The sequence below is a fragment of the Dermochelys coriacea genome, chromosome 1, assembly GCF_009764565.3.
Source record: "Dermochelys coriacea isolate rDerCor1 chromosome 1, rDerCor1.pri.v4, whole genome shotgun sequence".
Classification (NCBI taxonomy): domain Eukaryota; kingdom Metazoa; phylum Chordata; order Testudines; family Dermochelyidae; genus Dermochelys; species Dermochelys coriacea.
In genome coordinates, this window is record NC_050068.2 from 326,956,844 (window position 1) to 327,087,609 (window position 130,766).

Below are 130,766 nucleotides of genomic sequence, written 5' to 3' on the forward strand. Positions count from 1 at the left end.
CAGTCCCTCTGTCTCTTTGTCCCTATCCTCTCCTGACAGCTATCTATTTCCCACCTCCTTCCTCACAATCTCCTCTGGATCCTTTTCCTGTGTACAAACCACCCCTGAGCCTTTTGTCTCTGCAGAGCAGCACTCCCTCTTCCCCTGAAGGGACATCTAGAATCAGGGAGCAGGCTTTTTACACCAACTGTATTGACTTCTTTCCATCACACTAAGAACTTGTAACTATACTGAGTCAGACCAATGGTCCATCTAGCCCAATATCTTGTCTTCTGCCACCAGCCCGTGGTAGATGCTTCAGAGGGAGCAAACAGAAGAGGGCAGTTTATCAAATGATCCATCCAGTCCAGCTTCTAAAAGAGGTTTAGGGTCAACCAGAGCATGGGGTTGCATCTCTGACAAACAGCCACTGACAGACCTATCCTGCATGAACTTATCTAATTATTTTTTTTAATCCAATTATACTTTTGGCCTTCACAGCTTCCCTTGGCACCAAACTCCACATGGACTGTGTATTGCATGAAGAATTACTTCCTTGTGTTTGTTTTATACCTGTTGCATATTAATTTCATTACGTGATCCCTGGTTCTTGTGCTACGCAACAGGGGTAAATAACACTTCCTTATTCACTTTCTCCACACCACTCATGATTTTATAGTCTTCTGTCATATCACCGCTCAGTCAGTGCTTTTCCAAGCTGAACAGTCTCACTCTTTTTAATCTCTCCTATGAAAGCTGTTCCATAACCCTAATGATTTTTGTTGCCCTTCTCTGTACTTTCCTCTTATAACTTTTTTGATATGGGGGTGACGAGAACTGCATGTAGTATTCAAGGTGTGCGAATTCCATGGATTCACAGAGTGGCTCTATATAAACTAAGCACTAGATCCACTCAGTCTGGCTTCCATCCTTTCCATTCCTCAGAAATAGTGCTCTCCAAGATCTGAGATGATCTTTTACTGGTTCAATCTTAAACCCTACATGCCAGCCTTGGCCAACTTGACCATTCTGTTGCCAAACCCTATACTCCCTGCCCCATGATGGCCTATCTTTTCTTGGGTTCTGAGACACTGTCCCCTTTGGGTTCTCCTTACTTCTCCAGCCACTCTGACATCTCTTCCACCCAACTCCGCTAGAGCCCTTCAGGCTCAAGTTCTTGTTCCCGTTTCCTTATTCCTTGCTACTCCTTTTTGAATGGCCTCATCTACTCAAATAGGGTTTAATCACCCTCTTTGCCAGAGAGGTGGTAGTACTGTGGGAAAGGATCTGGGCATTACCATGAATCACAAATTGAATCCAAGACAACAAATGAATGCATTCCTGAAAAAGACCAGTAGCACTTGGGGCGTTAGTAACAGGAGTGTTGGGGGTAAGAGAGGGGAAGTAACTGTCTTCCTCTACTCAGTACGGGGCAGGCCTGAGCTGAAGTAATGCATCCAGTTCTGGACATGGCACTTTAGGAAATATGTGGCTAAACAAGAGTCCAGCAAAAAGCAACACGACAGCAGAGGTTTAGAAAACCTGATACAAAAACGGGGTGGGAGAAGTCTTTACTCCTGGAAGAAGAAAAGGAGGCCTTGTGGCACCTTAGAGACTAACACATTTATTTGAGCACAAGCTTTCGTGAGCTACAGCTCGCTTCATCGGATGCCTTTTACTCCTGCAGGAATTCGGCATCACTGCGAAGAATTCATTCCCCCCGCCCCCCGATTTCTTTGCTTCTCCACAGAAAATGACTTCTGATGGGGACGCAAAGGGCAGCCGCAGGAGCCGTCACGCGCCCCTCCTGGGCAGTGCAGACAGGTCAGTTTGGGCACCGGAGCAGCCGGCAGAGCCGTAAATCGCGGCCGGGCCAGGAGGGCCGGGCAGTCGGAGAGCGAGAGCCACTCCGTCCCTCTTGCAGCACGCTGGGCGTGGAGGGGCAGGCTCTGTCCCCTGGGCGGAGCAGACTGTAGCAGCCTGCCTGCTTAGTGAAGCGTTACCCAGGTCACGGCATCCCCCCAGGAGTAGCAACCAGTTGTAAAACCACTGCCCCCCCCCCCACGCGGTCCGAGGCCCCCCCAGGACGGGCCACCCATCCGGACTGCACCGTGTGCCACCCTCAGTGGCTCGGCCCAGCCTCTGTCCTCCACCACAGAGCTGGGTCCCCGCCGAGCGCGCCCACCGCCCCAGGGCCCTCGCTCGCTCCCCTCGGCACCTGTGCGCGGCCCCGGGTCTGACGGGATGGCGCCGCTGGAACCGCCCCCCGGCGCGGGCCGTGCCGCGGCGGTAGCTGGGTGGGTGGGCTTGGTTGCGGTGTTCCCCGCTGACACCGGCGGCGGGGAGAGGGGGGGGGGGCGCCTGTCCGGGGTAGTGTGAGAAACTGCTCTCAGTCCACGTCCGCCCCCCCCCCCCCGCGCTCCGATTCGCCCCCTGTAAAGCACAGTGCGCAGAATCGGGTGCCAGGTAAGGGCGGGGTGAAGGGCAGCGGCTTCAGCAGCTGTTACTGAGCATGCTCAGTGCACCCTCAGCCGCAAAGCCCCCCAGCCAACAGCCTCTCGCACCGCAGGGCCCTGTCCCCGACCGCGCGGCAGCGGCAGCGGCAGCGGCAGGCAGGGCCGGGGGGGCAGCGGCGCCGGGCTGCGTTTGGTTCCGGCTTAGGGCCCCCGCCCCGTCCCGTCCCGTCCCCGCATCGCGGGGGGCGGGGCCTGCACTCGCTAGCGAGCCGCGGCCCAGGCCCGGGCGGGTCACGCGGTGGAGGTGCGGCCGCGTGGTCGGTCTCCTAGCAACGCGGGATGGCGGCGGGCGAGCAGCGAGGCCGCGAGTACCTGGAGCGCTACAAGATCCCGGAGCTGCTGCACAACCTGAGCGCGCTGCTGCTCTACCACCGGCCCGGTACCAGCCCGGCCGGGCTTCGGCCCAAGGCCCCCCGGGGGGGGGGGGCTGGCGGAGCGCCGAGCCGCTGGCAGGAGACCGGCCGCTGCTCCCGGTGCAGGGCTGCCGGCAGGGAGCCGGGTCGGTCGGGAATGCGTGAGGGTGCTCAGACCCGGGCCGGCTATAACCATTCCCAGCCGGCTGCAGCGCGGCGAAAACGCTCCCTCCCCAAGCGCAGGCTGTGGGGCGCGGGACTGGCTGGAGGGAAACAAAAACCTGTGGTGTGTCCCCCTCCCTCAGCGCGCTGGGTCACGCCAAACCCTGACTTATGGGCCGTCAGGGCAGCCGAGGCGTGAGTCGGGAGAACGTGCCTCTCCGGCTCGTCCCGCGCCGCTGGGAAAGGCCCCCGTGGAGGCGCGCGCGCTCCCCTCGCCTGCGGTGCCTGCAGGACGCAGCTCTGCTCGAGCTGCTGAGCCTGCTGCGGCTGTGAAGATGTGCTCTAATATTACCAGGTTTCAGAGTAGCAGCCGTGTTAGGCTGTATTCACAAAAAGAAAAGGAGGACTGGTGGCACCTTAGAGACTAACAAATTTATTAGAGCATAAGCTTTCGTGAGCTACAGCTCACTCCATCGTGATGCAGCCGATGAAGTGAGCTGTAGCTCACGAAAGCTTATGCTCTAATAAATTTGTTAGTCTCTAAGGTGCCACAAGTACTCCTTTTCTTTTTTTCTAATATTACCGCATCACTTCTTTCCCCGCCCTTTTTAATGCACCTATGCAGCTTGTCGTAAACATAGATTGTAAGCTCGCTCAGCACAATGGCTTTGTATTATTCATTTGTACAGCACCTAGCACTATTGGGCCCTTGGGTAGGGCCCCGAGGCAGTATTATAATGAAAATAATGTCAAAATGACTAGCCCAGGCTAGGACAGCTATTTGCATGTGGGCAGCGAGGTGTTGTACATTATTTGACTGCATTACTGTATGCAGAGTATTGGATGTTTATCAATTGTTGATGCAGGATATCACCAGACATTAATTAACCATAGATTCCCTTCTTCAACCTAAAGGCTGATTATTATTTATACAATTGCTCTCAACGAGTCTAAAAGCCCAAGTACCATTGTCTTCCCTCTGCACGAACCTTTCACTGCTGCATGCAGCTACACGCTGCAGTATGGATGCAGCTCGCTTTTTCTTGTGGCATTTAGCTCCATATGGTCTACATGCTGCCACAGGTGGTGTGAAGTATAGCCATACCCTTAGCAGATTTACGGTTCCACACAACTTCTATTAAAATATTGCAAATGATTTTTTTAATTGCCTTACTTCCTATGACTGTAAAATACCAGTTTAATAATTAGTAAAATACAATTTAGCTATAAATTTAACAACACTCATTAATGGGCAATTAAAAAATCACTTCATTAATATAAGAGCTTTTTATACGTATGTTGTAATTTTTCAAGAGACCGTCATGCCTCTGGAGTGCTTAAATTCTGCAGGAATCTGCTATGCTTCAAATTTTATTATAGACAGTAGTGATATTTTCACATTTCAGTTCTTTTTTAGAATTACTTCATTAAAACTGAAGGTTAAGTGCTTATAAAATCATTCACTTTGCTGTAGAATTCAGTGCAGGGCTGCTAAATAATTCTGAGGGTTTTGTCATAACTTAGATTTAATGTGTCATAAATTGTACATAAGGCCTTGGTTATAAGCTAGCAGTTTGCCACACTGCCCCTTTGCAAGGCTCTAGGAGACAGTCAGCATATTTTTATAAAGTAACCGAAAGCAAGCTTCAGGGTGAAGTGACTGATATTTCAAAATTTCATTTTTTTTCTATTTAAGTTAGTTGCTATTGTGTATACAAAATACAAATAGCTCTAACACTAAAAAGATATGGTTAATATAGCCTATAGCCACTGTTACATTACTTTACATACTAAATAGAATTTGATTTAACACCTTTTTATACTCAAATAGTGACATTTCAGCCCCACTGAAATCAATGGGAGTTTTTTGCCATGGACTTCATTGGTGTCGAAGTACTTTACAATGTAATGAATTAAATTCAGGGCCTTTAATCAAATGTGGCTGCTAACGTACACACAACAGTTGCTCACATGAGCCTTGGATATTAGAATCTGAGAGGTAGAACATTGGTTGACAACCAGCAGTTGGTTTATTTATAGGTAATTAATCTAGAGCATTCAGCAGTATAGTATATGAACACCTATTTGTTCCTCACCCATTTCATTAACTGCTACGGCATCTTAAATTATAACCTGGAGAGAGAGCACTTTTTAACACAGCATCCAATGGAAGATAACCTTTAATTGTACAGCAGCCCCTTCCTATTCTGTTGTTAGCATTCAATCTGATATGAGATTTTCATTTGTATGATGGTGCACACAGAATAATAGTTTTGCTCTAACTTGTATATCCTTGAGAGTGTCAGAAATGTAATATTTATGGAATATTTTACATTAATTATAGGATTGAAGAATTAACTGGTAACTAGATTACATTTATTTTTAAACTAGTGTATATTCAGTGAAGTTACACTGCTAGTGCAATATAGGTAAACAATAAATCCTACTGTACTGTAGTGCATTTTTTTGCATTTGCAAGTGTTTTTGCATTTAATGGTAAGAATTTATAAACCTAGTTTAAAAAATTTATAGTATCAACAAGATTTGTTAACTTTATTCTTTTACAGAAAGACCAAGGGAGTTTTTGATACATGCACTGGAAAGAGTGAAGCTTGCAAAATTAACTGATGTGGAATATCCTTATCTTGTGGATGAATCAAATTTGGATGCCATGTTTGAAATGCTGGACACTGCAAGTCAAGGCTATATAACTTTAGTGCAGTACAAAGGAGGTTTGTCTTCCTTGCTTAGCATTTTTAATTAAGATGATTTTTTATTTATTTACAGATGAGAACTTTAATACAGCGCAGAATATTTAAGCTAGAAAATTCAAGGTTGTTGCTCAAAAGAATGTGATAGTTTCATTAAAGAAATTTCTCAACCTGTCAGAATTTAGCATTGATAGAAAAACAATTTACTTATTGCAAAACAAGGGAGACACTTCCCACCACCCCCTTCCCCGCTCTTGTACAGAATATTTGACCAATAAGGTCTAAAAATAATCTACACTAGAGCTAGCAATGTTAAAAAGTTATATTTTGTTTACCAGCTAGATCTTTGTGACTCAGAAAAAAGTAGTAAGTCCATTTTGGATGTAAAATTAGACTTCTGTGGGTTTGCATTGCAAGGTTTAAAAGGATTCTCTCTTTTAAAAACCTTTATAGTTCTTAAAACCTTGGGGCTAAGTACTCAAGATTTGCCTTATGAAGAAGATGCAACTTTCACATTGGAAATATTCAAGAAAGAAGTGTAAGTAAAGTGACTTTTTTACCCTTTGGCTTTATGTGGGGGAGATAAAGATTTGTAGCTAAGTGTAATTGCACGAATTCTTGTATTAAGCTGTTTAAAAAAGTAGTATTAAAAAGCATAATGATATTTTTAGAATCAGGTCTTAAATCTACAAAGTACTCAATAGTCACAGCTGCTCGACTTCAGTTTGAATATCAGGCACTTGTCACCTTATGTTCATACCCTTTAATTATCTTAAAAAATAAAAATGTCACTATAAAGTCAAATTTAAACTAGAAGCGATTGGATTACGTTTAGTTTTCCTTGTGAGGTGAATCATAATAATCGAGTAGTGATAGACTGAGGAAAAGTTTAAAAATATGTTCTAATTTATGGAGTACCATGGGGAGCACTAGCAAAAAAGCTCACAGTTCTGAAAGTGATCATATTTCTGCAAGTAAGTCAGATATTTTGCTATTGATGCCACTGATGCCCAAGCAGGGGTGGGCAAACTATGGCCCGGGGGCTGCATCCATCCCTCCTGACATTTTAATTGGTCTCTGGAGCTCCTGCCAGGAAGCAGGGTCGGGGGCTTGCCCCACTCCATGCAGCTCCCAGAAGCAGTGGCATGTCCCCCCTCTGGCTCCTATGCATAGGGACAGCGAAGGGGTGCTGCATGCTGCCCTTGCAGCTCCCATTGGCTGGGAACCGTGGCCAGTGGGAGCTGCAGGTGCAGCACCTGCAGACAGGGCAGCGTGCACAGGCACCTGGCCACGCCTCCTCATAGTGAGGACATGCCACTGCTTCTGGGAGCTGCTGAGGTAAGTGTCACTCGGAGCCTGCACCCCAACCCCTTGCCCCAGCCCTGATCCCCTCTCACCCTCCAAACCCTTGGTCCCAGCATGGAGCACCTTGCTGCACCCCCAACCCCTCATCCCCAGCCTCCTGTCCCAGACCGAAGCACCCTCCTGCACCCTGAACTCATTTCTGGCCCCAACCCAGAGACCACACCCCCGTCAGAGCCCTCACCCCCTCTTGCACCCGAACCGCCAATTTCATGAGAATTTATGGCTGCCATACAATTTCCATAACCAGCTGTGGCCCTTTGGCCAAAAAGTTTTTAGAGCAGGAGTGGGCAGAGTATTTGCACCAACTGCACAGCAGGGATTTTCTTGTCATCTTGAAAGCAGTCTCCTTGAAAGCCATCTGTGGACATGACACTTGCATTAAAATTTTTTACCAGTTGACATTGCTACTTGGGAAAATATCCCAAATATCAGAAATCAATACTGCAGGGAATTGATCAGAATAAATATCTGCAGCTTGGATGAATATTCTGGGGATTCAGAGTAGTGCTGGTAATCTCCTCCTATACACAGGAGCATCTGTGTTTGCAGTGATAAACCTTTCAGTTATAATTAACTGTAGGGGGTGGTATACTCAGTCAATACATGTACATAAAGCCTCAGTATTATAGAGTTAAAATTACTACTGTATTTTCTAGACAGCCCAGTCATTTTATTTTTTTTTTATTAAGATTAGAACAACCACTACACCAGCAACTGAACCAATAAAATTTGTGTGGTTTGGACCAACATTTTAATCAGGGCTCTGTGTATTCGATGCAGCAAATTCACTGGCTGTGGAGTTGGATGCCGAGATTCTGGAGTTGTGCTCCAGAATCTCAGCATTTAAATTACAAGCACAGAGAGAACCTTGAAAACATGAACTAAGCATAACCAATGTAGTGCCACGTGCCTGCTTATCACCTGATACAATTAGAGGAATTCATTTCCCCTATTCATCTCAAAACCCTATGGAGTCTTGTTATCAAGGCTATGCAAACTGGCATTTTTCCAAAGAGACCAAAGAATTGAGCAGTTCTGCATAGAATTTGACATTTTGCTGCATGCAGATGACTAGCATTTTGTTTCCCCATCTCTGTCCTATAGAACCTGCCTGTAGTGCCCTCTTGCTCTCTCTTACTCAAATAACTTGCCTTTGTCGAGATACAGTGCAGTCTCCCTGCACTGTTCCATAGATGTAGGCAGCAGGAAATTAGGATGCCAGAGCTGGAGTCCAGTTTACAGCCAGGATCAGGAGAAGCCATAGGGGTGGATTGGCAAGCAAGGCAGCCTGTACAATTGTGTAGGAGTCTCATGCCTGTTTTGAGCCTGTACAAGTTCCCTATATCCCAGGCCCACATTTGGGAAGGGGAGAGCATACCAAAAAACTCCTCAAATGTAATAATTTTACATGAGTATTTTCAACTTCAGTTTGGCATGTTTTTGTTTATTTGGGAGGAGGAGTACAGAATTGGAAAAGTAGGTTGTTATTTTTAAATGAGAACTGGGTAACTAAGTGTAGCACACAAGTCCATCTTTACTTCCCACATATGATGGAAAATAACTATGGTGGTTCGGGAGGGGATAAGAACACTATGTACTGAAGAAAATTCTATACTGAAAACACATGTGTAATGAACAAATTGTTTACAGACCATCTAACTAGATTTCTTTTCGTCTATAGGAAGAAGTTGTTGCAGGAGAGCTGGGCAATATATCAATCTTAAGCAGCTGTCTGTTAAAAATAATTTTTTTTTAAAGTCTTATCTTTGAGTTTGTTTTTATTTTGCCTTTTGGCAACTGATAGTTTCACTTATTCAAATATAAACTGAGTAGTATGAGCATAGCATGTAAAAAGATTAATTATATGGTGCTAGTTTAAATAATCAGAAACTACTCATTACACCTGAGGAACATCTTTTGAGGACTTCCTTTACAAAAAAAACATTCAAAACAGTGTAACATTAAAAAGATGCTGTGTATCAACATCTTCCCTAGCAAGAATGTTTTGGGGCTATACAGTGATAAAAATGACTTATTCAGAGTAGCTCAAGGCAATGCTTTGATAAGTGTTGGTTCAAATATAAAACTATTTCTGTACAAAATGTTGTTCTAGTATGCAATAAACAGCAGCCATTATAGCACTGAAAGTTTATTTTAAAGCCAGATATTTCTTTAAGACTCTTGGGGAAAAAATAGTTTTAAAACAACCTGGAGAAGATACCCAAATTCCAACAAAACCATTATTTCCAAACATAAGCAATTTTGAAATAAATAATATTTCAATAACTGAACAAGTTGTGATGGCATTTTAAACAAGTTTACTAGTCACAATGTATGTAAGGCCTGTTCAGAACATTTTAAAGAGGACAAAGGATTTGGACATTCAAGGAGGAGACAATTCTGAAGTTTCCATAACAGAACTTAGTTTTAAAAGTTAGCATGATCATAGAAAATAGAACATGGACACATGCCTTCACCTTATTCCACACCCCTGCACACAAATTTAAGTATGTGATGCCCATGTGTAAGAATTTATGTACATAATTGTCCATATACCAAAATGAGACTGCACCAATTTGAATGAATGTTTACCACTGAATGCAGTAGCATATATACCCAGAGTTTACTCCATATTACTCTAAACAATAAAAGTTTCCTCAGCATAACCATTATCGCCTTACAGCCATCATCAACTAAACAGATCACTCACTCTTCAACAAGGAACACATTCTCCACTCTAAGTCTGAGCCTGCTGTGCCTCTAGGTTGGGGGTAGTTACAGAACAAGTAAAGTTAGATTAGTTTAGTCAAATCTGTTTTAATCACTTTACTGTTAGAAACCAGTTCAGTATTGCAACTGTTTTAAAATGGCTATGTACAACATATAATCAGAGTTATAAAAAGATTAAGGCATAAGGCTAGATCAAGTCAGCATTTTACAAAGATGTACGAGGTCTGTTTGTGGGGTTGTTGTTTTGTTTTTTTTTTTTAAAGAACCAATATACAATAAAAGTATACTAATGTAATAGCTTGACTTCACTTTTATTCAGATAAATAATTTAGAACAGATATTTTACTTCTGACCATTTTCCTCGAAGATCTTTACTTATTTTCCTATATTAGGCCAGTTTGTTCTCAAATTAAGTAGAATCTCAACATCCTGTTGAGCTAATTTGTAAACTCCAAGTTCATTTAACACTGCTGTGGCAGAGGGCTGGTTTGGATCCAAGATGGTTCCATTTTCCGAGGCTGAATGTAGTGCATCTTTCAAAAGGAGGGCAGAGCCAACATTTAGATTCAAGATAATGCAGGCTTCTTTTATGCTATAAGAGGAAAAAATACACATACTTTACTGCCTGAAATGAAGAGGAGTGTCCATTTCAACTTCATGTCAGGACACACTATATTCAGTCTGCGGTTTTTTTGATCATCCCATTAATAAAATATTAAGAATAACCTCCCCTTTCTGGATAGCTGAAAAGACACAACCTAAACTGAGAAGATAATGCAGCCACAGCTTTCAAGATATATAGTGGACATCCACCTTAATGTCTTTCTTGTTTTCAGTGAGACAAATGTGAGTATAACAACCATTTCTGACATATACTGCTTCCAGTTACCCAGGTCCCTGCATTTGTTTTTTAACTTTAGTTTCCCCATGGAGTAAAGTAATAAAAGCCAATACTTTTTTACATTTTAATATTGGTAAAAAGTTAAGTAATATGAACTACTTTCTTATTCAGTATACTTAAATAAGAACACAGTATGATATATAGGTAGCAACTGCTTAAATCTGAACACATTCCCTGTCAAAAGTCATCAAAAAGCAAGAAGATGCCCTGTAACTGTACATTTCTGTGCCTACACTTTCCCATTATAAATGGGGATAATACACATGAAGGGAGGGTGAAGCTTAATGTTTGAGAAGTATTTCAAAAGCCTCAACAAATATAGCATCTTCCATTTAAGTATTATTGTAGTACCAATGTATCACCTTAATCCTTAAACATTTCTGGACCCACTCCTACACTCTTTATTCAGGCTGAAATCCTATTTGACTTTGTAGAGCAATTAGCCTGAGTAAGAATCACAGTACTGCACCCCAAGTCCTTGTTTCTTGGTGGTTTGTCCTGCTATGGCTTTTTGTGCCGTTTACATGCTTTACCATCCAATTTTTCCTAAATGTGCAAGTGCCAGACTGTGTGTAACAAACAATCCACTGCTAACCTAAAAGAACAAACCATAGACTGAATGGGGGCTTTCCTTAAGTATGAACTGCAGGATCATACCTGATATAGTGGTACAGATTCTCTCCATTTCCAACACTATAATTTTAACAGATTTTTCACCCAATTAATCCAAGCTGCAACTATGAAAGATGCTGATTTATACACAATGTAAGAACTTGGTATGATTAGTTGGATACTCGGTTCTGAAATACTAATACTTTAGAAATTGGCTTACTTACTGTTTGAAATAATTTTCTGGTCTTTTGCAATAGTGGGAAAATAAAGGGAAAAGATTCCTCGTCATATCAAACTGAAGTTGTACTGCTCCTCCTTCATTGAAGTGATTAGCCAGAATTACCTACATATGTATGCAAACAGATGCACTAAGTTAATTTAGGTAAGTCAATTGCACTTTCATTGTCACAGCACATATCACAACTGCAGATGCTTACTTCTTGATAGATGAACATATCCACTTTCTCTGCAAGCATTTGCCAGAAGATTTTAAACAGCGAATAACAAAGCTGCTGTTCCAACTGCAGCAAACGATCTCTTAATGTCAACAACAATGGGCAAGCTGTACTGGATAAGGACATCGCTGCCTGCTCTGCCTGGGATGGCAAAGATAACCACCTGAAGAAACAGATGTACACACCATGTTACGCTAAAGTTATTCCCAGGAAGGCAGTAGCAATGAAGCTCATCTTTTTCAAAAGGCCACAATCTCATCCATTTTTAATTTTCTTAGGTTTCGGCTACCCCTCCCCTTTCTCAAATATCCAAAAAAGATCAGTCTGCATTATGGATTAATACTCTACACCAAGTATCATTCTAATAATATCAAGCCTATATTTTAGTAACTGGAATGTAAATGTAAGATGGGACACCTGAAATCTGGAGGGGGAGGGAAGACTCCAAATGTGTAGAAACAAATCAGAAAAGCGCTTTTATTTTAGAAAGCGGCCTAACAATTTTACTCAGAAGCAAGTATTCATAGTTATATCAGGACTTCTTGAAAATGGAGGTAGCCCTTAAAGCCCTATCATACTTGCTCCTTAATATTCCCAAAGAAACAATTATTGTCAGATAACAAGAGTCGGCAAGAATTTCTTCTGGGAGTCGTGCTGCAGCATGCCTCCGCTATTTGCAAGACTGTGCTTTAGAAAAGTACAATCTAGTTAAAAAAACATTTTTTTAAGGAATTGTGAAGAAATGCCACAGATAACACTATCCAAACAATTTACTACATCTATCTCATTTCATTCATAGAACTAGATTTTTACATTAGATAGTTTTTTGCCAAAAGTCTTAAAATTGTATAACAAATTATTAGACGACATTAACACAAAGACTCACCTCTCTTTTTTATACAGCTTTGTGGCATCTTTGACCTCCCTGAAGACATGGTCTACTTGGCGGGTCAACATATCATGTTTTAGGCGTTCTAGGAGGTTAATCATGTCATCAAAGACAGAGCTTTCCATACAAGCTAGCTGTCCTAGCTGTAGCTTACTGAGAGCATTACTGTCTGCACAAACCTCCAGTGCAGCCTGCTGAAGCTCCAAGAAGAACTATAAAAACAAACAGATTTAGATATAAATACTAGAGCAAAATCATTTCTACCATGGTAACTTTTTATTTGTACTTTAATATGCAGAGCTTCAGCTGATAATATGTTTCCCTAAGGCTTTTATAAACTAGCAATTTGTTTTCAAAAAGAAGAGATTATAAAAAAAAAATCTGGTAACTCTATTGTCCCCAAATGAGTATAGAAGTACGGTGTTTTAACCCCAGTGATGGAAACAGAAAGCTGTTGTATCCCATCTGACTTCACAATAGTACTAAAAAATAATTTAAAAAACAAGCTGAAGGGTCAAATTTTCTTCTGGCCTAAGTGATATAGGGTCCTAAATTCCATTTTCAGAAGTTCAATGGAATTTTGGGCTTCTAACTACCTGAGTCACTTTTGAAAATGAGACTTAGGTGCTTTGAAAATTTTACCCAAAAATCTCAATTTTCTGATTTCTGCAAAGTTTGACAGACATACTATTTTTAACCTACTAAGAAAAACTACAAGTTAAGATCTGGATAGCATTTAAATTTTAATAATGTTTCCTTAACTTAAAAAAAAATAATCTGATTTCAATTTTATAAAGAAAGAAAATTAAATGGAAGTGTTCGTATTATGGTGATAGCAGACAGATATGTTACAGCTAACATATTAAGCACTGAATTTCACATTTCCAGTTTCTTAGTTAATTTATTTTAACAGGTATTCATTAATGAAGTTGCATACTTAAATATACAGAAACAGGCATGGATTCTGAATTAGGACACACTACCACAAACCTCTGAGGCCATGGAGAGCCCCACTGAGGTTAATAGGGCTCCACACAGGTCTCCACTAGCAGACCCCAATACAGAATCAGGGTTTGTAGGTAGGTAAAACAAAGTGTACTCTCATGGCTGCTCCAAATCCACACAGACCTGGCTGTCAGATGTGTCTGGCTTCTCAATTTTACATGAAGGATCAGCAACTCACTATCAACTATAGGTGCATAGATGTGTGCTGAAAAGTAATACCTTATAGCATTAAGTAAAGATGCAGTACTTAAGAGCAAGAAAAAAAAAGATCAAGCAAACATGCTTCAGCAGAAATAAACCCTGAAAATTAGAATCCTCATATATTTAGAAGCAATGGGTTATTAACCAGAGAGATAGGCTGACCTGGAAATTTAGCATCTTAACTATAGGTTTTGGGTACATTTTAGTTTGCCGAGTATAGAATAGTCTGGGAGTCTTGCTTCCTGGGCTGACTGAGGCAAGAAAATTAGCTAAGGTTAGTGTGACACAATGGTGCTTTCTTTTTACAGATAATGGAGCATTCTGGAGGTGGTAGGTTATAAGTAGTAGTAGGAGGAGGAGGACTGTTGGCTGTATAGAGCTATATTTCACTCTAACATAATAGGTGAAATAATCCTTCCCCTACTAGATTCACCCTGCTTCCTGAGAAAGTGCCCATTCCTACAGATTTTACAAATGAGCAGTCTCATTGACTTCTACCAGACTACTCATGTAAGGGTTAAGAAGAATAGGATCCATAGGTGGTCTCCCATGTAACAAGATGTTGCAGAATAGTCAAGGTGCAGTGCTAGTTTACAGGAAACTAATCTGCTTTAGATGTTTTGATACAGTGCACAAAAACGGCAGTATTTAAGCACTGTTTAAATTATAAGAAGTAATTTATCCTTAAATTAAACATCTTTCACTGAATTAGAATTTACATCTGGTTCTGTTTTTCAGCGCTCATGATTAATTCTGCATCTTAAGATATTGAAATCAATGAAATGGTTTTAGTTGAGCACCACATAACAGAGTTAGTTTATTTATTTATGTAAAACAGTAATTACTCACAACATTGTCAGCCCAGTCTGCTAATACTGTTCCTATATAGTTAACAGCATTAAGAATGGCACAATAACGGAAGGCTAAAGAAGCTCTAGTCTCTTCCTTCATAACTTGAGTTAACCGTATTCTGAAGTCATCAACTAAGTCTTTTTGTAACTCCAAGAACTGTAGTTTTCTAGATGCTGTAGGAAGATTCTTATACCTGTCTGGAGAGACAATTGTAAAAATTTTAATTTTCCAGAGTAAATAAAAACAGGAGCTTTTTAAAAAGGTAAGTATTGTGGTTGCCTCACTCCTGCAAAGACTTACATGCATGCTTAATTTTACACCCTCAAAGTCATCCCATTGACTACTTAAAGTTAAGCACATATGTAAATCTCTGCAGGACTGGGGCCTAAATAAATGGTTGCTTTACTAATTTCACTATAGCATTTAATTTTAAATTTTTTTCCTGGAAGTAAACTTGAAAAACAGCCTGGTAACACTAGGTGGACCTCAGAAATCTTCCCACAAGATGTGACAGAATACACATTTAGTACTCAAATAAAAATCACCTTGATGTTCATCTGCTCTTACTCACTGTGTAGAAAAGCTAAAGTTAGTTAGTATCTACATTTTCAGGAATTCATTTTTGGTCACTCATCCATTCCCTGGGCTGAATTCCTCAAAATTGATAACAGGACTTGTTTTATTTCATTTTCACACATAAACAAAAAAATATGAATTCAATTTATCTTCTTTCAAATTTAAACAAATTTCTAACGGTAATCATCAGGTGCATCACTATAGAAATTAGTACAAATATAAAAGTTTGATCATAATCACTAGAATTATTCATTAAAGTTCAAAGGAAAAAGGAACAAGAATTCCATTTATTTGTTAAAATACAAACCAAACAACATTTCTACTTCTTACTCCTTTGATGACTCCACAACCACTGACATTTAATGTAGATTATAGTTCTTGAATTATTTAGGAGAATTCATCTTAAGAAATGTCTCAAATTTTATAATAATTACCTGTGATAACCTGTAACAGAGTCGTAAAAGTTTCAGCACAGTCTGGGACCTTCATTTCATCTACATCAGTGATATCTTTATATTGCGATACCCAGGCAGCTTCAGATGAAAGTATAGAGTCCATCTTTTGAAGAGCAACTGACAGACACACAAAAATGTTTAATAATTTAATATTTATATATTTCTTACTTAAACTTGCTTTGGAGTTTACATATTTAAGATTTCTTCTAATAATTCATTTTTAAATAAACCTTAAGAATCCTAAAATATAAGATTTAATAAAAAAAGTTACACTGACTAAAAATACAGTTTTTAAATTTGCAAATTAAAACATCAATTGCTTCAGTTAAGATGAAGTATTTTAGAGTAATATAAAATTAGCTTATTGTCATCACTAATCATAATTTTTAAAGTGCTTATCAACCCTGTACAGCTGCATTTTCCTTTACCCAAAAAAAGAGTCAGAAAATTCATGGCCTATTTCAGCTGTTCTTATTCTTTACAATACAACACTTAGACACTTATCACCATCACATTTTGCTGTCATGTACTCCAAAGGCAAACCTCTGCAATTTAATGGAAAAAACCTTTAGGTATTGCATTTAACATTTTCACTCAACTATCTTTTTAAATGTAGCCTACTACACAAATATATCTGCCAATGAATTTCACCTGTTTGTCAAATAATATAATAGCCCTTTATACAGCTAAAGTTGTACAAATACTCTTTTTGCAACAACAGATATTTGATTAATACTCTTGAAGTCAAATAATATATTCACTGAACACTATTCAATCAGCCTTATTTCCTATGGCCTGAACGCACAAAAGGAGTTAGGTGCCTAAGTCCCAGTTTTGGGACTAATGGGATCCACAAAACTCCCACTGAAACTCTGTACACACCTAAACTTGCTGGGTGCCTATGTTTTTTCAGTAAAAGTTCTGCTTCTGAGCATGTATGCTGCTGCTAATCTCCCACATTAGCCTTAGAGCAATTCATAAACCAGAGGAAAAGAGGTGTTTACCTGTCTAATTTGCCTGAGGGGCCCAATCTGGTAGGCAATTTCTGATCATTCTTATTGGATTGGGACCTCAGAAGTTTAAAACAAGAGAATGGGGGGCAGGGGAGGCGAGACAGACCTCCAAAATAACTTTTAGCCCACTGGTTAGGATACTCATCTGGGAGACCCCCAGTTCAAGTCCCCCCTCCACCTGCAGGGAAGAACAGATCTGAACTGGGATCTGCCAATTCTCAGGTGAGGGCTCTAACCACTTGGTTATAGGATATTCTGATGTGGGGAATGCTTCAGTCTCTCCTATTGAAGATGTTGCACTGTGGAATATTTAAAGAGTCATTGGAGTAGGGGGAGAGGGTGCATGTGTCCACATCTGTGAGAGCATGACTGACGCTATAGCCTCATGGTTAGCACATCCACTCAGGATGTGGGGGAATCCAGGATCTACTCCCCCTTGCCATGACTCTTTAAATATTTAGTCACAGTGTAACAGCTTTAACAGGAAACTGAGAGATTCCCCACATTAGAATATCCCATAGCTCATAAGGAGGACTTGAACCAGGAGTCCTGGGTGAGTACCCTTATCACTGGGCTAACAGTTATAAGGGAGGTGGTCCTCCCCTTCCAGTTTCTTGATAAAACACCCCAAGATACCAAACTCCAACGAGTTTTCCAGGCTATGAATCGCAAGCAGAAACAGAAGACTCCCTACAGCCCAGACTTAGGCTCCTATCTCTGCAAAAGGCGCAGGGCTGAGCACAAACCACCTCTGGTCATTATCTCCTTTTCCAGTTTAGGCAATCCCTGCCTACCATACAGGCTACAGCATCTCTCTCTCCCTATTCACTATATATGCGCCAACTCAGGCTTTGTGTATTGCAGTGATTTTCCCAGAGACCCAACTCCTTTTCTGCAGTCAAGCCTGCATCTCTCTTGCTTTTCTTATAGCTTCTTTCACTCACTCCACTTTCTCTTCCCTTATAATAGATCTTGGCGTGTCTCTTTCTCCCTACAGTGTCCTTTACTTGCTCCCCTGAACTTCTGTCTCTATTTTCCCTGTTACTCTTCTCCGTAAAAATCAGTAACCTCTTTTTCTTTCTACTGTATTTTTCTTTCCTAACTTATCCCATCAATTTAAAAGCCCACCTTCACCCAGGTACATACACAGAGAATATGGAAATTTTATCTGAGGAGTAAATCCCCACAGTCCAGGGGCAATGAGCATACCAATTATGGTAGCATTAGCAAGTATTGTTTTAAAACTAAACAGGACAGTCTTGTATAAAAATTAGGGGGCTGATCTAATATCCCTTATTCATGTGACTTATCCTAACTTAATAGAACTATGTGTAGATAAGTATTACATGGATAGGCCTTCATATATTTTTCTTTAAACAAAACCAATCATATTAAAACTTACATTTTCTTTCCACAGTTAGCCACCTTTGAAAACTGGTTTCTTCTGACAGAATATGCATGCAACTGGGAACGCTGCTGAGATATCCATGAGTAGCATATAGCTCTCTTTCAAATAGAAGCACCTCATCCACAAGATGACAAAAGAGATTATCGTCATACAATAGGCAAACGATATCAGCAGCCAATTTCTCCAAAATCAGCATTACCAGAGCACGGGAAAATTCAAGCTTTAAGAAAAAAACAAAAGTCACCGAAGTAGATAGAAACTGCAAGTTAGAATTGTTAATATTAATGCAGTTTTAAAACTCTTTCTGAACTACCTTCAGCTATATCACAAATTCAATAAGGTTAATGAAGTTGTGCCTTCTTACACCACAGCTAGAATTTGGCTGTATGTAATTGCACATACAGTAACTCCTCACTTAACATTGTAGTTATGTTCCTGAAAAATGCTACTTTAAGCGAAATTATGTTAAACTAATCCAATTTCCCCATAAAAATTAATATAAATGGGGGGGGGGCAGGTTAGGTTCCAGGGAAATGTTTTTCGCCAGACAAAAAAAGACATATATATCACACACGCATACACATACACTATAAGTTTTAAACAAACAATTTAAATACTGTACACAGCAATGATGATTGTGAAGCTTGGTTGAGGTGGTGGAGTCAGAGAATGGAAGAGGGTAGGATATTTCCCAGGGAAAGCCTTGCTGCTAAAGGATGAACTAGCACTCGGCTGAGCCCTCAAGGGTTAACACGTTGTTAATGTAGCCTCACACTCTACAAGTCAGCATAAATGGAGGAAGGAGACACAATAGACACATGGCAGTGGCTGCAAACATTCTCTGCGGAAACTGAATATGATGATGAATCCACGCTATCCCACTGGAGCACACCACTCCCTCCACTTTCCAAAGTGCCGGGGGCAGTGCGTGCAAGAGAGAGGGTATGTGAGTGAGTGAGAGAGACAGACAAGCGCATTGCCCTTTAAAGTACACTGACCCTACTCTAAGTACACTGCCTTTTTAAGTAGATCAGCAAGTTGAGAGAGCAGCTGCTGCCTGCAAGCTCTCTCATCCTGAGTCCTGTCATATTGTGTCCCCCCCCTGCTCTGTGGAGATGGGGTACAGGAGCAGGGTGCAAGAGTGGAGGGTGCGGGACACCCTGACATCAGCACCCCTCTTTCCCCCTACCCCTGCACAGCAAGCAGAAGACTCCGGGAGCAACTCCAAGGCAGAGGGCAGGAGCAGCATATGGCAGTGGGGAGAGGGACACCTGAACTGCCTGGCAATTGCTGCACAGGGAACTGATGGGGGGCTGCTGGCCCCCCCCGGTTCCAAGCCCCCACAGCTGCTCTTCCTGCAAGCAATAGACAAAGCAGGTGGCTGCCAAACAACGTTATAAGGGAGCATTGCACTACTTTAAACGAGCACGTTCTCGAAAAGATCAGCAACGAAACAACGTTAAAAACGGGATGACGTTAAGTGAAGAATAACTGTAACATATTTGCTTACCCTTGCATTGACTGAGGAGCCTGCCTTGTCCAATATTGGCTGGATTTTATCATCGAGGAATTTTGCGTGATTTCCAATCCACATGAGTACCTGAGTTAGGTACCACTCAGGCTTGTGCAAAAAAGCAAAACACCCAGAACATTAAAGTTAACTCCACCCAAAAAACAACTGATATATGAACAGGAGTATAGATTTCACCTACAGTATCCACTGCAAACAAATATGTAACATAAAAGGACATAACTCCTGACAAGTCAGAAAGATTATCAAACTATTTTTAATATGTACCCTTAATATAATGTATAAAGAGTTAAGTTACTAGATGTTTCAATAAATGGTTAATCAACTGTTATAACCATCCATAACACATTCTACTCATGTCTGTAACATGCTTCTAACATCTATTCAACAGTTAACTCTTTATAAACTATTTATAAGTGTAGCAAGACTACAAAGCATGACCAGAAAAAGTATTTGGAGGGGAAAAAAGAGTTAACGAATGCTAACTTTAAATTGGATTTTGCAATTTAGAGTAGTTTATTTTACAACAGCAGCAACATTTAAAACCAGGGTAGGGGTTTTGGCTTTGGGTGGGAAGGGAGGAAAAATGGAGGACATATATGTGCTTTAAATTGAAAGCATTGTTTTTTCTGTCCCAGTAGGTCAAAAGCCCTCAAAGAAAAAAATTTTTTATTGTGGACCTTCTCTGTATTTGTGATCAGGTAACATCCTTATGGCAACTAAGCAATTTACATGGCAAATTAACATCAGAGAACCATTTATGTACTTGTACTATCTCTAATGCAATAAGTATTCTGTCTTTTATGAAAAAAGGAAACAAGCTGCCTACTTTTGCTCTTCATTTATCTCCCCTTCCATTTGCTCTATTACTCTCTTCCCTACACATATTGCTCTGACACCATACCCACTTACTCCTCTCCCTCTCCACTACATATGCCTCTTGAGGCTGATAGGGAAAGGACACTCCACTGACAATGGAGTTGACTGAGAGGCTAGTTGCCCTCATCATCCTTTTATGTAGTATCCTCCCCTACTGGAAACAGCTAAGCCGGTGGCTCCTCCTAGTTTCCAGTTACTGGAAAAAAAATTATTTTTTTTTTTTTAAAAAAGCACTTCCAATGAAAACCCTTTAGAAGTAATAAAAAATGCAACTAACCCATCACAGACCACCAGTGAAACAATCTGGGAACTACTGCCAAGGTGAAATGTATTTACAGTTTACCCAAAAATGTTACATGCGACCACACAGATTAACTTTAAAACATTGTTACTATACATATACTATATACATGCTAAATATCAACTTTTCAGACCCTAGTGCAGTTGTATTGGAACAAAAAGAAAAAGGAAACATTCATATAAAAATGCACCTGTATTTTAACCCTAGATGAAAGCCACCAAACTTTGAGGGCATTTAATGTGCACGCACACACACGTTTCCAAATTTGGGGGGTGGGGAGGATTAGTCATGTACAATTTAATGTAAGGTTTTTTGGGTTTTTTAATTTAAATTAATTAATTGAAACAGAAAACTAATTATAGTCCCAAGTCATTGTCAGTTATATTTTAAACCAAGAACGTATTTTAATGCAGAGTCTAACACCTGTAAATATAGGAATAATAAAAATGCTATGACATGACCAAATTCACTCCCTTTTACACCCAAACTTAAGTAGCCAGGACTGGTAAAAGGAGGTTTTTCCATGGGGACGAAGAGAAATGAATCCATACTTCTCAGGCTGAGGAGTCTACTCAAGGCTGCAACAGGACCTGTTTCAGTGCTCCCGGGTAACAAAAGGGATTTGGCAAGTGCAACAGAGGAATATCCATTGCCAGGGAATCTCTGCAGTGCAGCACTTTATCAAGCAGGGGGTAGGACTTGTGGAGGGTCTTCAAGTGCTTTTTCACCTCCACACACATACAATGAGCCCAAGGTCCTCCATGCAGAGAGCAATATTTGGGTCACAACTTTACTAAGCAATGTATGTTTTATATAAAACGGGTTAGTTTTTTTGTTAAGTACTACAATTAAAAGTAAATCAAGAAATGCTTTCCCCATACCTTGCTTAAAACATTAGTTTGTCTATTCCCAGTAAAATGATACTTGAATCTTTTCTGAAGAGGATTCAGCATGATTTGCATTGGAAGGATAATAGGTGGTGATGGAGGTAGAGAATACTTCTCTGGCAGTTGTTTTGGTTTAGTTAGTAATTCATCTCTAAGGTTTAAGAGTCAAAGGTAAAATATTTTATTGGCAGATCATTGTTATAGAAGTACTGAATTCTCGCATCATAACTTGAGACATCTAAGAAATGTTACATTCCATTTCTATAGTCCCCTTTTTTTTATTGAAGTCACTACACATACTACAAAATTATCAAAATCCTGCAATGAAAACTATTTCTATATTTAGAATACTCCAACATTAAACCTGTGTTTAATTAACAGGCGGATTATGACTAATTTGTGATAGCAGCAGTTAGTCAATTTGGTTTACAAAAAAATCATCTTTATTCAGGATTGCCAAGACAGATGTGGGTTGTCCTATCCTCCCATAGACACACACAGACTTGTCATTACTATACTGAAACAGAGAAGCAGAAACTCAGAGCATTAGTAATGTAAAACAAGAGCTTCTCTGATTTGTATGTGACCCAAACTGGCAAAGATCAAAAGCTGTTTTTACCATCTAAGCGCTGCTCAGTGGCTTATGTGAAAAATATTAGTGATCTCAGTCCAGTTCCAGAGAACAGGCAAATGTTCCAGCACAATTTTCACCCCTGTGGGTAATCTTGCCAGAGGGCCCAAGGACTGAATAGCATGAAGGTTAAATTATCTTCCTCATTTCCCCAGGTGTGAGTGCACTAGAATCATGGTTGGTACAGCACTGCTGCTGCCAAAGCTACACTTTTTCTATTTTCAGAGTAGCAGCTGTGTTAGTCTGTATTCGCAAAAAGAAAAGGAGTACTTGTGGCACCTTAGAGACTAACAAATTTATTAGAGCATAAGCTTTCGTGAGGCAAAGAACTTCAATTTCTAGTATTGTTAATTAGGCACTTTCTATGTTAATTTTTTTCTTTTAATAAAACAAGAAATACTAAACCCACAAACCTACTTCAGCCTTAGTGAGAAATGTCCAGCAAGTTTTTTCATTATTCTTACTGAAATTCCCTGTGAATATAAAACATTAATTCAAAAAGGATACGATGTTTGCAATTTCAGAAGCTGAGAAAACAGAGTCTCCAAATTATTGTATATTTCTGGAACATTAGCCGGTGCAGCAAGACCAAAAACCTGAGACTGTGGTGGCCCAACAAATGGCCAATGAAGGTGAGTTAATATTTCCTCAAAATCACTGTAACAGAAAATATGCAAATCAACATGAATCAACAGTACAATGAAAAGATGAAAGAACTATGGTGCATTTCCTACCTTGACAGTTTGTCCTTAAGAATTTTATGCCAGAATTTAACAGTAGACCTCACAAAAGTAAGAAGATGAGAACAAGACGACTCCTGAAGCTTAATATCCAATTCTGCCATGGATGCCAGAGTAGTAGCTGCCTCTGGGACATTGTTGGTCATGAGATACTGCTGAATATTATCACTATAAAATAAAGCAAAATCATGACTAGAATGCACTGAAGCAATTTTTAGCAACACTGAGGATAAATTCATTGTTGTTTACTTGTCTTACTGTATAATGAAAGTGAATAAAGCAATTATGTTTTTTTGTTTTGTTTTTTTAATATAAAATATTTTCCAGATCAGCAGCTAGGTGACCTTGCAGTTAGTGCTGTGCACTGCTACCTGACAGCCCTAAATTTCTGGTCCATGCCTCTTGCTACCTACGTTGAGGGTGCACCACTGAACAACAAGAGGATAGCTCTTGATGAGAAACTAAGTGTTTTCAAATCTGCAGTGCAACTCATTTAAATAACTTTTTAGATAAATGTTTAATTCTCACCAAAACAATAAAAATAAAGAGATGTCAACCTACATAATGCAAATACATCTTTTTCTGCTCAAACACCTTCTTTCGGTATTATTAGATTCTGTACAGTTATGTGTTAAAAATAGATAGCGAAGGTACAGAATTTATATTCAACACTGACAAATATTCTACTATTAGAGGTGCATCTTTCAGATTAGATGGTAAATTATGATCCCTTTCATCCCCATATCCAAAATACAGTAATCATGAAATTTAGTTGCAAACGAAAGCAATGGCATATCAAAATTAGATTCGAATTTTTAGTCAGTAGGTGAATTAACAAGGATTATAACTTGTTTGCATTTAAAAATATAGATTTACAACTCCAAAAATGTCTCAAATTTATTTATTACCACCTAAGCCCTAAACAAGACTGCAGGAAAAAGATACTTAGAAGTCCAAGTGGGCCTATTTTACCTTAACTCTTCTATTTGTGAAATCCATTTTAGATAAGCAAGGTGTCGTTCAACCTCTTCTATTTGACTAATCAGTACACCAAGATCTTCCATCCATGGCTGGGCAGTCAATAGGTGGCTATTAATTGAATCAAATAAAACAGTTTCTTCCCCCAGGAGCTGACTAAGAGACTTCTTAGAATCCTCTGCATTCTTTAAGGCATTCTGAATTCTTTTGGGGACTTCAGATGAAACTGTTAGTACCTGTATTTAGGGAGGAGTAATACATCTGACATAAAAGTACTAAGACCCCTCTTTCAGTGATTAAACAAATCACTTTTACAGATTTCCGTGCATAGTAAAGCATAAGAGAAAATCAGAAAATAGCTGACAACATTGTGTAGAATGTTACCAAAATGCACTGATGTAATTAGATGCATGCAATTGGTGGTACATTTTTAATATTTCAAGAAGTTGAGAAATAACTAACAGAATGCTTACCTGTTCCTCTAATTGCTTTTTATTTTCTGAAAGCTCCTCTATAAGCTTGCCAAGTTTCTTTAGACAATTAAGGTCAGTTCCAACTTCTCTTTCCACATATTCAGCTACATAGTAAGGGATGTCACAGCGATCTGGGTCTCTAGTTACTTGTTCCCTTCCAACATTAATGGCTGCCATGTTTTTGTCACCTGCAGGACTGAGTTAAAGAATCCGTAGTTAGCCACCACCCACACAGCACTATCAACTACCATGAACCTTCACATGGAATGGGTCAGAAGAAATTTCAGCTTAAGGATTTCAGTTCAATGCAACTGAAAATACTGTCTTCCATTCAACTGCTCACATGCATAAAGATAGCCACATGCATAAGCCTTTGGAGAACCAAGGCCTAAGTATGCAAAGTATGACACTATTATATACTCTGCTGGGGACATTGTGCCCATCACTCAACGGAACTGAAACATGTCCGCTACCCAGAGAAGTCAGTCAGCTTTCATTTCCAATACCATACCTTTTTCTAAAACCTATTCAATGTTTTTATGTCTGTACTAGATGGTATGCATAAAAATACTTGAAAATGTACAGATGACTTGCCTCACCCCTACAGGTAGTAAAAAGGCTCCAGCACTTTTTAATGGCAGGTATGCCATCACTAGCAAAGTATACAGTGGGATGTTGCGCACACAAAGCAGTACATGATCTGCTGACAGACAGCATTTTAGAGACATACAAAAGAAGAAAATTCCCATAAATTATCAAATGAGCTGATCATCTTAAATCTTTGCTTTGGAAGCAGCACCTCCTGGCCTACTGCTTTGTCAGTGGCCAGGGAAATCTGGAACTTGATCAAATTAGTCAAGCGTTTGATCAGATTAAGATCCAACTCCCCGCACCATCTTCAAAAATTATAGTAAGTTTTAAATGCATTAATATGCTTTTAAAACTTTATCTGACCTCTAAAGCAAGTTATCATTCCAACATCAAAAACAGATTTAAAACTATAATATGAACAAGCAGTTAAAGGAACACTATCAATTTAAGAAATTACTTCAGTTTGAAAATTTTTACTCTTTTTATAACAAATAAATTAAAGAGATTAATGAAATATCTCGTTCCAGTTTACCTTGTGTAGTTGACAGTGTTCTGTGTATTCAATGATTTATTGTTTCCTTTTATGTACGCAGCAACAGGCAAAAGAGAAAAACCTTTTAAAAGTAGGAAAATGTACTTGTAACACCATAAAAATTGGCAGGTAAATCAAGGGAAGGTATAGGAACGGACATTCCTTACATTTTTTTTCCAATGAACTACATTTCAAGATAGTATCCCTTTTTATGAATCTATTAGTAATTTATTGAGAGACTCCCACCTTCACTGCTTGTTGCCCACATCGAAAATGAAAGGGGTTCTATGCTACACATAAAGACTCTCCAAGAGACAGGATTTTTTTCTTAGGGAAGGATTATTAATAAAACTACTGGCTTAAGAAACCGAGTTACAGTAAATATATTCTATTCATGCTCTTATATGGCCCTTATCACCAAACTATCTGAACATCTTTCAGAAGTGCACTGAGCAGTGTGACTAACGTCTGTCATGACTAACATCTGTCATATGTGGTGGGCCTTTCTTTTTCCTCCAAGGAGGAATTGTGTTTTTTAAAAATATTTTAATATACATGCACATAAACATCTGCAAAACTAATTATCCTCCTTCAAACTCTCACTTGCTATGAGGACTACAAAAAATTGACCACTGTTAGGCTGATGGTCTGTTAAGACCAGTGCCTATCATACTGACCAATACTGTCTCAATGTTCCCTTGCAGTCCCCTGTCCATCTGCCTCCATCTATTGTTTATCTTGTACTTAAAATCCCTTCTCCCAAAAGCCTGCATTTGTGAAACATCTAGCATTATAGCAGCCAGGACCATGACTGGGATTAGCAGACATTAAATAATACATATAAAACTACAATACCACCACCCTCTGCTGTGGGCATAATAGGAAAAGCAAGGTTGAAGAAGTGCACCTTTCACTCAAAACAAAATGTCACAAGGCTTGTGGTGATTCTTAATTCCTGTAGAAATTCATTCCACCATCTTGGACCAGGCCCAAGAAAGCACTGTCTTCTGGACTCAGGACTATGAGGCCCAGGGTATTTACACCCCCTAGTTGACACAGGGCGTTGTTGACACTGCTTTAAGTCGAGGTAAGTTACGTTGCTCGGGGGGGGGGGGGGAAGGGGACACAGTTTTTTCACACTCTTGAACGACATAACTTAGACAAGCCATCAGCAAGTCATCATAACCTCTTGCTAGCAGAGAAGTTCGAGCACAATTAGGATGTGCCATGCCACCCATAGGGTTGCCAACCCTCCCTGTTTGGCTGGGAGTTTGGCGTTGCAGCAGGGCTAAAGCAGGCTCCCTACCTGCCCTGGCTTCATGCCACTCCCAGAAGTGGCAACATTTCCAGCAGCGGCTCCTAGGAGTAGGCACAGCTGGGGGGGGGGGGGTCCTCTGCGCACTGCCCCTGCCCTTAGTGCTGACTCCACAGCTCCCATTGGCTGGGAATGGGGGACCGCCACCAATAGGCACTGCAGGGGCAGTGCTTGCAGGCAGAGGCAGCCTGCAGAGCCGCCTGGCCACCCGTGAGCCTAGGAGCCACTGCCGGACATGTTGCCACTTCTAGGAGGTAAGCGCCACCCGGCCAGAGCCTGCATCCCCTCCCGCACCCCAAGCTCCTGCACCAGCCCCCTCCTGCACCCAAACTCCCTCCCACAGTCTGCACCCCCCAACCCCATCCCACTCCCCAACCCTCTGCTCAGGGATTTCCCTACACACCTCCTGAATTTCCCCAACCCCAGTTTTGTGAACTAGTTATATGCAGTATTGCCGATTTAGTGATTGTTTGGAAATTTGAATTGAAACTGAAACATTAACACACTCTTACAGTATATACAGTGTATGATAAAATACATCTATCTGAAAAAGTATAACAGATTTGAAAAGTACGAACATAGACTAGCTTCTTATACAACTGTTGTTTTTTATGACAATGTCAGTGCATCCATTTCGGTGTTGTTGGCCAACCTAATAATTTCAAATTATTATTTGTAAGCAAAGTCTAAATGAGCTCTCCCTGACAGCTAGTGATTAGCTGAGGGGAAGGCTTCAGGACCAGATTGTATTTACATTCACACTTAATCTATCTAGATATCCTGCAAACACAGCAAATCCAGCTCTGTTGCCCAAGTGATAGATTTTGGCTGGGGTTGGATTACAAATCACTTGAATGCAGCAGGGGGGTTAAATGTTGTTATTCTTATTGTCTGAGTAAAGGGCAGTAGAACTGCATTTAGCCTGTGCTGATTGAAGGCATCAAGAGAGAGAGTGGAGACAGGTGTTTTGCTTGATGGTCTGCCTGAGTCACAAGTACTATTTGACCTGCCCCTCTCCACAGTTTAAAGACAGAGCTGATTAGTCTCCATAGAGAATCTTTTGTTTTGTTAAGTGACCACTACAGCTGAAATTACTGATAATCAGGTCTAAGTGCTTAGAACTGCTGTGGGACAGTGTTTCTGTGGAAGAGATGGCCCAGTCTGCACTAGCAGTGAGGTTCCCCCACTGAGAGCTCAGTGGAACCTCAAGAGACCAACTTGCAGAGGTCACAGTGGCAGATGGCAGCAGAAGGTGACAACGCAGGGCCACTGGCAACAGAGGGATGGAGTGAACAGTAGCACAACGAACAACAGTGGCCAGAGCAAACAGTGAGCAGCTGGAGGAACGAACAAGGTGCCTTCTTGCTCCCCACTTGGGAGGTGAACTCATGTGAAAGCACCTCTGAACTCTGAGTCTCCACTGACCAAGGACAACACCAGTGAGTGTTAATAAGGCTGTTAAGAATGCTAGAGACACAACACAGTTCATGCAAACAAACATGGCTGTGGCATCATGCTTTCTATTTAGGCAGGAGATACCACACACAACAAACTGGAGGCCAATGTTAAGTGCATTGTCACTTGTTCATCCTGAAGTTGAACACTGGTTCCAAACAAGACCAGCAAATCTCACTACCTTTCTGCAAGAAATTCAACTGACTGACTAGAAGCATGTGGTGCAACAGTGAAAGACTCAACAGTTGAAAAAGTGAAGAACTCTCTCACCACATTCAAAAAATTTGCATACATGGCTGCTGAATGCACCGATGCAAATGGGCATCTAGTATTAAGTCATTATGTATGTTATCTTGATGTCAGTGGTAGGCCAGTAGATACATTTCTAGATGTTCAAGTTATAGAAGACACATTGGCTGCATCTGTGACAACCCACATCTTAGAAGAGTTAAATGCTTGTCAATTGGACCCCAGACCGATGGCTGCTTGTGCTTTTGATGGAGCTGCAAACGTCTCTGGAAGACATGGTGGAGTACAAGCTTTGCTCAGAGAAAAGTGTAACCCTAATTTCTCCTATACACACTGCAGAGGCAATCTACTCAAACTAGCACTAGTACTAGCTGCAGACTCTTCAAAAGACATTTAAAAAGCTATAAATGTAATGTCTTTTTTTTTTTTTCAGCAAGAGTCCAAAAAGATTGAATATCTGGAAAATATAGAAGATGGACTGAAGTTCAAATTAGTCCAACCTGGGAAAACTCTCTGGATTTCTCATAAGCAATCCTTGGCTGTTGTCTTAAAATTACTCCAGCCATTATTACTGGCTTTGTAAAGTATCTACAAAGATGGGATGGATCTAAGTAGTGAGGCTGGTGAATTACTTTTGCTACTACATTCTGAGAAGACTATTACCGATCTCTCTCTTGTAAGTCTATTGTTGAAACCACTTGGGCCATTAAATAATGCCATCCAGGCATCTGTTACAACAGTAGTAGATCTTTGTCAAAAGAAGCTACATTTGGATCAGAGAGCTATCCATTGAAAAAGCAGACTTCAGTCCAGAAGTTGACTAATGAAGGTATTTATATTGAATCCTTAAGTGAAGAGGACAAGTGTTTAAGACAACTGAAAAAGTACACAGACTTGAGTCTTAAAAATCTGCAACAGCGCCTTCTAGATTCTACTCAAACGCTATGTAGCTTTTACAGATCCCTGTCCTATAAAACACTGGACAGTTGAGTGGGTGAGGCACTACCACCAACAGGGCTGCCATGTGCTCAGGACAGAATAGAGAATTTGAACACAGAGTGGAATATCGTATGACGAAGATTTGACTTCAACTTCTTTTTTATCATCACTAGTGGCTCGACCCGATCTTTATGCTATGTTTCCTGGGATGAAAGAAGTAGAAATTCATCTCTTACTACTCCCAGTCACAACAGCTACAGCTGACCATTCTTTTTCATCATTAAATACAATTTTGTGTTCTGAAATAAGTAGTTTTCTTCCTGATCATGTGAATGAACTAATGAGCATATCAACTGAAGGAATGGAAGTACCGGACACAGGAGAAGCCACCAAAGATCAACGCATTGCATTCAAAAAGTTCAATAAAAGAGTTGTGCACAATTCTAACAAGAAACCAAGAAGGCTGTCTATGTAGTGCTTCATCGAAGGCTTGAGTAGCCACCTTTAATTTGTTTGATGATCTTAAAACAGGAGTTAAATCTCATAAAATGGTCATGAATCATTTTTCAGTTTTTTACTATGGTGCCCTACAGCCCACCTTCACCCTCATGGTCTCACCCCTCATTGGCCCTGCCGCCCTGTAAATTCAAACACCCCTCGCCTCATTTCAATTCCTGGGGAAAACACTGCCTCTGCCCCAGCCCCCTCCCGCTCCAGCCTAGTAAAGGTGAGGGAGAGAGCTAGCGAAAGAGGGTGGGGGGCTGGAGTGAGTGGGGGTAGGGCAGGGGTCTGCCCTGGGGGAGGGGAAGGATGTTTGGGGTTGTGCAATTAGACAGCTGGCAACCCTAGCTGCCAATGACAGCCCCCAGCATCCCTGGAGACCCCTATCTCCGCACCTACTGCTCACCGTGGGGCGATGGGACTGCTCCTCCCCCTGCAGCAGGCGAGGGGGTGGCTCGCCCCTCAGCCCCCACCACAGAGCAGGGCGGGTGGGGGAAATGATCTCCTCGGCCAGGGCTCTCCTCAGCCTGCCTGCCGCACTCGCCTAAGCCCCGCACGCCATTAGCGCCGCCACGGCCCCTAGCAGCCCGGCTTGGGCCCCCGAAGGCAGCCCCTCTCCTTGCTAGGCCCCCCGCAGCCCGCCAAGACCCGAGGCCCCTCACAAGCCCGCAGCGCGAGCGGGCAACAGAGGCCGGCCCGCCCAGGCCCGGGCCGAACGAGGCCGCTTACCGCTAGGGCACGGACGGACCCGAGTTATTCACCCACCGCCTAGGGCTCTGCCCCGCCCCCTCAACTCCACCGCTGCCGGGCGCCGGGCGCCGCGGGAAATCCCGAAGTTGCTCCGGGTCCCGCGAGAAGTGGGCGGAAGGAGGCGCGAGGGAGACGGCGGCCGACCCACGGGTCCGTCCCAGCCATCAGGATCACGTGATGTCATCCCGGCCGCGGAAGAAAGCGCAGGCGCGCGGCTCGAGGTCGCCGTTGCGTGCCCTGTGTTGCCGCCAGGGCGGCGCGAGCCTGGGGGGCGGTTGGTGCCTCGCTTCGGGGGTGAGATGCCTCCTGAGAGAACCTGGCGCTGGGTCTCCGAGTCCCGGGCGTGGGGAGGGAGCAGCCCCCGCCTTGCCTCACAGTGCGGCGAACTCACCGTCCCCGGGGGCCTGTCCGCCTCATTGAGCGTTGCGGGTTGGGTGGGCTGCCAGCTGGAGTTGCCAACTTTCTGTTTGCAGCAAATCAAACACCCTTGCCCTGCCCCCCCCCCGCTCACTCCAGCCCCCGCCCTCTGTTGTTCGCTTTCCCCCACACTCGCTCATTTCACCAGGCTGGGGCAGGGGGTGTGGGGTGTGTTTGGGGGGTGACGAGGACTGTGGGTATGGGCGCTGGGGGGCAGAAAGGGGCTCTGGGTTGGGGTGTGAGAGGGGGGTATGGGCCAGGGGGTGAGGCAGAAATGAGGGGTTCAGGGTGTGGGAGGGGGCTCCAGGCTGGGGCAGTAGGTTGGAGTGTGGGGGGGGATGAGGACTCTGGGGGGGGCGGAGGTGAGGTGCTGGAGGGGGCTCAGGGTTGGAACAGAAGGTTGGGGTGTGGGGGGGGTGAGGACTCCAACTGGGGGTGTGGGCTCTGGGATGGGGCCAGGAATGAGGTGCTGGGGGAGGCTCATTGTTGAGGGGCAGCCACTGGTGGGCGCTTACCTCAGGCGGCTCCTGGGCATCTCCCTCCACCTCCTTAGCAGAGGTGTGATCCCATGGCTCTGTGCGCTGCCAGTGCCTGCAGCCACTGCCCCCTCAGCTCCCATTGGCCAATGTTCCTGTTCCTGGCCAATGGGAGCAGCTGAGTTGGGGGCGGGAGCAGCGCACAGACACACACACCCCCCCCCCCCGAGCTATCCTTCTGCCTAGGAGTCAAAGGGAGATGCCAGCAGCTTCCCGGGTGTCGCACGGAGCCAGGTAGGGACTTTTAATGTAGTGCCAACCGGACTTCTAATGGCCCAGAGCTGTGCTGACCGGAGCCATCAGGGTCCCTTTTCGACTGGGTGTTCCGGTCGAAATCCATACACCTGACAATCCTATTGCCGGCCTGCTACCATTGATGTCAATTGGGGGGGGGGGGGCAGGATTGGGGCCCAAAGGGAGCTGTAGGGGAAATCGACTCCTCTTTCCAGTTAGCAGCAGGCTCTGCAAGGGATGGGTGCTGTGTCCTGTCCACTGATGATCAGAGCTCCCTAACCCCAGGCCAAGTGCCAAAGTTAGCAGACAATATGAGTCAAAATCATGGGCATTGCCCCCCCAAACTGTAAGCCTGGGGCAGGGCAGGTACAGAATTTGCCTATCTCACATGCGGCCCCATTGGCCTGACTGGAACTGCCCCCTCAAATATAAAAGTAAACCTATGGCTATGCAGAATAGTTAAGTCCAGACTGACTGCAAATAATTAAAAAGAGAGCTCACTAAACTGGGTGACTGGGCCAACAAAATGGCAGAAGAAATTCAATGTTAACAAATGCAAAGTAATGCGCATTGTAGATTTATCATTATATTCACAATACAAAATGGTGGGATCTGAATTTGCTCTTACCACTCAAGAAAGACCTTGAATCTCTAAAAATATCTGCTCAATGTCCACTGGCAGTCAAAAACAGAAATTAGGAAAGGGATAGATAATGAAACAAAATATTTTAACACGACTATATAAATCCATGGTTCACCCGCAGCTTATGTATTTGATGAAGTTCTAGTCACCCCCATCTCAAAAAAGATACATGAGAATTAGAGTACAGAGAAGAATAGGGGTGTGCACAGGAATAAAAGTTTGGTTGCTTTTGGAAGGGCAATTTCTATGCCTTCCCTCCCCCGCAGCTGGAGGAGCTGGCTCTCCCCCTGGGGCCGGTGGAGCTCTCTCGGCCCCATAAGAGTTTTGTGCCCCTGCTGACTGGGGGGCCCATGCCCCTGCTTCCCCTCCCTTGTGCATGTCACTGGGAAACAAAAATGATTAGGGGTACAGAACAGCTTCTGTATGAGGAGAGACTAAAAAGATTAGGACTGTTCATCTTGGAAAAGAGATTACTGAGGGGGAATATAATAGAGGTCTATAAAATTATGAATGGTGTGCAGGAAGTAAATAGGGAAGTGTTATTTATTCCTTCACATAACATAAGAGCCAGGGGTCACCCAATGAAATTAACAAGCAATCGGTTTAAAACAAACATAAGGAAATATTTCTCCACACAATGAACAGTCAACCTGTGAAACTCGTTGCCAGAGGATGTTTTGAAGGCCAGAAGTATAACTGGATTAAAACAATAGGTAAGTTCATGCCAGATAGGTACATTAATGGCTATTAGGCAAGACTGTCAGGGACACAACAACCCCATGCTCTAAGTGTCTATAAACCTCTGACTGCCAAAAGTTGTGACTAAATGATTGGACGTATCACTCAATAAATTGCCCTGTTCTGTTCATTCCCTTTGAAGCATAAGGCACAGACCTTGTTGGAAGACAGGACACTGAGCTACATGGACCATTGGTCTGACCCAGTATAGCCATTCTTATGTTTTCAGAAAAGGGTGGGTGCAATTCTCCATGCAAGGGCAAAGCACTGTTATTACAGATGCAGGAAACTGAGGCACAGCTGGGTTCTCCTCTATATTTACCGCAAGGTACTTGGCACACAGCGGAGCCAAAAATATTAAAAACAGATTCTTCCAGACCCAAGGAACTCACATGGCATCCAAAAGGATCTGCACCATCTCCAGATCCGGCACATCAAAATGCAACAATGGGTGGGGGAGGAGGGAAAAAACAGGCTCCAGAAAGAGGTAAAACAGCAAGAGACCATGGTATATGGGGCCTTTACAAGCAGAAAATAGCTGAACATTTTAAGACTCAGATTCTCCAGTTCATTACGGCGACTGTGCATAGTGAAAATGGCCTCAGAATGGCTGGAGGGAGTCTATGGAGAATGCCAGCAGATGGTTCTTATGCAAAGAGCACAGTCAGCTTGACCAGTTGCCTGCCACCCCAGGTGTAAGTGAGGAAGGGGACATGTGAAGTGGAGCCTCAATATGCCTGTTTTACCACAGTTGTAAATTAAACTGCTCCACTGCTGATGTTAAGAGAGCTGCAAGAGTATTTTGGAGCCTTTCCACGGCACAATGAGAAAAATGGGCAGAGTAGAGAATCTGCCCTCTAATAATTTAGCCTAGGAGAACAGATTAATGCCCTATAGTCTCTTTTTTAAATACTTATTTAGGGTTTAGACTTGTTTACTATTATTTGTACAGAACTAGCATAATAGACTTCCAATCAAATAAGAAAAGGAGTACTTGTGGCACCTTAGAGACTAACAAATTTATTAGAGCATAAGCTTTCGTGAGCTACAGCTCACTTCATCGGATGCATTTGGTGGAAAAAACAGAGGAGAGATTTATATACACACACACAGAGAACATGAAACAATGGGTTTATCATACACACTGTAAGGAGAGTGATCACTTAAGATAAGCCATCACCAACAGCAGGGGGGGGAAGGAGGAAAACCTTTCATGGTGACAAGCAGGTAGGCTAATTCCAGCAGTTAACAAGAATATCAGAGGAACAGTGGGGGGTGGGGTGGGAGGGAGAAATACCATGGGGAAATAGTTTTACTTTGTGTAATGACTCATCCATTCCCAGTCTCTATTCAAGCCTAAGTTAATTGTATCCAGTTTGCAAATTAATTCCAATTCAGCAGTCTCTCGTTGGAGTCTGTTTTTGAAGCTTTTTTGTTGAAGTATAGCCACTCTTAGGTCTGTGATCGAGTGACCAGAGAGATTGAAGTGTTCTCCAACTGGTTTTTGAATGTTATAATTCTTGACGTCTGATTTGTGTCCATTCATTCTTTTACGTAGAGACTGTCCAGTTTGGCCAATGTACATGGCAGAGGGGCATTGCTGGCACATGATGGCATATATCACATTGGTAGATGCACAGGTGAACGAGCCTCTGCTGGTGTGGCTGATGTGATTAGGCCCTATGATGGTATCCCCTGAATAGATATGTGGACAGAGTTGGCAACGGGCTTTGTTGCAAGGATAGGTTCCTGGGTTAGTGGTTCTGTTGTGTGGTGTGTGGTTGCTGGTGAGTATTTGCTTCAGATTGGGGGGCTGTCTGTAAGCAAGGACTGGTCTGTCTCCCAAGATCTGAGAGAGCGATGGCTCGTCCTTCAGGATAGGTTGTAGATCCTTGATGATGCGTTGGAGGGGTTTTAGTTGGGGGCTGAAGGTGATGGCTAGTGGCGTTCTGTTGTTTTCTTTGTTGGGCCTGTCCTGTAGTAGGTGACTTCTGGGTACTCTTCTGGCTCTGTCAATCTGTTTCTTCACTTCAGCAGGTGGGTACTGTAGTTGTAGGAATGCCTGATAGAGATCTTGTAGAAAGAAAAGGAGTACTTGTGGCACCTTAGAGACTAACAAATTTATTAGAGCATAAGCTTTCGTGAGCTACAGCTCACTTCATCGGATGCATTCGGATTCATCGGATGAAGTGAGCTGTAGCTCACGAAAGCTTATGCTCTAATAAATTTGTTAGTCTCTAAGGTGCCACAAGTACTCCTTTTCTTTTTGCGAATACAGACTAACACGGCTGCTACTCTGAAACCAGAGATCTTGTAGGTGTTTGTCTCTGTCTGAGGGGTTGGAGCAAATGCGGTTATATCGTAGCGCTTGGCTGTAGACAATGGATCGAGTGGTATGATCTGGATGAAAGCTAGAGGCATGTAGGTAGGAATAGCGGTCAGTAGGTTTCCGATATAGGGTGGTGTTTATGTGACCATCGCTTATTAGCACCGTAGTGTCCAGGAAGTGGATCTCTTGTGTGGACTGGTCCAGGCTGAGGTTGATGGTGGGATGGAAATTGTTGAAATCATGGTGGAATTCCTCAAGAGCTTCTTTTCCATGGGTCCAGATGATGAAGATGTCATCAATGTAGCGCAAGTAGAGTAGGGGCATTAGGGAACGAGAGCTGAGGAAGCGTTGTTCTAAGTCAGCCATAAAAATGTTGGCATACTGTGGGGCCATGCGGGTACCCATCGCAGTGCCGCTGATTTGAAGGTATACATTGTCACCAAATGTGAAATAGTTATGGGTCAGGACAAAGTCACAAAGTTCTGCCACCAGGTTAGCCGTGACAGTATCGGGGATACTGTTCCTGACGGCTTGTAGTCCATCTTTGTGTGGAATGTTGGTGTAGAGGGCTTCTACATCCATAGTGGCTAGGATGGTGTTTTTAGGAAGATCACCAATGGACTGTAGTTTCCTCAGGAAATCGGTGGTGTCTCGAAGATAGCTGGGAGTGCTGGTAACGAAGGGCCTGAGGAGGGAGTCTACATAGCCAGACAATCCTGCTGTCAGGGTGCCAATGCCTGAGATGATGGGGCGTCCAGGATTTCCAGGTTTATGGATCTTGGGTAGCAGATAGAATACCCCAGGTCCTGGCTCCAGGGGTGTGTCTGTGCGGATTTGTTCTTGTGCTTTTTCAGGGAGTTTCTTGAGCAAATGCTGTAGTTTCTTTTGGTAACTCTCAGTGGGATCAGAGGGTAATGGCTTGTAGAAAGTGGTGTTGGAGAGCTGCCTAGTAGCCTCTTGTTCATACTCTGACCTATTCATGATGACGACAGCACCTCCTTTGTCAGCCTTTTTGATTATGATGTCAGAGTTGTTTCTGAGGCTGTGGATGGCACTGTGTTCTGCATGGCTGAGGTTATGGGGTAAGCGATGCTGCTTTTCCACAATTTCAGCTCGTGCACGTCGGCGGAAGCAGTCTATGTAGAAATCCAGGCTGCTGTTTCGACCTTCAGGAGGAGTCCACCTAGAATCCTTCTTTTTGTAGTGTTGGCAGGAAGGTCTCTGTGGGTTAATATGTTGGTCAGAGGTGTGTTGGAAATATTCCTTGAGTCTGAGACGTCGAAAATAGGATTCTAGGTCACCACAGAACTGTATCATGTTCGTGGGGGTGGAGGGGCAAAAGGAGAGGCCCCGAGATAGGACAGATTCTTCCGCTGGGCTAAGAGTATAGTTGGATAGATTAACAATATTGCTGGGTGGGTTACGGGAACCATTGTTGTGGCCCCTTGTGGCATATAGTAGTTTAGATAGCTTAGTGTCCTTTTTCTTTTGTAGAGAATCAAAGTGACACAAATCAGACGTCAAGAATTATAACATTCAAAAACCAGTTGGAGAACACTTCAATCTCTCTGGTCACTCGATCACAGACCTAAGAGTGGCTATACTTCAACAAAAAAGCTTCAAAAACAGACTCCAACGAGAGACTGCTGAATTGGAATTAATTTGCAAACTGGATACAATTAACTTAGGCTTGAATAGAGACTGGGAATGGATGAGTCATTACACAAAGTAAAACTATTTCCCCATGGTATTTCTCCCTCCCACCCCACCCCCCACTGTTCCTCTGATATTCTTGTTAACTGCTGGAATTAGCCTACCTGCTTGTCACCATGAAAGGTTTTCCTCCTTCCCGCCCCTGCTGTTGGTGATGGCTTATCTTAATTGATCACTCTCCTTACAGTGTGTATGATAAACCCATTGTTTCATGTTCTCTGTGTGTGTGTATATAAATCTCTCCTCTGTTTTTTCCACCAAATGCATCCGATGAAGTGAGCTGTAGCTCACGAAAGCTTATGCTCTAATAAATTTGTTAGTCTCTAAGGTGCCACAAGTACTCCTTTTCTTTTTGCGAATACAGACTAACACGGCTGCTACTCTGAAACCTGTGATTATGCAAGGCACTGAATTTAGCCGTATAGAGTGGAAATCTGTCAACTTCATGAAAAAACTCGCACAGATACAGACAGACATCATCTTCCTCTCCAAATGCAAACAGATGGACATCATACCAAAAGGACTGAAGGTAAAAAATCCATTACAATCTACATACCACACAGACTATGCTGACAGCTTGTGCCACACACTCTCAAGGAAACTGCGGAACCACCTGATCAACATCCTCTACAGCAAACAGGGAAAGATTAAGAATGAGCTCTCAAAACTGGATACTCTCATAAAGAACCAACCTTCCACACAAACTTCCTCGTGGCTGGACTTTACAAAAACTAGACAAGCCATTTACAAAACACACTTTGATTCTCTACAAAAGAAAAAGGACACTAAGCTATCTAAACTACTATATGCCACAAGGGGCCACAACAATGGTTCCCGTAACCCACCCAGCAATATTGTTAATCTATCCAACTATACTCTTAACCCAGCGGAAGAATCTGTCCTATCTCGGGGCCTCTCCTTTTGCCCCTCCACCCCCACGAACATGATACAGTTCTGTGGTGACCTAGAATCCTATTTTCGACGTCTCAGACTCAAGGAATATTTCCAACACACCTCTGACCAACATATTAACCCACAGAGACCTTCCTGCCAACACTACAAAAAGAAGGATTCTAGGTGGACTCCTCCTGAAGGTCGAAACAGCAGCCTGGATTTCTACATAGACTGCTTCCGCCGACGTGCACGAGCTGAAATTGTGGAAAAGCAGCATCGCTTACCCCATAACCTCAGCCATGCAGAACACAGTGCCATCCACAGCCTCAGAAACAACTCTGACATCATAATCAAAAAGGCTGACAAAGGAGGTGCTGTCGTCATCATGAATAGGTCAGAGTATGAACAAGAGGCTACTAGGCAGCTCTCCAACACCACTTTCTACAAGCCATTACCCTCTGATCCCACTGAGAGTTACCAAAAGAAACTACAGCATTTGCTCAAGAAACTCCCTGAAAAAGCACAAGAACAAATCCGCACAGACACACCCCTGGAGCCAGGACCTGGGGTATTCTATCTGCTACCCAAGATCCATAAACCTGGAAATCCTGGACGCCCCATCATCTCAGGCATTGGCACCCTGACAGCAGGATTGTCTGGCTATGTAGACTCCCTCCTCAGGCCCTTCGTTACCAGCACTCCCAGCTATCTTCGAGACACCACCGATTTCCTGAGGAAACTACAGTCCATTGGTGATCTTCCTAAAAACACCATCCTAGCCACTATGGATGTAGAAGCCCTCTACACCAACATTCCACACAAAGATGGACTACAAGCCGTCAGGAACAGTATCCCCGATACTGTCACGGCTAACCTGGTGGCAGAACTTTGTGACTTTGTCCTGACCCATAACTATTTCACATTTGGTGACAATGTATACCTTCAAATCAGCGGCACTGCGATGGGTACCCGCATGGCCCCACAGTATGCCAACATTTTTATGGCTGACTTAGAACAACGCTTCCTCAGCTCTCGTTCCCTAATGCCCCTACTCTACTTGCGCTACATTGATGACATCTTCATCATCTGGACCCATGGAAAAGAAGCTCTTGAGGAATTCCACCATGATTTCAACAATTTCCATCCCACCATCAACCTCAGCCTGGACCAGTCCACACAAGAGATCCACTTCCTGGACACTACGGTGCTAATAAGCGATGGTCACATAAACACCACCCTATATCGGAAACCTACTGACCGCTATTCCTACCTACATGCCTCTAGCTTTCATCCAGATCATACCACTCGATCCATTGTCTACAGCCAAGCGCTACGATATAACCGCATTTGCTCCAACCCCTCAGACAGAGACAAACACCTACAAGATCTCTATCATGCATTCCTACAACTACAGTACCCACCTGCTGAAGTGAAGAAACAGATTGACAGAGCCAGAAGAGTACCCAGAAGTCACCTACTACAGGACAGGCCCAACAAAGAAAACAACAGAACGCCACTAGCCATCACCTTCAGCCCCCAACTAAAACCCCTCCAACGCATCATCAAGGATCTACAACCTATCCTGAAGGACGAGCCATCGCTCTCTCAGATCTTGGGAGACAGACCAGTCCTTGCTTACAGACAGCCCCCCAATCTGAAGCAAATACTCACCAGCAACCACACACCACACAACAGAACCACTAACCCAGGAACCTATCCTTGCAACAAAGCCCGTTGCCAACTCTGTCCACATATCTATTCAGGGGATACCATCATAGGGCCTAATCACATCAGCCACACCAGCAGAGGCTCGTTCACCTGTGCATCTACCAATGTGATATATGCCATCATGTGCCAGCAATGCCCCTCTGCCATGTACATTGGCCAAACTGGACAGTCTCTACGTAAAAGAATGAATGGACACAAATCAGACGTCAAGAATTATAACATTCAAAAACCAGTTGGAGAACACTTCAATCTCTCTGGTCACTCGATCACAGACCTAAGAGTGGCTATACTTCAACAAAAAAGCTTCAAAAACAGACTCCAACGAGAGACTGCTGAATTGGAATTAATTTGCAAACTGGATACAATTAACTTAGGCTTGAATAGAGACTGGGAATGGATGAGTCATTACACAAAGTAAAACTATTTCCCCATGGTATTTCTCCCTCCCACCCCACCCCCCACTGTTCCTCTGATATTCTTGTTAACTGCTGGAATTAGCCTACCTGCTTGTCACCATGAAAGGTTTTCCTCCTTCCCCCCCCTGCTGTTGGTGATGGCTTATCTTAAGTGATCACTCTCCTTACAGTGTGTATGATAAACCCATTGTTTCATGTTCTCTGTGTGTGTGTATATAAATCTCTCCTCTGTTTTTTCCACCAAATGCATCCGATGAAGTGAGCTGTAGCTCACGAAAGCTTATGCTCTAATAAATTTGTTAGTCTCTAAGGTGCCACAAGTACTCCTTTTCTTTTTGCGAATACAGACTAACACGGCTGCTACTCTGAATCAAATAAGAGTTACTCATTATTTGGATCCATTTTCAGTTTGGCTGGATCAATAATGGCAGAGTTCCCTCATCTCCCATTGTTTACATGGGCAATTCTGGGTGACCAGCAACTGAGAAAATCGGGCTACTTAGGATGCTTAACTTTAGACAACCATGCTTTAAAATGTTGTCACTACTATATGTAAAGTAGCAGAATGGGATAAATATGACTGAAGATAATGAAGTAAACTCATAAGCTACCAAATTTTAAAATGCATTTATTATTTAAATGATCTCCTGATCTTAAAAAATTGTGAACAAACAAAATGGTCTTTACTGAGAGAAAGAAAAGAGGTATCAATATAAAGCTGACAATTAATTTTCCAGTAACCAATTTAGATCAAGAATATTTGTCATAACAGATTTACGCACTGAATGTATAAAGCCTAAACTGGCATATAAATATGAATCAAATGCATCACCTAAATTTCTGCATCAATAAAAAATATATTTTCAAGACAGGCTGAGATATATGAGCAGAGTCAATGCTCCTTACACCCCTGAGAGGAAGAAAAAAATATGTTTATATTAATTTTTACTTGAAATAATCTCTGTTTGATAGGGACTGTGACGCTAACAGACCAGGTACTGGCTCATGCCAAGGCCCCAGGCCTCACTGAACTTACAATTGCATAGCTGGAAACCAGTCTTGTTTACTTATGTTAGCATCCTCGGATGCTGTTTAGACTTTATAAAATGCTTGTGGGATGCTGCATGCATTAATCTAATTTATAATCTCTATAACCCAGGGTATAAATGTATATAGAATATATCAGCACACAGCTGTGGCTCATTGTAAATCTCTAACTGTATAACTCAACAAAACAGGAAAATAGCATTGATTAAAGTAAAGTACTCCTCCTGCATACAAGAATGGCCAACTGAAAGCAATTGAAATATTGCATAGCATCAAAGAACAGAGACTTTGTTGATTCCATTCCTAACTCGTGTCTCTTTTCAGTCCATGATTTTTACTGTCTAGCAAAGTTATAAATTTAAGCTCCCAGGCTCATCTTTTGAGTGTCTTGTGTAGGTTTCCTTTGAGGTGAGGACTGATAGGTGAGATATAGAGTGATCATTTTGTGAAAAGTGTTCACCTACTGGTGATGTGGTGTTTTTGTCTTTTATCATTTTCCTGTTTGACTTAATTCAAGAGTGTAATGATTGTCTCATTTCACACACATCAGTGGTTCTCAACCCAAGGCCCATGGGCCACTTGTGGCTTAATCAGCACACAAGTGCAGCCCATGTGACATCCTCAGGGCCATACAGGTAGCATATATATTGTGCAGATGGGGCCCATATAACACAGAGAGCTGCATATATGGCCCACAATGGTAAATAGGTTGAGACTCACTGACCTACATAGTTCTACTAGGGCATTTAGTGTAATGGATGAGGTACACCCCATGTTGTGATAGGCATATGTAGGACCCATAGATCTTGAAAGGTGTGTTGTGGAGGGTGTTGACCATTGTTGCAGTGGAGATATGTCTGCATGGTTTGAATCTATTACTCTGGTAGGGGCTGGAGCTTTTGAGTTTGTGTATCCTGATTTGTTTGAAGCTTGTTTCTGATGAGCTTGGAGAGATTGTTTGAAGGCCAGAAGAGGGGGTTCAGGAAATATTTTTTTGATGATACCCCAAATGGGTTCCAGTGGGGGCTGGTAGGTGATAACTAGAGGTGTGTGGTCAGAGGGGTTTTTATTTATTGAAGCAGGTTCTCTCGGGATATATGGATGGCAACACCGCATATTTTCTAAAAGTAAAATACTGAAATTTTCATTTTGTTCGTATGCAAAACCCTATTCAATTTTTTATAAAAATAATGACAGTGCAAAGTGTCTCATATTTAACAGTTTATTAACACAAGCAGCACAAACAGGTTTCTTATTTGCTTGGGTTTAGAAATTATAAAGTCAAAATGCAACCTAACTGCTGTCAATTGTTTTAGAATGGCTTTTTAATCCTTTCATGCCATGATACAGATTTGCCTTGCTCATCCATTGCCAGCAATGGACACACTAAATGTGCTGGTGCAAAGGAGTTAGTTGTTGATACAAACTCTCATCTGGGCTTTTTGGTTAACTTGTTTTCATTACCTGTTCTTTGGTACAGGTATTAGTAGAGATAGGTAAAATGCACAAACATTTTCATAATAAAATGTACAGTTCAGCTAATAAAAACACATGTACATGTTTATATCACATAAAAAGCATGAAAAATTCTGCCAATAAAATCCTCTACCACATCAGTGCAAAAGCTATTGGCCTTCTAAGGCGACATAAATGTACTCCTCTAATATAAATATTCATTGCCTGCCTTACTCTAATTAGCATTCCTCATCTGCAACATTAACACACTTGCAAGAAATTTTATTCTGTGCTGCATTCATGAAAGCATGCTGAGTACTCATTGTACTTCTGGAGAGGCAATTACTGAAGATTTGGAATTGCTGTCCTAAGCCCATATCTTAAGATGTGGTTTTGCTACAGCTCAAGCACTTTATTTACTAAGGTCATTTAAAAAAAACCAATCTAATATTATTATTTTACTAACACCATTTTGCATATAATCATTGAAGCTAATAAAAACAACTTAAAAAAATACGAATATTTTGCTACAAATCTTCAAAATCAAAACTAAGGTTTGCACAGAACAAGTAAATATGAAAACACTTTCACATCTTAATCTTTGCATGACTTTAGAGCATTTGTTCAGCGCAGCCATATAGTATTCAGTTGTGTCTGGTTTTTTATGCTTGTGTCCATTTTTAGCACTTCTCTAATTGCCATGGTAGCATAAGTGGATGGAGGAAGAGAGAATTCCATCTTCAAGGCCTTGAATTTACCTTCTATTACATAAGAAAGAAGAGATTAACTGGCACATATAGTATACCTCCTCTGGGCATTATTTAAATTGGGCTGAAGGGCTCACACAATTTAAGAAATCAAAAAATTAATTTATCAACCATGGAAATGTTTTGTGAAATGTCAATTCATGCTACAACCTTCACGTTTGTGACAGATGTGAGACATGGAGTATTCCCACAATGGGAAAAGTAAAGTTTCACTATTTAGGTAGCAAATTTTATTTCAAACAAACAAACAAAAACAAAAAACCCCCACCTTTTAGTCATACAAAAATTCGGTATTTTAAGACTGCCTTCCTCTCCTCCTACAACCCTTGATTGTAAAGTAGTAAAGCCTATATGTTATAACTGGCTGTGTACTTTATTCAACAGTTACATCACACAATCCTGACATGTTAAACTTTTAAACTGTACTAATTCTCCTAGAAACAAATATTACACTTACTAATACCAGTTTTAACAAATAATATTTCTGATGCTGTTCTGCTAGCACGTCATCAATCCTATTTTAAACATTTTTTGATATAATTTAATCCCCAGTTAAGCAAAACACTAAAGCAAGCACACAAGTCTCCCACTGAACTTCAATTAAATATACAAGTCGTCCCAATGAAGTTGAAAGTGAATATTCACATGCTTGAAGTCAAGCACATGGTCAAGTCCTTTGCTGAATTATGGCCTCTGTCTGTCCCTCTTCAGTAAATAAGCATATGTTTAGTGCTAAGCATGTGCTCATTTGATTCTGTAGATAGCCAGAAGCAGAGTATAATGTAGTCAATATGATCTGCTGAGCAAATGCTTGCACTTTTGAAAAATCAGGTCACTTATATAGGAGCCTAATTTTGAGCACATCCTTTAACATTTTAGCTTGATGTTTTGTCAAACGTAGCCTTTTTATTTATGTTTACATTCAATATGCGTGATATGTAGCAGTTACAACTTCAAAACAATAGTTGGGTCAAACTTCATTGTTTACAGTGTATAAACACCTGCAGAAAAGTTGTTACTCTTACCTTTAGCAAGAATAGGTGATGGTTTTCCTTCCAACTTATCCAAATCCGTATTAAATAATGGAATTCTAGGATCATCATATGCAACCACCTCCCTTTATGAAACACAGGACAAAGTTTTTTAAAATTTTGAAATACTCAATGTGACTGAATGCACTCCTGTATTCACACTCTATACACTACTGTAATAATCTTTGTACAAAATATTGTGAGGTATCATTTGAAAACTAATAACTCAATGGTCAATCATATCATGATGAAATTTGCATAGCAACATTATATGTAAAGTTATAAACAAACTAAAATTAGGTCTGGAACATATTTACCAGACAAGTCTGAGTGACCCACTTTCTCAAAGACAAAGGACACGCTGGCACCTCAAGCCAAGTGTCATCAAAGTTGATGGGCAATCACCTGTCAAGTGGCCATACTTTGGAAAGGAAGTGGGAGAGCAACAAACTGATCTGCATTTTAGCAAACAATAGCATGGAACCTCTTTCACCATGAGACTCCTTGTCTTTGTCCTCACAGAAGGAATGAACTTTATCTAGGAGTAACCCTCAAGAAAATAAAAAGGAGGACTTGTGGCACCTTAGAGACTAACAAATTTATTTGAGCATAAGCTTTCTTGAGCTACAGCTCACTTCAACGGATGCATTCAGTGGAAAATCTCCCCACTCTATTTTCCACTGCATGCATCCGATGAAGTGAGCTGTACCTCATGAAAGCTTATACTCAAATAAATTTGTTAATCTCTAAAGGTGCCACAAGTACTCCTTTTCTTTTTGCGGATATAGACTAACATGGCTGCTACTCTGAAACCTCAGGAAAATGCATTTCAAAGGGGAACTAGACTATAAAAGTGAGGGGCAAAACACACCTCAAGTTCTCTCTCCCACTTTCACCTAAGACGACAAAAGAAACAGCCTTTTGACATTGGAAGCAGATCCTGGCCTGAGAATTTGGTCAGCAATGTTACTGGGAACATGTGGTAAGGGATTTCACTTTGAAGCAAATCTAGTTTGTTAAGTTTTAGTTACTAGAAAGCATTTTATGCTTATTTCTCTTGTAACCATTTCTGACTCTAATGCCTTATATTTGTACTCATTTAAAAGTTCCTCTTTGTAGTTAAATAAACTTTGTATTCTTTAAATCAAAAAGAATCCAGTATTGTATTTAAACTGAATTGTGTGGGTAACTCCATTTAAAGTAGCAAACCATTGGATATTGATCCCCTTAGAGGGTAACAGACCTAAAATATCTGAACTGTCCAGGAGAGGGCTGGACAGTGCAGGACACCAATTTGGGGGGGAAAGTTTGGGACTCGGAGTGTGTTGGGGGTCACCCTGCAAGTGGTAACCAAGGCTGGTGGTAACTAGTGTGAAACTGGAGTATGCTGGCAGGCTGCAGCTAGACAGATACTCAGACTGTGACCTGCATGCTGTTTGGCTGTTTGTGAGGGGCCCAGGTTGGGAGCTACAGCAGCGAAGCATTGTGAGGCACCCCAGGTTGCAAGGCAAAGGTGACACAGTCCCTCACTGGTCTAGATTGGATACCCTGGAATGTTATACTCAACAATTACAAGTTTTTTATATCTAGATTAAAAAGAGATACCACATGGGATAGGCTGATTTTCTGATAAAACACAAGTAAGGTTTTATTCACAAAAAACACCACTAATGGACACAGACAAAAGATTTAATGCAAACACATATGCTAGTTGGTGAAGTTTCTCCCACATCACAGGTTTTTTCTTTGTAGGCTATGTCAAGATTTCTAATTATACAATAAACGTGGTTATTAGTGGATGGGAAAGAACTATGCCAACTATAAGAAAAATAGCATTCTACAACAATCAGAAGTGTTTAAAAAGTATTTGAACTTCTTCATGGCTGGATTAAGTACATACTCTATTTTTCCTCTCCAGCCACATCATAGGAAGTCATCCAGTGTATAATGGCTACACTGAAGAGATCTTTTAATTGCCCCCCATCCCAAACCCTGTGTATAGTTCTCATCCTCTTAGACCAGAAGCTCTTCAGAGATCATGTCTGCCTGTTTTGTACAGTATCTAGCATAAGAGGGCACTGATCCTGGTTCTGGTCTGTACGTGTGACAGTAATAAGGTTTTAATAGATAAGCCATAATTAATAATAATGTGTAAACAACCTTTCATATACTTTTTGTTCATATGCCAGTCTAAGAAAGAGGTTGAGACTAAACTTTTCCTCAAAATAAATTGCTAAGATTAAAAAACAAAACACCCCCCCCCCCACAACAGGTTTTGGGGGTTGCAAATATTAATCTACATGATTTACTGTCTACAAATTATCTTGGGCAAGTCTAACAGTCATATTCCTGGTCAATAATTTTACTTCTCTCATATTCAGAACCTTGCATTTTATTTTAATTGCTTGACTGAAGATGGAAAAAAAAAAAAAAGAGAGAGAGAGAGAGAGAGACTCTTGCTAAAATGTATCAGGACCAAATCCTGCTCTTCTACCTTTCTGTGGACATCCTAGGCTCGAAGTACAGTGGGAAATGTTACATTTATGCTGTGTGTAGGGGGATGCACATAACCCTCAGTGGAATACAACAGGGACCATCACTCAAAGAAGAATCCACAGTACTTCCAGTGTTAGTACACAGTGTCCCACAGCAGATCAGAGCCAGGGGACCAGTGAAGCAGTGGGACCTATGCCTTACTGGTCTGTGCATAGTGTGTGTGGTACAAAGATCCTTATCTACTGCTCCTGCCTACAAACTAGTACTGATCATGGCCTAGCTACACATAAGACCAATGCTCGCCAGCACTTTTGCAATCCTCCGCTGCATGCATTCTGGGGACATCCTATTATTTCCAAATACATTTCACTGTATTCAGTGTTCCCTCTAATTTTTCCCACCCACGTCCGGAATAAATTTTGTTATGGGCCCCAATATGGAGGTGATGTGTGACACATGACCTTCATATTGGTGCCCATAACAAAATTCATGTGTCTGGCTCAGGACTGCGGTAAAGGGTTGGGGTGCAGAGTGTGAGGGCTCCGGCTGGGAGTGCGGGCTCTGGGGTGGGGCCAGGGTGAGGGGCTCAGGGCTGTGTTGGATCATATTAAAGAATTTCTGTATTAAAAATCACAAATAGGTTTGATTCCCCATAGTTTAAATTCCAGGGTATTACTAATTAAGAGGTCTCTTGCTTTTTGGTTTTTTGGTTTTACTATTTCTCTCCTTCTCTGTGTGAAACTTGCAAGCTGCTAATTGTGTTAGTACATCCTAAAACAGAGTCTGTTCTCAAAGCAATACTTTGTAACAGAAACAGTACACAGACTCCCCACCCTTTTATTGTATTTATCTCGCTCTGTTAACAACTGAAATTAAAATAGAGAGATAGAGGATGTATGTGGATGGATGCTTGGTGTGGATAATAAATGAATGATCAGGGAGGTGCCAGCCTAAGAATCCAGTGTCCAGGGGCCGAAGAAAGCGTCAAGTGGAAACAACCAGAGGACCCCCGGAGGGCGGACTGGAATCCACCCAACAGCCTCAAGGATGGGAGAACCGAAGAACAAAACAACAACTGGCAGCATGGAGCCGTCAGGAATGTGCCATCTGCTGACTGATTCAGCAACAGCATGATAAAGCAACCTCCATAGACTTGTATTAGACCAAAGACCTATAAAAACAAAACCAAGGGACTGAGTTCTTTGGGGTCTGATTCTGCAAATCAACTTCCAGGAGCATCAGATGTGCATCTGACAAGGCCCTGCTCGTGTCCAGGCCATCTGGCCAGTGGCTTGGCACAAGCAACTCTAAGGCTGGTAACTATGATAACAACCTTGCAGAACGTATGTGTGTGTGTGAGAATAAATATGAAATTGAATGGAATGTTATAGCTATAACTAACTGCTTACTGGGATTCTTTCTGTATTCACAATAAATGTGGCATTTTGCCTTATCCTCTTTAATAAGATCCTGCTGTTTTTTATTTTATTGGTATAACAGCTCCGGGCAGAGAATTGGGGTGCAGGGGTGTGAAGGCTCCAGCTGAAGGTGCAGGCTCTGGGGTGGGGCCAAAGATGAGGAGTTTGGGGTGCACGAGGATGCTCCTGTGGGGAGAGAGGACCTTCCCCCCCCAGCTCTCTCTCCCCCCAACAGCACCTGGGTTTCAGGAGCGAGGCGCCTCTCCCTTCTGTGGCAGCTCCAGGGCTAGGGCCCCAGGTTAGGTGCCCCTCCCCCGGCTCTGTCTGGTCCAGGCTGGGGGCACTGGGGCAGCTCTGGGCTGGGGTGTCTGGCCACGGCAGTTCTGGGCCACCTCAGCCACCACAGGTTGGGTGCCAGGCTAGGTTGGGGCTGGGGGAGGGGCACCCCTCTCCCAGCTGGTCCCCGGGTGGGTTCCCTGAGCACCTGCGTGGTGCTAAATAGGCTGCTGCACAGCTTACAGGGAATTTAGCTGTATACGATTACTTACCATCTGACATTCTGGGGGCGAATTATGATCTTTCTGTATGCTCCAGATAATGAATAATCTCGAATTTTATGTCTCATGTTGCTGATGTCAAGGTTGTCAGCTGCTAACATTTCCTTGTAGGCATCACCGACTACAAGAAAAGGAAATATTTAAAGAAAATTAAATCTACTTAAAATCTCTTAGTTCAAATTAAGTTTTAAGTGATCGTGAAAAATAAGAAGGACTTACTTTTATGCTTCGGATATATAACATCAAACCCAGGTAATGGCATCACTATATCATGGATAGTATAATTGTCAACATCTGCCTCTTCAATATGAAGACCTGTCCCTAAAATTCAAACAAACAGTTTTCTATTTAAAATACATAGGTATGACATTTTTCTGTCACAGGCATCTACTGTTAATTGAATTTAAAAATAAAGTTCTTGATTTAAAGGTATCTGACTATAGATGGATGAAGCAAATGTGTTGTATCTTCATTTACTAACACAATTTTCTTAAAGAAAGGTGTAACAGTCTTTAAAGTTTAAAAAGAAATCATGCAAAGCAACAATGATTTGAAGTTTATTTTACCTCCTTTAAGTACAAGGTCTCCCGATACAGCTTTAAGTCCATATTCTTCTATTCTCTTGCTCACCATGTTATTCCATATGTAACTCTGATAGCTATGAATATACATCAAACGATTATTCCTTGGTATCTGTAGGTGAAAAATGTTTAACTGAATAATAGGTGTCTTTAGTTACTTTCACCACCCAGCCACACTTAATGGATAAACATTGAAACAAATCATTTTTCCAGTCACAGAGTTAACATGCAGGTGTTTGGTTTCTATACTACATTTCTGGTCTTAATTTGAGAGGAATTTACTTGTAAAGAAGGGAAAAAAAAGTATGCATTATCCCCTCAATACATAAAGCTCATATTTTCATTTTGTGTAACAGTTTGCCAAGTGTATTGTTGATATAGACATGAGTCCCATTTTCAACATTGTAAAGGAGTACTTAATTATTTTTCATAGATTTGTAGGTCTTGAGCACCAATAAGACCATTCAGTCTTCCCTCCTGCGTAACACAAACCATGAAACTTCACTAAGTAATTCCTGTGTGAAGCCCAGTAATCCAAGGTTGAAATAGTTTTTTTTTTTTTAAATCAGGACTTAAAAGTGATGCCAATTCTATCACATACCTTGTCAACCTATTCCAATGGCTAATTACCCTCACTGTTAATTTGATTTGATTCTCTAAAGGCACAAAGAAAATCTGATCTTAAATCTTACACACAAGTCACAGATACCTATATAATTCAGATGAGTTTAAGTAACCATACAGCTTCCATATTAGCATGCAACTACATTTAGAATTCCATTCTTTCATCCATGTGCATTAATAGGAAACACCCAAGTTATTCATTATACATCAGTTTGAGTCTGGGCCCCTCAGTAGACAATCTGACAGTACTTCAAGGGAACACAGAGGAGAGGAATGGATGGATTTAAGAGGTTTATACATAGTCCATTTAAAATGTAGTGTAACACCACAAAAATAAAAAACACACAGACAAAAAACCTCAACCTTTTTACACTCACTATGCCAAATGCAGAGACTATATTCTTCAGTCCATACTTTGAAAGTCCACGTAGAAGCTGTCCTTCCACACACCTTTTTACAGGCAGTTTTTTGAGGGCTGCAGCTGGATCTTTAGTCTTTGCCCACTCTTCTCTGCATTTAACTAAATATCCTTTCTCAGCTGTAACAATAATTTAAGATTAACATTTTAACTGCAAAACAAAAAATTCAAGTTGATTTAAAATATTAATGTAGCTGAAAAAAAAAAAAACAGTGCAACTAGTGTGCTTATATGTCTTAGTGAAAGTTATTTAAAAGAAAAAAAAAAAGAGTCAAAGTCTTCTAGATTCTCTATTGGAACACATGACTCATTTGTTAACCTGTAGTTAAAATGTAGCAGGAGTACAGGACACATGATGTGACTAATTTAAAGCAAACGTACAAACATGTAAATATAACTGGTTAAAGTACATTTAAAATATACTCCTGTTCAATAGTGTTGTTGGTACATAAATCCACCTATAAAACCTAATATTTACTACCTGCTAATATGCATTCCATGGCTAAAATGGAAGATGCCCTTTTGAGCACAGAATCATAGGACTCAAGAGGTCATCTAGTCCAGTCACCTGCACTCATGGCAGGACTAAGTATTATCTTGGCCATCCCTGACAGGTGTTTGTCTAACCTGCTCTTAAAAATCTCCAATGATGGAGATTCCACAACCTCCCAAGGCAATTTATTCCAGTGCTTAACCACCCTGACAGTTAGGAAGTTTTTCCTAATGTCCAACCTAAACTTCCCTTCCTGCAATTTAAACCCATTGCTTCTTGTCCTATCCTCAGAGGTTTAGAATTTTTCTTTTTCTCCCTCATCCTTGTAACAACCTTTTATGTACTTAAAAACTGTTACGTCCCCTGTCTTCTCTTTTCCAGACTAAACAAACCCAATTTTTTCAATCTTCTGTCGTAGGTCATGTTTTCTAGCCCTTTAATCAATTTTGTTGCTCTTCTCTGGACTTTCTCCAAATTTGTCCACATTTTCCCTGAAATGTGGCACGCAGAACTGGACACAATACTCCAGTCGAGGCCTAATCAGCGCAGAATAGAGCGGAAGAATTGCTTCTCGTGTCTTGTTTACAACCCTCCTGCTAATAATCCCAGAATGATATTCGCTTTTTTTGCAACAGCATTACATTGATGACTCATATTTAGCTTGTGGTCCACTGTGAACCCCAGATCCCTTTCCGCAGTACTTCTTCCTAGGCAGTCTTTTCCCATTTTGTATGTGTGCAAATGATTGTTCCTTTCTATGTGGAGTACTTTGCATTTGTCCTTATTGAATTTCATCCCATTTACTTTAGACCACAATTTGTCCAGATCATTTTGAATTATAATCCTGTCCTCCAAAACACTTGCAACCCCTCCCAGTTTGGCATCATCTGCAAACTTTAGAAGTGTACTCTCTATGCCATTATCTAAATCATTGATGAAGATATTGAACAGAACTGGACCCAGAACTGATCCCTGAGGGACCCCATTCGTTATGTCCTTCCAGCATGACTGTGAACCACTGATCACTGCTCTCTGGGAACTATTTTCCAACCAGTTATGCACCCACCTTATAGTAGCTCCATCTAGGTTGCATTTCCCTAGTTTGTTTATGAGAAGGTCATGTGAGACAGTATCAGAAGCTTTACTAAAGTCAGGATATACCACGTCTACCGCTTCCCCCAATCCACAAGGCTTGTTACCCTGTCAAAGAAAGCTATCACATTTGTTTGACAAGTTTTGTTCTTGACAAATCCATGCTGACTGTTAGTTATCACCTTATTATCTTCTAGAAAACAAACTTTCTACATTTTGAAGGACTTATATTGTGCCCCTCACCATCAACTTTAGCTACGTGAACCCAGATTATCCCCCTACCTAAAATCTGTTCATGGATCTCCTCTCCTCCATGAATTCATGGCTCAGGATCTCCCCAGGACCATCCCCTCACTCCTCACCAGACCAGACCCTGCTGAGAGCATTCTGTCCACCATGAGGTCCACACAAGAGGAAGGAATGAAGTATGGGTAGGATGCAGGTTGTCCTCCCTCTGGTCCCATGCAGCTTCCCAAAAAGAGTTAACAACAGCCCCAGGTTGTGTTAACTTTTTTGCATCCCTTTTCAGCCCAAGAGCAGCTGCTCTGCCAGGGAGTGGCAGATGGGATACTGCTAAAGGCAGAGCTGATGCTGAGGTTCAAGTTGTGGAGTAGTTTTTCCATGGGAAAGGTAATCCTGCACAACCCACAAGAAGATGTTCAGGAAATCTCTACAAAGAAATCCCCACCAAGATACTCAGACAAGAAGTCCCCTTCCAGTTGCTTTTTTACTACAGGAGGGGGTGATCCAGACCATCAACAATGGTTTGTTGTTAAGAGCTTGCTGAAAGCTTTTAAACAGAAAGGACAGTTCCAGTGCTGACAAAGTTTACTGTATACAGAAATATGAATGTCTATATGCACTTCAATTAAAAAAAGTTTAACCTTCCCTCCATAAATACTGTTCTGTTCAATTATGTGTAAAATATTTCTTAGAACCTACCTCCAGGCCGTGGTTTTAATATTAAATCCATTACTTCATTCCAGTTGTTTTGTAGAATAGCTCTAGAATGAAACAAAATTCATTAGCTATTATTAAAACAGGAACAGATTTTAGGGATATACTTAAGTTCTCTGAAAACCAAAATATTCTATAAATTTTACATTTCATCTACAGCCAATATCGTGCAAGACAACTGCTACAGCTGCTTACATAGATTCCGTTCCTGATGCTAAAGTTAAAATTGGCACACAATATCATGACTGAAGCTTTCCAGAGAATAAACAAACAAACAAAGCATGCCAGATGTAACATTATACAAAGATACACATTTCAAAATATGATTCTTTAGTACACACAATAAAATCATCAATTATTTAAAAAAACCCATACCTTCCAACTTGATATGTAGGAACAGCCGTGGTTCCAAATCTTTGCATTCCATAATAATTAATAAATCCAATTTCCCTGAGAGAGTGCATTGCTTGTTGTACTTGATCATCAGTTCCTGTTATATTTCTAACACAAAATTATTTTTAAAAATCCACTCAACAGTAAAACCATCTCAAATTACAGCCATCAGATCAGTTTGAACTTGTACTCTTAGGCTCCTGAAAGCAGTCATTATCAGTATTAAAAGTCAACATAAATTGTGTACAGCATTTCCTGAATCCAGCAAGTTCCCTCCCCCACACCTTGATTGAGAAAAGTTTCAGAGTAGTAGAAAAGTAGTCTCAGATCCCCTGATATCCTCCCTACTTTATAGCTGAAAAACTCTGACTTGATTAAGAAGGCCATCAATGGTAAAGTCCTGGCATATAGCAGCATTTTACCTGAGAACAACTGTGAAATGGTTCCCTTGCAGTTCTCCCAATTTCAGCGGATGGTTCTTGTAACTAAAATTTCCCAACTTAAAGTTCATCAAACATTTGTTCAAATGAGCAAGTCTTTGTGCAGTGATTCTAAAAAGAAAAAAAAAAAGAAGACAGTGACCAAGCTACTCTCAGAAAAGCTCATGGGTAAGTATTTATGGAAATGCCAGGGTTTCAAGCTAAAACACCATTACAAGAAACAGGAGTATAACTCCCTTAGTTTCTCTGCTTTTTGTGTATTGCCTCCAAAAAATATTCTAAATGAATCATCTAAAAGGATAGGGCACATTATTCTCAATCCCCATCTACACAAGAAAACTAATCCACTACTGACAAAGCTATGTCAACAACAAGTTTCCTGGGACCTATGTTGGAAGACTGATTGGCAAAAAATATTAATACAAAGTTATGTTTGCCCAATGCTTATTCATGCTCTTCCCTTTCCCATGGAATTGTGGGAGAACTTGTCTATTCTTCTAAGTACACAAGGGGGCAGGGGAAACTTGGGAAGGCCTTATCAGCATGAATGATTTAGTCTGCATCCTCACTACAAAGTGGGCTTGTTACCAGCCTGAAAGCACAACTCAGGCTTTAGGCTACAGCAGGAGTTCCCAAAATTTTTGCCACCATGACCACATTTTGATGAATTATTTCCTTCAAGCACCCTAGCATGGAGGACACCATTTTGTCCTCTGCACTGCATGACCCCATATGTATGGTGCATGCAAGGTCATGCTGTGCAAAGGATGCCATTTTATAAAGCAAAATGGCATCCTCCATGCATTGTGACCTCACATTCATGTACATGTGAGGTCACGCTATGCGGAGAAAAATGGCGTTCTCCGCACACTAGGGATTGCCACGACTCCATCTGGGGTTATGATCCAATTTGGGAACCGCTGACCCACAGCCTCCAATAAGCCAGGTAGTCGAGGCCCGAAAACACCATTAAACTTGAATGAGAGAGCTCTGTGTGTGGATGGAAGTGGGAGTCGGAACGACACACAACTTAGCTCTGCAGTGAAGACAAACCCTTACAGAAGCTATAGAATGCTTTGCGAACAGAGCACATGAGCACTGTAGGACAAAGTTTTACACCTTCTAAGGCAGAACTCAGGTTTAGGTCACAAGGGATCTGACCACTACTGAAAAATGCTATCAATAAAAAATATTATCCCCCCTGAACTTGCGTTTGAAAATGATTAAGTTGCTAGTACAGAGGGGACAAAACTGTTTTCAAACACTTACAGAAAGCATGGCTGAGACTGGGTGGATATAGGAATCCTTACAGATTTCACAAAAAGAAAAGGAGTACTTGTGGCACCTTAGAGGCTAAAATCTCCCCACTCTATTTTCCACTGCATGCATCCGATGAAGTGAGCTGTAGCTCACGAAAGCTTATGCTCAAATAAATTTGTTAGCCTCTAAGGTGCCGCAAGTCCTCCTTTTCTTTTTGCGGATACAGACTAACACGGCTGCTACTCTGAACCCTGTCATTATGCAAGTTAGAGATTTCAGTGTACTGAACTTAGAATCAAGCACGCCAATCCTACTTATGGTTACAGGCATTGTATAAGTTGTGACAAAGTTCCTGCTCTACCTTGGTGGGTCTTGCGCTTATTGGTGGATTTGCTCGCCTTGGAGCTTCACAGCAGCCCTCAGCTTGGCCATTTTTCTGAACCCACAGTCCAGATCGACTCCTCCTGTGTCTGACCAGGAGTTGGGAGGATTAGGGGGGAACCTGGGCCCGCCCTCTACTCCAGGTTCCAGCCCAGGGCCCTGTGAAATGCAGCTGTCTAGAGTGCCTCCTGGAACAGCTGTGCAACAGCAACAACTCCCTGGGCTACTTCCCCCTGGCCTCCTCCCAACACCTTCTTTATCCTCACCATAGGACCTTCCTCCTGGTGTCTGATAATGCTTGTACACCTCAGTCCTCCAACAGTCCATATTCTCACTCTCAGCTCCTAGTGCCTCTTGCTCCCAGCTCCTCACATGCACACCACAAACTGAAGTGAGCTCCTTTTTAAAACCCAGGTGCCCTGATTAGCCTGCCTTAATTGATTCTAGCAGCTTCTTGATTGACTGCAGGTGTTCTAATCAGCCTGTCTTAATTGTCTCCAGAAGGTTCCTGATTGTTCTGGAACCTTCCCTGTTACCTTACCCAGGGAAAAGGGACCTACTTAGCCTGGGGCTAATATATCTGCCTTCGATTACTCTCCTATAGCCATCTGGCCTGACCCTGTCACAACGTCTTTACTTGAGCAGCAAGCTAAGCACATCCCCCGCTCCCAGGATGTCAATCCCAGCTTTTACTTGTCTCTTTACAGGAAACTTAATGGGTATTGAGAAATGTTCAGTCTAACTGGAGAAGTGAATAATTTGGGGTTATAAGGCAGAAGCAAGAAAACAAAGCATCCTAGAAGGAAGACATCAATTAATCATTTTTTTTGTACTCTGTTTTTAAAATCTAGCGCTTCTCCCCTGCTACAGAAGCAACTGTCAAGTACAGGGGTGGGCAAACTACGGCCCAGGGGCCGCATCCAGCCTGTCAGACATTTTAATCCAGCCCTCAGTCTCCTGCCGAGGAGCAGGGTCCAGGGCTTGCTCCGCTCCAGCCAGCAAGCGGGGTCAGGGCTTGCCCCACTCCGTGCATGCTGTGGTTCCACACAGCTCCCAGAAGCAGCGGCATGTCCCCCCCTCTGGCTCCTATACACAGGGGCAGCAAGGGAGCTATGCACACTGCCCCCACCCCAAGTGCCACTCCTGCAGCTTCCATTGGCCAGGAACCGTGGCCAATGGGAGCTGCAGGGGCGGCGCCTGCGGATGGGGCAGCATGCAGACCCGCCTGGCCACACCTCCATGTAGGAGCTGGAGGAGGGACATGTTACTGCTGCCAGAAGCTGCTTGAGCTAAGTGCCTCACGGAGGCTGCACTCCAACCCCCTGCCCCAGCCCTGATCCCCCTCCTGCCCTCCAAACCCCTCAGTCCCAGCCCAAAGCACCCTCCTGCACCCCAAAGCCCTCATCCCCAGCCCCACCCACCCCTCCCCGCACCCTAATCCTCTGCCCCAGCCCAGAGCTCCCTCCCACACCTGAACTCCTCATTTCTGGCCCCACCCCAGAGCCAGCACCCCCAGCCAGAGCCCTGAGCCCATCCCACATTCCAATCCCCAATTTTGTGAGCATTCATGGCCTGCCATACAATTTCCATACCCAGATGTTGCCCTCGGGCCAAAAAGTTTGCCCACCCCTGGTCTTGTGCCTCTGTCTCTCTACAAGCCTACATTCCACTCTGACTGCTCAACATGTGCCCCTTTTCCTCCCATTTCTCTGGTCCAAGGCTGCACGTAGAACGGCAACCCAGGACTGGGCACCCACCCTCCTTTTGTGCAGATGCTCTGCAACAAACAGAACCTCCAAGCTTTAAGTGCCAGACAAATGTGAGTGCATCTTTGGCCAGGTCTACACTACAGAGTTTTGCTGGCATAACTATGTTGGTTAGGAGTGGGAGTGGGGGAATTAAAATTTTTATTAAAGCTAATGTTAAAAAATTATATAGTACACAGGTTAAGAAAAGAGCATCTGTATATCTGGGTAGAGTGCTTAGATTATCCACAAATACAAAAAGAAAAAGAGTACTTGTGGCACCTTAGAGACTTGCCACAAGTACTCCTTTTCTTTTTGCGAATACAGACTAACACGGCTGCTACTCTGAAACCTGTCACAAATACAAAGTTTGTTTTAAAAGTCATAAGATGCATATAGTGCATAATCAGCAATAACCTACATTTAGGTGAATAAATTTAACAATACAGTTTAGATATTAGCATCCAAGTATTCGGGTACATTACTCATGACAAGTTATACAGAGAGTTGGTTGCGGAAAGCTAATATAGCAATGAGTGACGATTGTCCCTCAGTTATCGAGAATTTAGGGTAGGTTGTCCATTTAGAAAATACAATCCAGGAGGAAAGTATTTCAGAGACTTTCCTGACTGGGCTTCTCATCGGCACTCCAGCTCATCCCTCCTGGTATTGCCAATGTCTGGTGACGTGTTCTACGTAAATGTCCCTTGACCACCTAATGGTGTCTGACACCATGAGTTGCCACATCAGCCGAGCGTAACACTGACCAATTTTGCATTCTCTCAACACTCACTTGTTATTGGGGTCCCATGGGCCCAGGGCTCCAACGATCAGTGCATGTCTCTGAACCTGGTAGCCCTTGGCTCTCAAGGTTTTGGACAGAGGGGGACGTATTTCTCCATCTTTCGAGCTCGGGCATTGTGGAAGGCCGGGGTCCTGTTCTCTAAAGGCACTGTGACATCCACCATCATGATCTTCTGGTCCTCATTGGTGATGATCATGTCCAGTCGCAGTTGGCTGTCTGTTCCAGGGATGGCGGAGTTCACGGCCATATGGGTGGCAGGATGACTTTGACTAGGCGAACTTGGATGGTGTTGCGTCATAGCTGCCAAGCTCTGGAATGGGGCTTGCAGCTACACAGGACATGGGGTAATGTCTCATTGGCATAGCCACACTTCATGCATCACTTGTCCTGATTCCCATGGCTGACGGCTCTGTTCAGTGGAATGCAGTTGAGCTTAGCCCTGTGGATGAACCTCCAGTTGGCAAATCGGGTGAAGCTGCCCGTGGGGAGGAAGTGGTTGCTGGCGTCCCACTTGCACGTCACCTCGAACGCCTTGCCCTGATTCGGCTTCTGTTTCAGGATTTCCATGTATTGGCAGCGGATGGCATGCTTCAGGGTCCTCTCCAGCATGGTTCTAGCTTTCGCAGTGAGGATTGTGTGCTCTGCATTCTTCACCTGTGGCACTAGGACTCCCAGCTCCTGGCGTTCCTTCCACCACGTCCAGCGGCAGCCAATATACTTCTCCAGTCATTGTGTAGCATTGAGAGCATGAGTCCAGAGTGAAGCAAAGTCTCCCCAGTCTCTTCCAAATTCGCTTTCCAGTGAGCCACTCAGGTAGGTGGCAACATCTTGATTGGAGGGAGTCCTGGTGATTCACTTCTTGATGACATCCCACATAGCATTTTCTGCAATGTTCCTCACCATGACATCCAGGCACGTCAGGAGGCAGAAGTGATCACTGCAATGTCACACAGATCACCATACTAGGAACGTTGGCTCCGCCCTGCCTGTTCGAGATGTACACCAGTTCATTGCTGGCTCTCTGGGGAAGAAACATCCACTTCTTCACTAGCTGCCTGGTGATGCCGTCTGCCTTGTTCAGAGGAACTTCGCCACGGCAAATCCCCTCAGGATGAATGAGAGCCGGGGGATCCGGAAGGTGTTCAAGGCGTTGATCTTCTGCCATGGTGCCAGTAGGGAGGAGTTGATCCTAGTCACATCTCGGAGGATCTCCACAATGGTATCTTCAGGTGTCTGCTGGATGCAGAAACCCATTGGCATGCCGAGATATTGGTACACTTGCCCATCCTTGAGGAAGATCATAGGTTCACCTTCGATCTGAAAAGGCGTTGTATGGACCGAGTCCCTTCTACTGCCATCGATATGCAAGTATGTGCACTTCCTAGCACTGAAGCGGAGTCCCATCCAGTTGGCAGCCTGGCTGATGATGTCGAGCATTTGCTGGAGACACTCAGAGTTGTCTGCGATCAGGATCAGATAGCCCGTGTAGGCCAGAATATTCACGCTGTTGCCATACAGGTTAAAACTGCCTAGACTGCTGGAGATGGCTTGAATGAGTAGCTCCATGCTAAATTGAAAACGATGGGGCTGAGGGAACAACCTTGCTCTCCGACAGGACTAATCAGACTTATAAACAACACAGCTATTCTGGCAAAAAGTCCTCTAAAGAGACACGTCTTATACCAGCAAAAAGCCAGTACAAGATGCATCTCCACTAGGGGGCTTTGCTGGTGCAGCTATATAATGTAGTACAGATTAGCCCTTTAATTCTTTGTATGGGGAGTTTCATCCTGGGTCCTTATTCATCAATAGCCCTCAATGTGCATGTTATCGCCACCTTTCACCATTGTACACAAAATAACTTGCAAAGGTAATTTATTAGAATATTTAACAATTGGTCCCCAAGAAACACCCCACACTTCTGTGCAGGATCAACAGGCTCTAGAGATCTCTCAGGACTCAATCTAGAATATGTATGATCATCAGTTGATGCACTTGTTCTTCAAAGTGTGGGATTCATCAGATAGACCCACAAATTACTAAGCTCCACACTCAAGCAGGTAATCTCATTTAACCAGATTGTATGGTGTACTCTGTTCAGAGGGGGTGTGTGTGTGTGTGTGTGTTCAGAGGGTGTGTGTGTGTGTACACATGTATACATGCCAAATTGTAACAGCTGAATAACATAATCTGTTTTCTCTATGGAGATCAGTTTGGGAACCTCTAAATTTAAGAGTCCCATAGTTATTCAATGGGGTTGCAAAAAGCCACAAAAGAGTCATGACATGGTCTCCAAATGTTGTATTGTGATAAATGTATACACACAAGGCTACTATACTATGGTACATCTTAATTTTTTGATGCAATATTACAATGCAATGTCAAAAGAACCACACCACTGTTTTGTGATTTTCAGAGACTCCATCCAATTGCATCTCTCCCTCTTAGGCTAGTTCTGGGAGTATACTATAGCAGAGCACAAGCTCTGCTATAGTAAAGGTTAAGACCGGCTTCCTGTTTAAAACTAGATTCTAAGTCCTCTAAAATCTGCAGAGATAGTAAGATATACTGACCTAAGTGCCAGTATAGACAGTTTCTCCTCCCAACATAGCTACCACCTCTCACGGAGGCAGGGGTTATTAAGCTGTCAGAAGAGTTCTCTCCCGTCGGCATAGAGCATCTTCACCAAAATGAGTACAGCTGCGCCACTGAAAATGATGGCGTTCTCAAGGCTATGGCTACACTACAACTATCTAAACAACCATTAACTACCAACACTTCTTTCTGTTCAAAAAAAAAGGGGTGGGCAATAAAATGGTAAAAAAACCAACAATAATTAAACAAGCAAAACACTTTGTTAATGCAGAGTTAAGGTTGCCGGAAATAACTCATGCCCTCCCAGAACGTGAATCCAGTCAAGCTCAAACTTCTGAAAACCCAACACACACAGAGTTAAGGTAAATGCCCATGTAACCTTAACTCTGTCCTCTGAGCAGGATACCACCTAAACCTAGACTTTTCCATTCCCATCATAAAATTCACAGACTGCTCTCATCTCCCACCTCATTACTGGCAATACCCATGGCAAGCAGGCTGCAGTACCCTGCTACTGACACCATCTATGCAATTCTGTATCACAATGATGCGGAGTGGAGCCTCAGGTACACATGAACCATTTTCCTTTGATAACACACTGTGGAAAGAGGGAGGGGCTCAGGCTCAGACCCAGATCTTCCAATATCAGAGACCAAACTGTCCCACATACCTCCTCCACCATTCAGTACAGCTATGGCTACCTCTAACACGGTAATTCCCAGTAGCTATTGCCAGCTCCAAGTGGGGGAGGGGAGGAAGCAGAGTTAAGGTAATGTGGCATTTACCCTAACACCATATGTCCTGATTTTCAAGAGTTTTGCCTAACTCAATGTTCTGGAAGGGCACAAGCTGTTACCAACAACTTTACCTCTATGTTAAAGTTTTTACCATTTAACCAAGGAAGGAGCTGTTCCTCCTCATTCTTTCTTCACCTTGGAGCAAGGAGCAGTTCTGGTTCTCCTTCCTGAATGCTCAGAGGGAGTTGGGTAGTGAAGGAAGAAGATGGGTTCCCAGTGACAGGGTGGATCACATTAACAACAGATAGGTGGGTTCCACACCACCACTCAGCATCCTTCTGATATCTTGCAAGGGTTATATAACATGGGAGCAGTCCTGTGATCAACTCTCTGCTCATTATGTGTCTGCTTACTATGCGTCTCAGATCAGGTGCAGCTCCAATCAGACCAATGGACCCCTGCAACCTACATATGACTCACAAGCTGTAGCCTGAGTACCACTGGTTTTACAAGATAAACAGTTACTGTATAACTCTTCTTGAAATAAAAGGGTTCCATAGTATCTACAACATTTGTTTAGTGACTGTGGTCCTGATTTGGTACAGAGACTAGAGCACACGCTTAAGTGCATTGCTGAATCAGGACCTGACTCTGCAACTTCTGTTTGATATGCAATAGTGTTTTCTCTATGTAAAGCTAACCTATCTTAAACAAAGTCCATGCTATTGATGAACAAAATAAAGAGTGCACATACTATATTTAATAAACCAACATGTTTTACGTGCGCTATATATTATACAAGATTCTTAAATGTTTGTTAAGACAGCCAAATTACCTTGTAATAAGAATTTACTTGCAACATATTTTCACTTACCTAAGAACAGCAATCTCTTGAACTGTAATAGCTCTTTTATCTTTGGTCCCCATGTAGGAAAATATATTTGGCTTAACTCTTAAAAAAACAAAAACAAACAGTGATGAAAATATCAGATTTGATACTGAAGGAGACCCAAGCCCCATACAATCAGGCCAAAGATCAATTGTAATCTCACTAGCATATTATATACAAAAAACTAAACTAACAACTTTTTTATTAGATTTTACATGCACAAAAATAGGGAATTTTGAAGTTACAATCTCCACACAAGCTGGACTGGAACCTGACCCCATTATATATATAATATTTTCTATTGCTGTATATGGCATTATTATAAGGCAGGAAAGTTACCATACATTTTGTTAGCAAATATGGTAGAACCTCAGAGTCATGAAGACTCAGGAATGGAGGTTGTTCATAACTCTGAAATGTTTGTAACTCTGAACAAAACATTATGGTTGTTCTTTCAAAAGTTTACAACTTAACATTGACTTAATACAATTTTGCTGCTGCTTTTAACCATCTTAATTTAAATGAAACAAGCACAGAAACAGTTTCCTTACCTTGTCAAACTTTCCCTTTATTTTTTGTTAGTTTACATTTAAACACAGTACTGAACAGTATTTGTTTTTTTGTTTTGGTCTCTGCTGCACGATTGCGTACTTCCGGTTCCAAATGAGGTGTGTGGTTGACCTGTCTGTTTGAAACTCCAGTGTTCGTAACTCTGAGGTTCTACTTTAACAATCATAAAGGAGTCCTCTTGCGTATAGGCAGTATTGTCACTGTTACTTTGAATAATTTGCTTTGTGTGTGTGTGTGTATGTATAAAGTAAAAAAATTCAATGGAATAATGCACAACAATCAATCACTATTAAAAAAAACCCTCAGTGCATGCCTATTTTTCTGTGTGAAATTCAAACAGTGCATTTATCTCTATCTGTGGCTATCTGTATACCGAACACTATACTCATATAAGCATATAGTCAGTGCACTTCAATATTGTTCCGTTTCCATTAACTGTTTCTTTCCTTCTCAACATGGTCATTTTCCTTTGCACTCCATGCAGGATAAGAGAAATGTTGCTGTCAGTAAATTCCCTGCTATCCCACTTGTGCATACCAGGTGGTAGCACTATTGCCATTACATGCATAATCTCTATCAAGCTCTGCATGAACCGCTAGAGTAGCATGTTCCCAGGCATCCTGGTTTTCAAATACAAGAACCACCTTCACCACGGTGGTGCTGATTTCTCAGAGCCAAACATTCAGAAGCTTGGATTGTGAACTCTCACTCGCTGTTTTATAAGTGTGGACTGTCACTGATGGGGGTGGGAGGACAAATACACAAAGGCTTGCTTGGCCACAAAGAAAGGCAGAAAGCCAAGGCTTATGTGACTGGTGAATCCCTCACAGCAAGCAGAGGGAGACTGGTCACCACCTACCTTTCACAGAAAAAGGAGTTACAATGATTAGGACAGGACAAAGAAAGGAAAATCTCAGTTACAGTTATTTACACATGGAGGTACTGTGTTTTAAAGTTTACACTCCACCTTAATCTGAACTAACTGCCCCAAATGCAGTGGGTACAATAACTGATTGGCATATGAATGACCACAACAATATTTTTAAGAACATCAACTGTATGTTTGGATAACTGCACATTTAAAATCCTTAAAGTAAAAGATATGCTGCATGGCCTGGTCTTCACTGGGGCCTGGTCTACACTAAAAAGTTAGGTTGACCCAGCTATATCGCTCAGGGGTGTGAAAAATCCTCACCCATGAGTGACATAGTAAAGCCGATCTAACCCCAGAGTGGACAGTGCTAGATCGACAGAAGAATTGTTCCATCGACCTAGGTACTGCCTCTCAAGGTGGAGGATTACCTACACCAATGGGAGAACTTCTCCCATTGGGCTAGGTAGGGTTTACACTCACTTGCCACAGCAGTACAGCTGCTGCATTGCAACTGGGCCGTTGTACTGTTTCAAGTATAAACTAGCCCTGAGAATAAAAGTGAACACTTAACTTCAGTTAAGAATGCACCAACTCAAGGTAAAATCCTAGTGAATACAAGGCAGTTTGTAGTCTTCATGCAAGTTAGGCAGTCAAACACACATCTTTCCCTCAGAGAAGACCAAGCCTGAAAGCATGCCTGACAGTATGCCATTTTTTATTGTTTAGAACTATTTTCTTAACATAGCGAAGCATTTCAAATTTGACCTTCTAAAACAAAAATATTTTGCAGTTACTAAATATATTGTGAAAATACATTTCCTGTGTGGTTTTGGCATACGGATTTTAAAGCAGAATGTTTACATTAAATATTTAGTAGTTTTTGTTGCGTCTCAAAGCAACAAAATAATATTCTTACCTTAAAAATTTTGATAGTACATTAATAGCATCCATTGTATCCTTGTTTTCCTTGTATAATACAAAGTGGCAGTAGCTTCCCCTAGATTTTGGCCATGAATGTTTTCTTGGATCTTTAAAACAAAAGGAGTTAAGACATATAAAAGGACAATTTGTAAACTACGTTATCAGTTGTTATCCTCATTTGCAAACAGGGTTCATTTACTTGCCACAGCAGTTTCCATTTTCAAACAAACACGTGACTCTCAGTGACTTCAATTAGCTTCCATCTGTTTCTTTCTTAAGAAAATAAAAGTACTGAATGGAAGAAGTTGGTCCAGTAAAAGATTACCTCACCCACCTTGTTTCTCTGGCAGTTATGAAGTATGAAAAAATGCACTTTCTGCAGATCCACTGTGGTGTAAATTTATACTGCAATACAAGATTTTAGCACAAACATTACCAGGAGTTGCATGACAAAAGAAAGTGTCCTCCTGTTGGAATATTTTCCCAGTGGTTTATTTGTTGCCACAACCCCAATCTCATTCCGACTGAAGTAAACCCAAGTTTTACCAGTAACTTCACTTTGAACAACGTCCAGCACTTTGGGTTTGATGCAATGCTTGTTGAACCAAATGGGAAGACTCCACCGGTCATTGGATCAAGCAAGCCCTTTATATTCTTCACAAAAAGCAAACTATGTTATTTTAAGGATAGCATTAATAATGTATTATTTATTTCTACAGCATTGTGCATGCAACACTAAAGCTTGGGTTATATCATATACAAAATTTAAGGGCTTTATAATTGGTAAGAATTCACTTTGAGGTTAAGTTTGGTAACAAAGACTCAGAAGGGAGTTAAATTTGGGCCAATTTTCTAAATTAATGAATAATTCAAATTCACCTTGGAAATTTTCAAGTTATGTAATGTGTCTCTAGTCTAAAATATGGTTCATGATCTTGTTTAATCATTTTTGGTTTCATAGAAAGGGAAGCAAGACTGCCAAAATATTAAAAAGTCATTACTGCACAGTAACATTTTCAAAGATAAATGTGCATTGCATATCATCTATCATTGTGGGCCCAATCCTTCTCCCACAGAGGCCAACAAGAGGCACTTGACCTCAGTGGGCGTAGGAACCGGCCCTTTGGGGTTGTTGTTTTTTTTAATAAAAGGCACATAAGAAAATTAAATACTAAAAACTAACAGCTTGTCTAAATGGAAAAGTTTTACATGTATAAAACCACCATGTGGACACTCTCATAGTGTCTTTTTCATTTTATCTTAAACCCCTTCCCAGGCAATGAAAGCTAAATTGAAAAAAAGTACTCTTATTCCAGTATAAGGTGTGTCCACATGGGTGGGAGGAGTGGTGGTGGTGGTTTTATACATACTACTAATCTTTGTTTAAATTAACATTTTAGGTTATACCAAAAAATACTTATCTCCTGTAGGAAAGGCCTAGGTTTAAAATATGGATTTTTTTTTTTTTATAAAAACTGACAAAAGCCTGAAAGAGGAGTTGGTGTTTCTTTTTAAGGAAGCAATATCATCAGCCATAACTCCTCACTGAAAGATAACGCCTCATACGGAGTACTACAGTATTTAGAGAGAACACAAGCAGAGTTGCCTCTATCTCCCTCGGGGAAAAAAAAAATACCAGGAACATTTGTATGCAAACCATGGGCTGTACTGGCCATCAATGTTTAAGCGAAGTCTCCACTGAAACAAAAAAATTCTTCATAATATTAATGATATGGTCCACAGTCTTTTTGTTAGGAGTTCACTGGCTTCTGCTTATTCTCCTTCTGAAGTCATCAATCCTCTGTGATCTCAATTTACTCTTGTACAAATTATAACGTTAAAGTAGCAAATTAGGTTTAAAAAACAAAGATTGCACAAAAATTTCTGTCATTAAAATAGGACAAGGGGAAAAACAAAGAAAATGATTCACAGAGAGAATCATTTCCAAGTTGAAAGTTTCTCCATAATGCATCAATTGCTCAATTTTGCATGCTTTCATTTGGATTTCTTTCAAAAACACCAGCTCTGATCAAAACCAGGAACCTAAGCACACACCATACCATCTGCTACTACAACCCCATGCCCGTGCCATGGCCCCATCCATCCCCCTTGGAGTGGGGTGGCTGGAGTCTCTCCCTTGCCAGAGAAGCAGAAATGGCACCACAGCCCACATTACATGGATAGCTGGGTGGAGCTGCCTCCCCTCTCTTTCTCCTGCTGCACATACAGTCCTCTGCTGGGGTGGTGTTGTCACAGCCTCCCAGATCAATGGGTCTTGGAGTCAACACCCCATTGAGATGAATAAGACAATTCATACCTCTCAGAGGTATTGCTTCAGGCTATCTGCACATTCAGGCAGACATTGCTGCATCACTTGATTCATGTTTTCAAGCTTTTTATTGCAACCACAAGGGCTAAAAACTTGTTTGTTTTTTTAATGAAATCTATTAATCTAATGTAAAAAACTCACATGACTTTGGGAATTGGGATTCTAAACATAAAACTATGAAGTGAAATCCTGCCATACTGACACCAAAGGGAGTTTCAACATTGATTTCAATGGGGCCAGGATCTCACTCATCCCTATGCCTTAATCCAGCCATGGTCCTGAAAGCCATTCCATGTGGTTGAACTACTGGGTCCGCATCAAGTGACTTGCAAGACAGAAGCCCGTAACTGCATGTGTGAAGGGTGCAGCATCAGCCTCGTCACTTTCTGTGAAAACTTAACATTGCTTATACATAGATTTTATATTTAATTCTTGTTAGTTTGGCCAATGCTTTCACTATTTAGTGTGTCTGAATGGTTGGCATTTCATTTTACCACCATGAAATACCAACATATCTTACCTGTTGCAGTTCTGACCTCTGTCCCAATGTATAGCATAAAGAGCACAAAAGAGCAATGTTTAATTTTTAAACTATTGAAGGGTTTTAGAGGTGAACATGCAGGTTTATGGTTATGATTGTTTATTGTGTAGACTTCTATAGCATCCAACAATTACGTGGTTGGTGACAGTGATTTGGATGGTTATGTGATGGAATCGTGCAGAGGCAAACAGTAAATATACGGAAAGTTTCAATCAGAGGTACAACAAACTTCACTGTGAACAATGATGGACAGCACTGCCAACAAGTTACTTAAGTAATAATAAGTCCATGCCTGAAGTACTCTAAATACCACACATACAAAAGCACTTGCAATTTAGTGAGTTAGAAAACATTCTTGTAACCCTTATCCCCACAAGCATACCTCATCATGTTTCTCATGTAAGAATAGGTTACTAAATATTGCAAGTGTTTCTTGCCCACTGACCCCATTCAGGATTTAGTCCCCATGTGTTAGTCACTGCACATATGCAAGACTTAGATATAGTCCATGTCCCAAAGAGCCAGTATCCCCATTCTGCAAGCATTTATGCATGTTGAGTAATATTTTGCACACGGGTAGTCACTGAACTTACAAATGTAAATATGTTTGCAGGATCAGGGCCTAAGAATCTAAGTTTAAAACACATTAAGTCCTACTGCATCGTATGAAGTTGTCCAGAAAAGATTTTTCCTCTAAAAAAATACTTTTTTTTTTTTTAAAATGGAGGCCAGTTAAAATCTACCAATCCTATTTGTAAGGTACCTTTTAGTTATAGTTGTTCAACTTAATACAAGCAATTTGTTGTAACAATGGTTAAGGAACATAAACATCAACAGGGCAAACTGAGGAAGACTATTATAATCCAAAGGAGACCAGGATTTGTTTGGAGATTACTTTTTGTACTTGTAAGTAAACGTACTCCATGCACAAAGCATGCAACCATAGGATTAACTTGACACAGTTAATATGATAAACCTTACACATGTAATAATAATTTATTCCAAGTTTTTGATACTTTAAATACTCTACCACGTAGCAAAAGACTTTTACATTTGCTTAAGAAAAAGTTTAAATAAAATATACTTTTATCTAAAATAAATGTGTACCCCCTATCTAATTTGCATTACAAATGCTGGAGTCCATCTACTGGCAATGAGATACAATTTATCTTAAACCTGTTCCTAACTGACTTCAGGTAAACTGAAATAAGCCTAATTTAAACCAAAATAAGAGCATCCATACAGCCTATCATACTAATTTTAACTAAATCAGTTTATAAAAGCCCCACATCTTGAGTTAAACTGGTGAAATTCTATGTTTAGGCAAACCTTTAGATTTAATATCAATTTGCCAACGTGTCAAAAGTGTCAGATAATGGGCAACAATGTTTTACATATTTGTATACCAATACTGATGTGCCCCAAAATAATTAGACTACCAAAATACTTTGGAACATATTAAGTTATTTACCTTGATACTACCAAGTCCATCATTATTCTTACTACAAAAGCAGTTCCTATAACTGATGATGGATACAGACAGTTTTCTGCTTATAACTTTAATTTTGGCAAAGCACAGGATTGTCATTAACTGGAAAGCAGAAGCAGGTTCAGCTATTTTAAAGAGATCCTATCTTTGAGAAGAGTTGCTACTGGAAATATATTCATATATTATTTATATAAAAGATGTAATTCTGAAAGGTAGTAAACAGGTTGGGATAAATTCTGGCCCCACTGAAATGAAAGAGGGGTTGCCACTGACTTTAGTGACGCCAGAATTTCACCCATTGAATTTATTATTATTTGTATTACCATAGTATCTAGGAACCCTAGTCCCAGACCAGGACCCCACTGTGTTATGCATTGTATAAACACAGAGGAAATTTGGAATTCCTAATTGTATGATTGTGACAACTTAATTTGGATCCAATTAGGTTCACATGGTCTATATTTAGACAATAATTATACAATAAAAACAAACATACACTCCTATGCTGTCTATTTGGCACTCAGTGAGAATCACAGAAATGTAGGCTGGAAGAGCCAGCCCTCTATGCTGATGCAGGACCAACCTAGAACATCCCTGACAGGTGTTTGTCCAACCCGTTCTTAAAAACATCCAATACTGGGGATTCCACAACCTACTTTGGAAGCCTACTGTAGAGCTTAACTACCCTTATAGTTAGAATTTTATCCTAAGTCTCCCTTGCTGCAGAGTAAGCCCATTACTTTTTGGCCTACCTTCAGTGGACATGGAAAGCAATCAATCAATCAAGTTGTCACCCTTTAAACAGCCCTTAACATATTTGAAAACTGTTATAGTCCGTTCCGTCCCGTCCCCCCTGCCAGCAAGTCTTCTTCACGTACTAATACTTCTCACTTATCATAAACCCAGTAAAACAACTTTACATTTGCTACTCAATCTACTTGATTAATGGTTTGAAGAAAAAACAAAAACCCCCACACTAATATATTTCAGCATACCTAACATGTAAACCTCATGCCCTGTGCCATTTAGAAGTAACATACTGGATGAATCAGTACAGAAGCATGCAACAGCCTCCAAATCCAAATTATAACATACCTCCTTGTCTGAAGTATTATGCAACTTTAATTAAACATTTTGTTTTTAAATTGTAGTTCAACTTTGCAATATGAAATGATGGAGACAGTAACAAACTCACTTGCCAGTGCTTTCTTTCCAGCAGCATGGTAAGCAACAATGTATTTTTTCCCATCTCGGTCCTCTGTTTTCGTCTCTAATCCAGGAAACAAGGATTTCACAGCCTGGTGAATAATAGTTCTTTTTTCTTTAGTGTTTTCAATAACCTATATTTAACAAAGAAAATTGTCACACAAAAATACTTCTTTTTTTGGCCTTGTGTACATATCTTTTTGTTTTTTTGTTTGTTTTTAAACACAAAAAAATCATTTTTCTGTTCAAAACCAACCTTAAGAAAACATGATCTGACTATGCTTTAAAGGACACATCCTACTTGCTATAATTAATTCATAAAGAGATATATACATAACTCAGCTACAAACCCTGAATCTGATGTTTCACAAATAAAAAACACAATGACATTTTTTAATTCATCAGTTTTATTCTTAGCCAAATTTCACTACCTGAATGATGACTATATCCAAACTGTGTGTCTTGAGTGCACATCTGTATAGAAGCTATACAACTAGATGTGAAAACAAAAAATGTTAATGTATGGATGCTTATTAATCCCAAACCAAATTTTTGCCCCAATTCAGCTCAGCAGTTATTCATATTTGTGTTATTTAAAAATAGCCACAAAACTCTTCTTCTTGTACCTTTTTCCTTCTTATTGTAGAAAGTCAAATTCACTGTCTTCTATTAAATCAGCACATGCTATCCTTGGAAACATTCTTTCATCAAAGTGCATGTTTGTTTAATCCCTTGTACATAATCATTCTATAAAATACTCATACACTGAAAACCTAAATATTGCATTAGTCCTAATCCTTCAAACACTTAGGCATGTGCTTAATTTTATGCAAGTGAATAGTCCCAGTGAAACCACGGTGAGTACTCGCATAGTTCAGTACACTTGTAAGTCTTTGCAGGATCAAGTCCTAAATTTACAAGTTTTCAGCATCACCTACTCTGATATAAAGCTCAACAAACTCCTTGTATACCTAGCATTTAGTTTCCATGCACACACCCATCTCCTTCCGCAAAAAGGACATGCTAGCCAAGTCCTTTGTATTGTTTTACCATTTTACCTCTATGGCAACACTGGTTTCTTTGTTCTTAAAAAGTTGGAGCTCTTCTAAATGCTGCTTGTCTTCATTTGACAAAACTGTAAATATTTCTTCTGAAGGATCCTAATATATATAAAATAACAGTAACTCACACAACACAGTCAGAACAAGATTTCATTAGTGACTTAATTTAAAAAATCTTCTAGCCATTTCTGAAAGCTACTCAAAATTTACCTCATCATCCACTGGAACAGAAAAGTCATCTAAATGGCTTATGCACCCATCTTTTCCTATTTCATGAACGACAAAGTCTGAGTATCTAACAGAAAGAAACACAAGAGGTTAAAAAACATAGACAAGAAAGACTAAAGGCTTCTGTGAACAGAATGACTATAGACTATATTCAGTTTCTAGATTAAAACTTCAGCCATTATCTACTAAAAAGCTTTCTCCCATTCCTGGAAAATTATCCAAAGGACACACTAGATACTTTCCAAAATCATCTTCAATCATTACTTGAAAACTCAATATGAAAATGATACCTATTTTTCCCCTCCATCATAGAAGTACAAATATTGGTTTGTTACTGTTGAGTTATTCATGAATGTTAAAGCCACTAGCATTTAAAAAGAATCATAGAATCATAGAAATGTAGGACTGGAAGGGACCTCAATAAGTCACATAGTCCAGTCCCCTACATTGAGAAAGGAATAAGTATTATCTAGAGACCATCCCTGACAGGTGTTTGTCTAACTAGCTCTTAAACACCTCCAGTAACAGAGGTAATTTGTTCCATTGCTTAAATACCCTTACAGTTAGGAAGTTTTTCCTAATGTTGAATCTAAAGCTCCCTTGCTACAATTTAAGCCCATTACGTCTTGTCCTGTCCTCTGGTTCAAAAAAGAACTAGATAAATTCATGGAGGATAGGTTTCAGGAGTAGTAGCCGTGTTAGTCTGTATCCACAAAAAGAAAAGGAGTACTTGTGGCACCTTAGAGACTAACAAATTTATTTGAGCATAAGCTTTCGTGTGCTACAGCCCACTTCATCGATGGGCTGTCTGTAGACCACGAAAGCTTATGCTCAAATAAATTTGTTAGTCTCTAAGGTGCCACAAGTACTCTTGTTCTTTTTATGGAGGATAGGTCCATCAATGACTATTAGCCAGGACGGGCAGGGATGGTGACCCTAGCCTCTGTTTGCCAGAAGCTGGGACTGGGTGACAGGGGATGGATCACTTGATTATCTGTTCTGTTCATTACCTCTGAAGTACCTGGCATTGGCCACTGTTAGAAGATAGAATGCTGAATTTTGTTCTCCTTAACCACTGAACAGAAGAACATTTCAGCACCCTCCTTTTTATAACCTTTTTATACTTGAAGACAAATATCATGTCCCCGCCTCAAATCTTCAATTCTCCAGACTAAACAAGAACAATTTTTTCAATCTTTCCTCATAGGTCATGTTTTCTAGAGCTTTAATCATTTTTGTTGCTCTCCGCTGTACTGTCTCCAATTTGTCCACATTTTTCCCCACACAATACTCCAGGTGAGGTCTTATCTGTGCTGAGTAGAGTGGAAGAATTACTTATTTCTTGCTTACAATACCCCTGCTAATACACCCCAGAATGATATTCACTTTTTTTTTTTTTTTTTTGCAACAGTATACATAGTTGACTTAATGTATTTAGTTTGTGATCCACTGTAACCCCCAGGTCCTTTTCTGCAGTACTCCTTCCTAGGCAATTATTTCCCATTTTGTATTGGTGCAATTGATTATTCCTTCCTAAGTGTAGTAATTTACATTTGTCCTTCTTGAATTTCATCCTATTTAATTCAGAACATTTCTCCACTTTATCAAGATCATTTTGAATTCTAATTCTGCCCTCCAAAGCACTTGTAACCTCTCCCAGCTCAGTATCATCTGGAAACTTTATTCTCTATCCCATTATCCAAATAATTTATGAAGATATTGAATAGAATCAGACTTAGGACAGATCCCTGCAGGACCCCACTTGACATGCCCTTCCAGTTCGATCGTGAAACCACTAATAACTACTCTGCGTACGGTTTACCAGCCACTAGTGCACCCACCTTATAGTAGGTTCATCTACAAAGACACCAGAGAAGAGAAAGAGTATATATAAATTAGGAAAGAAGGGGAAAGTAAAAAAAGTTATTTGAAATTACAGGAACGTTGCGAGTGGACATTAAAAAAAAAGGGAGGGGGGAGGAAATTCTTGAGCCTTCCTTTACAGATCACCATTTTAAACTATATCCTGACTTTCATCTATTTACCCAAGAATTTTTATAAACAGTAACTGGATAATTTGATCTCCATCTGTCATTCATACACAGAAGCAAGCAGCCTCTCCCAACTTCCCAACAAAGGTAAGAGCAGAACACTGTTGTGAGTCTTCATGCTACTGAGGCCTCCTTATTTAATCAAATATACTAGAACATTTATTAGTGTAATAAGTAGCTAACTAGGCTCCTCATGTAGATGAACAAAGTACATTATATAATGTATTCTTTTGAACTGGTTGATTACTTGCTAAGTTGCAGAGCTCAGAAATCTACTCTCTTGTTCCTAGCTGTTGTTAAGAATTACAAATATTCTACTGCACTGTTATTTCATGAATTAGTACACTAACTCTGTCACTTCAACCAACATTCTTTAGTACTAGCAGTACATTAAAGCTCAACTCATCCTTTTCCCAGGGAGAGTGAGTCAGATTTCTGTTCACAGCTACGCGGGTGGAAATACAAAGAACTCCACTGAAGTAAGAGTTCTTCTGGATATTCACTACAGTAGCATAGCAGATTCTGATCCAGTCTTTTAAAAAAGAAAAAGAGAGACAGTGAATTGGTGCCAGTAGAAAGAAAAGGAGTACTTGTGGCACCTTAGAGACTAACAAATTTATTAGAGCATAAGCTTTCGTGAGCTACAGCTCACTTCATCGGATGCATTTGGTGGAAAAAACAGAGGAGAGATTTATATACACACACACAGAGAACATGAAACAATGGGTTTATCATACACACTGTAAGGAGAGTGATCACTTAAGATAAGCCATCACCAGCAGCAGGGGGGAGAAAGGAGGAAAACCTTCCATGGTGACAAGCAGGTAGGCTAATTCCAGCAGTTAACAAGAATATCAGAGGAACAGTGGGGGGTGGGGTGGGAGGGAGAAATACCATGGGGAAATAGTTTTACTTTGTGTAATGACTCATCCATTCCCAGTCTCTATTCAAGCCTAAGTTAACAAGATCTCTATCATGCATTCCTACAACTACAGTACCCACCTGCTGAAGTGAAGAAACAGATTGACAGAGCCAGAAGAGTACCCAGAAGTCACCTACTACAGGACAGGCCCAACAAAGAAAACAACAGAACGCCACTAGCCATCACCTTCAGCCCCCAACTAAAACCCCTCCAACGCATCATCAAGGATCTACAACCTATCCTGAAGGACGAGCCATCGCTCTCTCAGATCTTGGGAGACAGACCAGTCCTTGCTTACAGACAGCCCCCCAATCTGAAGCAAATACTCACCAGCAACCACACACCACACAACAGAACCACTAACCCAGGAACCTATCCTTGCAACAAAGCCCGTTGCCAACTCTGTCCACATATCTATTCAGGGGATACCATCATAGGGCCTAATCACATCAGCCACACTATCAGAGGCTCGTTCACCTGCGCATCTACCAATGTGATATATGCCATCATGTGCCAGCAATGCCCCTCTGCCATGTACATTGGCCAAACTGGACAGTCTCTACGTAAAAGAATGAATGGACACAAATCAGACGTCAAGAATTATAACATTCAAAAACCAGTTGGAGAACACTTCAATCTCTCTGGTCACTCAATCACAGACCTAAGAGTGGCTATACTTCAACAAAAAAGCTTCAAAAACAGACTCCAACGAGAGACTGCTGAATTGGAATTAATTTGCAAACTGGATACAATTAACTTAGGCTTGAATAGAGACTGGGAATGGATGAGTCATTACACAAAGTAAAACTATTTCCCCATGGTATTTCTCCCTCCCACCCCACCCCCCACTGTTCCTCTGATATTCTTGTTAACTGCTGGAATTAGCCTACCTGCTTGTCACCATGGAAGGTTTTCCTCCTTTCTCCCCCCTGCTGCTGGTGATGGCTTATCTTAAGTGATCACTCTCCTTACAGTGTGTATGATAAACCCATTGTTTCATGTTCTCTGTGTGTGTGTATATAAATCTCTCCTCTGTTTTTTCCACCAAATGCATCCGATGAAGTGAGCTGTAGCTCACGAAAGCTTATGCTCTAATAAATTTGTTAGTCTCTAAGGTGCCACAAGTACTCCTTTTCTTTTTGCGAATACAGACTAACACGGCTGCTACTCTGGTGCCAGTAGAGGGAACATGAAGGACTTTCTTTCTACATTAGTATAGCCAGGATAAATTGTATTTTCTAAAATAAGAATTTTAGAACAGCTGAGAGAAAAAACTGTCAACTGATTGTGAAATGCTGAAAGAGGGGAAAATGAGGCTTCACTGTGAGATGTTTCTATTGCATTACATCCAAATCCACACATGCACATATCAAACCTCTATAAAATCACGTTATAAAAGTCAAAAGGGTCAAAATGGAGGGGGGGGTTTGAAGGACCATAATGAGACTGCAAACATCTCTGTCAAGACAGTATCAAGCTTATGTTTGCCCAACTGAGTTTAAAGTAAAGATGTGATGAATCCACATTTTTTAATTTGAACAAATAACCAAACACTTCTCATTGGTATTCACCCAAAACTGAATGCAAATACAGTACAGACCCGTTTACGTGCAGATGTCGGGATTCAAGCCATCACGACCGTATGTTAACGGACCACGGGTTAAGAGGGCCATGCTGAAAAAAGTGTCTGTGATTCACTTAAAAAAAATGCCATTATTTTCTGCTCTTTCTGGATCGCATTTTTTTCCTTCTTTCTTATGAAGTCTCATTTGCCGCAGATGAATGGTTTCGATATTTTCCGCATTTTGCTCCTTCACAAATCTTATAACAGTTGCTACAGCACTAAGGGCTTCTGTGGGCAAAATTTTGACCTTTTCAATTACATCCTTGCCATCACTTTCGCAGTCCGACGTAGCCTCGCAGCCCATTAATATTTCTTCCTCGGACAGAAATTCTGAAGTCGGGCAATCTTCATCCATCTCCAGCCACCAATGTTTTCCGGAGACGTATCCAAACTAAAAATCTTTTATCATTTGAAAGCGAAGTTTACCTTTAACCTCTTTTGTCTGTGTGCGTGTTTGTAGAACGTCTTCTTCTGAAAATCCTTCAAAGTCTGGCTCTGAATCAGTGCCACTGCTGGAGTTTTCCGAGTCTGAGCCATCTTTGACAGAAAAGTCATCACCGAGAACCTTCGTCCAGCAGTTTTCAATGGACTTTTGTTTTACTCCATCCCAAACTTTTTTAACTAAATAAATAATTTCCTTCATGTTTAACTGTTTCAGAAATTCGGAAATGGCTGAAGACATGCATGACATGATCGCCAAAATCAGCTCCCGTCGATAATTATTTTTAAAATATCTGAATAAATGCCCTGGTCTAAAAGTTGAATTTTTGATGTTGTGTTGAATGGTAGGTATAGCACTCAAATTTTTCCATTGCTCGATACCAGTGATTTGGCTGGAGGATGGGCTGGACAATTGTCAAGTAGAAAAAATGCTTTGGCTTTGAGTTTCTTCGACCACAGATGCTTATGAACAGCTGGAACAAAGCTGTTGTGGAACCAGTCATCAAAAATGTGTCTCATCATCCAAGCATTTTTGCTGTTAGCATACATTACTGGCAGTTTGGCTCTACTGAGGTGATTAAAGCAGTGAGGGTTATGAAAGCAGCCAACAAGAAGAGTGGCAAGCTTATGGCTGCCTGTCTTATTACTACAAAAAAGAAGAGTCACACAATCTTTTATCTTTTTAAATCCAGCTGTTTTCTGTGTCTTGTAAGTAAAGGCGAAAGTCTTATCAGGTAGCAGTTTTGCAAATAAAGCTGTTTCATCACAATTATAAAGTTGTTCTTCGTGGTAGTCTTCATTTTGTAAAATAGATTTTAACTTGGCGGGAAACGCGTTCGCGGCCGATTCATCGGCTTTCTCCAGAAATCGATACCTGCGCTATGCCATGATGCTTTTTAAAACAACTTATGAACACCTTGCTGGCTTGGAATGATCCATCCCGTTAAATTTCCAACTTTGGTCGCTTGGACTTGAAGAATTGGCCCACTTAGCGGCATTCCTTTCAGCCTTTCCTGAGCAAACCACGTGCACATGGCTTTGTCTATTGTGGGTTTTGCTGAATAGCGCATACGTTTTCGCTTAAGCCCCACAACAGAATCGATATTTTGTACAAAGCCATTCAGTTTAGATTTGTTTTTAGCCATCATCGGAGAGTAGATTTGGCAATCCCAATATCTTCTGAAACTTTGGCCCGGGTTTCTCCGCTATTTACTCCATCTATTGCATCTAGCTTTTCGTCTACAGTGTAGGAACGCTGACGCTTGCCCTCTGCCATTATATTAGGCCTACAGTTAAAATTTGCTAATGTAGTATATATATATTACTATATATCTCTCTAGCGTAACAATGACTAAGCATGCATGATACGTTTTTACCAATATCGGTAAAGACGTACAACACGTTTCTGCTCTGCACTTCCAGTCGATTTCTATGTCAGTGAGTTAGTGAGCAAATCTGTAGTGCTACGTAGCAAGTTCCTGTACCGTGTCACGAGTCTCATGTGTTAAATAGATAGCACTGGGAGGCATGGTGCTACTGCACGTTAAGCAGATTCACGCATGAACGGGTCTGTACTGTAAGTGATGCTGTCATTATCTTATCAGATCTCTCAAAAGAAAGATTTTTCATAGTTATAACGAATATCCACCAATAAACAGGGATAACAGAATGTCTTTTTTTTAAGATTATGTTGTATCTGCAGTTTCAGAGAAAAAGTGCGTAACAATATCTATTTATGGCAAAACTATGTACATACAGGATGACTAATTTGAAACTGATTAGGCAAAAACATGTTTAAGTGCTTTGCTGGACTGGTGCAACAATTTGTGCACTGTTTCTTCAGAAGGGTTTTGCATTTATGTTTTGAGATTTCTGGTGAAAGACAGTATTTATTTTAAGTAAGAGTTAAGAATGCTGTGTTGTAATGAAATAGGAATAAGGAGTTTATTATGTAGGCAGTGTAAAATTTGTGATAGCCTAAATTATTTTCAAGTTCTTTGTACATAATGTTATAACTGACAAGATTTATAAAATTTTAGCACCAAAAGGGACTATTAGATCATCATCACATAACAACTTTAACTTGTTTTTTTCAAAAAAAATTTGACTTTTGGATCATAAATATTTTGTCACGTCTTTTACATAGGTTAGCAGTACTTTTAACGTGTACTGTATGTATTGTAATTAGACTGTATATTTTGTACATAGTTGGCAGAAAGTAAGTCAAATTGGAAATGAATATAAGATTATCTTCCTATCATTTAGAGTCCCCTTTCTCAGTTTTATTCAGCAGAACACAAACACTTTAGAAAGGTACCAGCCATGTACAAACTAAAGCCTTCTCAGAGCCCTAGTTTTCAGAAAAGAAAGCAGTGAAGCACACCTGCAGATAATCCTATTGTATCTTGATACATGTGGGTGTTATACCAAAGATGATGGTGTCTGACTCCTAGGCTAAACAGAGAAGGAAAATGGGGAATAATTGCTAATACAAGGAATTAAAGTACAGAGGATTGCAAGATGAAAAGTTACCTCTCTTTTAAAATTCCAGAAAACCCTTTGTGAAAGCTAACAAATTTTGTAATGCCAACATCAAGTTCTGTTAGTCCATGCTTCATCATGTCTGCAAAGCTCTCTGGGTCCCCTTCTTCATCACTTTCCTCCAGTTCATTATCTTCCTCCTCACCTTCTTCATTCAGGATTATATTATCTTTCTTGTCCTCAAGCAAAGGTTTTCCAGGTTGTTCAGTTACAATGTCAATGCTTTGCTCAGAATTGTTTCCTGTCTTAGAAGACTCTTCTGAGATCTTTTGCCTTTTAATTTCATCTACATTAGCCACATCATCCTCAGAATGAGGACGTTTCAAGGATGTCATTTGTACAGCTTCCATATTTAAAGGCACAGAGCGGTACAAAGTCCTGGGGAAGAAAAGGGACCATTTAAAATGGTTTATTTCCAAATCTTTTGCTCTTTAAAAAAATTATATTTTTAAACATGCAACATACACAAACCAAACAAAAAGCAGCAAATTCTGCATCAAGCTATACCTGGGCAACTCCAGAGTCAATGGATTTGCACAGGTGTAAGTTAAATTACATGCAAAGGTACATTTGGCAAACTCAGTAGTCTCAGTAGAGGAACAACGCAGGGAAGGGGGAGTAAAGGATTAGGATTAGAGATCGTGACCGAGAAAGACAGAAAAAAGCGCTCCTGACAAACAATACATTGGGTCAGGCTCAGGCCTGGTCTATATTTAAAAGTTTTGCTGCATAGCTACATTGATATGCAGGGTCAAGGGGAATCACACCCCTAACCAACATGGCTGTTCAGGCAAAAGCCCTGGCATAGATGCAGTTATACTGGTAAAAAAGTCCTTTTGCCAGGATAGATCATTTCATTTAGACAACTAGTATAAGCTTTACCAGCAAAAGAACTAATTTACTGGTATAAAATGCATCTCCAGTCGTGGGGCTTTCCTTTATAGCTATCTTGGTATATTTCTACTGGCAAACATTTTCTAGTGTTGACAAGGCCTCAGACAGGAAAGGACTACTTCCAGAAAAGACTCTGGGGTTATATAAGGAAATGAGAGTGAAAGGATCAGGGAAGACACACCGTACCGCACCAAGGGGAGAATAAGTGATTTATGTTTGTCTTTATGAAAGACAGGGGAAGGAAAAAAGAAGGTCACATTTTTAGGTAGCATCAGTTTTTCAAAGTTTTCCCGGAATGGGTACTCCTGGAATCTCTCCCAGCTGGCACTGAAGAAGAATCATGCAACACCTCCAGCAAATCTGGCCTCTTCCCTTGCCAGCTCTCCTTATTTTCAACTGCTTTGGTAGTGTCAGTGCTCAACTATCATACAGCTGGCCACATGGGCTTTCCTGCTGTCCGTATCTCACTACAGCTAAATCTGCCTACTTTGTATTACTCCCCCTTCCAAAAAGAATTCATCCTGTGTGCATCAATAATTCAGACACAATGGTTCAATGCGTTCCCCCGCACAGCCCATTCTGTATATTATTTCATTTCTTCTGTTCCCAGAAAGCGCTCCTATTCTTCTTTCTAAACTCACAAAGTTCTGATCAATGAGTCATCAGGGATGAGGTAAAGGAAACCCTGAGTGGGGAGGGCCAAGCAGGGAGTGAATGAAATAAATCCTGAAGAGAGGGCTGTATCTACTCACTCTTGTGGAACTGACCGCTTGATTCTCTTCACTGACTGCTTCAGTGTCCACTTGTGGGCCAGCAGGAACAGAACTTTGGGGGCTGGAGAAGAAAGGGATAACTGTTTGAAATTATAATTAAAAAAATATTATAACACCTAGGATGATAAATAGGTCAAAGGTTCTCCATAGGTCCCAAGATCTACATGATTGCCCCAAAGTACCTGGGACACCCCAAGATCTGGAATATTGTGCTCCTTACTCATTCCATCAGAATGGGATTATAGGGAGAAATCACATACCTCCACTGATTCTATAAAAACTCCACAAGCTGAAATACACAGATATTCCTGGCCCTTCTGTGCAATTTTCCCCATGGAAGCAATGAGTTGACCCTGAACTTGTGTCTCAATGTTTATGATGCCTATAAAAGCTCTTTCCACACTCCTCAGTGAAAATTATCACCATAAATAGAACACAAATAGAGGTAAATAAGGCACTTTACAAAGGACTTCCTAGTTCTGTGCATCATATTATAGAAAGGATACTGTGTAACTGGATAACAGTTAAGATTAAAAAAGAGCACTCATGTGTAAATACACAAAGAAACTGAAAAAAATAGTTTTGTATTACTAATAATATTTTAAAAAAAAAACACACTTTTAACTGGAACGTCTACAGAAGCTGGATGCCATGAAACTGTAAGAGAACAGCCACCGAAACTAAGAAACAGCCAGACTGAAGAAGTTAAGAAAGGCACAGAAAACAGAAAAGACCCACCACGCAGAATAAATACTAGCTAGTTAGGTGGACAAACCAATGTGGACCTTTATTGACCTCAGTGCTAGCCTATAATAAATTAACTTGCTCAAGTACTGCAGAATCTGCAGCAGGTAACCAAATGCAAGGCTAACTAAGGGTTTTTGATTGATTGTAAAAAGAAAAGGAGTACTTGTGGCACCTTAGAGACTAACAAATTTATTAGAGCATAAGCTTTCGTGAGCTACAGCTCACTTCATCGGATGCATTTGAAGTGAGCTGTAGCTCACGAAAGCTTATGCTCTAATAAATTTGTTAGTCTCTAAGGTGCCACAAGTACTCCTTTTCTTTTTGCGAATACAGACTAACATGGCTGCTACTCTGAAACCTGTGATTGATTGTAGTTATTATTTCTTTTAAGGGATTTGTATGTGAGTTTAGTGCTTGTGAAAGGTGCCAGATTAATAGCCCTGGAGATCAAAATCCCCATAACCGTACACACAACAGATACGATACCTGCTTCCCTATATCACCCCAACAAGATACACACAGATTTTTGGAGAGAGAAAAAAAAATCATTTGTTGCCAGCAAATAGTTCAGTCAGGGCACAAACCAATCTTCTAGAAACTTCCTCAATCATTAGATAACACTCCAACTTGAAAATTTTAAAAATCTATAATTTAAGGAAGACTAACATTACAGGTTAGATACATCTCCTCACCTACTGAATTGTCAGCTGTCCTGAAACTGACCAGAACTAGCCAAGCATAATATAAGTACTCTAAGAAATGTAGACATACAATTATTATGAAAAATAATCACTTTTCCAGCCACTACTTGTTTCTCCCTAATTAATTTTAAATTTTTCTTTAGCTCCAAATGTAAATGTTGCTCTAAAAATAAACAACCAAAAGGATTGTATTAAGTTACAAATAAATCAGAGAGAAAGCTGCTTCACAAACATTTAAAATAATGAACTAAAATGAAGAACTAATGAATAAAACAAAGAATGAAGAAACAACAAAAGTGAAACAAGAAAGGGATTGTTTATTATTATAAAACTATAAATAATAATAAATAATACCAAAGGAGTAAGACCACTAAAGGAAAGAATGGAAGAAAGCAAGCAAAATAGAATTACCAAACCTTGTATTTCTTCATACCTTTCAATGGATAACATCAGCTTCAATCTGGCCCAAAATTTAAACTTTATAAAAAGCTTTTATAAAATCATAACCAACAGAAGTGATTCTACCTTTTAAAAATTCTCATTAAAACTATTTTTAAATAAAGTTTTCTGTAAGATTGAAATGCTAATATCTGGACTACAAACACAAATTACATCCATTTAATAAACTGGTTTCTAAATTGATGTAGTTAAATTGGTGCAAACTCCTTGTGTAGGTACTTTTAAATAGGTTTAAGAAAGACTGATATTGATTTAGCTTTAGTTGATTGCCACAGAAAAGCTGCTCCCTTTCCCCCTTCATCCCAAACCCCCCAACTACCAAGCATTTACACAGCAGGGCTTTTGCAGGTATCCGTAAGAGAGAAGAGCATCTTTTAACTCATACTCCCCCCCTCCTGGCCGGGGCGGGGGGGGGGTTCATCATTTACAATGCACTGAAACCTTGCTGGGCTACAATCCATTGGGAAGCCTGCCAATGGAAGTCGACCTATTAGTCTGTTAAGTGTCTGTTAGTTGTTTCTAATCCCACCCCGCAGTAACTTTATCATAGATTCCATAGTCTAAGAACAGGGGACAAACAAACAACAATTGGAAAATGCTGTCCATCATATGAGAAAATATTTGAAAAATTAATTACTTGAGGGACTAGATGGCTCAAAAGTGATTAAGAGAGAGACAGTCTTTCACTTGTACAGGTCACTGTGAGAAAAGGTTGTTACTATTTGACAGCTGTTTGATTGTCTTAGTCCAGGTACCAATGGATTGGTGTCCACATCACAGAGCCTGCACCCTTGTTGGCAATTTCAGTAGAGGCCAAGGTTTTATGGAGACTGAATTTTAAAGAGAGAAAATGAAGAATGTTAACATTCATATGTAAAGCACAGAGCAGGCTCTCCGTCAAATGAAGCAGGAAATTAGATGAGACAGTAAATGGTATCATGGTACAATGATACAGGAGAGTCTAGGAAGCAGATGCCTCAGTCAACTGCAGGAAACAGTGTGGAATGCATATAATTTAAATATTATATTTAGTAGGGATGGCCCAAATATTGCCCAACTAAGGGGAACCTGGCAAGTTGCCAGGTGCACAATTGCTACTCCTATATTTTCAGGCCCGCCGATGAGAGGAGCAAAGGGGGCAACTGCCCAAGGGCCCAGGCGACTTAAAAGAGCCACTGCCGGCAGCACAGCGGGGCTAAGGCAGGCTTCCTGATTGCCCACACACTATGCTGCTCCTGGAAGCAGCCGTGGTCCCTGCGGACCTTGGGGTGGGGGTCTCTGGGCACTGTCCCCGCCCTGAAGCTCCCATTAGCTAGGAACTGCAGCCATTGGGAGCTGCGGTGGCAGCGCCTGCAGGTAGCAGCGAGCGGAGACCCCCTGGGCTCCCAGCCTAGGAGCCGCTGTGAGAGGGGTGTGTCAGTTGCTTTTGGCAGCCGCCTGAGGTAAGCACAGACCCCAACCCCCTCCTACACCCAAACTCCCTCCCAGAGCCCACACCCTGCACCCCAACCCCCTGCACCTGCCTGGTGAAAGTGAGTGAGGGTGGGGGGGAGTGAGCAACAGAGGCAGGGGGATGGAGTGAGCAGGGGGCAGGGCCTCAGAGAAGAGGCAGGACAGGGGGAGGGTCTCTGGGTTTGTGTGATTAGACAGTTGGCAACCCTACTGGGCAGGCATGTAGAAGCCCTAATCGCCAAAAGAGCATGCCTAGCATCTCGTTGGGCCCCAGCCAGCACAGGTGCAGCACCACCCAAATGGTCAGGCCAAGCACATCCACACAGGTGTGGCTTATGCATGTGTGGGGACCCACTGTTTGGAATTGCTGTTGGCAGGCTTGTATATTTTATAAAACAGAAGTGAGTTGAGTTGTGTTAATCTTTTCTACAGAGATGCAAGTTGCTAAAGATCCCCATATGCAATGCTCCATGCTCTGGAAACCACTTGGATCAAAAAGAGCCAGGATGATCATTGGAAGGGATCTGAGATGTGGAAGGGCAGCAGGCAGCTGATTACCAACAGACAGATTTCGGGGGGGAGAAATCAAGGAAGGGAGGAAAATAAGGTAAGAAGGGGTGATTCCAGAGGGGATCTAAATTGAGGCCGCTGAGCCCTAGCACGATATAGGCGATTTGCACTAGAGAAGAGGGGTTACAGCAAGGAGCCGAACCAGGGTGGAGGGAAGTTTGTTTGTTTGTTTTTTTCCAGAGGAAGGTACATTTTGGGGTAGCAGAGTTGTTTTTAACCTAGCCCCGGCCAGGGAGGAGCACAAGGCAGGATCCCTCTGCACTCTGCGGGCCATGTCTCCGCCCTGAAGGTAAGGGCAGCCATGGGGAGCAGCTTAGAATTCGGTGAGCCACGCTTTTTTCCACCCCTGCGCAAGCACGTGGCAGTGCCCCCCAATGCAGCTGGCGGGTGGGCGGACGGGGGGGGGGGGGAAGGAGGCATCCATGTGCCCGCCCAACCCCCATGAAGGAACCGGGCACAAACTCCTGCCCACGGCCGCACGAGAGGCGTCTGGGAGCCACCTAGAGCAAGACAGGAGGCTGCGCGCCCGCAGGAGCGGGGAGAGGCTCCTCCCGCTTAGGGCAAACAGCCCTGGGGGGAGAGCGTCGCCTTCCAGGCCGCGCCGGCTCCCCCGCGGGCGGCGGGGCCGGCAGCCCCGAGGCCGCGCCAGGCGGCGGTGGGGGGGACGCTTACCCGCAGTTTGCCGCCGCCGCCGGCAAGGGAGAGCGAGCGGCAGGAGGCGGCGGCCCAGAAGAGTCAACACCATGGAGCGGGAGCCGCGGGGCTGGCGCACGTGTCCGCCCTGGGCTCGGCCTCAGTCAGGGCGCCGCTGCCGCGGCTGGCCTGGACCGGAGCGCGCCTCTGTGGCTGCTGCTCCCGCCCGGAGCCGGGGGAGGGCGCAGGCAGGACGCGGCCCCCTTCTCGGTGTCCTCAGCCCAGGCCCGCTGCGGGCACCCGCCCTTTCCCCACCGCGCTCGGCCTCCTGCCCTTCGGCCGCCGCTGCTGCCACGAGCCGGCTGGGCCAGGGCAAACAAGGCGCGGCGTCGCCCCGGCTGCAGCCATTTCCAGGCAGCAGAGCAGAGCAGCTCCGGCCCGGAGGAAGGGTTTGGCCGCGCGGGTTTCCCCTGAGACACTCACGGTCTCTCCTCCTCTCCCCCCCCCCCCTCCAGCTTGTTTAAAAACGTCTCTCCCGCCTCCCCCCGCGCGTCAGCTCTGGGGCAAAGGCAAAGCATCCCCCGCCGCTCCCACCGGCGGTTTGCGTGTTACCCGTTCAGGCGGCGCGGGGAGCTGGGCGCATCCCGGCGGCCTTGTCCGAGCTGCCGCGTGTCTGCAAGACCCGTTCCCAGGGTTGACTCTTGCCAATCGGATTCAGTCAAAGCCTTTCCCTGCCTTGGCGCTTTGTGGGACTGGTTTAGCCCGCACGGTTTATCTGTAGCGCGGTGCGGGGAGGGGAGGTTGTTCAAAAGAGTGTCTCATGGGCATGAGCGAGAATTAGCAGGTGGACTTCGGACGATTTAACCCCATCGAGGAAGCAGCGTGCAAAACTAGGGGAGCAGGGTGCAGGGTGCTGGCTAAAGGGCTAGTCCAGTTCCCCATAAAGTCAGTGAGAAAAAACTCAGCCCACCTCAGGTGGGTGAGGTGAGATCTTTTATGGGACCAGCGTCTACGGGTGAGTAAGAGACACGCTTCCAAGCTTACTCATAGCTCTTCTTCAGGTCTGGGAAAGGTACTCGGTGTCACCGCTAAATACAAGGTGGAACAGATTGTTTGGCATAAGGAGTTAACACGTGTTTCAAGGGACCGTGTAAACTACTTATACTAAACGGTCTGTTCCACCTTGTATTTAGCAGTGACACGCTGAGTGCCTTTCCCAGACCTGAAGAAGAACTCTGTGTAAGCTTGAAAATGTATCTTTCTCACCAACAGACGTTGGTCCAATAAAAGATATCACCTCACGCGCTTTGGCCTGGTCTACACTACGAGTTTAGGTCGAATTTAGCAGCGTTATTTCAATTTAATCCTGCACCCGTCCACACGACTAAGCCCTTTTTTCCGACTTAAAGGACTCTTAAAATCGATTTCTTTACTCCACCCCAACAAGGGGATTAGCGCTGAAATTGGCCTTTCCGGGTCGAATTTGGGGTACTGTGGACGCAATTCAACGGTATTGGCCTCTGGGAGCTATCTCAGAGTGCTCAGTTGTGACCGCTCCGGACAGCATTCTCAACTCAGATGCACTGGCCAGGTAGACAGGAAAAGGCCCGTGAACTTTTGAATCTCATTTCCTGTTTGGCCAGCATAGCGAGCTCACCTGCACAGGTCACCATGCAGAGCTCATCATCACAGGAGACTATGCAGTCCCAGAATCGCCGAAGAGCTCCAGCAAGGACCGAACGGGAGGTACGGGCTCTGATCGCTGTATGGGGAGACAAATCCATGCTGGCAGTACTCCATTCGAAAAGACAAAATGCCAAAATATTTGAAAAAATCTCCAGTGGCATGAAGGACAGAGGCTATAACAGGGACCCGCAGCAGTGCCGCGTGAAAATTAAGGAGCTCAGGCAAGCCTACCAAAAAACCAGAGAGGCAAATGGCTGCTCCGGTTCAGAGCCCCAGACATGCCGCTTCTATGATGATCTGCAGGCCATTCTAGGGTGTGCAGCCACCACTACCCCAACCCTGTGCTTTGACTCCGTCCAAGGAGAGGAAGGAAACACAGAAGCGGGATTTGGGGGCAAGGAAGATGAGGAGGAGGTTGTAAATAGCTCACAGCAAGGAAGCGGAGAAAACAGTTTCCCCAACAGCTAGGATCTGTTTATCACCCTGGACCTGGACCCAGTACCCCCCGAACCCACCCAAGGCGGGCTCCCGGACCCTGAAGGCGGAGAAGACCTCGGGGGAGTGTACCTTTTGTAAATATTATACATGATTTAAAAGCAAGCATGTTTAATGATTAATTTGCCCTGGCATTCGCTGCCAGTACAGCTACTGGAAAAGTCTGTTAACGTGTCTGGGGATGGAGTGGAAATCCTCCAGGGACATCTCCATAAAGCTCTCCTGGTTGTACTCCTAAAGCCTTTACAAAAGGTTTCTGGGGAGGGCAGCCTTATTCCATCCTCCATGGTAGGACACTTTACCACACCAGGGCAGTAGCACGTAGTCGGGAATCATTGCAGAACAAAGCATTGCAGCGTATAGTCCTGGTGTTTGCTGGCATTCAAACAACATCCATTCTTTATCTCTCTGTGTTACCCTCAGGAGGGTGATATCATTCATGGTCACCTGGTTGAAATAGGGTGGTTTTAGTAAGCAGCTATTCAGAGGTGCCCATTCCTGGTGGGCTGTTTGCCTGTGGTTGAACAGAAATCTTCCCCGCTGTTAGCCACGGTGGGGGGAGGGGTGAAGCCATTATCCCAGAGAATTGGGGGTGGGGGAGGGAGGGAGGGTTAATTGGGTTTCTGCTGCACGTGAACCCGGAAACCGCAGCCCCTCCTTTTAAATTGCCAACCCATTTTTAATGGCCAACCCAACGGCTACTTCGTATGGGAAATGAGGGCACTGCTGTTTGAAACCATTCCCACATGTTATGAAGGTTAAAGAAGCCAAAAGACTGTAGCTTACCATGGCTGCCTGCAAGCCGAATTCTGCTGCCCAGCCCTGCGTGAGTAATCTCTCACACCAAACCGGCATACCCTCAATAAGAGGCAAAATGCGACCTTGTAGTGAAAGCACATGTGCTATGTAATGTTAACAGCAAGGTTTACCGTGAAAGAGTGTACCCATTGTCCTATGAAATGTGTCTTTTTAACTACCACTCTCCCCTTTTTTTTTTCCTCCACCAGCTGCATATGGAGCTCTCCTTCCCAGAGGCTAGAGAAGATTAGAAGGCAAAAAAAAATGCACTCGTGATGAAATGTTCTCTGATCTCATGCTGTCCTCCCACACTGACAGAGCACAGCAAAATACATGGACGCAGACAATCTCAGAGTGCAGGAAAACACAATATGACCGCGAGGTGACGTGGCGGGCTGAAGATGGTAGGTGGTGCCAGCTTGCTGAAAGAAGGCAGGAATCAATGCTCAGGCTGCTGGAGGATCAAACTCATATATGCTCCAGCGTATGGTTGAGCTTCAGGAAAGGCAGCAGGAGCACAGACCGCCACTGCAGCCCCTGTGTAACCAACTGCCCTCCTCCAAGTTCCATAGTCTCCTCACCCAGACCCCCAAGAACGCAGTGGGGGGGCCTTATGGCCACCCAGCCACTCCATCCCAGAGGATTGCCCAAGCAACAGAAGGCGGTCATTCAATAAATTTTAAAGTTTTAAATTGCTGTGTGGCCTTGTCCTTCCCTCCTCCACCACCCCACCCGGTATTTTCTTGCTCCACCATCCCTCGTGCCAGTGCAATACACTGCATGATCCAACTCCTTGCTAAAGCTTTCTCAGTATAACCAGTCAAGAAAATAATAATAATAATAATAATTAATAAAGTAGAGCTTTCCAGAACCCAGAAGAAATAATGTCCAGACTCCACTAGGTAGCCCTATATAGACAGACAGCAGGCATATCTAATTTAACTTGTTCAGTACAGAGATACTATGGTGAGGGCCATAATAGAAATATATGAGAAATGGATGGTCAGTCAGTCATGGGTGGACATGCATCAGTTACACTATCTACAGTGGCCCTCTGGGAACCATATCAGATGTATCTAACATTTACTGGAAGGGAAATAAACCATGTTTAAATTAGAAAGATTTGAATACCATTTCAAAAACTGCATCATGTGGATGCAAACTATGCTACTTACTTTTAAATTGTGTTAACTGAGAGTGTGGGCAGGACTAAATACATCCTCTTTTCTGGCCTCGGTAAATGTCATCTTGCCCCCGCCCCCACCTTGTTCAAATACTGCTACTAAGATCGTCTTCATGGCTTGTCAAGCCAACTACATTACTTCTCTCTTTGTCTTTCTCCACTTCTTCCCCTTTTCACTGCATCAGACACAAACTACTGTATTTGTCTTCACTTTTAAGGCCCTTCACAGCATACCTTCACCCTATCATCTTTTATTTGTTATCAAGCCATTGATCTCTGTCTGCGCTTTGCCCGTGATGCCAGCCTTCTATTCTGTATAGGTTCTTATGTATGTTCATCACAATAGTATCCAAGTACTTTCCAGTAGTGCATTAAGCAACATGACTGATATCTGACACGTTTGTTCTCTCATCTTCTCCCCATGCACAGAAGTGCATGCAGTGGAATTTTTTGTTATAATTTTTTAAAATTTGTATATATTTATTTGTTTCATAATATTTATACAGATGGTCTTTTATGTATGTTAGAAAAAGCAAGGTCAAAGACATATGCCTTGTACTTAGAGCAGAAAGTAGTGAGGTTTGTTATGGTCCTTAGTTCCTGATGGAATTGAGTCTGCAATTTTGGGCCATCCCCCTGAAAAAGCTCTGCCTCCTGCACAAACAAGCTTTACCCTTGTTGTAGAAAGGTTCATGGTGCCAGAGGAGTAGAGTTGTCAATCACAGTCTTCACCCTAGAGCTTTGGCTGATATGTTAGAGACCCTGAGCCTCTAGGCCATTGAATGCATTGAAGATAAGGACTGAGACCTTGAACTTCATTTGGTATTCCATGGGAAGCCAGCGTAGGGAGCAGAGGACAACTTTGATGTGTTTGCACTGGCGGATTAACACATGGGCCCTGGGCCAATTTGGGAGCCCCCACAGGAGCACTGGAACTTAGGTAGAAGTGAGGGACCAATGGTGCCGAAACTGTGGCCCTGCCCCCTATTTCTCCTCTTCCCCCCAGGGCCCAGCTCCACTGGCCAAGGCAGGCAGTGGTAAGAGCTGCCCCGAGAGTCTAGTCCGCAGTGGAAAGGAGTACTTGTGGCACCTTAGAGACTAACAAATTTATTTGAGCATAAGCTTTCGTGAGCTATAACTCACTTCATCGGATGCATTTGGTGGAAAATACAGAGGGGAGATTGATATACACACACAGAGAACATGAAACAATGGGTTTTATCATACACACTGTAAGGAGAGTGATCACTTAAAATAAGCCATCACCAGCAGCGGGGATGGGGGGAAGGAGGAAAACCTTTCATGGTGACAAGCAAGGTAGGCTATTTCCAGCAGTTAACAAGAACATCTGAAGAACAGTGGGGGGTGGGGTGGGGGGGAGAAATACCATGGGGAAATAGTTTTACTTTGTGTAATGACTCATCCATTCCCAGTCTCTATTCAAGCCTAAGTTAATTGTATCCAGTTTGCAAATTAATTCCAATTCATCAGTCTCTTGTTGGAGTCTGTTTTTGAAGTTTTTTTGTTGAAGGATAGCCACCCTCAGGTCTGTAATCGAGTGACCGGAGAGATTGAAGTGTTCTCCAACTGGTTTTTGAATGTTATAATTCTTGACATCTCATTTGTTTCCATTTATTCTTTTACATAGAGACTGTCCAGTTTGACCAATGTACATGGCAGAGGGGCATTGCTGGCACATAATGGCATATATCACATTGGTAGATGCCCAGGTGAACAAGCCTCTGATAGTGTGGCTGATGTGATTAGGCCCTATGATGGTGTCCCCTGAATAGATATGTGGACAGAGTTGGCAACGGGCTTTGTTGCAAGGATAGGTTCCTGGGTTAGTGGTTCTGTTGTGTGGTGTGTGGTTGCTGGTGAGTATTTGCTTCAGATTGGGGGGCTGTCTGTAAGCAAGGCTGTCTCCCAAGATCTGTGAGAGTGATGGGTCGTCCTTCAGGATAGGTTTTAGATCCTTGATGATGCATTGGAGAAGTTTCAGTTGGGGGCTGAAGGTGATGGCTAGTGGCGGTCACTCGATTACAGACCTGAGGGTGGCTATCCTTCAACAAAAAAAACTTCAAAACAGACTCCAATGAGAGACTGCTGAATTGGAATTAATTTGCAAACTGGATACAATTAACTTAGGCTTGAATAGAGACTGGGAATGGATGAGTCATTACACAAAGTAAAACTATGTCCCCATGTTATTTCTCCCCCCCACCCCACCCCCCACTGTTCCTCAGATATTCTTGTTAACTGCTGGAAATAGCCTACCTTCCTTGTCACCATGAAAGGTTTTCCTCCTTTCCCCCCTGCTGCTGGTGATGGCTTATCTTAAGTGATCACTCTCCTTACAGTGTGTATGATAAAACCCATTGTTTCATGTTCTCTGTGTGTGTGTATATCAATCTCCCCTCTGTATTTTCCACCACATGCAGCCGATGAAGTGAGCTGTAGCTCACGATAGCTTATGCTCAAATAATTTTTTAGTCTCAAAAAAATTTGTTAGTCTCTAAGGTGCCACAAGTACTCCTTTTCTTTTTGCAAATACAGATTAACACAGCTGCTACTCTGAAACTAGTCCACAGTGGGAAGCTCTGGATCCTCCACCTGCCTTGGATGGGGGCCAGGGTGCCTGAGAGCAGTCCCATGCCCATGTCCATATCCCCACCCCACAAGGTGCACTGCCCAGGGCAAGTGGAGGGTCTGGGGCTCCCTACAGTGGTCTGGGCTCCCTGGGTGGCTCTTACCACTTCCCAGCTCTGGCTTCTGGCCTGGCCAAGGGGCAGGGTCTTGGGGGGGAAGAGGAGGGGCTGGGTGGTGACGGGGGGCTAAGGCCCACCTCAGCCTCCCACCGGGAAAAGGCTGGTGGCAACACTAGCAGGGGCTGGGCCTTGTGGCAGGGGAGCTGATCACTTTATCAGCTCCGTTGCTGCGAAGCACAGCCCCTGCCACCACCACTCTGCACCCGCCCAAGGCTACTACACCCATGTTAAAAAGTCGGGGAGCGTGGTCCTGGACTGCTCAGTTCTGGTGCTCCTGGGCCTCCAGGCTGTGGGGGACCCCACATGTTCTTTGTGCCAAGGGCCCCAATAAATCTTAATCTGCCTCTGTGTGTTTGTAGTGGCCAACGTTGCTGAAGAGACACGCTGCAGTGTTCTGCACCAGTTGGAGTTTCCTAAGCAACTGTAGGCATATTACTTTGCTGTAGTCCAGCCAAAGGTGACAAAAGGCTTGAATGAGGCCAGGTCATTGTTTGCCATGGTGGGATGGAGTCTCCTAGACAACCAGAGATGGTACAAAGTGTTACTAACAGATGCTGCTTTCTGAGAGTTTAGCATCAGTGAGGAATGAAGGAACGCTCCTAAGCTACTGACTGACCTGACCAATTGAGGGTATGTATCTTCAGCCAAAGGCCCCAAATGAGATGTGCCTGCTAACTCCTCAAACTATTTTCATCTCCCCACTAATATAACCTGTTTTCCTTGGGCTCAGCTTCAATCAGCAGTTCTTCATCTATGAATTGCTCTCATCCAAGCACAGGGCCACCTTGGTGGTAATGGTACAGTTGTATGCAGTGAAGGGTAGGAAGAGCAGCGTGAGCTACATATTGCTGTCACCAGAATCCATGTTGTCTGGCCAGTTTTCACCTAGTGACTTCATGTAGATGTTGAATAGGAACAGAGAATTGATCCTTGCAGGACTCTACAAGGGATGGGTTTAGTGATGAAGGTGCAGTTTCCCATCACTGTTTGTTGGGTTCATCTCTCCAGGAAGAACTCAAACCATTTTAGTGTATGGCCCTGGCTACCTCTCTCAGGCAAGACCCCAGTATCTTACAATCAACAGTGTTGAATGCTGCAGAAAGGCCTTCTTTGGCCATCTGTCCAGTTTTCCTTCAACCACTTTCCTGCTTTCTCCTCTGCCACCCTGTATGCATGGAAGCAACTTCACATAAAAATCCACAAAGCTGCTACCTTGTTCTCCTTCAGATCCCTCCTTAAAATTCCTCTCTGTCATGATGCCTACAAAACTCTTGGCAATGGCTTGTGTTCTGTGACTTCTGCTTATTACACTAATCATAATTACAATAGAACCTTGATTTTATAGACACCAATCTTACCAATGAACAGTTACACAAACTATTTTTCCCAATGGAAAAGAAAAAAAGTTTGCATTGCCAAGTGATGTTGATGAAGACCAAGTTGACATCCCTTCACATTCCGCTGCCTTTAATGCATTGGAAATCACTTTGCAGACAAGAAGAAAGCAATGCAGTGCACCATACAGCAACTTAAGGACCTATTGTAAGTTTGAGATGTTACGTTTTCTGAACTTCTCAATTTTATTAACTCCCTGATCCCCAGTTAGTTCATAAAAGAAGGGTTCTGCTATATCTCACTGTTTACATGCTCCCCTGACTCTTGGTTATGATTACCTGTTGTCCATTACCATTTACTTAGGTGTAAGCCATCTGGAGCAGGAACTGTCCTTGTTATATGTGTGTACAGAGCCCAACACCTGATTGAGGGCTCTAGAGGCTACCACAATACAAATAACTAATAATGTCAGTTTTCTAATAAACTCAGGAAAGGGAGTTTAGAGCTCCCCTTCTATTATTAAAGTGTTTTCTGTAAAATGAGATCATAGAGGAATGATCTGGTGCATGCCAAGAATCAATAGGCCAGATCCTTGAGACTGGACTTTCCATACTTTGTGTAGCTAAGTGGTGGAGGATCCCTGATCCTGAGGTTTCTGGAAGGCTGGGCTGGTCCTGAGACTCAACTAGGAGCAGCTGCTCTAAGTTTAATTGGCTGCCAGAGGCTCCTAAGGAGCTGTTCTGGCAGCTAGGGAACACTGGGGCATAGGGATGCCATGACCATTCCTCTTTTCCCCTGACATGCCTCCTGCACCACAGAAAGGAAAGGGGCATATAGGAACCACTACACTGGTACCACACCATTCAGGTATTCCCCTTACACAAGGGAAATCTTCAATGTGCTGTTAAGGTAGCTTTACAGCTGCTTTGCACCACTGGAGTAGAACAGAGTAGCTGTAACAGGGCTGAGAATCTGGCTTAATGTGTATAGAACAGACTTAAGAAAATACACTCATGATGCAAAAGTGATCAGTGAGCTATATTATGAGAAAGTAATTGGTAATAATCTTTCTCCAATTCCAGCCATTTGTCATAATTTACTTTAGCAAAATAATTTTAAGAACTCTGCAGGAAAGATAAATGTAAAAAAACCCTAACTATATTACAGAACATGAATTGCTATCAATCTTCATAGACCTCCTGTCAGGTACCCAATATGAGACATAACGTGAAAGAAAGATCTCAATTGAGAATCACAAGAAAATTATCAGTCCATCACATTTAAAGTTCTGATGGATTAATTTCTATAATATAAATAACATTTTCTGTTAGATCAGTTCCATGTCTTGCTGCATCTGAAATCTGGGCTGTCCTTTTTAATGACAAAAAGCTTTTCGTCTTCTTAAAACAAGTGTCTCTTCAATTTTTATCTCTCTCTTTTCAAATTCCATGTCTCAGAGTTTTGATGTTTGTTTTCCTTTTTGCGTGTTACTATTTCTGCTGTCATAGTTATTTTTCTTGTATTCGTTAAGGCCCAATTCCAGGGATTGAGTACCCAGTCCAGGATAAGCATCTGGATGCAGGGCAACCCCATTGGGGACCAAGGGGAAAATGCTCTTTCCAAAGTCACGAAGCTTTTAATATTATTCAAACCCTGAATGTAGGACAACACAAAATGAGAATAAAAAACTTTCTTAATCATCTCAAATGATTTTTATTTTAATTTCAAATGAGGCTTTTAGTTACGTGGTGAATACAGATCCATTTATTCTAGTGGACAGAAACAAGAGGCTTCACTTCCAGGACTTTATTTCAGCAGATGAGAGTGGGCAGAAAGTGGACCACGAGAGGATTCCTCAGTCTGGTTTCTCTCAGTTCCATTGAGGGAGTAGGTTTGAGTAAATGAGCTACTGGAGGCCCACTCTCTGCGCAGTAATAGGGAAGAACCAGAGTGTTGGAGGCTCTCTTTATTTCTTTTCCAGTGGGGATCATAATGCTAAGCACAACCATGGACCCCAAAAATCTTCAGTATTATTTTTATGAATTATTACTTACATTCTGAAGTGCCCAGTCAAGATCAGAGACATGTCATTCTAGGCATGATACAGACACAAAAGTATCTGGTTCCTCCCAGCCCCATCAACAGTTTTCTGAGGGAAATTTGTTCTGTTGGAAAATTTCAACCATGCCCCAGAGTCAGCTCAGATTTAAACGGGCTTCCCAGACACAGGCTCCAGGGACAGAAAATCCACCGATTCTTCTTCGACTGCTTGCTCATATCAATTCCAATTAAGTGTGTGTGTGTGCTGCGTGCACGATCGTCAGAGAATTTTTACCCTAGCAACACCCGGTGGGCCAGCTGTAGAGCCCTTGGAGTGGCGCCTTCATATATATATATATATATATATATATATATATATATATATATATATACACATACACACACACACACACACACACACCCCTGGATATATACTGGATATATACCCCTGCTGACCCAGCGCCCCCTCAGTTCCTTCTTACCACCCGGGACAGTCCTTGCAACTGTGGATAGTTAGTATTATTGCAGTAAGAAAAGGAGACTCAACTTAGTGGCACCTTAGTACTCCTTTTCTTTTTGCGAATACAGACTAACACGGCTGCTACTCTGAAACCTAAACTTATCACTATCTCTATAACAACTACAGACTCAATTTAGTGGGTTGGAAGGGGTCCTTCCCCTCCTCCCTGCCTGCCGCTTGGGCTCATGCCCAAGGCTCCGGGTTTCAAATCTTGCTCAGCCTGCTCAAAGACTATGCCAACAGGAGATCCCCACGACTCCTGTTTGAAGTGCCTCGGGGAGTCTCACCCAGGCTGACAAGTGTAGGATTTCTAAGGCATTCAGACCTGGGAAAAAAAAGGAGCGGGACTTTAGACTCAAGCAGCTCCTTATGGAGGCGGTCCTTAGCCTGGACCATCCATCGGTGCGTCAAGTTCCGGCACTGGGCGCTTCGGTGTGCAGCACCCCGGCGGCAGCATCAGGTACTGCAGCGCAGTTGGAATCTGATAGAGGCCCATGGCACCAGACCTCTCCGGCACCACAGCCAGTACAAGTGACCCGGCATTGTTCTCTATCCCTGGGCCAGAAGAGACAGAGCAAGCTGGAGATGACTGTCCCACCTCAACAGTCGCCAGCACCTCCTATACCAGCCTCGGGTCACTTCCAGCACTGGAGTGATTGAGGGTACAAGCGCCGATATCGGCGCCATTGATCCTGGCACCGAGAAGTGATGTCGGTCACTGGCAGGAGGAAGGCCAAGACTCTAATCAGGAGCCTTCACAATGGTCTTTCTGGACCCCTTAGGCATACCACCAAGCTCATGGGGTTCTGTCAGGGGCGTCCCCTCAGCCCACTCAGAACTCCGGGTATCAGAGGCCACCATAAGTCATCCTCCTCCGGGAGGTATGGAAGCGACTGCACCTACCCCAGCGCAGGCCCCAGACCCCAGTGTAGCAGATTCTGGACAACAGGACCCTTCACAGCAGGTTCTGCCACAGGATCCCCTGTTCCCTGTGGCATCCTCCTCGTCCTCTTCAAATGAGGCAGTAGCAGGGACAGCAATCTCGGGTCCTCCCCCGATTGACCTTCGTGCCCACCAAGACCTTCTATGTAGGGTGGCACGGTAATATGAACCTCCAAGCTGAGGAGGTAGTGGAGTTGGAGGACCCAGTGGTGGACATCCTTTCAGCAGAGGCCCCGACCTGAGTAGCTTTGTCCATCATCCACACCATCCAGACCAATGCCAAGACAATCTGGCAAACCCTGCTTCCATCCCACCGATGGCCAGAGGAGTGGAGAGGAAATACTTCATCCCCTCCAAGGAGTACGAGTACCTTTATACTCACCCTCAGCTGTGTTCACTAGTGGTGGCCTCAGTGAACAAAAGGAAGCGGCATGGTCAACAGGCTCTGGCACCCAAATCAAAAGATGCCAGGCATCTCGATTTGTTTGGGTGCAAGATTTACTCCTCAGGGGGGCTACAGCTCAGGGTCGCGAACCAACAGGCACTCCTGAGCTGTTATGACTATAATTTGTGGAGCTCCATGTTGAAATTTAAGGAGTTAATTTCTCAGGAGTCCAGGGATGAGTTTGGGGCCTTAGTGGAAGAGGGCAAAAAGATGGCTAGGACCTCCTTCTAGGCCTCTTAGATGTGGCAGACTCTGCGGCTAGGACCCTTGCATCGGGCATAGCCAGGTGACGTATCTTGTGGCTGCAGGTATCTGGCCTGCCGCCAGAGCTACAACAGACCCTGCAGGACCTTTCATTTGATGGGCAGGGCCTGTTTTCGGACAAAATGGACTCTAGACTACAGAGCCTGAAAGATTGCAGGGCTATCATGCGCTTCCTGGGAACGCACACCCCAGTTACCCAGCACAGGCCCTTTAAGCCACAGCCTCAAAGGTCCTACCCCCCTCCACAACTGAGGCAGGATTTTTATAGAAGGCAGGTAGGAAGTGGTAGGATCTACCAGCCACCAACCCGGTCAGAATCAGGGCCCTCCCAAACCACCGGCAGGGCCTAAGCAAACTTTTTGAAGGTGCATCTGAGAATGGCGTGCCAGTCTCCATCCAGGATCCTTCCCCCTCCATTTCAAAATCGTCTCTCCCATTTTCACCATGCATGGTCCCGTATGACTTCAGACCATTGGGTTCTTCGCACAGTGGAAAAGGGATATTCCCTTCAGTTTTCTTTCTCCCCTCCTTCCCCTCCTCCCTCCCGTTACTTCCTAATCCCCAAGGCCAAAAGCGGACTTTGACCCATTCTAGATCTGCACGGACTCAACAGATTCATGGTAAAATTGAAGTTTCACATGATTTCACTGGGGATCAATATTCCTTCCCTGGAGACTGGTACGCCGTCCTCGACATGAAGGACGCGTACTTCCACATAGCGATTCATCCAGTGCACAGATGTTTCCTTCGCTTTGTGGTCAATCATGAACACTACCAATTTACCATCCTTCCCTTTGGCCTGTCCATGGCTCTCAGGATGTTTACCAAGTGTATGACCATCGTGGCAGCCTCCCTTCATCGACAACGGATCCAAGTGTTTCTGTATTTCAATGACTGGCTTATTCGGGGCCGCACCAGGGACCAAATACAATCCCTCATTTGACTCACCATAGACATGTTCCACTAGCTGGGCCTCCTGCTCAACACCGAAAAGTCGACTCTGGAACCAACCCAGAGAACAGAGTTTATTGGGGCAGTCTTAGACTCCAGACTCGCCCAAGCTCTCCTACCAGACGCCCACTTTCAGTCGCTGGTGAACATCGTCCACAGCCTTCAAAACTCGTGCTCAGGCATGACTTCAACAGTAACGATGTGCCTGAGCCTTCTGGGGCACATGGCTTCGTGCACATATGTAACCAGGCATGCCAGATTTCGGCTTTGGCCACTTCAGGCCTGGCTGTCAACAGTATATCGGCCAGGTCAAGACAGCCTGAGCACGGTGGTCACTGTCCCAGAAGTGGTTTTAATCTCCCTCTGCTGGTGGTTGGACCCCACGTCAGTTTGCGAAGGGGTCCCATTTCACACCCCACAACCCTCATTGTCCCTAGTCACAGACGCATCATCTCTGGGATGAGGCGCCCACCTTGGGGACCTCTGAATGTAGGGTCTATGGACTGCATCTGAGCTATCTCTAGACATCAACGTGCGATAGCAGATGGCAGTGCGCCTGGCGTGTCAGGCGTTTTGCGGGCACCTACATGGCCGTTGTGTGGTGGTCCTCACAGACAACACCACGGCCATTTTCTACATCAACAGGCAAGGGGAAGCCTGGTCATCCCCCCCTCTGTCAGGAAGCCATTCACCTGTGGGAGTTCTGCATAGCCCACTCAATCCATCTGGTGGCGTCTTTTCTCCCTGGGGTCCAGAGCACGCTGGCAGATCGCCTCAGCAGGTCCTTCCAGTCTCATGAGTGGTTGATTCGCCCAGATGTCATCCACTCCATCTCCCTGAGGTAGGGGTTTCCCCAGGTTGACCTGTTTGCCTCACGCAACAATAGGAAGTGCTAAGTGTTCTGTTCTCTCCAGGGAAGTTCCCTGGGTTCCTTACCAGATGCCTTCCTACTTCCGTGGAAAGACCAGCTGTTCTACGCCTTCCCTCCATTCCTGCTAGTCCACAGGGTCCTGCTCAAGTTACACAGGGACAGAGCACATCTGATTCTGGTCACCCCAGCGTGGCCCAGGCAGCACTGGTATACCACACTCCTGGAGTTATTGGTAGACGCTCAGATCACATTCCTGCTGTGGCCGAACCTGATCTCACAAGACCACAGACGCCTCTGTCACCCCGACCTGCAATCGCTCCATCTCAGAGCATGGATGCTGCATGGCTAACTCGGTCAGAGCTGCTCTCCTCACACTTGGTGCAGCAGGTACTGCTAGGTAGCAGGAAACCCTCCATCTGAGCCACATATTTGGCCAAATGGAAACGGTTTTCCTGCTGGTGTGCTCAGAACAGCACGCCCCCCCTCCTGCAGACTTTGGTGCCTTTCATCCTGGATTACCTCCTGTCCTTAAAACAACAAGGTTTGGCTGTATCGTCAATCACGGTGCATGGGGGGGAAGGGAGCGATAGCTCAGTGGTTTGAGCATTAGCCTGCTAAACCCAGGGTTGTGACTTCAATCCTTGAGGGGGCCATTTAAGGATCTGGGGCAAAAATTGGGATTGGTCCTGCTTTGAGCAGGGGGTTGGACTAGATGACCTCCTGAGGTCCCTTCCAACCCCAATATTCTATGATTCTATGACAGCTATTTCGGCTTTCCACTTGGGGGAACATGGTCGCTTGGTCTTCTCCAACCCTATGGTCGGCAGATTCCTTAAGGAACTGGACCATCTATAACCGCAGATGCGACAACCGGTTCCCACACGGGACCTTAACTTGGTCCTCTACAGGCTTATGGGGGCCCCATTCAAGTCGATGGCCACCTCTCACTCCTGTACCTCTCCTGGAAGAGGGCCTTCCTTGTGGCTATCACCTCTGCGAGGCATGTATCCAAGCTCAGAGCCCTCACGTCAGAACCACCATATACGGTGTTCAATAAAGACAAGGTACAGCTGCGACCTCACCCTGCCTTCCTTCCTAAGGTAGTGTCAGCCTTTCATGTCAACCAGGACATCTTCCTTCTGATCTTCTATCCAAAACCACACGATACTCGATGGGAACAACAGCTGCACTCCTTCAATGTTTGTAGCGCTCTCGCCTTCTATATTGAGCGCACAAAGCCGTTTAGAAAAATGACCCAGCTCTTCGGTGCCGTGGCCGACCGGATGAAAGGCCTCCCAGTCTCCTCACAGCACATCTCTTCCTGGATCATGGCCTGTATCCGTGCTTGCTATAACTTGGCCTGTGTCCTGATCACGCACCTCATCACCCACTCCACAAGGGCTCAAGCTTCATCGGCTGCTTTCCTGGGCCAGGTTCCAATACAGGAGATCTATAGAGCTGCCATTTGGTCATTGGTACATACCTTTGCTGCTCATTACGTGATAATTCAGCAGTCCAGGGGCGATGCTGCATTTGGTTCAGCAGTTCTGCACTCTGCGGTATCTCACTCCGACCCCACCACCTAGGTAAGGCTTGGGAGTAACCTAATTGGAATCAATATGAGCAAGCACTCAAAGAAGAAAAGACAGTTACTCACCTTTGTAACTGTTTTTCTTCGAGATGTGTTGCTCATGTCCATTCCAAACCCGTCCTCCTTCCCCTCTGTCGGAGTAGCCGGCAAGAAGGAACTGAGGGGGCGCTGGGTCGGCTGGGGTATATATCCAGCGCTATGAAGGTGCCACTCCAGGGGGCTCCACAGCCAACCCACTGGGTGTTGCTAGGGTAAAAATTCTCCGAGGATCGTGCACACAGTTCGCACACACCTCATTGGAATCGATATGAGCAAGCACTCGAAGAACAACAGTTACAAAGGTGAGTAACCGTCTTTTACATCAGAAGAGGGGTACAGTGGTAGCAGGAATATAAAGCTTCTCTGGGAAGTGGACATAAGGAATGTTCTGAACCTGCTCTTCTAGTGATGCTTCTGCAGAGCACTAAGCATAAGCTAAAGCTGTCTGCATAAATTGGAAAACCCCAAGGGAGGACAGCAGCAGTAACAGCACCTGCCATTCCTCAGTGTGAATCCCCCTGGGACATAGTAAACTAGGTTGATGAAGTGTAATTTACACATTTTTGCAGCAGCTGCTATCAATTGGCTTGGTATTTTTTACTTATATAACTAATAACATAAGCCCACAATTTGACATAATTGCAGTCAGCCATTTTGTGTGTCCAGCCACCTGTAGCTAAAAACCAAATACCACATAGCTGGGGATAATTTTTAGGACCCTGAGAGGCAAGGCCAAACAGCTGTAGTTTGCAGTTTTGCTAATCAGAATGGGAGGAGGGGAAAAGAGTTAACAGACCATGACAATGGAAGAGAGTAAGTGAACAGTGACCTTGGATTTGGGTGCCTCTGTCAAATAAGTTTATTATGTCTAGAAATACTAGTAATGTTTTGTTGATAAGAGATCAAGAGCAATTTGCTGAAGCTAGGATAACTGGTGACCCACTAGGGGTTACTATGAGATATGTGTTTTGTGAGAGTTAGCTATATAAGATAAAGTAAAAGTAAACACCATGGAGGAAGCTTTTCTTCAGGCAAAGAGCTGACAACTAAGTTCCCCAGCAGCTGGACCGAAGGAGGACCCTTCGAATCCTGACCTAGTTTAGGTAAAAGCGCTCTGGTTAGTATCATTCATTTATCAGATGGAGCAGTTGTCTCCCCATTGATTTATTCCTGACACTGCGTGGAGAGAAACAGTTAAGTTACCATTGCTTTCGGTTCAGAAAGCCCTGGGTAACAATAACACCCCGGAGAATTAAAAGTGAAAAAAGATTAAAAGCCTAATGAAATTCTCATACATATGCTATTTTATTACTTTTTGCATTCCTAACACTTTACTTATGCTTTGGAAATCCTGGGTGGAGAAAAAAGCAGAAATGGTGACTCATTACTCTTCAGAATCTACAGGCTTATCTACACAATGCATTAGTCTGCACCAGAGGGGTGTAAATTCAAATGCACACCGACATGTCACTGGCCTTTGTGGACCCTGCTGGTGTGCACTAAAACAACCAGTCAGTGCATGACCCACCGGTGCACACTGAAATTTATACCCCTCTGATGCAGACTAGCACACCATGTAGACAAGTCATAAAAGTACAGCGTCATAGGAATCCTATTACTTTTAGAGCCAGAGAATTTAATGAAAAAAGAAAAGGAGTACTTGTGGCACCTTAGAGACTAACAAATTTATTAGAGCATAAGCTTTCGTGAGCTACAGCTCACTTCATGTAATGCATCCGATGAAGTGAGCTGTAGCTCACGAAAGCTTATGCTCTAATAAATTTGTTAGTCTCTAAGGTGCCACAAGTACTCCTTTTCTTTTTGCGAATACAGACTAACACGGCTGCTACTCTGAAACCAGAATTTAATGAATAGGTTAAACAGTTTAAAGGAGGCAGTTCAAAAGTCTGTAGCAAATAGATCTAAAATTAACCATGCTGCTTTCCAAAATAATCATGAAAGGCAATAGTTTTCATAGATGCTTGATTAATAAAACAAATAAGGTGTTAATAGACCAAGTCATTTCTGAGAGATGATGTCTTGACCCCAGGTCTGCAAGAGTAGCCAAGCTCCAACCCTCTACCCAGCAGCCTGTTGACAGCTGCTTACCCAGGACCCATGAAGCCTAGCCCCAGTTTGAGGCTGTGCCCCGAGGTTCTATTGGTGGAGTCCCAGAGCAGTTGATAGGCCTGTTGGCCTTACTTAAGCCAGCAGCAGGAACAGGGACCTATCTGAATAACTGGGCTCCTTCCTGTATTGTATCCACCTTGGCTTTATTTCCTGTCATCCTGACCTGGTTTGACTCCTGACATCTGATTTGTGGTTCTGCTCTCCAGTTTGTCTCCTGCGTCAGACCCCTGGTATCCTGACCCAGCCTGACTGGTTCCTGACATGTAGTTCTGATCCTCCGGTTTGTCACCTGCTTCTGATCTCCCATTATCCTGACCCAACTGAATCTTGATTCCTGTTGCATGAGTGGGGACTCTGGTTCTGACCACTAGGTCTGGCTGCCCACAACCTGGCTATGACAGATGTTCCCAAAATATTTCAGAAGTGAGAAACTTCTGATTTTTCAAACTCTCATCTCTCCAAAGCCCTTGGCCAAATATTCTGAAACTTTAAAAAAATCCTCTCAAAATACACAAAACATGAGAAATTTCAGGCAGAGATTTTTTTCCCCTAGGAAGTTAAAGAGATATGGAACAGATCTTTGAAGGTATTTAGGCAGCTAAGACCCATTGAAATCAAGGGGAATTAGGTGCCTGAATACCTCTTTAGAATCTGAACCTCAGATACCACAGTGATGGGATGTGATTTAAGAACCTATGCAGAAAAATGAGATTAAGTAGAATCCTAACTATGGAGCCTATGGTGGCTTCATAATATACATTTTCTTCTCTTCACTCTGTTTCTTGATTTTAAAAAGTTTTATTCGTGCTTTGTGATTTTCCTAACAACTTTTTTAGAATTACCGAGAATTGTGGCGAAATCCTGGCTCCAATAAAGTCAACAGCAAAACTCCTATTGACTTACAGGAAACAAGATCTGGCCATAATCATGGTGGGGCATCACTAAAGATATTAATGAAAAACATTTTTAGAAATGACAGATATAAAATTATGTCTGATTTGACAGACATAAAACAGAACCAGGTTATGACAAATCTCTCCGTGTTTCAAAATGAGAGCTGTCATACAAACAAATCTCATCTGGGCCACCCAACAACACTACATAAAGTGTGGGTGCAGTTTGACTTACTGCCCTGTTGTGACTGCATCAACCGTAAGCCAGGTTCTAACAAAAGCTAACAGCATTATGTGGTGTGCTTTAAAGAACATGGTTCTAAACTCTGAATTTTTGTTACGAGACTAGAAAATCTATCTGTAATACAGAGACAGCTGTATTTTAAAGTACTCAAAATCCAAGTGTAGTCCTCTAGTGAATCAGAGAAATAATTTTCTGAACATGCAGCTCTCTATCTCCAGGAGGCTCCATTATGTCAGTAATGGATAAATAGCCATCCCTTGGTGTTGCACATCATGCATACCATCCACAACTGTGAAAGCTTCCTACTAGATCAGAAATTGTAATGTGGTGAGTCAAAAGACCCAAGATATACAGAGATACTAAACTGGCTAAAGGATCCATTAAAATAGCTGATATTAAATTAAACAGTTTTTGTCTAATAAAGCTCTGTTCCTATTTCACTTTCAAAATATTTGTGGCATAATGGCAAAAACTGTGAATTTAATTTAAACATTGCAAAGAGAATGTAATGAAAAAATAAATGTGATGGTCTAAACTCGGAACAATTGAAAAATTATTATCCTATAGTTATTATCTTGTGATTTCTCCTAGATCCCCAAATCAAAATTAAGATATAAAATACAATATTCCTGATCTATTTCAAAATTAATTTCAGGCTATTCCTTATTTTATAGAAAAAGTCATTTGTTCTTAGAAAGTGCAGAACAGGAGTCTGATAACCCAGTTGGGCTAGTATTTCTAGGCACCCAGCTTGCCAGGTATGGAAAATAAAAACTAATTTTTGGAGGTAAATTGCTACTCCCTCAAATTCAGCAAAAATAAGGAAATTCAGAGTCTGCTCCAAACAACATAAAATAATCTATACCTTGTCTGTTCTGATTTTTGTATAGTCTGTCAAGTCAAGTTCACAGATAAAATTTTCAAAAACATCTAAGTGATTTAGACTCCTACATCCCACTTTCAAAAGTAACTCAGGCACTTAGGGCCAGATATTTAAAGGCATCTAAAGATACAGGTAGGCATTTTTGAAAATCACACTAGCTGCCTATCTGCATCTTTAGGCACCTAAATATCTTTAAAGATCTGGCCCTATGAGTCTGTGATTATTTTAAATGGGACTTAGGCTACTAAGTCACTTGGGTGTTTTTGAAAAAATTCCCATATCTTCCTAAAGGAAAATCATATAGAAAACCAATAAGATCAGCTCCTTGTAAAAACTACAGAAATGCTGTACAGAAGGCCAATGCAAATTCTACCCAAAATAATAACTAAGAAACAAATTGGCTTTAACAAAGAGGAAAATAGCAGACACTACGAAGAGAGCTTTGTGAATATTTCACTAATTCCAGACATTCTAATGTGCCTAGAACAGCAGATTGCTTACACTTGGCATTTTTCAATTTCAAATAAGGCTGAGGATTATGATTTAGAAAGAGGGTGAATGAATAAGCACAAGGATACAGAGATGAAGTTGCACCTAAAAAAACCCATTTCTGCACTGATACCAAGCACAAAACTTGTAGGCCAAGAAATAATTGTCTTGTAAAGTAGTAAGACACTGAAAATAGGATCTTAAAATGAAGGTACTATCACAATCTTCCTCCTCATAGGAAGAGTAGCTGTAATTAAAAGAGGAACTGTAAGGATGGAACTACCTTCAACTTCTGAGTGTTTAAATATATGTGGTGAATTGCTGACATACAAACAGTGATTATTCCTTTAACTGGTGGACAGGCCTAGAAAGCCCACACAAAGGAATCACTAGAGAAAGAGGAAATTAAAGCTAATCCTCCCTAGAATATGAGGGGGGAAATCTAAAATAGTTATGTTGAGTTTTACTGTATGAAGAGGAGAAGCAATTGAATAATTTGATCACTTTAGAAAACAAATTGTTGAATTTTAATAGACAATACCCAACAAATCTATTGCTATTCTAACAAATCCAAGCTCTCACAGTGACCTAGATGGTCTAGAGCCATGGCAATATGCTGCCCCATGGAGGATCAGAGTTAAGGTCTTAGTAGTATTGCAGACACAGATATATAAACCCTCAGGAGGGAGTTTTTCATATAAAGAGTAGTACTGATGGTCTCTAGTGGGAACCTGAACCAGCCTTTTCAGAGAAGGGAAGGTCATTGTTGCACAGGGCCTTTGATATAGGGAGGAAGAGCAGAGGAGGACACATGACTTGCACTGTCTCCTTTCCCTAGAAGAAGGCATGTTATGAAATCTTTGAAAGTTTCTGTTCCTTGTTGAAGGTACATCTTCAATGCAGACTTAACTCAGACTCTTTCCTGGGTTTTAGCCTAAACTCTTCTACCATCCACACATAATCTTTTACCCTAGTTTATACGTGCTTCGAGCTAGTGATTTATTCTATCTAGGATTTACCTGGTAGCTGCTGACAATCTTATTCAAAGCTGGGATCACAAGCTTAGCAAGAATAAGTCCATATCTATGTATGAACTCTCTTTATAACTATGTTATATTGGTACCAGCGTAACTCTTCTGCCAGTCAGAATTGTCAGCAACAAGGGCCAAGTTCAGTATCTAGGGGTTCCTTTTCAACAATACAACACAAAACCGGCTCGAGTCCCCACCCAGTGAGCTGGGACAGTTACACACAACCCCCTGGGCACTTCTGAGAGGCAATACTTCCCCTCTCACAAGCACAGAGTCTGAGTGTAGCAATTTTTTTAAAATAAAAATAGGGAAGTAACACTGCATTAATTTGGGAAAACACCGCAAACACAGTTTATAAACATAAACCATGAGCAAAAGACCCACCCCCAGTAAGCTGGGCAGTGTCCTTTTCCCCTCAGGTTCTTAAATCCAGTAACCCAAAGTCCCTTTAATGTGCCCATCCCTTCTCTGCACCCTACTCACAGTTGCTTTCCTTGGTCAGTGCAGACCCAGACTTCAGAGGTGCATCTGCAGAATTCACCTCCCATCCTGGGTGGAGGGGGAAAGGAAGCGCCTTACTCACACCACTGCTCTGGCACTTGCTTACCATCCCTTTCCACCAGCCACCTTGCCAGCCGCCCACTCCAAGATGTCTTCAGGGCCCACCCCTTAACACAGCTCTCAGTGATTTCAGCTATTAGTGGGGGAGCCTAACTGCAGATACACACTGAGCAGTCTCTTGTATCAGAGACACAGACCCAAAGCAGTCCAATACTTAAACCTAGGTATCTGTGATTTTTCAGCTCTGCAACACATAACAAGACTCAGTTGACTCTAAAGTAGCTATTACACAGTAGAAAGAACAATCAAATGGCATCTCAACCCTTTGAGAGGGCAACAACACCACCATACACAAATACTCATCCTCCCTCAATTCACTGGCCTTTGGAACCCATGCCCCTGCCTAGCAAGTGCCATTTAGTTGAGGGTGAGTCCCTCCATCAGGGTATGCCAGGTTCAGTTCTGCTGCCCTCAATTAACACAACAAGGATAACAATGCTTTATTAGTCCTGTCCCCAAAACGAGACTGGGGATCCAACACCAGCCAAAAGTGATCATTTGGGCAAGCAATCCCATCATGCTGAGCACCCTAGGCAGGGTGGATGTGCTCATGTAAACAAAATCAGCTCCTGAAGTCCTCTTCCACAGATCATCACTAGATGTCATTCAGACTCTGCTTATATCAGGATTAAAGCAGGATCCCAGATAGCCAGTGGGACTTATCATTCAGGCTGTATTAAGTAGAAAATCCCTTGGCATGTTGGCATTGCTTTGCCTTCTGGTGCTTTTGGTTCATGTCCGGGCAAGGAGGTGGGGAGGTGCACAATGGAAGGATGAAGGAGCAGGAGCAACAGAAGCCGAGGGAGTTGTTTGAGGGGGTGCTCTCCTTAATGTCCAATACTGCAAAAGCACCAATGCCAGTGGATTCTCCTCATTGCTAGCCTGTCCTGCAGCCAGTGCAGCAACTGGGCAATTCTGAAATGGGGAGGGTGTGACCCTAACAATATCCCTATACTAGAAGTCAAGGGGCTCACTGGTTTCAGGTAGTGGGTTTCAGCTGGCCTGACCGGTTCAATATACCTCAATTCACTTATGTCATAATCTGTATCTGACAGGTATTGTGTGAGGTATCACTGGAAAACCAATAACACAGTGATCATTAATATTCTTGTGGGGTGTCTGTATGGTAAATGCCCAAAGGACTATACAAATGTGAAGAAAATATGGGACTAAAATGTATTTGAACCAGACAAGACTGAGGAGTGGGTAAACAGGTCTTTTTTAAAAAAAGGCTAACACCTCCATCCAGGTACAAGCACAGACAATTGAGAATCACAGTCAAATGGCCATTCATTGGCATATCAGAAGCTGAAGGGACAGATCAATGTACATTGTAGAAAGCACCATCAAGGAAGAAATCAGCATGGAACCTTCTTCATCAGACTCTGTGGCACCTTTCCCCACAACAGGGGCACTGAACATTAAGAAGGATACATTTCAAAAGTTCACTGAACTATAAAAGAGAGGAGCTAAAAACAAGAAGTTATCTTTCACATAAGAAGACAAAGGTAATGAACACTTTGGATTTTGTGGGAATTCCTGACCAAGGGGATGATCAGCCATCTTGCAAGAAAGAAGTGTGGTAAGAATCTTACCTTGAATAAAGGATATAATTTTATTAAGTCTTAGTCACTAGAAAGAGTTTTTCACTTTTATTTGCTTATAACCATTTCTGACTTTATCTCTTACATTTGAACTCGCTTAAAATCCTCTCTTTTTTATCTGTTTAACTTTTAATTTCAACCAACCCAGTGCTGTGTTAGAATGGAAGCAATTGTGAACTCCAGTTAAAGCAACAAACTGCTGTGTTTTTTTGTATCTTTAAAGGAGCAACAGGCCTTATGACTTCCCTAAATGTTCCAGAACAAGGCTGGACATTTCAGGGCAGACAGTTTTGGGAAAATTTGGGACTTGGGGTGTGTTAGGGTCACTTGGCTAGTCATAACCAAGCCTGGTGAAGATCAGAGTGTGGCTGTGGTGAAATATCAGGCTTCTGGAGTCAGAGTTGCTGAACCAAGGCTGCTTAACACACAGACACTCAGGACATGTCTACATTACAAAGTTAAGTTGACTTAATTTAAGTCAACATCCAGCCTCTGCAGTAATTAAGTTGGTTGGGCGTGTCCACATCATGCTCATTGTGTCAGTGGAGTGTGTCCTCACTAGCAGTGCTTGCATGGATGCACAGAGCAGTGCACTGTGGGTAGCTATCCCACAATGCAACTAGCTGCAAGGGGTTTTGGGAAGGGCTTACAATGCCTCAGTGGACCAAAACATTGTCACAGAGGGGAATAGGAACATGGTTTTGACCTCCCATGATGCAGTTTTCTTCCTCTTTCCCTCCCCGATATCAACAGCAAACAACCCATACTTGTTCGTGCCTTTTTTTGAAAGCCTGGCTTAGTTGTGAATATGCCATAGCATGAGAAGCATGGACCCCACTTAGCTATGCACTCTTGTTGTGAGCATTACAAACAACTCGCACCTTATTCTGTCGTATTTCCAGAGCCGAGACAGGAGCTTCCGCGTGGAACATTGCGATATCATTCAAGTAGCCTGCTGCAAGCCATAGAACTAAACAATTCCTGGTTGCTGCTGGTAGTGGCGCAGCAGCTGAACACAGTGGAGCATTGTTTCTGGTTCCAGGAAACAAGCACTGACTGGTGGGATTGCATCGTTATGCAGGTATGGGATGATGAGCAGTGGCTGCAGAACTTTCGAATGTGGAAGGCTACTTTCCAGGAACTTTGTGTAGAGTTTTCCCCAGCCTTGAAACGCAGTTACACTAAAATGAGACCTATTCTGACAGTGGAGAAGCAAGTGATGATCACTGTGTGGAAGCTTGCAACACCAGACTACTACCAGTCAGTGGGGAATCAATTCAGAGTTGGTAAATCCACTGTGGGAGCTGTTGTGATCCCAGTGTGCAGGGCCATTAATCGACTTCTGCTAAGAAGGGTAGTGACTCTGGGCAATGTGAAGGATATAGTGGATGGTTTTGCCATGATGGGGTTCCCTAACTGCGGTGGGGCAATAGATGTCACGCATATCCCTATCTTGGCACCAGCCCACCTTACCAAAGAGTACATAAACAGAAAGGGATACTTTTGAATGGTGTTGCAAGTGCTGGTGGATCACAGTGGGTGACATCAACATGGGGTGGTCACGAAAAGTGCATGACATGTGTATCTTTAGGAACACAGGTCTGTAAAAGAAAGCTGCAATCTGACATTCTTTCCAGATCACAAAATAACCATTGATGATGTTGAAATGCCAATAGTGATCCTGGGAGACACAGTCTAATCCTTGCTCCCATGGCTTATGAAGCAGTACACTGGCCACCTGGACACCAGTAAGAACCGGTTAAACAATAGGCTGAGCAAATGCAGAATGGTGGTGGAATGTGCCTTTGGACATTTAAATTGGCACAATTTGGTTAGACCTCACTAGGTTAGACCTTAGTGAAAGCAATATCCCCATTGTTATCGCTGGCTGCTGTGCTGTCCATAATATCTGGGAGGCAAAGGGAGAGAAGTGTCCTTAGGGGTGGGTGTGGAGGCAGATAGGCTGGCAGCTAATTTTGAGCAAACAGATACCAGACCAATAAGAAGAGCCCAGCAAAGAGCTCTGCATCTCCGGGAGGCTTTGAAAACCCATTTCAGTAATGAGCCACAATAATGTGTGCTGCTTATCTGCTTTGTGCCTTACCATGCCGTACCCTCCATTGCATCAGTTTCCCTGTACTTCCATGCCTCCCCCTCCCCCCTCCCGAAACTTCCATGCTTGGAATACATAAAGAGTATTTCATACTTCCAACCTTAACTTTTATTGTACAAACATAAAGAAACTAGAAAAACAGGAAAATAATTTAATCTTGGGCAAACAGTGTGATAAAATGGTGACTGGAGAAACGAACTTAGCTTGTCTGTGAAAGCACAGAAGTCTTGCCCATCAAATGTCTTTGAATGGCTGCCTTTTGTTCTTAGTTCTCTCCTCTGGTGTTGAGTGGAAGGGATACTGAACGTCACACACACCCACATCTTGCCTCCTGGAACGTTTTGGGGAAGGGGATTGGGAACAGGACTATGTTTGCAGGCTGTTCTGCAGGGTCTGCAGAGGCAGTCTAGCCTCAAGCTTCAGAGTAGCAGCCGTATTAGTCTTTATTCACAAAAAGAAAAGGAGTACTTGTGGCACCTTAGAGACTAACAAATTTATTTGAGCATAAGCTTTCATGAGCTCACAAAAGCTTATGCTCAAATAAAGTACTCCTTTTCTTTTAACCTCAAGCTGTTTTTCTTGAAGCTCAATCAGATGCCTCAACATGCCTGATTGGTCCTTCATGATCTGCAGCATCTCATCCTGCGTGGCATGCTCATGTACCTGGGCTACTCTCCTGCTCTCCATGTCCATGTCTAGTTTTTCAGACAATGAAAGGCTCCAGGCTCTGAGCTTGGTGTCAGCTGTCCCAGAGGCGTTCATAATCTCATTGAACATGTCATCACTCGTTCTCTTTTTCTGTCTTCTAATCTGCAAAAGTCTCTCTGCCGGTGTGAAGGAGGTGCTGAAGTTAAAGATTTCCACAGTAAGATATGCAAAGCACAAGGCAACCATTGTCAGTGCATGCCCTGGGTCTAGTACAAGGTTGCTATTTAAAAATCACTCCCGTTATTATACTCTAGTGGAAGCCAGAATATAATCAGAGTCCCTAGCTATTTAATTAACTGGTTTGCTGTTCCAGCCATGGTGAGTATGGCCCAGCGGCATAGGTAATGGGCCTTGTGCTGAGACTTGTGGGGAACCAGCATAGGGAGCCAGGGCCGCCCGGGGGGCGGGCAAGTGAGGTAATTTGCCCCGGGCCCCGCAGACAGGGCGGTGGCAATTTCGGCAGCAGTTCAGCAGCAGCTTTTCCTTGGTCCTTCTCTTCCTTGGCAGCGGCACTTCAGCAGCAGCTCAATCGCTTCGCTTCAGTCTTCGGCGGCAATTTGGCAGCGGGTCCTCCTGTCCTCTTCTTTCTTCGGCGGCACGACTTGGGTTTTTCTTTTTTTTTCTTCGCCGCTTGGGGCAGGCAAAACTAACTCTTTTTTATGGAAGAGGCCCCCGAAATTGCTTTATCCCAGGCCCCCTGAATCCTCTGGGTGGCACTGTCGGGAGCATATGTGAAGAGGTAGACAATGCCCCCTCCCCTTAGCAACATGGATGATACTTTGAGACCAGGGACCAGTGTTAAGCCTCCCAAACTGCGGTCTTTGTCCAAGACAGGGGTTGGGGGGAGGGGAGTTTGCAGCCACAAGAGAACACAGGAAAACCACCCCCACCCTTCACTTAACGCTGCTGGTAGTGGTCGCCCTGGGCTTGCAGAATCTGAATTCAGTGCCAATCCCTGCCAACCAAACCACCAGCATGTTAGGGAAATTGTGGTTGAGGGACCTGAAAATCACCACGGGTGGAAGGTCACAAGCTCTATTATTTGTGGTATGAGCACTTGAAATGAAAACTTCCACCATCTCCCCTAGATGACCTTAAGTGATATCAGTATCCTGAGGTTAACAGAGGTGGCAAGGGAGCAGATGCTGCAAATGTCTGGGTACAGACCTGGTCCTTATGTTGCAATGCTGTGTACTGCAATGATGCCAGCAGAGTTAATACTGGAATCATGTGGGAAAGTGTCCTACTATGGTGGAAGAAATAAGGCAGCCCTCCCCAGAAACCTTCTGCAAAGTATTGCAGAGTATCTACATGAAAATTTCCTGGAGATCTCCATGGAGGATTCCCAGGCCAGCCCCGTGCACATAAACAGACTTTTCCAGGGGCCACCCTCTGCATAACTGGAGAGGCCACTGGGAAGCAGATACTCACTGCACCTTACTTTTCCTTCAGATTAAACATAAAATATAAGAGCATGTAACCCATACAGTTTGATTGGAATTGCATACTCACCGGAGGTGCCTGCCCCGCATCACACGCGGCTACCATGCTGTCCTGCAACTGGCTGGACTGCTCCAGAGTTAAAAATAGCTCGTGGCTCTCAGGGAGAATGGATCCCCCTCCTTGCCTTTCTCCTCCTTCTCTTCCTCATCCAGAATGTCCTTCTCGTTGTTGCCTGAGGTGGCCTGCGACTCAGACTCCTGGGAGGTATCCATGCTGCATTTGGGAGTAGTGGTGGGGTTGGCGGCGAGAATCGCATGCAGCTCACTGTAGAAGTGGCATGTCTGTGGGGCAGAACCAGAACAACTGTTCATCTTCCTTGTCTTGTGGTACACCTGCTGAAGTTCTTTGATTTTTATGCAGCACTGCTGCATGTCCTGGTGCAGTCCTTCTCCCCCGTGCCCCGTGTAAGGGGAGATGTCTACATTTCTTCAGCTGAATCAGAGCTGTGCCTGCACAGACTCTCCTTCCCACAGACCAATAAGATCCACCACCTCCTGAGTACTCCAGGCTGGAGCGCATTTGGGGCATTGAGTTGCCATGATCAGCTGGGCTGGCGAACTCTCCATGCTGATCAAACACGAAATGGGAATTCAAAACTTCCAAGGGCTTTAACAGGGGAGGGGCTGTTTCCTGTGTACCTGGCTCCTGTGCAGCAGAGTTGAAAATGATCTCCAGAGCAGTCACAGCAGAGCATTGTGGGATATCTCCTGGAGGCCAATTCAGTCAACTTGCACAATGCTGCGTCTACGCTGCCTCTCTGCGACATATCAACATCGAATTAAGCACTACACCTCTTGCAGAGGTGGAATAATTATGTTGATGTTGCAGGTGAGTTAGTTTGGAGGAGAGGACCTGGTAGTGTAGAGGCATACATTATTAGGTCAATGTAAGGCAGCTTCCACAGACTTAAGTTTGTAGTGTAGACCAGGCTCAAGTACATTCTTGTGTGCTGGCTAGGAGTGTTCAGAAAGGAGATACAGCCGCAGAGCATTTTAAGGCACTCATTTACAGAACACACTTTTTCACTGATCTGGGTTGCACCCCAAAATGTAGCAGTGCACTCCTGAGTCAGTCAGTGCACTCCTGGAATGGAGGTGTGCATGAGCAGTTGTATCCCGTTCACTCGACCCCCCATGTTACTTTAGGGAAGGGGTTCCCAAACTTGGTTTGCGGCTTGTTCAGGGTAAGCCCTTGGCAGGCCGCAAGACACTTTGTTTACCTGAGCATCCGCAGGTACGGCCGCTTGCAGCTCCCAGTGGCTGCGGTTCACTGTTCCTGGCCAATAGGAGCTGCGGGAAGTGGAGATTACACTGATTGGCTTCTCTGTTAGTCATCACTACTCATAACACTTTTCAATTTTGTGTTCATTTACGCACTTTACTTATGTGCAGCTGAGCTGCCTGTATAGGTTTTTACAGTATTTTTATTACTTTAAACATTTTTATTTTTAATAAAGGTTTTGATTTTGCATTATATTGGTCCATGAGTGCTTGGAAAACAAGGAAGAGGCAGGAAGTCTTATCCAAACTTCAATAGGTCACACAAAATCACATAAAAGCAATAACAAATAGATAAATTAGTATCAGAGTAGCAGCTGTGTTAGTCTGTATTTGCAAAAAGAAAAAGAGTACTTGTGGCACCTTAGTGAGCTGTAGCTCACGAAAGCTATGCTCTAATAAATTTGTTAGTCTCTAAGGTGCCACAAGTACTCCTTTTCTTTTTATAAATTAGTATGTGTACTAAAACATTATACACCATCACAATTCCCTATGCATCTCCTCTTGCGACACAAGGATGTGGGCACACAAGGCATCCCTTGCTCTCCTGGATCCAGCCACAGTGATCAGAGGTGTACTTTCTGGTTGCCTGTACTGGGCCTGTAAACCAGCAATTTCTTGAGCCCATTTGTGGTGAAAGCTCTTATCCTGACAAATGTTGTGCAGCACACAGCACATCCCAATAATATGAATGACATTGGGCATATTAGCATCCAAATGGGTCTGTAGTCAGCACCATCTCACCTTTAGTTGGCTAAATACACATTTTGCCACCATCCTGCAACTGATTGGGGTGTAATTACCCCTTCTTCTTCCAGGTGCTCTGAAATCAGGGTATAGCTTCATGAGCCAGGGCAGTAGAAGATTGCCCGGGTCCCCTAATGTAGCAATGGGCACAGACATCCTGTTGATAACCATATTATCTGGAGGGAATAAGATCCCTTCTTGGTCAAACAGGTAAATGCCAGATCCCCTGAACACCCTGGCTTTATGTATCCTGCAGGTACATCCCACACTGGTGTTCATGAACCTGCCTTTATGGTTGACCAAGGCTTATATAATGATTTTGCAGTATTCTTTCCATTGACCTATTTATGTACTCCTTATTGTGGGTGTGATGTAGTGAGGACTGTATTGGAATTGCAACCTATTGCTTTAAGAACAGGGGTGGGGGGAAGGAGAGGAGAAGGAATTCTCTGGTTCTGCTTTCAGGCTAGGTGTCTCTGTAGCAAAGCATGTGAGCAGTTGGCTTTGGCTAACCCAGGTACCTACAACTGGGTTCCTGGATCTGGGTAAACTCTGCAGTGAAGACATAGCTTCAATATTTACATTCTTAATACACAGTGTCAATATTAGGAGTTTTCAGTTATGAAGCCAAGAGTATGCACATATTTCCTCACCTTCGTTATCCTACACCTTATGTAGTCATCTACACAAGTACAAAGTAAAGCAAAGTGGATGTAAAGCTTTACTACATCAAAATGGAAGAATAAAACCCACTATATTATCTGTAAGAAACAACTGTACAAACACAAAATGGAATGGTTCACTCCTCTGTGCTTCTGGACATGATTAAAATACAACTGACTATGTTTAAAATGTTTTCAGTGTTATTTGATGTTGTGGAACTTACAGTAGGTGGAAAGAGAATTTTAAATGCCTGGAGGTAGATAATTGATCTTTATGCAGTTCTGTGACATTGACTGAGTTCATAAGTGCTCTCTATAAGGCCACAAAGAGTTGCTAATACTGGCTGGCTAACAAGCCAAGCAGTTCTATTTCTACACTAAAAACTAGCTGTGAGGTCATATGACAGTTGTTTGCTTCTATAAAAGTTTATTTTATTGCAAAATAATGATTTTATCTTTCATAGCTATAGTATACATAGAATTAAATTTGAATGGGTTCTCAGGCATATTATAGGTAGGGCTGCTAGCACTGCTTGTTATTAAGGTTGCCCTACTCTTTCTGGAAATTTTCAGCCATTTCTGAAATGGCTAGAGCCAGGCTAGGGAAAAATATGTTGTTTTGAGCATGTTCAAAATTATTGAGCTCCTTTTTAAAAGCACTCAAGTGCCCCTATGCTGTAGTGTGGGGACTTGAAATTTGGCAGAGGGGTGGCCTTTGTGTCAGGGATGTGCCTTTTGCAGTCCCTGTGAAAATCTGCCAAAATGTGGCCAAATTATAAGCCTTAGAAAAATCACAATTCTCACATGCTCAGCAGACACATAAAATGTCCAAAGATGCCATCCTCACTGAGCATGCTCCATCTAGAACCGAGTAGACGGCATGCACCATCCCCACACAGCAACTGAGGATGCTCCAGCCCAGAGCTAGGGAAGCTCCCTGAAATTCCCTGTAATGGCTGGTCTGGGCCAGGGCAGCATTGAGTATCAGAGCTGAGAGCAGGAAGCCTGTCTCTCCTGTATCCTCATTGACCTTCCCCGGCTGGCACCCAGGCAGCCTGGAGGAGGAAGTGCTGATCTGAACACAAAAAGCACAAAAGCCAGACTGAAGTGAGGGATAGGGATAGATTGGGACAGAGAGGCTGGTTAAAATGGTATTGAAGGTGGGGGGACAGAAACTGGGACTGGTTGCACAAGGAAACTAATACCTGGAGTGGGAAAGAAGGCAGGGACTGCTTGGGAACCAAGTGAGAAGGAAAGTCTGGAATTGGGAGTTGGAAAGGAGTGCTTCACAAGTGTTAATTAATCTATCATCACAAAGCTCCTGTGAGGTGATGGGATATTACCCCCAGTTTACAGGAACTGAGGTACAGAGATATTAAAGTCAAGAGTATCTGTTGATATTGGGTGCCCAGTCTGAGACACCAAGGACCTGATTATTCAGCATTATATTATATAGCACTCTATATATTCAAGGGCAGCTCCCAAAGACATCAGCTGCAGCTGTGAAAGCCCAGCACGTCTGCAAATCAGGCTCAATGGTCTCAGGTAGGGCCCCCAGAACATGAGAAATACACAATTAGTGACCCCCTCTGAAAAAATTGGTTCAAGTGATTTGATGAGCATTATATAGGAACTCTGTGATAGATGCAGTGATAGAATTCAATTCTCTAGGGCAGTATTCAACTGCCTTAAACATAACACCCTCCTTTCTCTTCCTGCAGTCCGCTGACTCATTCACTTCACACCATCCAGCTTCTGAAACAAATGAAGCAGGATTTCTGCAGACAACATCCTTGTTTACTGCACAGCCCTGATTCATCCCCAGAGCAGGCCTGGCCTGTGCACTGAGTAAGGCAGGTGTCCCATGGAAAAAAACCAGCATGTGATCCTGTAATCAAAGATCAAGTGAGCTGCAGCTCACGAAAGCTTATGCTCAAATAAATTTGTTAGTCTCTAAGGTGCCACAAGTACTCCTTTTCTTTTTGTAATCAAAGACAGTATCATAATGCATATGCATGAAGGGGCAGAATTAAATTGCACAGGCAACCTTAATTCTGGCATTTCCTAAGTTTTGAGTGCTTGGCTTTAAAAGAACATTTTTAATGTTGCAATGTAGTTTTTTGTGTGTAATATACATAAAGTGTGCATGTATATGTATATAGTGCAATCATTCATTTACATTTGGTAAAAATATATATTATGTGGCTTCTTCCTTTCTTTGGTATGTTCATGTAACTCCAGTGAATATTAACAAGAGTTATGTATGTTCATCAGTGGGAAACTAGATTATCTACAGCTCCAATCCTGCAAGTGGGAGATATCCCCAGAAGATACCACAGTGGGGAACAAGCCTGTTCCTTCCTGACTAAGCCAGAGGGACCCACTGCATGCATGCACCTGTGCACACACGCACACACACACACACATGCAGCCTCCCTCAAACCCACAACTTCTTCACAAAATTAGTCTCAGATTTTTTTTTTAATATTTTGTGCTTCCCATAGTTTGTTTCCATCAAAGTCTATGGCAAATCTTGCAGTGATACACTGATACTGAGTTTTGGGGAATTTGTACTTCTGTTGAATAATCTATGTGTATGCAGAAGACACCAAAATATTGAATCAGGCAGAAATTCTATCTGCCTGCCTGGTACCATTACTTCCAGCTGTTTTTCTTCTGGACAGCCACTGCTGTTGACACAATTGAGGTAGAGATAGAGACTGGCTGGAGAACAGGTGGAGGTAGTCAGAGACTTCCCACGTGCCAACTGGCTCATTTTAGATTGACACACCTTGGGCTAATCGAGTACAGAACACAGATAGTAATTGTTCAGTTGTTACTCTGGGCAGACACATGGGGCAAGATTTTGAAAGGGGCTTAGCTCCCACTCCTTCAGGTATCTAAATAAAGGTTAGATTTTCCAAACTGTTCAGCATCTATCAACACCCATTGTCACATTTATCGGCAGATTTTCAAAAGAACTCAGTATCCAATGTGCACAGATATTTTGAAAGTCTGGCTGATTAGGGCTTGTATACATTTGGGATTTTTGCACCAGTTTATCTAACACCAATGCAAATCCCTAATGTGGAAGTACTGCAATGGTTTGACTAATCCTGATTTGAAGATGGGGTAAATCATGCCAATGCAAGCCCTGTGTTACATCTGTGCAATGCATCTACACTCTGGGTTTGTACCAGTCAACTACAGCAATATAGCTACAATGGTGCATAGACAAGTCCTTATTTTGGTGCCTGAATGGGAGCTGAGCCCTTTTGAAATCTAATCCTAATGGTCTGCATCAACTTCAGTGATTTTTTGTAACACGTGATCTTTTAATTTTGGGACATGTTTTTTAGGACCACTGACACCTTTTGCCCTGTCTTATTCACCTAGTAGCCTTTGTCCACAATGAAGGATGGATTCTAGCCTCACTGTATAGGGATTTATGCCTTAAACTCTGTACTTCGATCTACCTTTTGTGATATTTACTATTAGATACTTGCCTTCAGAGTCATTTAAAAAACTGTTTCTATTTTTCTTTGTTTGTTTGTTTCCACTAATAATTTTCATATTATTTAGTACTTTGCAGGTCTTTCTCTGCCATTATTATTGCCATTTACATGGTGAGCTGCAATTTAAGAGCTCTTAACAAACATTAATAATCCTCACAACACTCCTGTGGGTACATTTTATTATCCTTATTTTACAGATAAAAAAAATGAGTCATAGGTTGACTAGTGTGTCCAGATAGCAAGTGTGAAAAATCGGGATGGGGTGGGGGGTTATAGGAGCCCATATAAAAAAAGCCCCAAATATCAGGACTGTCCAGCTGTGGAGCACCCATAGAGTTGGCACCTATAAAATGAGTCACAGACAAGTCATGAAACTTGCATAAAGGCACACAGTCAGTGGTAGGACCAGGATTTGAACTAAGGAGTTCTGGCTTCCTGCTTTAGTTTATTGAATTCTGTTTAGCACTTCCTGCCACATTTTTCTCAACTCACAACACTGAAATGGCAAATTTCTGTGTTTCCAATTTGTAGTTTGAACATATGTGTGCATTGCTCCTATTAATGTTAATTGCAGTTACACACATGCATTGGAGGGCTAACAAATCCTTTAGCTTTGATTGCAAACCAAATAATCAGTTAATGTTGCTTAATACTTCCTATTTCCAAATTTGTCATCTGTGTGGTTCAAAATCAAGCTGAGAATTGTCCTCTCTCTAGTGTGTTTACAGACTATACAAGCGAGTAGGCTTTTCGCCTGAGAAAAGCATGTTAAGTGAAGAACAAGAAAATGATAGACTAGTTGTCAGCATGCTAACAGAAGTATCATACTATTAAGACACAAGGGAAATGAAAGAAAAGGAGACAAACAACATGGAGGAGGAGAGAGAGTTGGATTTGAATGTTAACAAGATCCCTACTTTATTTAGAAAACTCCCTTTCTCTGCATTGTCTCTTTCCTTCCACCACCCCTGTTTTCTTTCTTCCCTCTCTTGCTATGTTTCAGAGTAGCAGCCATGTTAGTCTGTATTCGCAAAAAGAAAAGGAATACTTGTTAGTCTCTAAGGTGCCACAAGTACTCCTTTTCTCTCTTCTGCTATGTTTCTTTCCTATTCTTGTTAGTTCTGGTCTGTGCAATAGCAGCAGTGTGACAGTGACATTGGCTAATATCCTGATCTCTCAGTGCTAGGTCTATTTGGTTCCCATGTACACGATAGATCCCCAAAGGGGCTCCAGCAAGTATACTAAAAGGATCTCCCCTTCTTCAGAGGGGAAGGACCAGGAAAAGCACAGAGATCAGTTGATTCCAGGAGACAACAAATGAAAAAACTGGAATGGGAGTGAGGGTCATAGGTTTATAACCAGGGTTCCAGAGGGACACACTGAGCAGAGAGCCCTGGACAGTGCCCACTGGTCCTCAAATGAGGCTAGCAGATGCCGCCCAGAGGAACTCTGTTCGGAGGCGTGACTTCAGAAGGGAATGGAAATAGGCCCCACAGTCGCAGAGCACACCCCCATCCAGTTTCTTCCTCCTAGTATGGTCGATGGCCAGTGCCAAGAGGAAGCTGATGCGGAGATTCCATGACTTTGTGTGTGGTTCACAGACCAAGATGTCAGTTTTTTCCGAGGACCATGCTACTGCACACTGAGAAAAACAGCACTGAAATTAATTGGTAAATAAAATAGAATTCTGGGGAAAAAGGCTTTTAACCTCCCTTTGCTCAAATATGGGTCTTGTAATATCCTCAGAATGGAAGTAGACAGACCACATTAATAAAACTACTGCTAGATTTGTTCCTTGCATAAAAAAATTATCCCAGTGTATATCCAAATAACAGAAACCTCCTGGTATAAATCAGATGTGTCAAGGTTAGATGAAAAGAAAACAACCCAGACATTATGGGTTCAGGCTTCTTGTCCAAACTGTACTATTGAGCATAAGAAACAGGTAAAAATGTACCTCACAGCTTATATCTATCTCCTCCCCATTCCCATATCCATACAAACTGACAAATAACTAGGGCCACATGGTGTGTGTGTGTGTTTTTTTTTAATAATTATTTTGTTTTATTTTGGGGGAATTTAATTTTACTGCATTGTATTGCAGGAAGCCCTGAGGGTGTGTGAGCGGGGGAGGTCAGGTCCTGGCCCTTGGCAATGGGAGGGTCTAGAGGGTCTTAGGTCCTGTCCCTGAGAAGGGGTCCAGGATGGGGTGGGGTGGGGGAGAGGAGTTGCAAAGAGAGCCGAACCTACATTCATCATGTAGTGCTGGCTGTTGTCCTCCAGGGCTGGGCCTGGCTCCCCATTCCAGGTGTGCAACCAGGCATAGACAGTGACAGTGCTACTCACTCAAATTTGGCCTGTCCACTCCCTTGTTCTGATGGAGGAGCAGCTGGGCCAAACCTGAGTGATGCTGTGACCCCATGTGCAAGATCACAATGCGTGTAATGGGTAGCAGGGCCCAGTCCTGGAGGACAAAAGTGGCAGGAGCTGCTGCTGCAGGGCAAGATTTTTTTTTGTTTGTTTTATTTCACATTTGCAAAATACATGGGTCTCTACGGATAACTGTTACTAACTGTTGTCCCTCCTAACTGGGTTGGTGTGCTCAGAGGCTAACTCCACACAAAAAAGCCTAGGGGCAGGGGAGAGGACATTATAACATTTAGCCCAGTGGTTCGGGTACTCACGTGGGAGATGGGAGACTCTGCTTCAAGTTCTCTCTCTGCCTGAGGTGAAGGGGTTTGAATAGAGCTCTGTCACCTCTCAGGTGAGTACACTAGGCTATGGGATATTTTGATGTGGGGCTCCTGCAAGCTGTCCTATTGAACTTGTTCCATTTTAATTGAATACTTGAATAATTAAATATTAATTGGGCAAGAAAAAGTGTTTGAATGATTCTATATTCCAGTGGTTAAAGCACAGAGGAAGTCCTCCTCCTTCCTCACTGTTTTTGTCCTCCTCCCTCCTGGCTGTTTTGTGTGAAGTAAGGCAGCTTCTGAGCATGCTTACGGGATTGGGCCTGGGCCTACATGAGATTTAGGCCCCCAAACACTTATTTTCTCCAGTTCATGAATCACTAGCAGAGATTCGGTGCCTCCCTGAAGCTTGAACTAAGGGGCCAAATTCTGAGAAAGGGGCAGGGCTTAGCACACACCCTTCTTACCAGCATCTCCCATTGACTACTTTAGGTGGCTCCTCACCTAGCATGTTGGTTGTGTGAATTGCATTTTAAGTCACCTGTCTTTCCCCATTCATTGTAAAGGTGTCTAGGCTCCTAACTCAGGCGTTGTGGACTGCTGTGTTATTCTTTTCAGAGTAGCAACCGCGTTAGTCTGTATCCGCAAAAAGAAAAGGAGTACTTGTGGCACCTTAGAGACTAACAAATTTATTTGAGCATAAGCTTTCGTGAGCTATAGCTCACTTCATCGGATGCATGTAGTGGATAATACAGTGGGGAGATTTTATATACACAAAGAACATGAAACAATGGGTGTTACCATACACACTGTAACAAGAATGATCAGCTAAGGTGAGCTATTACCAGCAGGAGATCGGGGGGTGGGGGTGGGGGAACCTTTTGTAGTGATAATCAAGGTGGCCATTTCCAGCAGTTGACAAGAACATGTGAGGAACAGTGGGGCGGGGAGGGAATAAACATGGGAAAATAGTTTTACTTTGTGTAATGACCCATCCACTCCCAGTCTCTGTTCAAGCCTAAATTAATTGTATCCAGTTTGCAAATTAATTCCAATTCAGCAGTCTCTTGTTGGAGTCTGTTTCTGAAGTTTTTTTTGTTGAAGAATTGCTACTTTTAGGTCTGTAATCGAGTGACCAAAGAGATTGAAGTGTTCTTCGACTGGTTTTTGAATGTTATAATTCTTGATGTCTGATTTATGTCCATTTATTCTTTTACATAAAGACTGTCCAGTTTGGCCAATGTACATGGTAGAGGGGCATTGCTGGCACATATCACATTGGTAGATGTGCAGGTGAATGAGCCTCTGATAGTGTGGCTGATGTGATTAGGCCCTATGATGGTGTCCCCTGAATAGATATTTGGACACAGTTGGCAACGGGCTTTGTTGCAAGGATAGGTTCCTGGGTTAGTGTTTTCGTTGTGTGGTGTGTGGTTGCAGGTGAGTATTTGCTTCAGGTTGGGGGGCTGTCTGTAAGCAAGGACTGGCCTGTCTCCCAAGATCTGTGAGAGTGGTGGGTCAGATTGACAAAGCCAGAGAGTACCCAGAAGTTACCTACTACAGGATAGGCCCAACAAAAAAATAACAGAACGCCACTCATCTAAAACCACTCCAATGCATCATCAAGGATCTACAATCTATCCTGAAGGACGATCCATGCATCCGATGAAGTGAGCTGTAGCTCACGAAAGCTTATGCTCAAATGAATTTGTTAGTCTCTAAGGTGCCACAAGTACTCCTTTTCTTTTTGTGTTATTCTTGTGATCTTCTAGTTGCCTAAAAGTTAAGTGTTGCATTGTTGAGCATTGCAACGCCCAAGTCCCTTTGTGGATCTGGGCCATCATAATTTTACTCATGTGAGTGGTTTCTTTGACTTCAGGGGCACTACTTACACGAGTAAAGTTTTACACAAGCTTAAGTGTTTGCACTGAAGTCCATATGATTATCCTTCCATATTTGCCCACTATTACCATTAATTTACCTACTAATTTAGTTAAGTCCATGTTATACTCCTCTGTGCACATGCATACATTTCCAGTTCTCCCATTTATTTAGTAATATTTTTGTGGGAGTATATTATACCCATCCTTTGTGTTGATAAATTATACAATTGTATAAACTGTATGACATACTCAAGAGACCAAATAACAAATGTCAATCAGGTTTCTTACTATAAGCCAATAATAATATAATACAGGTAAAAGGTTCTCTAGGTACCGGTCTCCAGGAAGCTGTCTTGTGCAATGTTTTTATATTCACCTTACTCAGAAGGTTTACTGTTTACAAATAAAAGATATTGTATATATCATCTAAAAGTAGATTTAACCAATCAGCTTTCTACATTGTTTTTCTGGTATCAAGGTGTACCCCTTGTCTCTTTATTCTGAACATTTAATCAGGGTCTGAATGAGCTCTCCCCTGACATCTTGTGACACACTGGGGGAAAAGACTTCAGGAGCAGACCTTGTTTGCATAGACACGCCTACTCTGCTTAGGTCACAGCATGATGGAGCTGCTTTGCCAAAATGATCAATTCTGGCTGGTTTTGGGTTACAAATCACTTTGAATGTAGGGATAATTAAATGATGTTACCCTTATTGTATGAGTAAAGGGCAGCAGAACTATGCTTAGCATGCCCTGATAGTGAGGGTCACCATAACCTGAACCTCACTTGCTGAGCAGGGGGAAGGGATGCCAACGCCATTAGAAGATAAGGGTAGGTGGGGGTAAATATTTTTTATGTGGTGGTATGTTATCTGTCCAAAGAGTCCTAGATATTATTTGGTCAGCTCTTCTTCAGCATAATGATAGAGTTGATTAGGCTCAGTTAAAAGTTCTTGTTTTTCAGTTGGTGATTCTTAGTTCTGTCCTTGTTATTGAGTATAGCTAGGGGGTAAGTTTCAGATGTGGTGTAGGAACAGTGAAAGGTAACACAGAAGCTGTATTAGCAGTGAGGTTCCCTACTATCTGCTGAAATCATTTAGAGCTAGGGTAAATGATGGAACCTCAGAATGCGATGTTGTAGCAGCAGCTAGTGGCAGGGGCAGAAAGACAGTGGTAGCTGAGAGCAGTAGCAGCAGGATGGCAGCCAGTGGCAGAGACAGTGTGGCAGCAGAGGTGGCCAGCAGTGGTGGAGAATCAGTGGCAGGTGTGAGCCAGTTGTGGGGGGGAGGGGGTGTTTACATTAATGAAAATGATCTCAACCAGACTTGGTTGAACTGCTGCAGAGGACATATGGGGTGAGATAAAATCCTTTAGATAGGAGGTTAGCCTGTTAAGTTTAGGTTTTAGAAAGTGTTTTATGATTTTGTTTTATCTGTAACACTTTTGTTTCCATTATACTTTACTCACTAGCTCCTGAATTTTTGATAAACGTATTGTTGTTTTCACTATAAATATATCTCAGTTCTGTGGCATTAAGCAAAGAGCTTATCCTGAGTTAAGTCATACAATCTTCTGTATACATTGTTCCTTTGGGAACAGCTGACCTGGTATTTCTGTGTGTGTTCAGAGGAGAAGGGACTGGACACTACAGGGGAATGGTTCAAAGAAACTTGGGGACTGGGATACACTGATTGTTAACCTGCAAGGCAAAGTAAGGCCTGGCATACCTCAGAGGAGAGTACATGGATAGCTAACAATCTGGTTCTGTCAGGGAGTTGACACGCAGTTGAGCACAAGTAAGTCTCCTTCATGGTGGAGGCAGGTAGCTAACAAAGTGACCCACAGTCTTGGGTACCCTGAAAACTGTCACACTAAGCTCCACTTGTCCCATCACTTCCACATGGTCAGCTCCCATTGAAGTAAATAGGAACTGCACATGAGCAGCTGTAAGGATGATGTGGGCCCCTGACCTCATTTCTACCCTAAAGCTCCTACAATTTACCAACCCCTTCATGGAGCCCCTCTGACTTTTAGTTACAGTATTGCCAGCCGCAAGCATTAAAAAATGAGACAGCCTCCTCAGAAAGAATACCTTTATCTTTTTTTTTATTTGCCCTCTTGCTTTGGAGCCTTTAGGGTTACCATTTTCAAACTTTTCTATTCAACCTTTTAAAAATGTACTTTTAAAAAGTTAAAGCTTAGATTCTAATGTACTCACATGAATCCAGAAGCTGAGTTTTAAGGAAAATACCAAATATCACAAGACTTGCAATGAATTCACAGGAGTTGACAATGCTGTGTTATTTAGAGCTAATTATCACCAGGATACGGAAGATGCTGCAAGCCATACTTCCTCACTACTCCTCACAACCGTATGTATATTCAACAGGAAATATGGCAAGATGGAATCTTGTGTAACCCAGTATGATTGACACTTGGTCTGGATGAATAAGTGCCCAATGTCACTCTTTGGGACCTCTCCAGAAGAAAGGATGACTTGAGTGACCCCATTAAACTCTGTTGGCATTGGCAAATGTGTCAGCAACACCGCATGGTTAGTACTATTAAAGGAAGCTGATCTGAAAGAATCAGTGTAAACACCTGATCTTTCTCCATTGCTAGAAGATCATTGACCAATGCTACATAAGGTTTATATGGAATGAGGCAGAAATCTGAAAGGGCTTTGCTTCATTTAATATGATATATAAAGAAGAGTATTGGAGCAGAGGGAACATTAAATCTAGCATTTCCTAGCTTTTGAATGTTTGAGTTTGCAACCTTAATGACATTCTTTTAACATAGTTTCTTATATGAAATTTCCTAGGTGTTTTTTTTTAAAGTAAATTCTATTCTATATAGGTTTGAATACTGCGCTTATCACCACAGTATACGAGGGCCTTCAAGCAATGCATTAGGCAATGTGACTATACATATGTCATGTGGTATTTGTTCTCTCATCCGCTCCCCAGAGGGAGAAGCATGTGAGGTGCAGTGTCTTGTTTTGGCAGTTTGTTTTTTTGTTTTTGTTAAATATACTAGATGCTATGTGTTTATATTGGAGAAGGCAAGGTAAAAAAATGCCTTGCACTTGGACTGGAAAGTAGTGAGGTTTGTGATGGTCCTTAGTTCCTAGGGGAGTTCATTCTACGCTCTCAGACCACCTGTAGAGGTTCTGTCTCCCACACAAATGGGTTTTACTCATATTGTTGAGAATTCCACTGCGCCAGAGGAGAGAAGCTGTTGACCAGGGTCTTTGTCCAAGAACTGTTAAATGATCTTTTACGTATCCTGGGAACAGACTATGGAGCACTTTGAAGATAAGAACAGAGACCTTGAACTTCATTCAAAATTCTGTGGGAAGTCAGTGGAGAACAGGTGTCATGTACTCACAGTAGCCTGTGTTTCTCAGGGGAGGTGCTGCAGTGTTTGTACTAGTTGGAGTTTCTGAAATGCTGATGGTTTCATGCCAAGGTATAACACACTGCTGTAGTCCAGCTGAGAGGTGATATAAGGAGGCATGAACAACTGGAGCCAAGTCTTCATCTGCCAGGTGGGATAGAGTCTCCTAACCACCTGGAGATGATAGAAAGCATTACTTGTGTCTGTTGTGGTGTGAGAGCTCAAAGTTAGTGAGGAATCCAAGAGGACTCCTAAACGATGAGCTGACTCCACCAATTGTGGATGTGAACCTTCAGTCAAAAGAGACTGCACCATGGCTGCAAAATCCTCAAAATATTATTCTCTGGCCCCCAGCATCACTTCTATTTTGCTCAGGTTCAGTTTCAGCCAGCTGTTCTTAATCTATGAGCTGATCTCATCCAAGCATTTGGCGATCTTGGTGATAGTGGTGTAGTTGTATGTGGTGAAGGATAGCTAGAACTGCGTATCATCTGCATATTGCTGGCACTTGCACACATTTCGTCTGACCAGTTCACCTAGTGGTTGATGCAGAAAAGGTTGGAGAGCAAACTGATCCTTGTAGAACCCCCCCAAGTGAGGGGTCTAGTTGTGGAGGTCCAGTTTCCAATCAGTTCTCTTTGGGTGCTTCCATCTAAGAAAGACTCAAACTATTTTAGCGCATTACCCTGGTCTCCTGTCACCTGTCTCAGGTGAGACAGTGGTATCTCATGGTCAACAGTGTTAAACACTGCAGAGGTCCAGGAGGATGAGAATGGATATCTGTCTTGTATCCATTAATAGGAGTAGATCATCCATCTGTGCCATTAAAGCAGTTTCAGTTCTGTTTTTTGGCTTAAATCCAGATTGTGCCACAACTAGAATGTTGGCTTTAGTTGGCCTTTGGCTAGCTTCTCTATGAGCTTGCTCAGGAATGACAGGTTTGACACTGGGTGATAGTCAGCTAGGACTGAAGCATCGGGGGGGGGGAGGGTTCTTCACTGTTCGTTGGACTAGTGTGTGTTGAAGGAGGAAGGGAAAATTCCTCCTCTGAATGAGGTGTTGGCTGTTTATATCAGGAGCAGTACCAGTTGCTCATGACTCTCTTTTACAAGCCAGGAAGGGCATTAATTGGATTCTCAGGTCTTGGGTTGGGACTCCTTTAGAGTGTTGTCACAGGGACAGGGCCGACTCCAGGCACCAGCTTTCCAAGCAGGTGCTTGGGGCGGCATTCAGAATGGGGCGGCAGTCTGTGTCCCGTGCCAGCAATTCAGAGGCAGCACTGCTGCTCTTCCAGGCATGGCGGCAATTTGGCAGCGACTGCTTGGGGCAGAAAAATTAGTAGAGCTATCCCTGCACAGGGAGGCTGGCTATGTGAATGAACTAGGTCCAGCACTCCCGTGGCAGATCAGGTGCTCCCATTTGTCCAGTTCAGAGGGTGGGGCACCACATGGGGGCTATAAAAGGTCAGGGAGAGACCCAGTAAAGGGGGAGTCAGTCAAAAAAGTCAGGAACCTGGAGGAGGAGATCACTGGGGAAAGCTACGGACAGCAGGAAGCTCTCGACAGGCCCTCCCTGGAAAGAGGGAGGAATTGGTTAGGAGGCTGTATGTTTGGGAACTAGGAGAAGGCTGAAGGCAGAAGACCAGCAGGAGGGGTTTGCTGGCTGGTATCCCCAAGCCAGAGAGTCAGGGCCAGAGGGCTGGAGAAGGCTCAAGGCAGGAGGAGCAGCAGAGGGAGTTACCTGATAGCTCTAAGCCAGAGCCAAGAGCTGGAGAGGGCTGAAGGCAGAGGACCAGTGCAGGAGCTTACCAGCTGACATCTCCAGTGCCAGAGAGCTAGACCCAGAGAAGCCACAAGAGGCCCAGGGCATATGAGGGATGCTCCCCTGGCAAGGATGCTCCCAGCATAGAGGATAGTAGAGGGGTCCTGTCAGGAAGAGTGGGGTTTCCCTCCAGTTGGAAGGTCTAGGATGGCTGTCCTGTTACAAGGACAGGAAAGGGCTGTGTTGGATAACCAGGGTATAGTGAGAGATGCTGAGGCTATATTTTGCATGTACTGTTTAGATGATGCAGGGGAATTCTGGACTATGGTTTTGGGACTTTTGTTATGATTTATGTGCACTGAACTTTTGTAATAAATGACCTCCACAAGGGCTATACTTATACTTGGGAAGCTGTTTGGATTATTTATTGAGTGTCTGAGAAATAAAACTGAAACAGGCACACCTGCCTTGCTTGTGCCTCCAGGAGGGGCTGCCCTGTGACAAGTTGTCATATTCTGGAATGCAATCCAGACAAGTGAGGAGTTTGTCACTGCCTGCCCTGTAACCCTGAGTGCCCAAAATGCTCTGCTGCTATAACTCTCTTGTGTGGATGCTTCCAGACAGCATAGAGCATGCACTGAGGGCCTCTATGTTAAGGAGCTCTGACTCAGGAGTTCTGATTCCAGTAGCCTGGTTGTTACACCACTGCCACACTCTGGCCTCCACCAGCCTTTGTTACACCTGCTAAGATGACCCCAACAATCCCCAGTCCCAAATTTTCCCCAAACCATGTACTGTGCAATGTTTATCCCTCTCCTGAACCATGCAGAAAGATATTAAGGTTTGTTTGTTCCTTTGAAGATACAATACTCACCAGCTTGCCACATTAA

The 130,766-nt window shown here is 42.8% G+C and overlaps 3 protein-coding genes and 1 long non-coding RNA gene across 15 annotated transcripts; 2 read left to right on the forward strand and 2 right to left on the reverse strand.

Moving 5' to 3' along the window:
• Nucleotides 1-2,288: 2,288 nt before the first annotated feature.
• Nucleotides 2,289-10,113, forward strand: EFCAB10 (EF-hand calcium binding domain 10). The gene is made up of 4 exons (XM_038416350.2): nt 2,289-2,874; nt 5,578-5,742; nt 6,175-6,259; nt 8,768-10,113. The coding sequence occupies exons 1-4, from the start codon at nt 2,775-2,777 to the stop codon at nt 8,808-8,810; spliced, it is 393 nt and encodes a 130-aa protein (XP_038272278.1). The 5' UTR covers nt 2,289-2,774; the 3' UTR covers nt 8,811-10,113.
• Nucleotides 8,863-31,319, reverse strand: RINT1 (RAD50 interactor 1). Of its 8 annotated transcripts, none has more exons than XM_038416298.2 (15): nt 30,915-31,157; nt 25,727-25,808; nt 24,604-24,799; nt 24,125-24,366; nt 23,147-23,320; nt 22,920-23,069; nt 21,776-21,932; nt 19,694-19,804; nt 18,178-18,403; nt 15,742-15,879; nt 14,729-14,928; nt 12,671-12,885; nt 11,767-11,947; nt 11,554-11,672; nt 8,863-10,408 (listed from the first exon to the last, which is right to left on the reverse strand). In XM_038416298.2, the coding sequence occupies exons 3-15, from the start codon at nt 24,778-24,780 to the stop codon at nt 10,192-10,194; spliced, it is 2,307 nt and encodes a 768-aa protein (XP_038272226.1). In that variant the 5' UTR covers nt 24,781-24,799; nt 25,727-25,808; nt 30,915-31,157; the 3' UTR covers nt 8,863-10,191. The 8 variants fall into 8 exon arrangements, 7 of the variants coding, with proteins under 7 accessions (XP_038272226.1, XP_038272246.1, XP_038272262.1 ...); XM_038416318.2 differs by having other exon boundaries at nt 25,727-25,772; nt 30,915-31,083; XM_038416334.2 differs by having other exon boundaries at nt 25,727-25,772; nt 30,592-31,011.
• A 2,031-nt stretch (nt 31,320-33,350) lies between these two features.
• Nucleotides 33,351-43,943, forward strand: LOC122456679. Its single transcript, XR_006275680.1, has 2 exons — nt 33,351-33,990; nt 40,992-43,943. It is a non-coding gene; the product is annotated as an uncharacterized LOC122456679 (long non-coding RNA).
• Nucleotides 42,839-86,545, reverse strand: PUS7 (pseudouridine synthase 7). Of its 5 annotated transcripts, XM_038381204.2 has the most exons (19): nt 85,831-86,156; nt 83,774-83,966; nt 81,209-81,290; nt 79,554-79,940; nt 71,966-72,050; nt 71,753-71,854; nt 70,684-70,828; nt 67,979-67,996; nt 65,125-65,236; nt 62,750-62,827; nt 54,335-54,463; nt 53,895-54,020; nt 53,505-53,566; nt 50,937-51,097; nt 49,921-50,047; nt 49,574-49,675; nt 49,346-49,475; nt 44,878-44,969; nt 42,839-43,846 (listed from the first exon to the last, which is right to left on the reverse strand). In XM_038381204.2, the coding sequence occupies exons 4-19, from the start codon at nt 79,910-79,912 to the stop codon at nt 43,710-43,712; spliced, it is 1,965 nt and encodes a 654-aa protein (XP_038237132.1). In that variant the 5' UTR covers nt 79,913-79,940; nt 81,209-81,290; nt 83,774-83,966; nt 85,831-86,156; the 3' UTR covers nt 42,839-43,709. The 5 variants fall into 5 exon arrangements, with proteins under 5 accessions (XP_038237132.1, XP_038237142.1, XP_043353154.1 ...); XM_038381214.2 differs by lacking the exons at nt 83,774-83,966; nt 85,831-86,156 and adding an exon at nt 86,404-86,545; XM_043497219.1 differs by lacking the exons at nt 83,774-83,966; nt 85,831-86,156 and adding an exon at nt 86,386-86,536.
• Between the last annotated feature and the right edge of the window lie 44,221 nt (nt 86,546-130,766).

Coding starts and splice junctions, on each gene's coding strand:
- EFCAB10 (XM_038416350.2), top strand. CDS start 2,775: ATGGCGGCGGGCGAGCAGCGAGGCCGCGAGTACCTGGAGCGCTACAAG. Junction 5,743..6,174: donor TTTAGTGCAGTACAAAGGAG/GTTTGTCTTCCT, acceptor AAACCTTTATAG/TTCTTAAAACCTTGGGGCTA. Junction 6,260..8,767: donor GAAATATTCAAGAAAGAAGT/GTAAGTAAAGTG, acceptor TTTCGTCTATAG/GAAGAAGTTGTTGCAGGAGA.
- RINT1 (XM_043497189.1), bottom strand. CDS start 24,780: ATGGCAGCCATTAATGTTGGAAGGGAACAAGTAACTAGAGACCCAGAT. Junction 19,805..21,775: donor AAACTAATGTTTTAAGCAAG/GTATGGGGAAAG, acceptor TTTTTGCACAAG/CCTGAGTGGTACCTAACTCA. Junction 11,673..11,766: donor ATATGTTCATCTATCAAGAA/GTAAGCATCTGC, acceptor ATACATATGTAG/GTAATTCTGGCTAATCACTT.
- PUS7 (XM_038381189.2), bottom strand. CDS start 85,903: ATGGTGTTGACTCTTCTGGGCCGCCGCCTCCTGCCGCTCGCTCTCCCT. Junction 81,291..85,830: donor GCGGCGGCGGCAAACTGCGG/GTAAGCGTCCCC, acceptor TTTCTTCTCCAG/CCCCCAAAGTTCTGTTCCTG. Junction 71,855..71,965: donor CTGTTCCAGTGGATGATGAG/GTAAATTTTGAG, acceptor TATATATATTAG/GATCCTTCAGAAGAAATATT.